The sequence below is a fragment of the Camelus bactrianus genome, chromosome 10 (assembly GCF_048773025.1).
Source record: "Camelus bactrianus isolate YW-2024 breed Bactrian camel chromosome 10, ASM4877302v1, whole genome shotgun sequence".
Classification (NCBI taxonomy): Eukaryota; Metazoa; Chordata; class Mammalia; order Artiodactyla; family Camelidae; genus Camelus; species Camelus bactrianus.
Genome location: NC_133548.1, coordinates 59,636,397 through 59,780,575, shown reverse-complemented (window position 1 = coordinate 59,780,575; position 144,179 = coordinate 59,636,397). Strand labels below are relative to the sequence as shown.

The following is a 144,179-nucleotide window of genomic DNA, read 5'->3' as shown; positions in this document are numbered from 1 at the left end:
TTACAAGTTAAAATTAAAAAGAAACCCACTTGGATGCTCCCTGATAAATTTCTTATCTTTGGAAAATCTGAGTTTTCTCATTTCTGAAATAAGATTGTTGGAAAGGGAAAGATAAGTTATTTTGTCCCTTAAAGAGTCTGTAATTTACTGTTAAGTACATGATTGGTAATGCTGGTTCTGCTGGTGGTGATGGAAAGTCAAGGGATTCAAGCCAGGATTTCAGCAGCCGTGAGTATAAGAAGATTTTATAACCAACATACGGCATGTATTTGCACTGACTTGAAGACTATCATTAGAAACGAACTTTTTCAATCCGGGAAGATAAAATCTAAGGATCTATAATGTGATTGTATTTTATTACAAGAGGCTACATTATGCTGCAGTAACAACCAGCCTCTGAATCTCAACAGCTTCACATCTGACTTATTTATCTTTTTAATGCATATTTCCAGTGCAGGTCAGCACTGCACATGCTCAGGGATCCACACTGATAAGGGTTTAATCTTAAACAATTACTTTGGCACGGAAAAAGAAGGGGCAAATTGAACACCGCTCTTAAAATTTCTGTTCAGAAGCAACCAAATGTCACTTGCATTCAGATTTCACTGGGAAAAGTAAATAACATGGCTATTGTCAATATTAAAGCAGATGAGGAGTCAGAGTTTAGATAATACTACAAAGTGACAGTAATTAAAATAGTGTGCTATTGGCACAAAACAGACATAGAGTTCAATGGAACAGAATAGAGAGCCCAGAAATGAACCCACACACCTATGGTCAATTCATCTTTGACAAAGGAGGCAAGAATATACAATGGATAAAAGACAGTCTCTTCAGTAAGTGGTGTTGGGAAAGCTGGACAGCCACATAAAAATCAATGAAGTTCGGACACTCCCTCATGCCATGTACAAAAATAAACTCAAAATGGCTTAAAAACTTACATGTATGACATGATGTAAAACCATAAAATAGAATATAGGCAAAACATTCTCAGACATAAATTGCAGTAATATTTTCTTGTCTCTCAAGGCAAAAAAAGTAAAAGCAAAAATAAACAAATTGAACCTAATCAAACTTACAAGATTTTGCATGGCAAAGAAAACTGTAAACAAAATTTTTTAAAAATCTACAGACTGGAAGAAAATATTTGCAATTGATGCAACCAACAAGGGCTTAATTTCCAAACTATACAGACAGCTCATGTAACTCAATATAAAAAAAAAAATCAAAAAATGGGTGGAAGACCTAAATAAGACATTTCTCCAAAGAAGACATCCATATGGCCAACAGGCACGTGAAAAGATGCTCCACATCACTATTTATTAGAGAAATGCAAATCAAAGCTACAATGAAGTATCACCTCACACCAGTCAGAATGGCCATCATCAAAAGCTCCAGAAATAATAAATGCAGGAGAGGGTGTGGAGGAAAGGGGATCTTCCTACACCATTGGTGGTAATGTAAATTGGTACAGCCACTATGGAAAACAGTATGAAGAGTCCTTTAAAAACTAAAAATAGAGTTACCATATGATCCAGCAATCACGCTCCTGGGCATATATCCAGAGGAAACTCTAACTCAAAAAGATACATGCACCCCAATGTTCATAACAACACTATTTACAATATCCAAGATACAGAAGCAACCTATATGTCCATCAACAGATGAATGGATAAAGATATGGTGTTGTATATATACATATGTATATACTCCACAGTGAAGTACTACACAGCCCTAAAAATGAAATAATGCCATCTGAAGCAACATGGATAGACCCAGAGATTATCATATTAAGTGAAGTAAGTCAGACAGAGAAACACAAATATCATATGATATCACTTATATGTGGAATCTGAAAAAAAAGATACAAATGAACTTATTTACAAACCAGAAATAGACTCACAGACATAGAAAACAAACTATGGTTACCAAAGGGAAAAGGGGTAGGGGAGAGAGATAAATTAGGAGTTTGGGATTAATATATACACACCACTATGTATAAAATAGATAAACACACAAGGGTATACTGTACAGCACAGGAAACTATATTCAATACCTTGTAATAACCTATAATGGAAAAGAATCTGAAAAAGAATATATATATATGTATATGTATAACTGACTCACTATGCTGTACACCTGAAACTATCACAACATTGTAAATCAACTATACTTCAATAAAAATAAATTAATTAATTTTACAAACCCTTCCCCCCCAAATTACTTAAATAACAAGGAAAGAAAATAAATGCATGAAATTATCTTGTCTTTTCAAATTACTGATCAAGTTTTTTCCATGAACTGTGAACTTGGCAGACATCTTTCAGTCCCCAGTCTCTAACCTAAGTCAGGAAGAGTATCCTTTCAATATGCCTTTGAAAAAAAATAAAGACTTCTAGCCAGAGGAGGGCCAAGAAACAAACAGGAAATATCTGAAAAGACTCTTTTGATGATATACATCTCTTGAAATTACAAATTTTACACTGTTTCATAAAAAGAGTGAATTAATGAGTCAGTTAATTAGCCTGGCAAAGGAAAGAGTCTCTTCTGATCATTGACCAATAATCTCTGAAAAATATTATTGGTTCCATTTTACAGATGAAGAAACTGAGGCTCAAAAAGGTCAAATAATCAGTTCAAAAATCCAAAATTTGGTCTTCTCTATTCACTTCCTTCACTTTCTGTACCCTTACCTCCCTTTTTACTTCTTCCTGTCTACCTCAAGTGACTTTCTTTTTCTGCTCGTTGATAGAATTTCAAAATCTGGGATCCGGGAAGACCCCAATGAGCTGCATTCTCAAGAAACAATGACACATGTCACTCTAGCTTTTTTCAAGGCCCTTTATTTGCTACCTAACATATTCAGACAGAACTTTAGTTTTTAATCCTTGTATCAGGATTTGCATTTTAAAACCAAGTTTGAGATATAGATTAATTTTGATGAAAGAAGGAATCCTTCATGGTGAGATTATAAACTTACGGGGAGGAAGAAATGTCAGTGAAGGCTTTTCTGGTGCCCTTGAAATCACACCACTGCAGCATCCAGCCTACATAGAGGGATGGCCTTGCTCTGATTCTTCCAAACCAGGTGCCAGAAATTTGCTATACAAAGATGGTCATCCTTGAGTAGGACCCATGAATCAAGAAATTTAATCCAAAAAAAAAAAAGAAAGATTTCAAAAAATGCAGGGCATGAGGGAGATGATTTTAGACACTCAATTCAGCCACAGTGTTTTTAAAAGGGAAAACCCATGAGCGTTCATGTTCTCATTTGCTCAGAGGTGAGTCATCCATTCTTTTACCTTTTTCTGTCACTCACTCGGCCTGCGATTCTCCTCTAAAACATCTGGTTACTCCTACAGATGTTTCCAGACTGACTCTTGCACCCTTTCCTCACAGCTTGCTGGATCCCCATCTTTTAAGAGTCGGCTCTCCTTCAATGGGTGCTCAGTAGCAATTCAACACAGGACTAGCATGAGGATAACCTGAACTGATCAGAGGTACATCTGAACTAAATACAATGGTCTGCGAAGGCAATAGGTCCATGCCAAAATTTGTGCTATACTCTAGTCAAAGAAAGACAAGGAAATGAATACAGGGGCTACTTGCCAGAAAGCTCTGATTCTGCCCTGATTTTCCCATGGCTATTTGGCAAGCCAGCAAGCACTTGAGTTTTATTTCTTCGTTGGTACTTGCCTCCTTTTTTTCCCCAGTGTTGCAACTTGCTTACCTAAGTCTCATCAACCCACTTGAGCAAGTGTGAGTGGGAATTTCCATGGAACATATTTCTCAAGAACCTCTGATGCTGGTCACTGAATGGCAAGCAGCTGTGTTGTCTAATGTACACAGAATTTAATTAACCCTTTTTGCTATTATCACTTTTCTACTCCAATGCTTTAATGTTCAACCAGAGAGACTAAATTTAGAATATGCCTCTTTTCTGAGAGCTCTAAGTACATCTAAAGAGCTAAATCTGATAGATAAAGTCAGAAACTGAGACGTGACCCAAAAATGGGATTTTTCTATGGCTCCTCATTAGATAGATGGCTTGGTTCTGGGTACTTTAGGTTGACCCACAACTCAACAAACTCTGATAGAAACCTACTATGAGCCATTGAAATAGTAACATGGACACAAGAAGAAAATGACCAATTATTTTTTTTAATTTATTTATTAAAAATTTTCCTTTATTTAAATTTTAAAAATTGTATCAAATATTTAAAGGGTACTTTCCATTTACAGCTATTACAAAGTATCAGCTATATTCCCCAGGTTGTACAACACATTCTTGAGCCTGTCTTACACCCAATAGTTTCTATCTCTCACTCCCTGACCCTTTTTTGCCCCCTTCTGCCCCACGCTAGTGTGTTCTCTGTATCTGTGCATCTGCTTTCTATTTTTTATTGAAGTGTAGTTGATTTACAATGTTAGTTTCAAGTATACAGCAGTGATTCAGTTATACGTATACACAAACACACACACACACACACACACACACAGAGACACACTCACACACATAGATACTCAGTGTCTTTTCCATTATGGCTCATTACAGGAAATTAAATATCATTCCCTGTGCTACACAGTAGGTCTTTGCTGCTTATCCACTTCACATACAGTAATGTGTATCCATCAGCCCCAAACTCCCCATCTAATCCTCCCCATCTTTCTCCCATGGTAACCATAGTTTTCACATTTCTGAATTAAAATAGTACATGTAGAATACAGAAATACATTAAAAAATTCATACAGAAAAATGCACATAGGTACACAAACTGAGCATGCCGACATCAAGAAACTAATTACATATATTTGGCTTTAAATCCCCAGCACTGTTTTAAATAATCATCCTAATAATATTTAACATTTAACCAACTTAAATATATTTTTCCAACAAGGGGGGATGAAAACAAATAAGCAACAACAACAGTGGCAACAAAAACGTCTCTCTGAGTGGGGTTCTACAGTGTGCCAGGCACTGGACCAGGCACCGGAGGTCAAAAGTCACAGTGCGGGGGAGGCGTCTCTTGGCCACCAGAGGTCTCAAACTGAGACTCAGGCTGCCAGTGCTGTTTTCAGGCATATAGTTCAAAGCGTGGTGGTGGACAGAGAGAAGAGAAAGAAGAATTTGAAGATCTAGGGGTGCAGTATGCTCTTTCTGATTAACTGCTAACCACCACTGCCTACTGTCATGTGCCCACCTGCTTCACACGCTTATGCCCACTTAAAGGGCCACAACCAATTCAAGGCTCTTCTATTCTCAGGGTTGTCATCTGCAGTTTGAATTTCCACGTCAGCATCAAGCTCTGTGAGGAATCCCTGAGCAAACCTCCAAGATCTCTAAGCAGCTACTGTGCACTTAACACAAATCCAGAGGCCAGGCTAGGTAGTGACAACACCAATAAACCTAAAAATCAACCATCCCCTTTGTAGGCGATGTGGAACATCCAGTGAACCCCTCATTAACCTTCTAAGCAGCCATAGTAGTCATACAGTCAGCACTAACCAACCTCCTAAAACAAAGAAATAAAAGTAAAAATCGTAGCCAATTTTTACTGATTTTTCTAAAGCGGTGGCTTTCTTTGTATCTCAGGAAATTATAAAATGTTTTCTCTTGCTCTCATCCTTTTCGCTTCGTCTCCATCCCTGCCGCCCTCTCGTAGCCATTGCTTCTGCTGCCTTGTTGCTGTTTTAAAGTTGTGGTCACCTAGCCTGTGAAGTGATAGGTGGCAGTGATTTCATCTTACCCATCTTGTATGCCCACTGCCTAAAACACTGTTCAGGCAGCTGCTCAATACATGTGGGTTAAATGATGAGGAAAATATAAAGAGCAATCCAAGTATATGAGACTAAATTCGAATATGAGACTTAAAATGTAAGAAGCAAGTTAATTTGCTAGAAAATTCTAGCCCACTATAAAATGTTAGAATTGGAAAGGATCTTTTATGCCATTTGGTCCAATATCCTTATTTTTAAAATGAGGGTCATATACACAGAAAAGTCACTTAGCCAGCAGCAAGGGTGAAGTTAGGCATAGACGTCTCTGAAAGTCATGCAAATCTCCTCACCACATAAATAGCCTTTTCTGCTTAACTTCCCATTTTCATCACTTGTAGCTTTGGTATTGCCTCAGCAAGACACCCAAAATGTTCTCATGATTTTTCTTCTGATTTGTTTTTCATCAGTTAATGTGTGTGGTTGGTTTGTTGTTTTTTTTTTAATGAGTCAGACTCTTCTTTAACTGTAGTGACCTTTCCTTAATCTTCAACTATTTCTCTTTTGTTTTAAATATTCTACGTCACCTAAATTTTCACCATCCCTTTCAAGTTTAAGGGGGAAAATTATGCATAGTAGAAGGAGGTTTGGAAACTATCCTCAGATGTGATGTGAATTGATGGGGCAGGGGGTAGTGGCCCAGACTCATGAGGAAATACCAGAGCCTAGATAGCGCCAAGCCACAGGATAGAACCCACCTGAGAGTTCTGGCGAGGGGGTCCCAAAGGACAGTTTTTGCAAAGGAATAAAAATTAATGGATGAGAAAGCTCACTTGGGATATCTTTCCCAAAAAGTAAGCAATGTAAAAATAAAACAAAGTCCACTGTTGGTAAATTCATTCAAATATTCATTTATTTAACTGACATTTAGAAATCATGCTCACTCGTACCCAACCTCCTACTAGCCAGCGAGGCTAGAGTGGAAAAGAACAAACCTTTCCTCAAGGAGTCCAGGTTCAAGAGACAAAGGAATATTAAAGGAAAGTTCTCAGATGCATTGATTTTGAGCAAAGGTCTAGGTTTATTTCAAAGGTGCCACAAGGACACTAACTTCAAAGAAAGTCCGTTCAAATCTTGTTTTTTCAAAGATAATCTTTATAGAAACAAAACAAAACAAAATAAAACACTGCTCTGATATGATTGTTAGTCTAGATACTAGAAAGGAATGTCTGTTAAGTTTGTTGATCTAGTCCCAAGCGTTTAAAGGGTTTAAATTTGTGTAACTATCATACTGTCAACTGAAATAAATGCGCAGCCTTAAAGTTAAGAGTTGTTTTATTTGGCGGGAGGACTCGAGCCAGGATGACAGCCTCTCAGATCGCTCTGAGGGACTGCTCCAAAGAGGTAGGGGAGGAGCTAGGATATTTAAGAGCTTTACAACAAAGACAGGTAGTTGGAACAATAAAAGATTGCTTGTTATCTAAAGAAAGCCAGGCATCTCAAGTTAAAGAATTTAGTGCTTTTCTATGTATGGGAGGAAGCAAACATTTGGGCTCACTGAATTCATTCCTTTGACAAGGACTTAGCTATCTAGGGCCAGTATCCTGTCCTTTCTTATTCTGAGTCTGCTCAGAGTGCACCATTGTGAGTGGCTGCAGAGGCCGGGCTGCAGGCCTGTCCTCGCTGAGGGGTGGCGGCAGCCACTGATGACTTGGTTTCAGCATTCTTCGTTTACTAATACGGTTGCAGTATTTTTCGTTCACAATACATATACCCATTTTGCAGACTAAACTCTAATTTCACTGATCCAAAAGTTAATCAGATACACTACCAATCGCTTTAAGTATGTTATCAAAAAGTAATAATGCTTTTTTCTCAGATTTGAGGTACTTCATTTCTTTTTCAAATTCCTAAAATTCATCCTCAGAAAAAGGTGAGACAACATAAACTGAAAATTATAATGTATACTCTCTATCATGAATAAAGCTAGTGACAAAAGTTTTCTGTGACCAATAAGGATTATTAGTAAAGACAAAAAAATAACAGTATAAAATACTCAGATTGCATAGAGTTAGAAGACACACAGTCGGTCCCTACCAGGAGAACGTCAGTGGTTTTCTATCCTCTACCACACCCCAGATGGAATATTCCGTCAACTAGCAAATTCTCTACATTCTGACTCTCATTCATTAACTATTCTTACCATTATTTGACTAGCAGTAAAAAGCACTTTATGGGCAGAGAGACCTGGTTTGAATGTCTGCCCCACCAATTAACCAGGTTTGAAGGTTAGACAAGTTATTTAAAATTTCTGAACATCAGCTTCCTCATGGCTAAAATGGAAATAATTTCTCATTCAATAGAGCTGTTATACGTAAGACAATGCATGTGAAAGTATTCGACACAAAGTAAGCATCCAATAAATTGTAATTATTTGAATTAAATTATCATCATTTTTTTCCCAGCCAGCACTCTGCCCATTGCATGGGTTAGAAATCAAAGCATCTTTGATTTGAATCTTAGCTCCAAAACTGATTAGCTATAACATCCAGATAGATCATTTAGTGTTTCTTATTTGAATTCCTTATCTATAAAATTAGAACTACGTTACAGAGCTGTGCTAACAACTAACCGCAATAATACAAGGAAGTGCCCACTGCCATGTGGACTAGTTCTTCACTAAGTGATAGTCCCCATATTCAGCATGCCCGGGTCTGGTGTTCTGGCCCGTGGAGCGGCAGTCCTGTCTTATCAGTGAACAAACTGTCATTTAACTTGTTGGTTCAGTGGTGAAGTATTTTCAGTGTGAGTGGTCCTCTAGGGCCTGCTCACCCGTGGAGGTGACCAAAATCACATTAAAACAATCTGCAAAATTGTGGACCAGATCAGGTGATGTTACCAATCCTTGTCCACATAAGAAGTCCTGCCCCATGCAAGTCATCTGTTCTCTGGTTTAAAATGAGCATAAGCATATTAAAAAGAAATGAAAATCAGAGTACTGAATTTCATATTCCATGACATCTAAGAGGAGAGAAAATGTTTGGAAAATCCCTGTGGGGAGAGTGCAGGAGACCGAGTCCAATTTGGGGTCCGGCTGGTTGCCAGGCAGGGGAGTAGTTTAACTTCAGGCGCTCGCACCTCTGTTGCCCTTCCCCAGTTCCTCCTTGTGCCCCGGGCGTCCATCTCTGCTGCAGGCTCCCGGCATCCTAAACCGCGTCTATCCCCTGATGAGTCTGCAGTTCCTCATTTCAGTGTCTTTGCACCCCCGCCAGAAGTGGCTCTGTGCCCCTTTCCCCCCCCCCCTTTCTTCCACATCTGCACAACTTTGAAGACTCAGCTCATGTCACTTCCTCTGGAAAGATTCCGTTCTCTCACACCACAACACCCTTCCCCTGTGTTTCTTTGGACTCTGTCTTGACCTTCATTATAGATGCCACAGGGAATATCTTTTCTCTTCTCCATCTTCTTTAAAGCATTAAATATAGACACCATGTCTCATTTCTACATTCCCTCCACTTTTTTTTTTTTTTTTTTTTTTTTTTTTTTTGCCTCAAGCCTAGCCTGTACTTAGTACTCATTAATACTTCTCTTGAGACTGACAGGTCAAACTTTAAGATAAAAATAAGATCAAAGTTCCAAGTAAAGATAAAAATAAGCAGCTTTACCTTTAATTGGAGAGTGGATGGCAAGTTTGGGGATCTTCCAGCATGTTGTTCTTAGCAAGTTTTTGTTGTTGGTATTTGTTTCATTTTGGTTTTAGGGTAGGGTACATTTTTTTTTTAATCTCTAAAAGGGGAATAATAATTACTATTCAAGGTGATTGTAAGATTTGAAGAAGACACCATGTAATGTGCATAATGTGGTATTTGGACCAAGGTGAGAAATCAATAGATGTTGCTAATCTAACCCAACTATCAGAAGTCTTTTCATAAAAAACAACTTACACGCAAAACTAGTGACTGACATAGACTTTACTAAAGATTTCAAGGGGAAAATAGAGAAAAGAGTTTACATCTTGTTCCCTACCACAAACCACAGAATATCCTCAATGGAAGACTCTTCTGGCCATAATGGTACCAGGGATTTCCTCTTTGACCCTTGGGTAACTACCTAGAGTGAGAATGGTTGACTTATATGATAGATGAATGCTGAACTTTAAAAAAAAAACTGCTAAGCAGTTTTACACAGTGGTTGTACCATTCTACATTCCCACCAAGAGTATATGAGAATTGCAGTCTTTCCATACCTTAGCCAACTTTTGGTATAGTCAGTCTTCAATTTTAGCCATTTTATATCTTATATCATAACAGTCTTATATCTCTAATACATAAAGAATTACTTAAATTAGTAAGAAAAGAACAATAAAAAAATGGACATGATTCTTGAATAAGTGCTTAACTAAACATGAGATGGCTCATTCGTCTGCTGAGAGTAGGAGCAGGAAGATCCTAAGGAGAAGGATGAATCTTTAAAACAGGCCATGAAAGGAATGAAAAGAATTCATGACCAGGAGCCACAGAAGGATTCCATGGGAACACTGGGAGCCTTGTTGAAGCATTATTCAGCAGGGCCGCATCATTTCTCCAACACTGTTCAGTCTTTGGGGAATAGCAATGGACAATCAGGGTCCAAGTCAGAGATAGTAACTGTTGCAACGAATTATTCAGCAAGGGGTATCAGGGTGAGATCACTGCATTAACAAATAATCCCCAAATTCCAATGAACTACTTTAAAAAAAAAGTTTGTTTCTTACTTGACATTGACGTGTAGGTCAGTGGATGGTCTCTGCTCTACGCAGTCTCTCAGGCACCCAAGATCTTTTGTCTTGTCTCTCCTGTAGGTCTTTGCAGTTCTCCTCATTCATCCAGTGGTTGAAGCGAAAACGCTAGGATTAGACTTCGGAGGCTTTGCTGAGCCAGGCCTGGTAGCGCTGCTCATCACTTCCATTCAAACTCCACTGGTCAGAACGTTGTCATTGGTTTTATCTAAGTGCCAGGGGAAACGGAAAAAGAAATCACATGTCCTGGAGATGAGGGTAGTAAAGACACTGGTGACCACTTTCAGTCTCTTACAAGCAGAAGTCAGGTACCAGAATATTTTTCAGTATAAGACAGAAACAGACACACAGGAATTTTTCAAACTCAGTTTACATAGGGACATGATGTATTATACACCCCCATCTCCCCTTCTCCTCCTGAAAGCTGGTTCATGCCCCCACTTCCTTAACTTCCTTAGCACTTAGTGCCCAGTCTTCCTTTTTACCTTATTCCAGGCATCACCTCTCGGTTGTATATTAGCATTCATGTTCCTCCATCGACTCTCAGCCCTGTGCCGAGAGCCCACCTTTGTGCGTGAGTTCACTCCCTCTACAGATATCCATTCCTGCTGCCTGTGGTCTGATTTACACCTGTGCTTGGGTAGTGGGTTTCCTCTGCTCTTTTCTTTGCCTGTTCAAAGTCTTTCTTATTCATCAAGGCTCAGCTTAGTTCAAAGGACACTTCTCTGTGAAGTTTTTCCGTAATAACTAAATAACTAGGCTGTAGACCATTTTTAGATTCTAGATCTTCCATTTATTTATTTTGATCTTAAGACTGTGAACTGAAGCGCTTTGAGGGTCTTTTTCACTCATTGGCAAAATGGAAATAACAGTTGTCTTACAGAATAGTGGTAAAGATTCAAATCTAGTACATAAAAGTGCAAAGTATCTAGTGGATAATAGCTGTTCAAGAATCCCAAATGATCATTTCTATCCTGCTCAGAACTTCTTTGGCATCTTTATTTTATCAGTTCTTTCACGTCTTATCCCATTTCCCTTGTGTTACTTGTCTTCTCCTTGTACTGGATTTTGGATCACGCACAATTTTTTTTTCTTAAGCGTGTGTGTATGTGAGTGTCTGTGTGTGTGTGTGTCAATTCTGAATAGGGCTGAGCACATTTATTCATGGCACAGAGCCAATAAATGTGTTTCTCATCAGAGAAGTTCTGTGGTTCTCATTAGAAAAGTAGGTGGTGAAAAGATTTAAGCTAATGTGTTCAGTACAAGAAACACAGAGACACTCTTTTTTAACAAGAAAGAATCCTGTATAAGCAAACACAAAACATATTTAGTAGACATGGAAGTACAACATGAACTGTACCAAGTTTCACAAATACAAAGGATTATTATTACAAAGCACAATAAAATTGAAGTTAAAATTTTGTGTCCTCCAGTTACCATTAAGAGAGTCCAGTTCACAACTGCTTTTTTTCTTATTGTTTTCCTTCCCAGAAAGTGAGGCAGAATGATTCCCTGTTGAGAGAAATTAAACTTGTTGGTCATTTCCCACCAAAAAATTGCTTGATAGAGCCAAATACCATTCTGTATCTGCTAAATACTGAAGAAAAGACCCATTGGCATTTGGTTTAAGCAACTAGAGAGAGGCTTCAGCATGTGACCAATTATTCATGTATACTGGAGAAAAACTTGACAAAAGATTCAAAAATTAAAGGCCCACACCAAAATAAGTGGTCTTTAACATATTTTGTGTATTTCAGATTCACAGAGTTTTTTCCCATCACACATGAAACTGACAAATATACCAAACCCTTTTACTGTATGTAGTGTTCATCTTTGTATAGATCTTTTCAGGAAGGCTTTACAGCTTTGAAGTTGCTGTTCCTTATGTGTTTCTAAGAAACTATAAAGTTACCAAGTTAGTACATGGAATTAAAAACTGGGGCTGAAATAAAGAATAAAGACAACTAAAAATATTTCATGCCCTCATTTTTTTGAAAGCTTGAAGCAATTTTTTTTTAAGAGTTTATGTTATGGCCCTAGTTGAAAATACTTCTATCGTTGCCATTTTATTCTGTAGAGCATTAAACTAACATGGAATCTAGGTTGCTTCTGATTAGATAAAGCCTTTTCAGGTTTAAAGATCTCCTGCCTACTCTAGGGACTTCTGTAATTAAACAAAATGTGAGAATGTCACACGTGTTTATATAATTTATTAAATTAGAATTGATTCTGATAACTAGCCATTACGTATAGGGCAAAATGCATCTGCAGAATGCTCAGTCTTTTGCACACACGCACTGGCTTCCTTCCATAACAACGATATATTAAACACCTACTATGTGAGGCTTGGTACAAGTTGCTTTACAGATTACACCTATTGGCCAGAGTGCAATCCCCCTACCCTCTTTGCCACTCACCAGCTACAGACACAACCAGAAAAGAAGTTCTGGAACCAGTCATCTTGGGAAAAGGTATGGCCAGCTAAATCTACCACCCTGTTTTTCTTGGCTATGTCCCAAGATAAAAAACTCTCTGCTCATCTGCACTTTTAGGTACTCTGTCACCCTAACCATCCATCCATCCACCCATTCATCTATCCACCCATTCATCTATCCATCCATGCATCCATTTATTCAAAACTATTCAAAAGTATGCACTGACTTACTGTGAGTTAGGTACTTCCCTAAGGGATGCAAAAAGATGTGGTTTCGAATCCCACAGAACTTTAGTAGAAGAGATGGTACTCAAGTAGTTACCTAAATACCGAAGCAGTTATGTACTAACATAAGAAATATGGTAGAAAGGTATCATATGCTATGAGACAGAATAACAGTGAGGTCTAATTTTACTTTGGGGATTGAAAAAAAAAGAACTTTAAGAAAATAGCATTTAAACTGGGTATCTAAGGATGACTAGGAGTTATTCAAGTAAGAAATGGAAGGAGCGGGTAGAGTATTCTGGGAAGAAGCTCTAGTGCTGACTGTGTCTAAGCGTTAGAGTAACTGAACGGGGACTAGTGAGGCAATAGCATGGTAAGTAGAGGAAGGAACAGAGGGAACTAGAGCCAGATTATGGAGGACTCAATATGCCTTTCAGAGGTTTTAGATCTTTTCTTAAAACTACTAGAAAGTATTTACACTACTGATTATTTTATGTAATATAATCTTTATAATACTTATAAATCACAAGTATTTATAATACTAATAATTTAAAGCAGAGGACTGACATGATCAGATTTACCTTTAGAAAAAAATCACTCTGGTTGATGGTGAGGAGAAGATATACAGAGAGGGTCCAGAGAAGATATGGGATATTAGACAAGAGCTAATGATGGTCCCTTGGACAATAAGGGTAGCAGAGTTGAGAGCTATTTGTCATTTAAAATAAAGAAGATAATGACTGTTGTAGCCACCTCCAAGATGTTTCTCAATGAACCTCACCTCCTGGTATTCATGCTCTTGTATAAGCTAGTTCCATAGTAAATCTCAGATTGACCGGTGTGACCAATAGAATGTTACAAAAGTGACAATGCATGACTACCAAGGTTAGATCATAAAAGGCATTGCAACTTCTGCTTTGGTGTCTTAAATCACTTATTCTGGGGAAAGCCAGCAGCCATGTCCTGAGTACACTCAACAGCCCTTTGAAGAGGTTCAGGTGGAGGAGAATTAGGGCTTCACATCAGCAATCAGGAGCCGACCTCAAAGTGGGTGTTTCTGTCAAGCCTTCAGATCAGTGCAGCCTTGGCTGAAATCTGACTATATTCTTAAGAGAGACTCTAAGCCAGAAGTGCCCAGCAAGTCATATCTGAATTCTTGAACCATAGAAACTGTGAGAGATAACAAATGGTTATTGTTTTAAATTACTAATTTGTTGCACAGCAATAGGCACTTAATATGGTGATACTGAATACCGTAACTGACAAAGAGGGAGATATCAAGGATAATTCCTAGATTTCTGGCTTTCAGAGCTGATTTGATATGCTTTTACAAATAATGTAGGCAGTGACCTAGTTTTTTGAGGGTAGAACAAATCAGTTTTATTTTTGATGGATTTGGGGTGCCTTTGGGACATCTAGTGATTACAAATATCAGGATTCTTAGTTGCAAGCAAAGTAAACAAGCTTTGTCTGACTTATACAGAAAATAATTCACTGGGAAAAAATCTTTGGAAGAAAAATATGAGAGAAAAATCTACACAGACTTGTAGTAGACAAATATTGCTTAAACAGGACACAAAAAGCACTGGACATATAGAATAACCTGGAAATTCTCCTCTTCAAAATGTTTCTTTATCAAAAGACATCATTAAGAGAATGGATAGATAGAAGCAACCGAAGAGTGAGAGAAGATTTTATATACATATATAGATATAGATATATCTCAAAGGAATCATACCCAGAAAACTGAAAAAAATCTACAAATATTTGCAGTGTGTATGTTAACAAAGCAGTATATCCAAAATATACAAGAACACCTACAAATTAATGAAAAAGGCGAAGATCTCAAGAGAGAAATGGTCATAGGCTTGAATAAGCAGTTCAGAGAAGGAGCTACCCAAATGAAAAATATATACACGATAATTTCTTGGCCTCTTGGCTAAGATCAAGTGTAGTATCTGTTCTTATCAGTTTAATATCTGATATGTCATCTATCCAAGGACAATATATTAAATGGATTTGGAGCAGGGAGTTGGAATAGGAGCTTTCTCCATCCACTCCACGCATTGACCTGGTATTGCAGTACCTCCAGGAAAAGTGTACCAAAATAACAATAATAATAATTATTATTACTATTATATATATGGAAAAATGCCCAATTTCATTGTTGCTAGGAATTGAATGTTTATGTTCCTCCTCCAATTCATTTGTTGAAACCCAAATCCTCAATGTGATAGTATTTGGAGATAAGGCCTTTGGGAAGTAACTGGGTCTTCAGGGTGGAGCCCTTAGGATGGGATTAGTGCCCTTATGAGAAGAGACAAGAGAGAGCTTGCTTCCTCTCTCTCAGCCATGTGTGAATACAGGGAGAAGGTGGCTGTCTATAAGCCAGGAAGTGGGCCCTCCTCAAACATTAGATCTGCAAAGCCTTGATCTTAGACTTAGCCTCCAGAACTATGAGAAATAAATGTTTGTCATTTAAACCACTTCGTTTATGGTTTTTATTGTTATAGGAGCCTGAACTAAGACAACTATTTATCAAGGGAATTCAAATTAAAACTAGTTCAACACTACCACCTAGTCACCAAAGTGACTACAATGAAAATGCCAGAAAACACCTGGTGTTGATGAGAATATACAGAAACTGGGCTTCTTATACACTCTAATAGAAGAGTAAACTGTTACAATCACTTCAGAGAATTGTTTGAAAATATCTAATAAAACTGGACATTCACAAACCCTAGGAGCCAGCAATTCCACTCTTCAGTATGTATCCAATTGAATTGCATACACAATTTTACCAAAAGAAATGTTCTGAACAACAAGGCCATATGACCTTGAGCAAGTTATTTAACCTCTCTGTGCATTAGTTTCTTCATAGGGGTTTGACATATTTCTGGCTGCATCCTCTGGGACAGTGAGGTCCTTCAGTGTCCTGTATCCTGATGCTCTCTGGCTGGAGGGAACTCTGTGGGCCATCTTAAGGACCAGCAACAGCTCCAGAAAGTTGCCCAGGGCTGCTTCGACAGGACTTGTAAGACAAAACCAAACTTCCTTCTCCATGCAGCAAAGACTGGGCTGGCTGTCCCTCCACTCCTTGGAACACTCACATTGTCTGCAGGGTAGGGGCCTTGTAAAGCAGTCTCTTTTTTTTTTTTTTTTTTTTTTTTGACAGGGTTGTATTTGGACTCCATCATTTGTATTATGTACATATATACATATTGATATACACATATACATATGACTACCTCACCCAGTGTTATCTACCGGCCCCACCCCTCAGCGCTATGCCCCGCCCCTATCCAGGCCAACGCCTTAGTTGTTTCCGACCTGCCATATATATATATATCTATGTTGTTCAGAAATGTTCTGAACAACATGACAAATAATAGTGGAGATAGCCCCTATTTGGCAATTACTCCCATGTATATAGGAAAATGGATTAATAAATTGTGTATTTTCACCTATAGGTAACTATAAACCAGTAAGAATGAATAGGCCTATAGCTATATGCAAAAATGTGGATGAATCCCAACAACATAATGTTAAGTAAAAGAAGCCAGACACAAAGAACTGCATGAAACTATTCATTCAAAGTTCAGAATCTACAGTTTTAGAAGTCAGGGTTATGGCTACCTTTGTAAGAGAGGCTGTAAGAGGAAGTAGGCATAAAGGAGGCTGCTGGAGGTGCCAATGACACATTTGTTGTTTGCAGTTTGCAATCATTCTTTAAGCCTATGCACTAAGGATTTGTTCACTTTTCTGTATCAATGTTGTATTTCAGTAAAGAGTTTAAAACAAGTAAAAAAAAAATGTTATCTAGTGGCTCACAGAACCACCACTCTGGTGCAGAGCCAGGTCCATGAATACAGACTCAGGAACAATGGCCAAAATTATGCCATAGAACTGGTCCGATGAGAACCCAGCTGTGGACACCGTAGCTTGCAACCCTGACCCTGTGAGTTCTGAGCACTGAGTCCTGTCACCAACTCCACCACAGCTGCTGGATCATTTCTCCCTTGACACCACAGCCAGAGGAAATGTCTCACAAATTTCAAATCATTATGTCACCAGTTCTCCATTCAATGTCTGTGGCAGGCACATCTGATAGATGGATCCTATGCCATGTCCCTGGGCTCCCACTACAAGGATAGATGGGAAAGCAAGGATTTGGAATTTTAAACTTCTATTGTGGGACAAGGGCGCTCTCTCTCTCTCTCTTAATTTCCTCAAACAAGAAAAGAGGGTTCACATGCTAGGAGGTTAAAAACAAGGTCAGATTTTTTACTACGATTTGTCACACAGTAGCAGGGATTTGTCAGGATGTGAGCCTGTAACTCACAGGAAAAATCTGGGCCTGAGATATAAATTTGGAATTACTAACATGTAAATGTCTCTTAACCCCGAGGGTATGGAGAACATCATCAAGACTACAGAAAGAAAAGAGAATGAGGCCTCATCAGGTCCAGCTCTGAGGAATTTCAACATATGACAGAACGTAAAGAAGGATGGGCTGCAAGGCTGATAAAGAAGTAAGGAGGAGAGCTAGAGGAGAGTGGGGTCGCAGAAGAGAAGGGGGTCTTTCAAGAAAGAGGGAGAATTTAATTGGGTCAAGTGATGTTGAAAAGACAGTGAAGACCAGGTGCCAAAAAATACACATTCTTTATGAAGACAAGGAGGTCACTGGTGACTGTAATAGGTGCTGTTTTCATGCAGTGACAAAGCAGAGATGTGGGAAGGCAGATTAGGATGGACTGAGAAGTGAGTGGGAGGATAAAGAATGAAGACAAGTGTAAATAACTATTTTGAAAAGTTTAATGATGAAAGAAAGCAGCAAAATTTTCTTTTGTCTCCATTAATAACACTTGTCTTCCTATACTGCCACCCACACCTTGTACTTCATAATAATTTGTAAAACCCAGGACATGGCTCTTTTTTTTTTTTTTTTTTTTTTTTTTTAAGGGTACTGGCTACTCTCACTAGAAACTCTTTAAAGGTCATGTCCCATATTCATTTTTTTCATACCTTTATATTCTAAGGGCTTAAAACAAATTTTCAAAATAAATGAATCAATGTTTTAAGGTACAATCTTCATAGGGACCTTGAAAAGGTAAGTGGTGAGAAAACTGAGACTGATAAAGCTTGCCTAATGTTTTCACGTTTATCTAGCTAAGCCTGTGAGTGGAAGAGAAGATTTAAATTGCAGTGTACTGTTAGGCTACACTGCCTCCTGAAACCTTCACATGTATGTATAAATTACATCATTCTCATGGTCATGCGTCTCCATTTCTAGACTTTGCACCTTCACGCCAGGGAGCAAGGAAGAAAACAAAGACGCAAAGAATGAGAGATGTATGCCAGGTGAGTCTGTTACATTTCATCAAGGAAACACTGCTTTTCTGAAAGATCCACCCAGTAGCCTTCTGGTAATGTCTTCTTGGCCAAGCTACCAGGAATAAAATGAAGCCTGTGACATCAAATTTCCCAAGTACATTGTTGTCCTGAATAAAACTGAGGCTATGTTAGTTGTGAAGAAGGAAAGAACCAATATTGGGTAGATAACTAGCAGCAACTAGCTCAGCACATAATCAGAAAACCATATATACAGAAAATTACCACTGGAATCGTATATACGGATAATTACGACTGGGAAGGCTCCTTATTAAAGTTATGAACACAACACAACTAAATTTTCTCCACCGGTAGAATATAATCATCTTTTTTCTTTCTAGTTGAATGCCCGTTGTTATAATACCTAGCATTTCATTTGCTGCCTTGGCATGGGTCATAGGGTCCCAAAGCCCTAACAGTTCGTCTTCTACCACCAGACATGCCTCCTGCCCAGAAGGAAAGTCCCCTCACGCAGCCAGTTCCCCTGCCAGCCGGACCAGCTGCACTCCACCTGGGCCTTGCTGCATGATTGCCTGCTGACCTGTGGAATTTTTCAAACAAACCAGTCACACTCTCCTGTAGGAACCGAGGGGCGCCTCATCCACTTGTTAATCTAGAGCCTGCCTCCCACCACTCCTGCTTATTCACTCCCCTCAAGTACAGTCTTCGTGGCCCTAAGTGGTGAGGAATGTCCTCCTCCCCCAGCCTGAGTGTATGTGACCAGTAAACAGCTGTCAATCTCATTTGTCCAGAGTTGGGTGTCCTGTGTTTGATCATCTTGTATTATTTGGTGGGGTGGGGGAAATCCCTCCCTCACCAACGGGGTGAATAGGAGGTGATCTAAATAGTTGAGCAACAGAAAATTGCTAAAATTTGACGGGTTTTCACCTGTAAAGATAACAAGTTTATATGCTTACTTTAGTGACCATGCTGTTCCCAAAACAGAAATTCTTAAATTATGAAATCACTCCCGTTCGACAAGATGGTTATCCCGTGCTAGGCATGTGGAAAGAGACTGGATGAGGGAAACAAAACTCCTTTTGCTCTCTCAATAAGTAGAACAGATGGCATTTTGAATTTCTCTTTCTCTGTCTTCCTAGTACTTCATTTCTATATACCTGTGTTTACATATGGATGTGTGTGTATGTGCTTATCTTGTTCTCTGGCTCTCTGATCTCTCTTCCTAGTACATTTAATTAATGTAAGGTAACTGAAATTCCTTGAGAAATCATGAAAATTGTACCAACTATTGTAAAACTGACTCATGCTTTATGGGAAGTTGGGGAGTCTTCCGAAGACATGTAAGATTGTTGTTGTTACTCTAGTATTACAAGTTTGAACATCTGCTTGGAGAAATTTAGGGAGATTTAGGGAATTATTTTCTCGTCCTGAAAAATTGTTGAGATCTGTGTGTCTCTCAGGAAATGGCAAAAGGAAGCAACTAAAGGTCTACAATAGAATGAACATGATGAACACCTTCCAATTTATGGGCTTGAAGACCAGTCCCATCCTCAACACCCCACATAAAATTATACTGAAAGATAGACACATAGATAGAGATAGAGACAGAGATATTTCCAAAATTCCAAGGGGAAATCTTCTTGAGCGAAAATTGTCTTTAGTTGCTTTTGAGTGATTCCTTTAAAGAATATGGAGAGACTTGCTGTTCACCATTCTGAATGGCCTAACAGAGTTTGAATGTCGACATTTCTGCCTTAGGAGAGGTGATTAAAAGGGATCTGATTATGGTCATCCCTTGGTATCCATGGGGAATTGGTTCCAGAACACCCTCCCACTCCCTGCGATACCAAAATCTGTGGATTCTCAAGTCTCTTATATAAAATGGGGATGGTACATGCACCCTCAGTACCCATGGATATATCTGCAGAGTCCACATCCACAGATTCCACCAGCCACATTGGTTGTTTCCACTGGTTGAACGCGTGGCTGTCGGATCCATGAATATAGAGGGCCAGAGCATCAATCTTTGAGCATCCTGCAGTTTTGCCTATGGGCTTTGACTTGTGGGCAAACTTAATTTCTACTTCCTTTTCCAAAGGAGATACACCAGCTCAAATGTCTAGATGGCTCAAGTGTGCAAAATAAGCCTACCTTCAGCAGAGAACTGAAAGCAATGTACATGACATTTAAACACTGAGAAGTGTTTTCTTGAGAAATTTAAAAAAGAAAAATTATTTGACTTGCTTTTGTATCCTGAAATTTCTGTCCCATTTTATTTCAAAGAATTATAAACAACTTAGCCATATTTCTTGAGAAAAACATTTCTAAAACAGCTCTGCCTCTTGCTATCATTCACTGTGTTTGTTTTCTTTTAAATTACTTCAAAAAAATATTTACTGAGCATCTCGCCAGTTACTGGGCTAAGAATGGTGCATGCAAAAAAGAAGAAGGCATTCAATGATAAGTTTTTAGAAAAGGCGATGTTGTCTTTTTCATGTTTGCAGCCCACCAGAGCACCTTGTACAGACACATCGCACATTTGTTTGATTGGTTTCATCGGGACTGAGTTACACTACCACTGGGATTTTACCAGTGTTCTTCCTATGAATTGAGCTTGGATGGGTGGTCCTAGAAAACCAGAGCTACTCAGGACATAGAGAAAGCAGGAAAGTGTTACGGGAGTTCCAGTCCACCTTCAATAGTAGGTATCATTTGAGAATTCCAAGTAGCAGGTTTGACCGGGGGTACCTTATCTGCTAGGAATCTTCAATCTTCTCGGCTATCCCAGCACAGTTCGCTTAGTTTTGAGAAGGAACATACAGTAGCCCTTGAATAGCACCCCACTGAGAAGTAAGAATAATGATTTACTACCATGAACACCGGTGGAATGGAGACACAAGCTTTGTTTATGGGTTTAAGTCATCTATCCAGATCTGGATGGTATCCACCCAGCAGGTCCTCCGTGAAGGAGATGATCTGAGAGAAGAGAGCTGTGTTGATGCCCTGGCCAACACCAAAACGCACCTCTGCTCTGACCTCACTTGATATGATGGCCTCTAGCTCAACAATACCCGTTTGCCAAGACAAATCGTTTACAGATAAGGCACAGTGATGATTCATTCTTTAGACAGAAAAAAATTACTATGGAACAGAAAGTCGGCATTAAACGGACCAAAATTAATGGAAAGAATATTTATGTCATGACATATCTAAGTACAGTGAAAATTTTCAAGAAGAAATAAAATCCATGAGAACTTGGCAAAGCGTTAGCAATCTCATATTTTACAAAATGGGGAAAGAAAACAGTACGCACTAAAAGGAAATCTGTCATGATCAATTAACATTCATTGTATCCTTTGAAGCGGATACCTCTTTGAAATGGATGCCTCAGGAATTAGAACTTCAGCCAGGTACTTGTATCATAAAAAAGAAAAGAACCAACTGTCAGGTTCTTTATACCACACTTAAAGGTTCCTAATTAATTCAATGGGTTTTCATTCATTACTATCATGTTTTATTCTGATGCTCATGGCCGCCCAGATTTGGCCTGTAGGAGCTCATTTTAGCTGGCTTCTGTATCATTTTGACATGTCTCCATCATTCCTTGGGCTCTTCTGTCAGAACAGGATATTTATTCCAGGATCTTTTTGTGTTTCCCCTTCCCCAGACCTGCAACCAGCTATTTCTCCATGAAGTCTGTGGTTTTTGTTTTTTTGTGGGTTTTTTTTTTCCCCTTCTGAGAATGGTATTTACAAACCAAGATCTGGATGCTCATGTCTCGCTAGGTGTGTTCACTTACATTGAATTGCTGCTGGCCCTTGGTCCACTCAGTGACCAGAACCAGAGAACAGAGATAAAGATTTAGAAATAGATACACACACACACATACTCCCAGTCACATTTATATTTATATCCACCTATACCCTGGAAATCATAAGGTCACATTATATCTCAAATCCAATCCTACACCACAGGTTCATCCTAGTTTTCTCTCTTTCCATGCTTGTAACTTCCTTTTCTAAAAACAGCAACCTGGCTCACATCAGCTTTATTCTGCCCACTTACTTGTTCGAGGCCTCGGAATGTCAAGGATCTTCCATTACTACTGCCCACTTCGCCCTGCTGCAGACACCCTCTTCTCCCTGCTTGGCTCTGACTCACCTGCCTGAGCTGCCTGCATGGCCCATGTGGCTGCCCTCCTCACTCCACTAAGACCACATACCTTGTGCTATGTCGCACAGGGTTAGGGATCGGGCAACCGACCTGGCAAGGAAGGGTGCGCAGGGGACGAGGGCTCCCAGGTTTGACCCAAAAACTACTAATTCCAGCCCTCAATGTAGGGATGCTCTCTCACCCTGCTCTTGCCCCAGCACCCTGTACGGGGCCATGTCCCCCCGCTACTGGGTTCTGATACAGTCATTGTAACACCCACCTGTAAAGGTGCCCTCCTTACCCTGCCTGGGCTGCGACTCCCTACTCTGTGCCACAATGGCCTTCCTCCAACCACAGACACCTACTGTTGGCCCCACCTATGGGATTTTTGGACTGAATTACTCAGGAAGGGAAAGGAAGGGGGAAAAAAAAATAAAGGGGAGAAAGAAGTAAAGTGGAGGGAAGAATAAGAAAGATGCTAAAGAGGAAGGAAAAAGAAAAATGTACGATTTGGGGGGGAAATAATTCAATCATAAATTTCAAGGAGACTTTGAAGCATATCTGCTGATCCCTAAGTCTGGCTAAATATTGGAGTCACCTGAAGAACTTTTAAAAATTAATATCATGAATGTCCTGGTGAAAAGGCTGTTATGTAACCAGGTCCCTTGATGCCCTGTTAATAGCTCATTCTAGTGCAAAGGTGTTTCCAGTTTATTCTTTGCAGAGCACTGCAGTTTCCTCCATCTTAAGGGGAGTGTGTGTGTGTATGTGTAAATGGAAAGGAGGTGGAAGGGGATCCACTTAATAAAACCCACCCCACTTCCACTTCAACCTGGGCAGAACGGAGCTTCCAAATCCATTTTCTGTATTTGGCTTCTACGCAGCATTCCATTAAAAGGGTTTTCTGTCTTTACAATGATGGGAAGGCACTATACTACAATATTTTACTTCTCTTAATCATTGCATTTGGCCTTTACTGTAATCAAGGCAAATTCTGGAAATTCTCAAGGATTCTTTTAGAAATATAAGCATTCTTCAGCGCAACAAAAATTACTCAAACTTGCCAATCTCACTTAATATTGTATCTGGTAATACAGACCATTTCATAATATTTTGTAAACGTACATTTTAACAGGTTTGTCTTTCATACAAAGGGTAAAGTTTTAAAAAAAAACAAAACTCATTCTTTCTAAGCCAAATCTAATATTTTGGAGACACTGATGATGGGAAATGATGTGCTAGCTAAATCATGGCAAACAGTAGAGCTATAGCTGTTTTTCAGCCACTAAGCAGGTGAACTACAGTGATGGATATATATGTTTTTATGTCACAAGGTCATTAATTTAACAAATTTTCATCCCATGCCTTCTATATGTTCAGCATGTGGAAAATAAGAAGTAATCTATCCTATAAGGAAAGCATTCATACGCTCCCTGGAAAGACACAAAAAAGCAAAAATAATGCAACACTAGCAGTACAAGTATAAAGTTAAAAAGACAGTGCACTATGGAGCCCAGAGAAAGGGCATAAAGGCCAGTCTAGGGGTTTTAGAAAACGCTTTCTGTAAGAGTGAGGTTTGAGCTGCAAAGTTATTCCTACTGGTTATTTATGCCCTTAGGTGTGGCCAGGATGAACTTCGGCATATGAAGTTCTATGTGAAGCCTGTATACTGCACCAACTCTGCTGTAAGATCATCTAACAATCCTGTCTTCTTTATTTTTTTTTAAATTGAAGTATAGTTGATTTACAATGTTGTATTAGTTTCTGGTGTACAGCATAGTGATTCAGTTATATATATATATTCTAGTTTACATTCTTTTTCATTACCGGTTATTACAAGCCACTGATTATACTTCCCTGTGCTATACAGTAGAGCCTTGTTGTTTATCTATTCTGTACATAGTAGTTTATATCTGTCAATCCCAAACTCCCAATTTATCCCTCCCTTCCTCTCCTAGGGCAGTCAACCCAGGCATTAGAAATAAGAGCAAAAATAAACAAATGGGACCTAATTAAACTTACAAGATTTTGCACAGCAAAGGAAACCATAAGCAAAACAAAACAACAACCTACAGAATGGGAGAAAATATTTGCAAATGATGTGACTGATAAAGGCTCAGTTTCTAGAATATACAAACAGCTCATACAACTTAATAACAACAACAACAACAAAAAAACCCAAACAATCCAATCCAAAAATGGGCAGAGCACCTAAACAAGCAATTCTCCAGTGAAGACATATGAATGACCAATAGGCACATGAAAAAATGCTCAATATCACTAATTATCAGGGAAATGCAAGTCAAAACTACAATGAGGTATCACTTCACACCAGTCAGAATGGCCATCATTCAAAACTCCATTAATGATAAATGCTGGAGAGGGTGTAGAGAAAAGGGAATCCTCCTACACTACTGGTGGGAATGTATTTTGATGCAGTCATTATGGAAAACAGTATGGAGATTCCTCAAACTAAAAATAGACCTACCATATGATCCAGAAATCCTAGTTCTGGGTATATATCCAAAGGGAACTCTAATTCAAAAAGATACATGCACCCCAATGTTTATAGAAGCACTATATACAATAGCCAAGACATGGAAACAACCTAAATGTCCATCAACAGATGAATGGATAAAGAAGTTTTGGTATATTTATATAATGGAGTACTACTCAGCCATTAAAAAGAATAAAATAATGCCATTTGCAGCAACATGGATGGACCTAGAGATCATCATTCTAAGTGAAGTAAGCCAGAAAGAGAAAGAAAAATACCATATGATATCACTCATACGTGGAATTTTTTTAAAAAAAGGACACTATGAACTCATCTACAAAACAGAGACAGACTCACAGACGTAGTAAACAATCTTAAGGTTACCAGGGAAAGGGTGTGGGAAGGGATAAATTTGGGAGTTTGAGATTTACAAATGTTAGCCATTATATATAAAAATAGATTTTTTAAAAAAGTTTCTTCTGTATAGCACAGGGAACTATGTTCAACATCTTGTAATAACCTTTAATGAAAAAATATGAAAATGAATATATATATATGTGCAACTGGGACATTGTGCTGTACATCAGGAACTGACACATTATAATTGACTGTACTTCAATCAAAAAAAATTGGCTTTCTGTGCTTTCAATTATCTATGGTCAACTGTGATTCAAAAATATTAAATAGAAATTCCAGAAATAAACAACTCTTGTTTAAAAAAAAAATCACAACTTGTCAACCATCATAGTAATTGATTCAGGCAAAACATATCAACAGATGCTAAAGCTAGCAGGTACAGTTTGAGGAAAAATACAGTATTTACACAGACACAAAGTACTTCTGTCTTATATACAAAGGGAAAAGGGGTAATTTTTAGTAGGGAAATGTGGCAGGCAACCAAGGAATTAGGCACTGATAATAATAGTAGATCATGCCTTTTTACAATTAGCTATTTTAAAATTTTTTATTACTTTAACCCTAGCATCATCTAAAACCTCATTACTTTGCAATGTAATGTATGCTAGAAAAAACAGCAGTGGTGTGTAGGATACTTTGGACTGACTCTCTCAACACCAATTTCAAAAACCTCCATATTGTAGAGGCTGGAAAACTGAAAATCACTTTTTTCAGATTCCCCTGAAGCTAAGATTCTGCCTATGTTTAAGTTTCACCAATCCGATGCACAAGCTTAAAACCTGAATTTAAATTAAGTGGGGGAGAAAGGCCACGTATGTGAAGCATTTGTTCTGCTGGTGTGAATCACAGCAGAGCAGAGAGGTTATGGAATTGGCTGTCCTGGCAGCTTTTTGATTTAACAGGAAGACCATGCTGGAAGCAGCAGCACCCACAGAGACAGAGTTCTTCGCTGTAGCCTTGGGAGTCACTGCTGGAAGTTTAGCCTAAAGCCTGTTACAGAATTCTGGGGATAAATTAAGTAAGGCAGTTAACACACGTAAGTAAACTTCTTTCTCCTTGAATTAGCTACAGTGGATTCAGTACTATGCAACCAAACGGACCCAGTATTGATTCACGAAAGGAAAACATGCTAAGAAGAGTTGTGAAAATAGTCGAAGTCAAAATATCCCAAACTGATCTGAAAATGTTAGTGATCTGAGAGATGTCTAGATAGATGTTTAAGTAGAATGGATTTCTTTTCAGTAGGACTTCTCAAAAACTTTAAAAGTTTAATCTGTGTTGTAAATCACACTGTACATCATTTTCCCAGCGCATCTGACCAGGAAATTATTCATTTTGGGGGAAACCTATTATCAGCTTGAGAAACACAGACAGAGTTTGTGAAACATTGGTCTAAATAAAATACCCAGCAGTCGGAGCCAACAACCTCTGCTTCTGTTCCAAGTCTCTTTGTTCCAAGCAATCTGTTTAGACTTTTTGTTTCCATATATCTTGTTGTCATGTTATAGTAGGCAGTGTTCTGGACAGGGATATCAATATCCAGCCAGCATAAAAAGTATATATTCTTATTTTGTTAAGTTGGCAGCATTACTTATTTAGACAAAGTAATTTCATTTCAGTTTGTCCAAAGTAGTGAAAATCAGACACAAAAGGAAGCCCAGTTTATTTTATGATCCCAAAGAAATCAAAGTGAAAACTCTAAGAAGACAACATACATTTTGTCTTTATTACTCAGTTTATGTGTGGTTCCAAATGAGTTCAACAGGGATAAGAATTCTACAAGAGTCAGAAGGAACTCTGAGTGTTTTTGTGGCGAGGCATTGTTTGAATCCGAGAGCTTGTCAATGTACAGGCTTGGGACCAGCCTTAGTTCTGCAAAATTAATGACATCATAGGGCAATGTGATAAACACTGTCATTTTCTGGAATAAAGGGGGAAATTAATTCAGCCGAGAGTGATAAGGAAAGACCTCACAGAAGATGTGATGTCTGATAACTAGAAGGATTGTTAGAGATGAAGTTGTCTAGGACAGAGTGGAATGTAAATAAGATGACTGAGGGTGGGTCAGTGTGATTATAGACTCTGGATATGATTTCTCTACATCTAATGGATTCTGAAAATCATAATCAAGGCTTGCAACTTGGCCATACATCACCATGTGAATTAAGTAATTAGAAAAGGGTCAGAACAGAGAGAGTCATTACTATGATTAATTGTTATGAATAAATTTCATGCCTCAGTTTTAGGCAGGCCCTATATGCCTGGCCTTGGAACCACGATTCTTCAGCATTCCTGCTCCCCTTCCCACAGTGGCTTAAGACTTTTGTTTTACATGAAACTTGTTTCCAGGGAAGTGAGTGGTCATTTGCAACTTTGCCCCAGTGGCAATCAGTCGTTATCCGAACACTTGCATGCCGGCTTCACTCAGGGGCTTCTGCTGCCTTCGGCCCTGCACCGGCGGCCTCACCCGGGGGCACCTCTGGAGGCTTGGGACACAGCTCGTGAGGCAGGTGAAGCCCACTTGTGTCTAGGTTCTTGCAGTCATTCTAACCTGACAGGCTATCCTACACATTGATTTTAAGTATTTTGGTACTATTGTAACTGATTTCCTCTTTACCTGCTTCGATGACAGAAATACTTCAATGTTCTGTCAAAGATGAAGTAGTTCTTTAGTCTCATCTCTTCTCCGAGGGGTGTGCCGTTCATCGGAATTCGGTTGGTTTACCTTGCAGACTCAGCTTTCCTATGGTTTCAAGAAAACCTATGATTTTGTAGATTACCTAACTTTTTCTCATTGTTAAGACTATATGGACATGTGCTTGCCACCTTCTACATCCTAAGCAGAAATGGAAATCCTCATCAACTAGTTCTGGCATCAACTGATGACTCTTGCCTGAAATTGTTGCTACTGTTGGATTCACAAATTTTTCTAATTTCATCACCCCTCTCACATTTATTAATTGACATTTGAGAGCTTGTGCTTTGGGGTAAAAAAAAAAAAAAAAACAAGTGGAAAAGGGTTGTGGGAGTGTCAACGAGTAGCAAGGAGGGCACTCCACATTGTGTTTCCTGAGATGTATGAGCAATGAAGAAAAAATAATGATTCTGCTGTCAGTAGGATCTAGGAGTCATGGAAACACTACTGACTACTGGTCAGGTTCTGTTAACCTCTCTAGTTTTTCATCTGAAAAATGGAGGAAGTAGTACTTGTATAATGAAGCTATTAAAATAAAATACAGAATATTTTAAAAATCTAGATTATGTCTGACACAATAATAATTCAATTAACCCTTAGTTTCCATTCCATCAAGGATCTTGATTTAGTGCAACTGAAATACATATGTAAGTGTAGCAGTGCCATGACAAGAGATTTACAAAGGGCAGTCCCAACACAGAGGAATTAGTTCTTCCCACCTGGGGAGCAGGAGAGAGAAAGCTACAGAGGACCAATGAGCCTGTAGCACCAGAAAACGCATGGCCTGACCGGTCTGCTCGAAATGAATGATAATTACCACACTCTAACACTGACTTCCTCTCAAACTTCTCAAAATGCGTCACTCACATTAGCAGATGTAGCTGATATATAAGCCTCGATGATAGTTTTACAAAGCCTTAGAGCCTTGAAACAAATCTTCTTCCATGAACAAACTCCTGTGGGTCCTGACTCTAGACTCTGCTGTCTGTGGTTAACGGAGAGAAGAACTTCTGAAGTCCACTCCAGCGGTCTGCTCTTCAGAAACTAAAACATTCTCCTTTAGGTCTTTCATGTCCTGCAAAACATCTCAGTCTATCAACTATTCTTCTTATTCTGAATGGCTTATTTATTCTAATCACGTTCATTGCTGTACCAGGCACTACGAAAGGCACTGCGAACCCAGGAGCAAGTGCGAGTTTATATCCTGCTCTGGAGGGGTGTGCAGATTGGGGAGGCGCCAGACAAATGAAGAGACACTCTTTCAGCCTGCTCTGGATTCCAGGCCCTTCCTCCCCCAAGTTTCCAACTCCAAACAAACGCCGGTAAAACATGAGCAAACCTCACTTTTCAGTCACATTTGATAATGTGTCTAAAATTCTCAGAAATTAAAAAAAGAAAATTACGGCCACATCACAGCAAAATTATCTCTCTCTTTTCTGGCACTAAGATATTCCTGGTTCTGGCTCAGGAAAAAGAACCGGAAGAGCAAACGTGATTAATCCCGCAGAGAAACTTGCAAGTGGGAGAGAACAAAGCTGACTGGTTCAGAGTCAGTTTAGATGACAATGTAAATCATGAGATATACTCTGAACCCAAGGCCAGCGTATTTCCTGTCCTCCTGATTATGGGAAGTATCTTCCCTAGTGGAGATGAGGTTATTGTTATTTATTTAGTTTTTAGGCACACCTATGACTCCACTGACTGAATCCCGAAGGAATCAACATTAATCAGTTAGACTCCTTAACCGGTGGCTATCAGTGTAAGTTCAGTGAGTTCAGTGGAATTATTTCAATCATCCCTGACCCAGCCACACACTCTTCATTCCAAATTTGATGACTGCACCGAACTCAAAGGGAGATGGAAATATCTTGGCACACAATTTCCTACCAGGTTGAGAGACAGAGTTGGGGACGAAGGCTCTTCCTTACTCTGAATATTCTATATACCTCCCTCATTAACCTGAGACTACTGACCTACTATCAATGGTTTTACTGTTTTGTGCTCTTATGACCAAAGACTCACATTTATAAGGTGGCCAGCCAAGGTCAGCATTTCATTCTGTGACACAGATTAGTTTTCCTCTCTACGCATAGCAAGGGAACTTCTGCAGACCTCCAACCCTGAAAACAACATGTCTTTACTTGATAAGATCATAATTAACTAACCCAGAACCCTGGATTACACAGTTACTTTATCTTCACAAATTTGAGATCAGGAATAATACAAAAGTCCTTCAATTTTTCCAAAGAAAAATTGTGTCAGAGGGAGGCTTGAAGGGGAAGACCATGATTGAATCAGCTCTTTCAACATTTCTTTTCAAGTAGACTCAGAAGAAATAGGTGGGTTTCATAAGCCAGAGTGGGATTATACATGGCTCCTGGGGCTCAGAGCCGAAGGGAGAGGACCACACGCATTCCTCAGAATTACGGGACGCTCGTCCACGGAGACAGCAGAACTACCGCTTCAACAAAGTGGACTCCTGAAGACACCAAGTGGGGAAGAACTTAGAAGTTAATTTTAGGATTTTAGTTTAAAAGCTAATAAAAAATAAATGTCTTTGTCATGATGTATGTATGTACAAGTGGTAGGGAAACACTGAAGTGCTAGGCTGTAAGGTTCACTCTCTTCATTTCCAAGAGTGGTTATAGGGAACGCATTCACCTCCTCACAACGCCTTGTTTGGAGAGACTGCAAGCAAACAGGACAAATGTGATAAATGTACACCCAGGCCCTGGCTGAACTAAAGTTTTACTTAATAGTTTTGCTTTGAAGATCTGTGGACCTTTGATGCCCCATCCTCATTATTTCATCAATGCCATGTTCACTAAAAATCATTTTATCCAAAAAATATATGAAATATATACCTTGTATAAGGCATTATGCTAGATCTCATTCGGGAGGGAGATATAGTGATAAATTAAATATATATATTTGAGACTGGTACAGATAAAGGGTCATAGAAATGATGGCGAGGAAAAAGTCATTGCTGCCAGTGTTGTTGGATAAGGAAGCACCTCAGGATTTGAAATGGCTCTTGAAGAATGGGTAGGATTTGAACATGGAGAGAATGGGATATTCTGAACAGAGGGAATGTGGACAATGGCATGGCCCATGGGGTTGAGTCGTATATTTGAAAGAATATGGTGAGAGACATATTTAGAAAGGAAGATTGGGGTCCAAGAATACTGAGCAAAGACCAGGAATTTCACCACCAGTGAGAATGGAAGTTACATGCATTTTAGAACAACTTAGCTCTATAAAACATGCTGTCTTCTTTTCACTCAGGCTCTACTTTTTTTTTCTTTTTTCTGAGTTCACTCCCTTTGTCTGAAATTCTCCCTCATCTTTTTGATGAAATAAAAATACATATTTTAAGGCGAGACAAGAAAAACTTAAACATGAAATTTTTCTCTGCCTATCTGGACCTCTCCCTCCCCTCTAGTGTACACCATGCACCTGCCTGCATTATATGTTAGCCAGAAATAGCCACTCAACCATAAAGATCAATTTTTCTTCTTCTGGAGCCAACCATGTAACTCTTTAGAAGATAACATTTCTTTCTCAGACCTGCAAGGGGTCATGATGACCCACCACTTACCCTGTATGCAGACATCTTTGGTGAAATTTATATACAATGCCATTATATCATTTCCCTTAAAAACAGCAATTGGTGTGGAACAGACTGGCCAGACAACCTGGGGAGATACTGGGTTGCACCTAATGGAAGTCCTTAGCTTTAATACTTGTTTATGACCTTATTAATGTTCCTAATTACTTTACTTGTATTCTGCCTATTTTACAAGTTATTAGCCTTTTGCATTCCCATATGTGTGACTGAGCCTCAGATAAAATTAATGATGATTAGGTGACTTTAAATGATTAATAAAATACATAGATCAATGATTGTAATAGTGTAACTCTAGATATGGGAAGAAGAAACAAGAGGGAACCATTTCCTGGACCACCACAGACCAGTAAGACAGGCGGTCCAGAGGCTTGTGGTTACTGTTAATAGCTCTTGTCCGATAACAGCACATTGAATGCCCATCAGTGAAAGCTCCTCCTGACCTAGGGATGGACATTCCCAGTGCTGGAGGAAAAACTGGTCATGAACTGCCTCCCAAACCTTGGTTAAAATTGAGACTGAAAAGGAGGGGATTGTAAAATAGAAAACACTGCCCACCATCCAGTTCTGCAAGTATTGAGTCATTAGCTGCAGCAGTTGCCGCCCTACGGTACGCCCTGAAAGGATGTCAGAGAGAAGGTCAGGATGAGACACTCTGTGCTCTGGAAAACTGACAGAGCTGGCCTTCAGACAATTAGAAGTTTTCAGGAGGAAATTTTATGAACATAGTTTCCTCGATGTTCCCATATTTAGAAAAAGCACTAAAACCATTAACTAAGATATCTGTTTCTCGTGAATAGCAATAACCTTCTACCCAGATGAATGCTTGACTGTATCTTTTTGCCAAAATCTCACATATTCTGGCCTCCCCCTTGATCTCTTCAGAACAGTCCTCAGAGCTTTCTGAAAGATTGTCTCTCAGGTGATAATCCTCAGGTTGGCTCAAATAAAATTTTCCATTTCTTTCGTAGATTCTATTGATTACATTTTTCATCAACATTCTCATCCTCTCACCTCTTACCACATTTTTCTACCTAATTCATATCCATGCTTTGGATGTCAGTCTAAATATCACTTCCTCAAGGAAAGTGAGTGATTCCTTAACTCATTTGATGAAGTTAGAGTCCCTTTTTATAAGCATTCATAACACCTTGTTTCCTGCATAGCAGATATCAAATTTTAATTATATAATCTTTTGTTTAATATTTATGTTCTGCTATATTCTAAGGTTTCATGAGGGCAGGAATAATTTTTGTTTTACTTCTGTATCCCCAGTGGCCAGTAAACTGTATTGTTCATAACAGGTGGTCAATAAATATTTGTGTAACAAATGAATAAATTAAATGAAAATATAAAGACAATAAGCAATATGATAAGCTAAAAGCAGAGAAGATAAAAACGTTTAGGATTCACAAAAACCTAGATAAGCAATGTGATAGTACAGTTTTCAGGCAGCATTTAGCTGATAGGTAAGTCTTTAAAGTATATGATATGAGGAATTCACTAATTTGAGCAAAATCAATTAAACACCAAAAGACAAATGCTGGAGAGGCTGTGGAGAAAAGGGAACCCTCCTACACTGCTGGTGGGAATGCAGTTTGGTGCAGTCACTGTGGAAAACAGTACGGAGATTCCTCAAAAGACTAGGAATAAACTTACCATATGACCCAGGAATCCCGCTTCTGGGCATATATCCAGAAGGAACCCTACTTCAAAATGACACCTGCACCCCAGTGTTCACAGCAGCACTATTCACAATAGCCAAGACATGGAAACAGCCTAAATGTCCATCAACAGATGACTGGATAAAGAAGATGTGGTATATTTATACAATGGAATACTATTCAGCCATAAAAACTGACAACATAACGCCATTTGCAGCAACATGGGTACTCCTGGAGAATGTCATTCTAAGTGAAGTAAACCAGAAAGAGAAAGAAAAATACCATATGAGATCGCTCATATGTGGAATCTAAAAACAAACAAACAAAGCATAAATACAAAACAGAAATAGACTCATAGACATAGAATACAAACTTGTGGTTGCCAAGGGGGCAGGGGGTGGGAAGGGATAGACTGGGATTTCAAAATTGTAGAATACATAAACAAGATTATACTGTATAGCACAGGGAAATACATACAAGATCTTATGGTAGCTCACAGAGAAAAAAATTGTGACAATGAATATATATATGTTCATGTATAACTGAAAAATTGTGTTCTACACTGGAATTTGACACAACATTGTAAAATGATTATAAATCAACAAAAAATGCTAACGATAAAAATAAAAAAATAAAAGCCAAAAAAAAAAAAATCACCAAATCCATAATATACATTTGAGGAGGTACTGAGAATACAAACAATAAAATTATAGTTTCATATATCAAGAGCTTACTGCTTGCCAGGTTATCCATGCATTACCTCATGCAGAGGTAAATTAGACATCTCAGCCTGAGGAACTCAACACTGAGAGGGGAAATGGTAATGAATAACACAAATAATTATGTCCAACTTAACATGTAAACATTATCTCTAATTTAAGATAGAAATAATTACAGAGGGTTTCAAAAAACAGAGCACATGGGAGAGATGACTTCTGCTGATGGTCATCAAAGAAAGATTCAAAGAGGTGATCTTAAGCTAGACCTTGAGTTCAGCAGGTAGATAAAAACAGAAGAGTCTAATTAAGGGTATTTTTGAAAAAAAAAATTGGCTGAAACAAGGTATGAATGTTTGAGAGTGGTTGACATATTTCAAGAATGAATGAGCAAAAGGGAAGAGAATGGGGAAGTATTACAAGATAAAGGAGGAAAAATAAAATTGAAGACAGATTGTAAATCTTGGCATATGCTAAGGAATTTGGACTTAACAATATTCCATAAACTGTGTGGGATGTAAAAAGTTTAAGTGAGATCAAATTTATATTTTAGAAAGAGTTTCCCCTTTGATCCAAGACCTTGTGATAACCAAAAATTTACAAGAGGAGATTCCGGTCAGAAAAAGGGCTGGGATTGGTTATCAACCCCCATGGGCTTAGATGCAGGATAAATACCATATGATCTTGGCATTCAAAGACAGCTGATTCCGCATTGATCTTTCACTCACATTTCTGCGCAAAGATCACAACTACCCTGGACAACACTATCTGCACAAATCAACAATAAATATATAGTCATATAGCCTCTGCCTTTCTTGTCTTAGTGAAGTCAACATACCAAGTTTCACAACTGCTACCAAATGGATTGTTTTTCACGTCTACATTCCCTACAGAATTGTAAAATCTTAAAAGATAGAATACAAATGCTGTATAATTTGAGCACATAAAATGAAATTAATATTTTTTTCTCCTGTGGATTTTTTTTATTTCAAAAAAGAAACATGATTTTAAAATTTTCAAGCAACACATTGGTTGCTTAACCTATCCTCCAATAAAAAGTATCAATGACACTTGCTTTAATGTATTATCATATATTTTTCTATGCATAAACATACACACATATATTTTTTTCTTTGAGAAATGAGTTTTCTATATCATGCAGATTTTTTTACTATATAGCTATTTTAATTTAACAGACTATCATGGATAGTCACGTCAATATTTGCAAATCTGACATACACTTTTATAAATAACTGTATAAAATTATATAACATGAACATATCACAATATAAATATATATAAATAAAAATATAAACAAACTATTTTTAATTAATGGATATTTAACTGGGTTTCTAATTATTTATTATTGTATTGTTTTTATTTTGACGGGGGGGAAGTAATTGGGTTTTTTTATTTTTAGAGGAGGGACTGGGGATTGAATCCAGGACCTTGTGCATGCTAAGCATGCGCTCTACCACTTGAGCTATACCCTCTCCCATGGGTTTCTAATTACTAACTCAAAAATTACACTGCAATAAATATTTGACTTTACTTGCACACTTTCAAGTGTTCATTCAAGTGCTCATAATCCCTACTGTCAGCATTGCTAACTCAAAATGTCTTTTAAATTTTAATTTTTCCAAATTACTCTCCAGAACAGGTATATAAATCTATACCACCACAAAAGTTTTGACGGACTGTCCAGTTCCTACCTGTATTGTCTCACGTGGGAGCCACTAGCCACATGTGGTTGCTTAAATTTAAATAGAATTAAACATTCAATTCTCAGTCACACTAGCCATATTTTAAGTGATCAATAACCACCTGTGGTTAGTGGCTACCCTATCAGATATCATGATATATATAGGCCATTTCAGTTATCACAGAAAGTTCTGTTGGGCAGTGTCACCTCAAAACAGCCAATACTAGATAATATAAACCTTTTGTACTCTGGGAAAAATGATAAATTTAATAAAGTCTAATTTTTAATTTTATATTTTTATTCAAATTGTAAGCATTTAAAAAGTGTTACTGATTATATTTCTTTTAATAAATGGTTGTTCCCAGTCTTTCATTTTTCTATAGAAGTCTTTGACTTTTATTATTAATATGCAAGATAGTTATTGAATGACAACATGTCAGAGCAAAGCAATTTAAATAACATGCAAGTGACATTATTTGACCCACAAAAGCATTTTGCTTTATAAGTTATAACTTGCACATCTCTGCATCAAAATAATTTTATAAAGATCCTAAATCGTCAAGACTTGATAAACTTGGGATTATGAATAGAAATTAATTAAACTGCTTTTCTTAAAGAATTAAATACATCTGACTTACCTTAAATAAGCTTAATTTTATTCCCAGTTTTCCATATCTAAGAAGGCTTTAATGAACTAAAAGACAAAGAGGCCATATAAATCCTCAAATATCTCAAAAAGGACCCTATAATAAAGACGATGTTGTAAAAACCTCTTCCTCAAAATAGAAGCAAAAGTGTACCTGTGCGGTGTAGATGTAGGAGTGCAGAAGAGATCAAACTATGAACGAGGCTTTTAATGCTTCGGTTTAACGATCAGAATTTTGTGTGAAGAATTACTAACAGCTGGGTAGAAGGCAGAAACAATAACAGTTTCAACATTCCTATAGCACTTGATAATTTTCAAAGAATTTCATATAAATCACTCTTAAGCGAGAATAAACTAAGGACAACAATTAAAGTTTTGGGGAAGCTTGATAGTGCAGAGTTAAAAGGTTAAATGTTTAGTTACAGAAAATAGAAAAGCCTTTCTTGGAATCTTATCCTGGCCAACGTGCAGGAAACAGAGGCTTGTTCTGATTGGTCCTGATGGCCCTTAACAGAGGCATTATCATCCAGGATGCCAAGGGGCAACTGAGCCTTCCAGCTCTGAAGGCTAGAAAAACACCAGGAAAGCCGGCAGCACTCCCAAGGAAATCAGGGCAGATGAGAAGTGAACTGAAGTTTGAGAGAAAGGTCCAAACTTGGGGATCAGAGAGAATGGAGAGTAAAACCCATCATGGAAACTATACAGGTTTTTCAGACCCCAAAATATGAATGACAGTAGTGATGGTGACAACAGCCACCTATACCAGGTAACCACACTTAGTATTCACAACAATTTTATGAAAAATATAATATTAGCTTTGTCATTTTATAAAAACTAGCTCAGAGGTATAATCAATTGCCAAAATCTAATCTGGAACAGACTGGTGATGCTCATCAAACTGTTGTAACTTGAAGTTCTAAGCCCATCACCACTACTCTCCTGCCTCTGGAAGAGTAAAGTAGGTTGCCATAACTTTATATTAACTTAATATCCTTAGGCACAAATGAATGAGTGACAAGACTGTCCTTTAATGAGTGAATACTCACAGTTAGAACCCCAAGATTCCAGCTGCTGTGGGGAAGCAGTTTTGAACCCTTTTTGTTGGACTCAAAAAACCCATGGGTTCTGCAGTAGAGAAGGAGAAAGACCACGCATTCTAGGCTTATGGCCTCTGTGGGAGGAACCTGTCCTTCATTTAGGAGTTTTTTTAGAAGCAGAATGTGTGGTGCTCTGTGTTAAGGAACGGAAGCTTCAATTTAGGGGCGATCTTAACAGCATGCAATGTTTAAAGCTAAGTTTATTCTCAGCCTCTCCATTAAACTCATGCCTTTGTCCCTAGATATATGAAGGAGGAATAACTTGAGCCTACCTGAGGAGAACTGAGGCTGTCCAGTGCTGTGGTAACAACAGTCAAGGCAAATTTGCGACAGAGAACTCCCTCTGCCCGGCCCGGTCCCTGGACTAGGATGGGAATGGAGTCCACCCTCACAGTGAGGTGACATGACTCACCCGTGTTGCTTGACACCCTTGCTAACAGCCTGTCAAGTCAGTCCCAGAACCTAAGACTTTATTCTTCCTGAATTTCCTCAAATGTAAATTTGAGATACATATCTAGCTGGAGTTTTTGGAGGATTAAACATAATGATTATGTAATCATTAATCAAGTTCCTGACTTAGGCAATTTAAAGGTTTTTTTTTTATATAAGCGGTAATGAATCATATCCTCCTTACAAAATCTCTTTGAACTTACTTTTCTCATCAGTAAAATAAGGCTACTAATACTGTAGTGCTACTGTGAGAATTAAAGTAGGTATATATGTAAAGTGCTTGACTAGGAGATACACAGGAAGTGAAAGGTATCAATGTAGCTGTTTCCCTTCCAGGTTCTGCCTGTGTTAGACCATTAACTGAGAGAGGGTACGTACATCCTAAATGCTCAACTATAAGGCAATAAGTATGCACATTTTGGGACTTTCTCTTTGATGGAATATTCAAAATAATAATTATTAAATTAGGTAAGAAATTACGGTAAGAAAAATAATAGCAGGTATGAGTTCTATGCAACAGTTAGGAAAACAGCATGTATGCACACAGTCTATTAGCTCAGGAGAGCAGCAGTATGAGTGTGTGTGTGAGTGTGTGCGAGTGTGTGTTTGCATATTCACTGCAATTCTCTGGCACAGTGTATGGCATAGGTAAAGTATCAAATAATATATACAGGGGGAATAAAGGAACATAGGAGAAAACAGTTATCTTAAATGAATTAAGGCTGAAATTTTGCTTTAAACGCTTTCTTTGAGTTTACAACATAAAAATTCGAGTGATTAAAAACCATTGTCCCCTAGAATATTACAGACAGTCCTCATTTAGAACATTGCAGTGCATGCATCTCCGCCTCCCCTGCCCCTCCACCTCAAAGTAACCATTCTTAAATGTTTACTGGTTATCTCAGTTTATTCCTTTGTATCTACAAACATGAAATTACACACTTTTTAACCAAGTAACTTGTTTTCATATCATGCATTATGTCCACCTTTCCATGCCTATGTTTAAAGCTCTGTCTTACTCTTTTTTGAACAGCTCCAAGAACAGTCCATAGTATGGATTTTCCTTACTCAGCCACTCTTCTATCGCTCATCATTTCACTGTTATAAGCAATGCTATACTGAACCCATCACCCATGGAATTGCAGAGTCAAAGCACTATATGTATTTAAAATTTTTATCAATATCATCAATTGCTCTTAAGAAAGGCTATTTCCATGGTTGTGCCCATCAGTAATTCAGCAATGTACCTATTTCCCCATGTCTTCACCCAAACTGGATATGATCAGTCCATTTATTATTTTTTATCACTGTTATAGGCAAAAATTGATATCTCATTTTAACATACATTTTGAATTAATTGGTGAGATATTTTTTTATTTCACTTAAACTGCAAATTCATACCCCTGGTTCATTTTTCTATTGGATTTTCTTTCATTATTAATGAAGAATATATAACTGTTCAAAAGGAAGATTGAAATGAAATCATTGGACAGCCCCGTTAAATGTAGTCTTTGCCTTGAGAGAAATAAATCATTTACAGCTGTGGGGTAAAGAAAAGTCCCAAGGGAAGCAGAAAGGTTTCAACGTGACAGTTATATCAAGAGCCAGCTTTGCCCTTCTTCCTTCCCTATAAGCAGAGACAACCCTTTCTTTGTGCATCGGAAAAGAATCTTGGCCCAAAAAACAGAAAGTTGAAGATGAGACCGGGCTCTCAGTTCTCCACTGGGGAAGGTAATGTCTACCAGCATTTCAGATACCTCAGGTTGAAGAGATGTCAGTTCATCCATTCAGCAAGTAATTGCCGTTTAACAGGGATGCCGCAGGATAAAACAGTTGTGATCACTGCCCTCAAAAGCTTGGGAGAAAGACAATTCAAATTCTTCTTTCCCTTTTGCCTTTTTTTCAGTAGAGGCTGGGGGGTAAGGGCAGGTGGATGAAAGAAGAGCAAAGGGAGACAGAGATAAATAAACAGACCAATACATTTTGGAAAACTTGTCAGAATGGGGAGAGACAAGATGCAGAGCTGGTGAACATGTTTAGGTTATTAGCAAACTTAACAATAATAAAACAGTTCCTAAACTATAATTCTTTTATCTAGTTATTTTAAATTATTATTTAGTAAAGTTAGTCGAAAACAATTTCTGCATTGTTTTCCTCTTAGCTGGTTAAGTTTTCTTTGTGTTAAACCTCCCTTGTTATCCTCACTCCATTCCAGAGATGTTGATGTTTGCATTCAAAAAGTAGACAATTATTAAAGCAGTATTAATCTATGAAGCTGTATTAATTTGTCAGAAAAGCCCAATAGACGCTTGGTGCTTTCCATGTTTGGAAGAAATAAGCCTATTTCTGACAATCCCTAAAAATGTAAACTGTTTCAAAATGTTTTATAATTTGCCAACTAAAATAAATTTCTAAATTTAAAACTGATTTCAGCATACCAAAACTGAAAGAATAAACTTGGTCCAATTATCCACTTTTAAAGAGAAGAAAAGCAAGATGCGAAAGATTTAAAACCCTCTCCCATATAAAAACATCCTACTGCTTTCTTTCAAACCCTTCATCTGTACAAGAAAAGATGAAGTAAAAGAGAAAAATAAGCTAAAGGGAAATTAGTACTGAGTTTGGGTGGCATGTGTATTCTCACTGGGCATGTGAGAGTTTTATCAGCAGCAACAGAAGCCATTTCCTCTTTTTTAAAAGCCACCCCAGTGTCAGTTTACTCTTCCCTTGAATGATCACCGCACTTTCCAGAGCCGCTCAGCCCCTCACAGCCACAGTACACCCCTGTGATCTGTATGGGGGCTGGTAGTTGCTCTCATTTCAAAACAAAGGAAGTTCAGAATGACTCTACGCACCAAGAGGTGAGAGATCTTGTCTTGTGGTTTGGGGAGGTCTGCCAGACTGTTAAAGCTTCCTGATTTTGAAGTTTTCTCTAATGAAAGAGATACTTGTTAAATAATAGAAATGTTTCTTGACCTGTTACAGTTTCTCAAGGGATAATTTGCAGAAGGCAGGAGAAGCTCACAATCATGTTCGATTTTTCAGGTCTTAGAGGGTAGGACACTTTCCTTTTATTTTTATACAATAAAAAAATGGGGTGCATAAGGCATGTGGTATAATGATAGGGCCTGGGGGTTGGACACTGACTTGGTTTGAATGCTTACCACTACTTACAGGCTGCGGACTATCTGCAAGGTGGTAAATGTACATTGTTATAACTATTTCAGGTTTTTAGGAGGCTTGCCTCTTTTAAAAATTAATGCAAAATATCTGAATTAGCAGGTACTATCCTATTTGTGCTGAAATTCAAAGAACCAATTTTCAAATGGCTGGAATTTTGGTAAGTCTTTACACAGGGAATTATAATTCCTAAATCTAATTCAGAAACTTTGATGATTACAGAATTCTCTTTCTTTCCTGATCATTCTAAGCCACCGTCGACTAACACAGAACCATTAAGTCAAGGTAGGCCCAGTGAAATAGAGCAATTTGCCCCCAGAATGCCAGCTAGATAGTAGTTAATTTGGTCTGAAATCTGCTTTTCCTGACTCCGGGGCAGAGAATACCAAAAGCTGCTTCTCAAAGATGGTATGTAGTAGGTCTTTCCATCTCTTCAAACATAATATAACCACTTTCAATACATTTTTAAATGTCCTTGACCATCTCCATTTCACTCCATCTTACTAGCCCTACCTTTAGAGTTAGTTGCTAAAGAACACGTGTTTTGACTAAATATTTCTGTAAATTGCCTCACATAAATTTATATCTTCTTAATCACAACAGGACCTATTAATATATATGTATGAAAAAAGCCATGCATATGCATAGGAGACATATTACCTATTTATATATATAAATGCATTTTGTTCCCTACACCCCAAAATAACTTCGTATGATCTGTATTTGGAAATTCTGGAAATACAGTTCTTCATTTTTCTGGGTTTTGTTTGTTTTTTGTTTTTTTAAAGAACATGAGTTTGTTGAAGGCGGAGAGATCAAATTCTTGGAAGAAATATGAGGAAGGCAGATGTTGTTTATTTTGCTCCATTTCCCCTTTCCTCCCGCCCAGCTCTCAGGAACCTGAGGGCTTTCCTGCTGTTACGTGCTCCCTGAGCTCTGCTCAGATCTGAACCCCGTTCCCACCTCTTCTAGCATCATGAAGGGTGCTGTAGGAAAAATTACCTTAGACAACGGTGAAATTGTAAGTGATTTTTACATTTTATTAGTGGAGAGGTCATGCTTTAGGCATATTTTGCTGTGGTTCTCAGAAGTGTTTGCATATTAACCAGGGGCAACTCAATTTAATGGCCCTTTACTGAAGCCGGGTCCAAGCCCTGCAGTACCAGTTGCAGCCCCCGCTCCACCTCAGGCCCGCCCCCAGGTGCCTGCTCAGAGATACAGACAAATAGATAAATTAAATAAACTCTGTAGTGGAGCAGGTACATTATAAAGCAGTTGCGAGAAGAAGGAACAATTAAGTATAGTTGATAACAACGGGGAGGGGGGGAGGTTGGAATTAATCATGCAAGTGAAATTTCAGACATCAGTGATAAAACTGCTACCAAGAAGCTAAACCCTGTTGTCATATAGAAACGTTTTACAAACAAAACAGGAACTTCAAAACCACTTTGCCTGTTTTCACCCTTTGCCCAAGGTACACCAAAGTCAGCCTCTCTCTCTCTTCACACATCCCTTATCAGAGAGTGTATTTGCGCCATTACCACCCAATTTAATAGTAGTAAGCCTTTATATTTCTATGTTACCGTTTACAAAGCTCTTTCATCTACATCATCACATGTGATCCTGATAGCAGCTCTTTGTGGTAAAAACTTTTTAAATATCTAAACCTCAGAGAAATTCCCCAAGATAATGCCCCTAGTAAGCAGATGACAGAGTTACTTAGTCTATGCGAGTGTTCTTTCCATAAGAGAACAATGAAACCATATCCTTTATATAACATCTTACAAACAGAAAATCATACTTGGGTCTGAATGGAGAAAAGAATAAGCTGCACATTTTCCAGCTTTCTTGTTTCCTTGCCTGTTCTTGTATGTTTCAGTTTACAGTCATGTTTATTTATCACATCTTGTTAACTTAATCTCTCTCTCTAAAATCACAGCTCTGTTTACATTACAGAAATAGTCTGTGGAATTAATATATGCACAGAAAAAAAGCACTTGAATTTTATTTTAAAATCTGTTTCTAGAGGTCTTTCTGCGCACAGATAATGTACTAGATCACTTGACTTGACTAACTTAATGACATACTATTGAGATTATAACTGGACAAATTCCTTCAAATAAAATGATTTGAATTTGTTTTTATTCACTAAGGTACGGATGTTGCCCCTCCCCACATACATACGGAATAATAACATGATAGAATTTAAAGTATACTAGAGATTAGACAGCCAACTAGTCTTGAACTGTCAGTTAACAGAAACTGGAGCTCAGAGAAGTTGTTAACAGCTACTTTAGTGGCAGAAACTTCCCTAGATTGGCTAACACTGATGGGGAGGAAAACGTGGGTCACCATGTAGCCAACTTTCTATTTTTCACCCAGCTATGAATATTATGTGCTTGTTATAATAATCCTCGCTCAAACAACATTAAGAATTATTATCAGTTAAAATGGTAAAAATAATAAAAATAAGGGCTTTGGGGAGATAATTCTCCATGGCATTTCTACACATCTTGTGATCAAATTTCCAAGATTGTTCCCATAGCAAAAAGCTTTGGAAGCTAGCAACAGTGTCTGCCTACAGGTCAAAGAACAGATTTGTTTGCTGACCAGGAGAGTAGAGATGAGATGATTCCCTCTTCTTCCGGGAGACATTCCAGATAATAAAGATAATACCTTTCTTTGGAGGAGAGAGGAGGCTGACTTGCCAGTAACCCCTATGTAAGGTCAGGATATCCTCATCTGAGAGTTCCTCAGTTGTGACCCAGATGCATGGTGTGTGAGCAATATTTACCTGGGCCCACCCCTGCTTCTTTTCTTCAGTATTATAAAATAAATAATAATATTTTTTCATATTATTATAAACTCTTTATAAACATACTTTCAATAGCTGTATATATTTCCTAATTTGCACACACTTTATTATTGCTCATCTCTGTAATTTCTTCCTGATTTTCTTGTTACAGGTACACTTTAATATCTTTGTTCTTAAATTTTTTCTGTATTTTGTATGATTTTAGTAGGATAGATATCTAGACATGAGATCATTGAGTCAAAGGCTTTTACTGTTTTTTGAGATTCTTATTTCATGTTACCAAAATACTTTCCAAAAAGTTTGAACCAATGTATGTTCCCACTCACCATGTCACAATGTGTTTTCATAACCATTTATCTTTCACTTCTTCCCCATCACTCATCAAGATAGCTATTCTGAACTTCTCACACTTCCTTAAATTCTTCCAGCCTTTCTATACATTTTTCCTTCTACACAGAATGCTGTTGACATATACAACTATCTCAGCTTACATGTTATTTTCTCAGAGAATTCTTCCCTGACTCCCAAACTGCCATGCATTACCATTACCATTGATACTTTGCTTTGTGATACTTATCCACATGTAACTGGGTAATACTTTTATTCCTGGCTTGAATTTAAACTCCAGGAAAGCAGTAATCTCATTTGACATGTTCTTCACTGAATCCTGGTGCCAGAACAGAGCTTGACACAGTAAACAATTAATAAATGCTTCCTGAATCAATTAATCTTTTTCAAAATTCATGATAATCTAGTGAGGTTTCAAGGGAAGAATCACAGGGACAATTTGAATTGATCTCAGGATCACTAAGTAAGTTAGTGGCACAGATATAATTACAACCCAGCTTTCCTGGCTTCTAGCAGGTACTTTTTCGAATATAATCAATGCTTTGGGAAATTTTTGAATATTTTTATCATTAAAAATAGCATATCTTCATGCAAACTGAGATCTCAGTTAGAGGTAATCATAGAGATTTCTCTGTATTATTTTCTCTGTAGCGATATATCATAATACCTCTGAATTAATTATTTCACCATCAACGGATTCAAATCAGGAATTACAACCATAGAAAAAACAATTGTTTTCCTGATTTTCTAGGGAGCTGGAACTTAACATTGAACTTAACACTATACAGGAAATGAGATTATACTTTCTTTTTGACTTTGAGACATGTCATTTGAATCATGTGCAGATGAGCTTTTTTCATTAGCTCTTGCAATTGTGCAGCAGGTCTGTTGCCTACAACCTAAGTTTTTCAAAGAAAAATCAATAAAGAAATCCAAACATGGGACAATAACTCCCATTTATTCCTATTTATTCAGGTTCAAAGCAACTAGAAAGTTCAAATTGTGGTAATAGGTCTGTATCCTTTTATAAGGATATGCAAATGGTGAGTTGATATGAGAAATTTATTTTTTAAAGCAGCTCTCAGCATGTGCCACATTGTGGTATAATGGTATAACGGAACCAGCAAGTTCAAGATGCCACTCAACCTGTGTCATAGAACCACAAAAGAGGAAGCGATCCTTGTAGTAATGACCATCAGGAGCAGCCAGGCTGCAGGTTCAGGTAGCCCTCTGTTCTCTAGAGGACTTCAGGACTTTCAACTCCAGGTTTCTGATCAGTTTCCCAAAGAGCTGGGATCTTTGCCCTGAATCCAAGAAATAGGACACCCATTTGGTTGGCATGTGGTCCTGGAAGTAGAAGCCAAAGTTCCGAGGCTGATCATAAAATGTCAAAAACTGGATGGGAGCCCAATTTCTAGGAATCCCAGCCCTTCCTTCAAAGCAGCTAGAATAATCCTCCTTCTCATTAGCATATGAAATAACCGAGCCCATAAAAACTAACAACTTCCACCCCTCATGACCTCTCTCCCTTCTGAGTGAGACGGACCACACTCAGTCCATGGGGTGTGTAACCGCTTTTACTTGAAACTAAACACCAACCTCCATGCCTCCTGGTGTCTCACTCGCTCGCCTTCCGAGATGGCCCAAACTTTTTCTATGGAGCGCGCATCTCCTCTTTCTCGTGCCTTCTGAGACTGCCTGCACTCTGTCTATGGAGTATGTGGCTCTCTGAGTCAATCTACTTTTACTTAACTGTGGCTCGCTCTTGAATTCTTTCCTGCATGAAGCCAAGGACTCACGCTTGGCAGAGTGTGTCCCAGGGACTCCACCAAGACATGGGACACAGCCCTCCTCTCACCCTACACTTTTCTGTATAAAAAGCATACAATTTTGAAAGTGATTTAAAAAATGTAAAACAAACAAAACGATAAAATTCATATGGAGTGGGAGAAATGTCTGAGAGGAGCTGAGAAAAACGTGAAAAAGAATAGGAAGCGAACTTGCTTTTTAAAGTCAATCAGTAAAAAAAGGAAAATACTCCAGGATTTTTAAGAACTGAATATATTCAAATTTGGTGTTTAGAGAGAAAATAAGGTTTATTGGTACTATTGCCTAAATAAGAAGACCTATACGACGATACCATGTGCAAAAATAGACCTTAGATGCTTCACAGATACAAAGTTTAGATTATTTAGATCTTTCAACCAATTTTAAATGACTTAAAGTATTTAAGTTTACAACAATTTAAAAGATTTAAAACCAGTCAGGGCAAAAAGGAAGTCTGCAGGGAGCTTACAGGACTGGGGGGCCGGGGTGGGAACAGGGCGGTCTTTGACTTGGCTGGCAGAAGTGCTATTTGCTAGGGCCATTCTGGACACTTAATCTTGCAGTATCTCTTTGACCCAGCAATGAGTTTCTGTCACTTTTCTATAGAAATAAAAGCAGCTGTAGGAAGGATAGATATTCAAAAATTCTTACTGCAATATTGTTTGCAATGGTAAAAAATAATGCTAACATACCTGGAAACAACCCAAACGCCCATTTAGGAACAGTTAAATAGATTTGTTACATGCCCTGAGTACCATTTAAAAAAAACAAAATTCAGTCAAGTAAATTTGACGATCTAACTGGCTTTATTCAAGGATGCATGAATCTGGCAGCTTCCCATCTAGTAAACAGAAGAGGGCTCTTGGGAGTGGTACAAAATGGAAGGCTATAAATTTATAGCAAGGAGGTTGGGAGAAGGAAGTCATTTGCAAAAGAAAGGGAAGGGTTTTTTGGGGCCAAGACCTCTACTTTTTGCAGGGAGAGAAGGCACTGGCAAGGATTTTGCAGATTGCCTCTTCTCCCTCTGGAAAGGAGGATGGAGAGGGCCCATATGATAGATTACCTCATTACTGCTAACCAGAAAATTCCAAACGGGTTGATTAAGATTACATTTTTGGGGAAGTTCAAAACTGCAATTAGGTTAGGTATTAAATCTAGGCTTGGTATCATGGGCTTTTAACACTAGTGATGCTATTTTGGACCTGTGTTTTTCTTTTTAGCAGTACCATGCAGCTCTTTTCCTTAAATGAATTCAATTTCTTGATGTAAAGGAAGCATTGCAATGTATTTTTAAGAATGAAAGAATTATATTAGGAATGAAATCAGGCTGAGGGGACTGAAAGAAAGAATGAAAATCAGGTTGAGGAGAAATGTACAGAGTATGTTCCCACTTCGTGACAATAAACCCCAAAGTCCACACACACGGAGCACGTCTGTAGTCCTTACACTGTGGCAGCATCACTCTAAGCATTTCACATATTAACTGGGTCAAAACTTCACTAACAACCTTCTGAGGTAGGTACTGTTATTAACCCAGTTTTACTAATGAGGAAACAGAGTCAGAGAAGACAAATAGCATTTCTAAGGTCACACAGGTGCCAGGATTCAGACCGTGGCATTCCAGATCTAGAACCTGTGTCCTTGTTATGTGCCCTGCTTCTTAAACATGTTTGCAAATGGCTGGGTGAGTTTAGTAAAACATTTGGAAAGATACACACCAGGGAGTGAACACAGGTTGCCTTGCTTGGCAGGGTGTGGATAGGAAAGAAAAGGGAAGGTAGGGTAAAAAAAATCTGTAGCACAATGGCAAAAGATACTTAGTGTCTTATTGAATTTTATGGTATCATCATATAATAAAAACATAAATATAGTTAAGTGGAAGTGAGAAAATAAAGGAGTTGGAACAAGTGAAAATGATATTTGAGGACTTTTTCCTCAGAGTTCTGTTTCCTTAATTGTATCTGAACTAAAGTTATCTATTTATGTATTTAACTATCTATCTGTTTCTTTTTTTCCTTTTTTTATTGAAGTATAGGAAGTTTACAATGTTGTGTCAATTTCTGGTGTACGGCATAATGTTTCAGTCATACATACACATACATATACTCCTTTTCAGATTCTTTTTCATTACAGGTTACTACAAGATATTGAATATAGTTCCTGTGCTGTACAGAAGAAACCAGTGTTTACTTATTTTTAAATCATAAGGATACTAAATGTTGTTTTAAAAACAAGAGAAACCCATTAATCAGCTTGATCCTGTCAACTTAAATAATAAGTAATAATATATAATGTCCTTATTTTCAACTAATTAAAATGAAATATTTTATATGTTCCCATGCCATTACCTGGGTAAGTAATCTGATTCTTGGAAAAGGAATGGATTTTCTCAACTTGGAGAAACTGATAGTCTTGACCTTTAAATTAGTCACCATGTTTTGCTCTCTTCATGCCAAGAATCTATAGTTTGCTATTTTAGAATTTACCTCGTTTGATTTCGTGTTTCCCTTTCAGCAATGACCTATGGAAAGAAGGGAAGTCAAACTCAACTGCAATACTCTGAAAATAAAATGCAAAGGCACGGTCTAGCCTTCCTGTTGTCCAACATGAGTTTCTAACTTGACTTCCTGATAGCAAGTCAAACATTTACGAAGTAGTTCTGGGTCAACTTCTACAACTTCCAAACTCAACCACACAGGCACATTAACTTAAAATTCCAGATGTTGCTGGGGCTTGCAAGCTGGTCCTTTATACTAATTGAATATCTCTGTAAGTGAGCTGTATGCCATGAGAAGTACAGAATTCATCACCTGGTGACACAACGGGTTTGCCCCCTAAAAATCTGCTTCCAATAAACTTGATTCTTAACGTTGGAGAGTAAGTTCAATCAACATTTAATATTTATTGAGCACCTACGGCGTCCTGGTGATACAGTGGTGAACAAGACAGACAAGGCCCAAAAGTCATGGAGGTTAGGTTCCAGTGGAGCAGATACATAATAAACAAGAAGGGGCAATAATTATAGGCATTTAAAATTGTTATATAGAAATAAACAGAGTAATAAAATGAATAGATGGAGAGGAGAGGGCCACTTCAGACAGCATGGCCAGAGGAGGCCTTCCCGAGGAGGCAAAATACTTATCAGTGAGAATTTCACACAGTGAGAATGAGCAATCATGTGAAGAACTAGGCAAATTATTTCAGGCAGAGAGGCTAGCTAAGTGCAAAGGAATGGAAACGGAAGGAAATAGTGTTTGAGGATAAAGAGACGGCAAGGGAGCAACGGGAGGGAGGAAGGGATAGGTCGGGCAGATCATGCAGGGTCTTGTAGAATTTTACTCAAAGATGACACAAACGTAACCTACTGAGAAGTATTCCGCTTGTCAATATTGGGAGTACCTTGAGGTGGTTAACATTTAAGTAAAAAATTATGGTGGTGACCGTAGACTCAGTGTGATAATTGGGCAGATGGGGGGTCGCGGGGGAAGGAAGAGTCAAGGATGACATTTAGGATCCTGGTATTGACACTAAATTCAAGAAAAAGTAGATGAAATGAGAAGGTAATTTTCACTGGCCAGTGAGAAAAGATCGCTTATTGGACCAGAGTGGTGTGGGTGGAAAGGAACAAAGTGGAGACAGTCATCGTTTCTTGGCTCTTGCTGTGTGGTGAGTCAGGAAAAGAAGACGCTTCTGCAAATTTTTCATTTCAAAAATGTGGTTTATTTAACAGAAGGAAACAGAGAAGTGAGAGCGGGATCAAATAGAGACTGTCTCAGTAATTCCCAGTTCCACAGCTGCCTCAGCATGCATCTTCTGTGGAAACTGTCTTCCTCTTAATTTTATATCTGACTCTATCAAGAAGCAGATGATTCCATTCTAACACTCTAACTTAAAACCAGAAGTCTTTCATTGGTTATCAGATCTATACTCACTAGCAGTTTGACCACAGAAAAGCCACTTATCTTTTCTGAGCCTCAGTTTTCCTATCTGTAAAATGGGAGTGATACTATCTGGGTGATGAGCATCACATTGAAATATATGAATGTACTGTGCAAATGATGATAAGCTATTCAAACAGAAAGTGTAACTGTTATTTTTCTAACTTCATCAGCTCACAGTCCATCAAATTCAAGGATGTCCTCTCTCTATTTCTGTATCCTAACTAAAGTAACCTAGAATATTCCCACCCCTTATATACAAAAATGATATTCGTGACTCACAATCAGAAGGGAATGTGCTTGAGTGGTTTTTCAATTCTTGGAATTCTGTTTGTGGCCATATAACAACAATCTCTGCTTGTCCCTATTCACCTTGTGACCAAAGGCACACAGTTTTCAAATGGTTGACAGTGAGAGAATCTCAGATTGCAAAATTATTCTAGTGAAGAGGTTCTCAGAATGTGGTCTAAGGAGCCAAGGGACCCATGAGACTCCTTCTGGGATTCACAGGTTCTTTCTTTTTCAATTACATATCTTTATAATGCTGGATTTTCATCATATTCCCCAACCAAAACAACATATAAGACTGATGGAGTACAGAAGCAGATAAGTCAGCACTCATCCAGTAAGCCAGGCATAGACAGTTTGCAAAACTGTAAAACAATGTTACTCTTCTCACTAATTTTTCCTTGTTTTGAAAATATAGCTATATATTTTTTAGAAGTGTTGCTTTCATTTTATTTTCATTATTAAATGGATAAGTCAATACTTAATATTTTTTTACTTTTAATTTCTAATAGAGTAAATATTTCCAGGTATAAGCCATATGAACTAAAGCTCTTTGGAGTCCCCATAATCTTTAAGAATGCAAAGTGGTCCTAAGGATAAAAAATTTGAGAAATATTGGCAGAGTGCAACCAGCCAACCCAGGCAGCGTTACTAAGTAACCCTCTGATCTTTCCGAGAAGGGTAAGCTCTCATCAGCTGAATTTTCATGTACAGAAAACTAAGTACTTACTCCTTCTGCCTGTCTTCCTGTTTATCTTCCTGCCTTCCTGTCTTTCTGTCATAAATTTTATTGAGAGGATGAGTGAGTAAATATTGGCCAGCTCTGATGAAAGCTTTGAGGTACAAAAATAATATAGACATGCTGTCAAGGAGCACCGGACTCCAGTGGAAAAGGCCATCAATTAAACTATGACAATGAACACAGGAACATGAGGTCACAGAAGAGAGAGCTTTGGCATCTGCCTAGGAGATGAGAAGGACAGGAACAGAGTATGCTACTTGGGACATCAGAGGACCTGAACAAACGGTCCAGCCTTCTTTTTACACCTGTGGATCAAGGTCTTATTTCAGACCGAAGCATCCCACTTAGCCACTGTGGAGGTGCACTGCTCCCATTTCTGTTCAAGAGAGAGCCTGTCCTAGGAGTGCAGTTTGCTGACAGACTCCCGCTGTCGTGACTTCAGGAACCACCTCAGCCAAGGCCAACGATGAAGTGCCAGTCCCAGACTGCGGGGCCCGAAAAGCTCCTGTATGGGTGTCATTGCACCAGAGTCCCCTCCTGGGCTGGCTGACACTCTCAGAGATGTATTCCTGAGTCTCTTTCTCTCTGATACTCCTCCTTTCTTTTCAGAGATCAGAACTGCGCTGCAGTCAGGTTTTCCCGTCCTATTCCTCTTCTCTCTCCACTTTCTCTTCCACGGGCATTACTCCCTAATCAATTCTCTGAACCTCAGCTTTGTCTCCAATAAAACAGAAATTAGGTAGTATGTTTCTCATGCAATTGTGTAATAATTAAATGAGACAATATATGTGAATTACCTTGGTAAAATATAAAGTCCTAAAGAAGTGAAATTATTATGGTTGTTACCAATGACAAAATATATATAAAACCAAAGAGCATTCTACAGTGATATGCCAAGTTTTTTCTCTATTTCTATGATCCTTTTTGTTTTGATATGCATTCCAGAACAGCGGCTTTCAAACTTATTCACAAGGTAGGAAATATGGAAACCCTGATGCCCTTTGCCAAATCCATGAATCGTAGATATATTTATGTCTATCATACTATTCCTTCATTCAACAAATACATGAGAACTTATTGTGTGCCAGAAATTATTCAGGGTGCTAGGATTACAATGGAGAACAGGATTTGGAACCTGCTGTCTAATTACTAAGGATGGTTTTCTAATAGAAATATACACAATAATAAATGTAGTCAGTTCTCTACAGACTCTGTATTAACCCATTTAGTCTTCTCAAAACCAGACCAAGTAGTCACGGGGGTACAATTATACACATGTCACAGATCAGAAAACCAAGGCACAAAAAGAAGTAAAATAACTTCCTCAAGATCATGGCAGAGCCATGCCTCAAATTCAGGCAGTGTGACTCAAGCCTTTGTTGTTCATCTCTAAGCCAGTGATTCTCAAACTGTAGCTGTGTTAAGATCCCCCTGAAGGGAATTGTTAAAACACGGATTGCTGGGACTTACCCAGACATTTTCTGATTCAATAGGTATGGGGTAGAGGCCAGGAATTCCATGCCAGTCCTGTTGGTCCTAGGACCACAGGTTGAGAACTACTGCTAAGCAATGCTGCTTCTCTATAAACCTACTTTAACGATCTGAGCCTCGCACCAAACTCTGGCTTGCATATGAACTTTCATTTCATATCATTTTAAGATATACCAAACTTCAGGAGTGCTACTTCCAGATAAATCAACAGGAATGTACTTTGTGCTGCTTGGAACTTAACCAAAAGCTGTCTAGCATTAACAACGGAGGTATGATATTTAAATGACCATCTGATAAGGCAACTGTGATATTCATCAAGCTATTATTATCTCTGGATCTCCATTTCCCAATAGTAAAATGAATCCATTAGATTAAGAGGTATTTGAGTCATAACTCACTGAAATAATTTCTGTTCTCCAAAAAAAGGGTACCTGGCAATTTTATTGTGATTCTACAATTTTACACAGAGACAGAAAGTGCAAGTATCTGAATGTCTCATTCTATTTTTCAGTACATTCATACCTGAGCATTTTAGATAACGAAATATTTGTGTTTGTATTAGAGCTTTATTTAAAATTTCTTTTTTCTCAATATTTATACCTTCTTTTTCTTATTTCTTCACGGTTTGATCCACGAGGGGATTTTTTTCCCCCCATTTTTATTTTATTTTTTGAAATATCTTTTTATTTGCCCTTTGTATTATTTGGTATTTTCTTTTTCTTTGTAAGTGTGTAAGTAGCTCATATATGAATTTCATTTCAAAATAGTAAAATGTCTATATTTGTTATAAAAATAAAATTTGGGGTCTGATCAATTTCAGAATCACTAATTAATTTTTCTCCCTGCTAATGGAAAGAGGGCTAACATTTTATATTAAGGGAGAGTAGTTTGGGAATTATTAGATGAGTGGAAATAAACCAAATTAAAATTCAAGGTACCTGAGATTTAGTCCCTAATCTCAGTAACTGGCAATGTGGCATTCATCAAGTTATTATCTCTGGGTCTTCACTTCCCAATAGTAAAATGAATCCATTAGATTAAGAGGTCTCCAAGATTCTTTTCTATTTGGTCATTGAATAAAGATATGTTTTCAAATTTCTTCACAATCAAGTGTGCTACTTTGATTACACCATTAAAGAAATATCCAACTTGACTGTTCAATACTTCAACATTGATGATCTAGTAAAAATTTTAATGTTTTACAACCAATGACACACTCTCCCAGAGATTAGGAACACAATGTTACTCTGTCAGTGTATCTTTAAATGTAAGTGTTAGCCTAATTATATGCCGTCAGCTTTTCATCCTAAGGGCAACAAAACCCAGAAGTAGGGTGTTGGCCCTACCCTTGCCTTTGCGGTCTGTGACTACATTAGAGAGCATTTTCACTTCTGAGCTCTCAAGGGCAACTCCTTCTGCCAAATGGAAACTGGCTTTCAGGCCTTGAAACCAAGCTAAGGTTATTAAGTGCATTTATTTTTAACAACCCAGGACACTTACTGAGTGTTTTCAAGCCAGAATCTAGGGAGACAAAGGTGAATAATGTGGACTTGCTCCCTTTGAATGCTTATAATCTGGCGGAAAAAGTGAACATACAAGTATTTATTTGTAACCAGTGTGATGAGGGTAAAAATGCCCTAGAGGCCAGGGACATAGCAAAGTCTGTCCTGTTCATGACTTGTCCTTCATGCTGCACAGAGCCTGATGTCTAAAAGGCTCTGTGCACGAAAGGAGCCCCAACTTCCAACAGCCAGGAAGACCAGGGGAGCTATCACAGAAAAGGGTGATATTTAAACTGAGCAAGGAGGTACCTGGATATAGTGCTACCTAATAATTCCTGGCGATCAGACTGGCACCCTGGAACCTGCTCATAAGATCAGCTTTCTCCCACCAGCTCCCTTCCTCACCCTGGCAAGTTACTTCCTCTCTCTGGGCCTCCCGCTTTTCAGCTGTAAAACAAGAGCTTTAGCTTGGATGTATCCGCGCGCGTGCGCAAATAAATCCCATAAGGTTAGCAAGGGGGGGGGGATCCCTAATTCACAAAAACTTAAAGTTTGCACTACAGCAGAATCTTCCTGTGGATAACAGGCAAACAACAACAGGAAACCGACAAAACCCAACAACAAAAAAAAAGGGAGTGAAAGTTTTGGAAAACGAAAGAGCAGTTCTCAAACACTTGGGGTGGCTGAGGGTCACACGGAAAACCGTTCTAAGAAAAAAAAGGTTAACGAAGTCGGTGAGGACTAAGTGCGGAAGACAAGCAAGTAAAAGAAAATACTCGTTAGCTCGCTCCCTCTCTGAACCTTCTCCTCATCTTCTGTCCTCCTCACCCCCACCCCCACCCTCCCCTCCCCCACCTCCCTTCTCTTGGTCTCAGTCCCTCTCTGACCTTTGGTTCTGTCTCTCTCTCTCCGTTACTTCTATAGGAGAGCAGTTTGGGCGCGCGCGGACCAGCTGTGGCTCTTCAGTCCTTTCGGGAGACATTGGTAATTAATTGAACCCGGCGCTGGGCTCTCGGGGCAGCGGTCCGGCTGCCGCCAGGTGAGGGGCGCGCGCTCCCGGGCCCCCACCTGAGGGGCGGAGCCACTCCCGGGAGCTCAGCCCCGCGCCGCCCCGGGACCCCGCCCTCTCCGGGTCTCGGGTTTCCGGCCCCTCTGACTATTTTAAGGCGCGCGCGCGCGGCTGCGGTGGCTTGTGTCCCTCCCGGCTGAGCTCCGGCTCTTGACCCTCCCCCGCCTCTCGTCCGGGCCCCGCCGGCATGGGTTCCCGGCCCCACTCGCTGCTCGCCGCCCTCCTCGTGCTCCTCTGCGGTGCGGGCACCGTGCACTGCGATACTCCTGCCAACTGCACCTACCCTGACCTGCTGGGCACCTGGGTCTTCCAGGTGGGCTCTAGCGGTTCCCAGCGCGACGTCAACTGCACGGTTATGGGTAAGCCGCCTGCCCTCTGGGACCCGCTCCCTTCCCTTGCCTGTCTGGGGTGCCTTCCCTTTGGTCCCTCAGCCCTTCTTCCTGCAACGACCCCCCTAGGCGCTGGCTGGGACGTCCTGGCTGGACTTGGATCCCTCGGTGCCCTCTCCCGCTCCAGGGCAGCGAGGTCAAAGTGGAGCTGCTGAGAACTTCTAACTTCACATGGCCTGGGTTATTCCCGGGGCCTCAAGACTCTTTGCAAGAACTTTATTACTCCTTGACTTTTGTGGGTTTTTTTTTTTTTGGTTGTTGTTGTTGTTGTTTGCTTTGTTTGGTTTGGAAGAGAGTTGAGACCGAGTAATCTTATTATCTCCCCGTCCAATCTTCAGTTTTTTATTGTGCCAGTGAAAAATGAGCTCCAAGACTGTCGAGAATATAGCAGTTAAAGTTTTCCTCTCTTGTTAGGTTGTGGGAAAGAGTCCGTATGCCCAGCGATTTTGATTTGGACATGTGCTGATGCTGCTAGTCTAAGAAACTTCTGGTACCACCCCACAGTTTCATGTATTGCAGGGAGATAGTATATAAAAGTGGGGTTTTTTTTTTTTTGTAGTAACTTTTTAGTCAGTAGTTATATTTTGAAAAGGTCAGCGCCAAAAGCTGTGCCTAGCTCATGGAAAGCTCTCAATAAATATCTAGTGTCTGAACACCCTGGGACATTCCATATGCCCTCAGGTAACATGGTTATCCCAAAGACAAAGAATTTTGTGAAGGGAGAAGAAAAAACACACAATCTCAGGTCAGGAGAGTCATTCTTGTTCTGCCCAAACCCTATCACCCTGTGGCTTGTGCAGAATGAGTGAAGCACTCAACTGCTATTTGCTTATTAACAGAACAGAGATTGCCAGGTCGTTTGTTACTAAAATAGACTTCTTCAGCTGTCCAACTCCAGATAACTATGTGGCATTCCAGAGTCCTGGGCATTATAATCACATGGAATCTCCTATTTCAGAGCATTAATCTAAAACAGGGAAACATTGTCCAAAATGTGGAAACCTCCAGATGGACACAACAGAACCTTTTTCAGGCAGCCTTTGCCTATAAGGTCCACACTTTGGACCTTAATCTAAACATTGAAGATACCCACAGATCTGAGTCCCCATTTTCTGAAGGTTAAAAGTTTAGTTCCTATCAGCACAAGTTAGCTATCTCTAGGATAGAAACCTCAAGTTTTGCGGAATACTTTCGAAGGATTCGGATTCTGAGGTTCTGAACTGTAGAGCCATTTAGGAGAAAGATACTCCTTTTCTTCTCTGAAGAGATCATTTCCTTTGTTTTTTGGGGGGAGGTGGTCATTAAACTATTTATTTATTTATTTTGATGGAGGTACTAGAGATTGAACCCAGGACCTCATGCAAGCTAAGTACTCTGTACCACTTAGCTATACCCCTCCCCCGCTTTGTTCTTATGAATTGATAGTAGGTCTTTTTGTTTTTCTAGTCCACTTTTTGACTACCATTTTGCGCTCTGTCCATTTTTGCCTGTCATTTTCAACATCCTCCATTTCTCCTTTTCAGTAGAAAAACTTCTCCAGTGTTTGCTGTGGGAAGGTATAGTGGCTGTACTTTTTGGAGTCTCTCTGCCTGCTGAGCTACTTGACATATCTTTTGAGACTTCGCTTCACATCTTGCCTGAGACCCCTGTGAGATTACACGGAGGGAGGCAACAAAACGAGGACTCCAATATCTTCACAAGCCAGGTCTGCCCAAGTTGGGTAGCACGAAAGGAAACCAGCTTAAGAATAGTGGAACTTACAGAGGAGACTTTTGCTCCCATTGAAGTCCAAATAATTTTCCTTTGTTATGCATTTTTTTTTCCTAGGACCACCGGAAAAAAAAGTAGTGGTGCACCTTAAGAAGTTGGATACAGCATATGATGACTTTGGGAATTCTGGCCATTTCACCATCATTTACAATCAAGGCTTTGAGATTGTATTGAATGACTACAAGTGGTTTGCCTTTTTTAAGGTTAGTTTTGTTGGAATATGCATTCAGATTTTCACTGATGTGATATCTGAAGCCTTTTCTAATAAAGAAAAGTATTTTAATTTTAGATTAAGAAGATGACCAGAATGGATACCATTTTTCCCAAGAGAAAATAGGTGGTGTAATTTTGCCACTTTATTTAAAATTATGACTTTGGTAGGTTTAAAAAAAAACCACATACCTGATCTACATTTGAGTGTGTACAATCAGTCTGTGTTTAAATTTGTTAAGTATGACTCAATTTTTAATTTATTTTCTTTATTACTACAACTTTATTTCTAAAATGTTGCCTTAGTCATTTGACTTTATACTGAATCTGTAGGAAAGATTGGGATTTTATAAATTTTTTTTCTTGAGGTTAAAAAATATATATATATGTTATAGTATTAGCATTGCTTCTTAGCTGTGTGAAATTGAATGACTTCACTGAAGTACTGTAATGTGCTAAATCCATTCATGTAAATAACTTGTTTGACTAAACTAAGATAGAGAGATAGCATAGAGTTACTCCTTGGGCTAAAGTAAAAGTAGCCCAGCCAGCCCAACGTGTTTCCTCCTCTCACCAGGGAAGAGCTGTTATCCACTCTTGTAGTCTAACACATTGCTTCCAATTGCAGGCACAGTCTAGGATAAAGTAGTTGGGCACACACGGCAATCTATCCGAGGTGTCCTTCCCAGAAGTCCTTCTGAAGTTGGAACTTTTCCTGTTAGCAGAATATTACATGGTTTAACTAAGCTGAATCCACAAGCTGGAGACTAGTTGTTCCTAATTATAAATAGAGTATAAATAAACAAACATAGACTTTTTAATGGGATAGGATCTGTAGCCTTTAAAACATCTGGTAAGAGTTGGCGAATTATAGAGATTTTGTGGGAAGGCAGAGGACTGGGTGTGTTAAAGATGATGAAAGATGAAGCACCAAGAAAAGACTAACTTCTAAATTTATTGTGATTTCTCAATGGATGTGATTTCTCGTGGGTTGTGACTTAATCACTAACTAGGATATGGTGTTAGCATTTGAGCCAACGAAATTTCTTAGAATATTATCTCCCAATACTTTTTTTTTTCACTATGAGAACCCGTTTTAATATGAAAAAAGAGACAGGACAAAGTTGTCTCCCCTCGTCTGGATTGGCTGGTCTGATATTCAACCAGTGGGAATCAGTCTATCTCTTCTGGCTGTTGAGGGACCAGCAGTTCATTTTATTAGTTGAAGCCCATGCTTGACCAGTTATTAAACATTTTTTATTATCACCCCTGGATACCATGTATTTTTAAAAATCATGACAGTATCTATATGATTTTTTAAATTGTAGGTAAATGTGGTTCCATCTGAATGTCATTCTTGGTCTGCACATTGATGAGCGTAGGGCTTTGCGGACCCCTTGTAGGTGCTCTGTTATTGACTGCTTATGGAATTTATGCTCAGGGGAAGAGATATTCAAGAATAGTTGTTATTATGTACCCTCTTGTCCTCCCTCAGCCTTCCTTTCTCCCTTCCTTTTTTCTCTCCTCTCCCTTCTTCTTTTGCTTGATACAAAATAGGTACTTAATCGATATTTGTTTAGAAAGTGAAAATGAAGTAGAATTCAGTTGAGAAATAGGTTGGATAAATTACTTAAGTATAAGTTAGGGCACAGTATATAAATGGCTGAGTAAATAGTTTTACCCATTTGGCTAGAAGATGTTTCATTCTTCACTTCTGTAGAATTGGAGAAATGGGTGGTGAAACTTCTAACATCACTGTTAATTACCTGAGACATAATCAGAAATAGGCAAGGGCAGTTCCTCTCTGTTAATATTTTTCCATCAGTTTGTCTGCTCCTAGCTTAAATAGAAGTCCAGAGATGGTGGGGACAGAGGGAACAATTGGTGACTGACGGAGGAATTGGGACGCTTCTTTGTGTAAGTTGACCCTTGAACAACTCAAGATTTGAACTGCACAGACCCACTCATAGATTTTCTTTTCAGTTGTAAATAGTTCAGTACTACACAATCCAAAGTTGGTTGAATCCATAGATGTGGATCCACAGTTGGTTGGTTCCTCAGATGTGGAACCCTGCATATGGAGAGTTGACTATAAATTATAGATGGGTTTTCAATTACTTAGAGGGTCAGTGCCCCAAACCCTGAGTTGTTCATTTGTTCAAGGGTCAGCTCTATTTCTCTTTAAAAGCCACAGTGTAAGCAGATTCGGTTTTTATCCATAGCCTCAGAACATTAGTTGCAGGTCAATAGAAAACCACTCTCTAAAGCCAAATAAAGTTATAAATGTTCTCAGCCATAAGTAGGACAGGTCCATCTGTACCCTGTTCAAGGGTAGAATCCTACCTAATCATATGCTTCTGGACATTATTCTCTCCTTAGGAATAAAAGTAGGAAGAGTGTTCTTCTGCTACTGTTTTCAATATATTTTTAAAAGTGTCCATCTGAGGTTTTAAAATTTTCTTAAAGTAATCAAGTAGTTTCAGCTATACATGTTTTGCAGAGTGGTAAAATGCCATGTTCTTTTAGCAAGTCCAACTGAAAAAGTAGTGGGGAGCAGCCGAGTTTAACAAATTTAAGAAAAATGATACAGTGGAGTTGACTTTGTGTAATAGGACAGTCAAGCACTTTTGGTGTGACACTTGTAAAATCTGGCAAGATTTTTATGTTAAGTGTCAAGATATTTCCTACAGCGGTGCTGGGGAAAACATCTTGGGCGTGTAACTCAAGAAAGTGCAAGTATTTAATGAACAAAACATGTGAGATTTTTTTTCCCTACAGATTTAGAAAGTATCTTTTAAATGAAAATTGACTTATTTTTAAAAAAGAAAAACTATCAAACCGTAAGCAGTATTTACTATTCACGTGTAAGTGTCTCATGTAAACTTCAACATAATTTACTGGACCTACTGCTATTGCAGAAATATGCGACAAGCTTTTGCCATTTAGACCCTCCGTTGTTATTCTGCTTATCAATTGGAGTTCCATATCTCTCCCATGACTCATACCCTACCCTACCACTTGTTTCCTTTTGCCCTCTTCAGATATGCTTTCTTGAGATTGTTTCTTAGGGTTGTTCCTTGCTAGAGTTTGCTGAGCAGGTGAAACATGCAAGGTTTTCTAATAGGCTCCTGCTCCACCTTCTGTTCCCCCAGATCAGCCTGCAGCTCAACAGATCAGACAGCCTCCACAGCATTCCCCCTGCCTTCCAACTTGAAGCCATTGTAATAACCACTCTCAGTGCCAGGAACTTGCTTGATTCTCCTTATTCAGGCCTCACCTGGAAAACAACAGAATTTTCCATGATTTCAGGTTCCTAAATCTGTTTTTCCCTTGGTTTTAATTGCATAAGAAATTGACAGTGGAGTGGGGATGATCTGTCTTTTTTTTTTTTTTTTTTTGTACATATGACTTCAACCTAGACAAAAGTTTGGAAGGAAATCTTGACACTGAAAGTTTTTGCATAGGTTGAGTTAGGTTTATATTTTTAAGAGGCACTTTTTTTCTACTCAACTTCCTGCAGACATTCAGTTATCAGAATACTTCATGAGGGTTACAAACTCAAATGAGTTTACAGCTCACCCAGGCAGATACCTAATAAGCATTTGAATCAACTTCATGTGAAACAGTAAGGAGTAATTCGACCTATCTCAGGATGGACTTTCTTAGAGACATTCAAATTCAATTTTCCTTTGAAACAATGTGCAGTCCAAGGTAAAAGACAGTACTATCTGCAGGCCATTTTCTAAGACTATCGAGTTTTAATAGCAATACTGTTTGGTTATAATTGGCACACTCCAGCAAATTTGCACCCTTTAAAATTACCTGCAGATGAAAAACAGCGAACCTCTTATATAAAAACACACAAAGTAACAAAGCAATATAAAAGATGTCTAATTATGGCTGACTTTAAGTGATGGATGGGTAGATGGTTATTTTTTTCTTTATGTTTCTTATGTATTGTTCTTTTTTTTTTTTTATCATGAGCATGTACAAAACTCCTCTACCCCATCCGCCACCAGATTGCCAAGGAAGGAAGTGGGATGAAACAAACCCAGCTCCGGAACAATACCCTCAAGTTGAATAGGCTTTCTAACTTTTCATTGTTTCTCATTTCACTTTCTCTGAGGCTGTAAAAGGCAGCAGTAGAGAATGAACTCGGGTTTTATTTTGAAGACTAAGCTACTCGAGGGTTGAAGAAGATGCATAGAAGGGAAACCAGACTCATTATGGCTGAAAATTTATTTGGTGATTGTCAAGCAGACTTCACTGATTTCTAACTGAGTTCTTGTTTGGAACCTACCAGTCTTAACAGAGCACTACCATGAGTGAGTGTTAGAGCAAGTTGGTACTCAGAACAAGAACAGTATGTTGGGAAGTCCATAACAGAAGATTTATTTGCCCATTTTGTGTGCTAGCGACTTGTAAACTTCAAATTTGTCCCAACAGCCAGAAATGTCAATCATGTGTTTCTACAAAAAGGATCTGGGAATCTTGTACCGTTTTTCCACTGTGCCTTCTGGGCTCATTTTAAAGATGTAACAATTTAACATATAGAATATCTGTTATGGGGATAGATTTACTTGTTTTAATATAGATTCAGTACACCAAGATGAGGATTTTTGTCTTTCTGTTTGTTTTTTTTTTAATAACTTGATGTTTCCTTTTAAAGTGTTTAAAGTGAGGAAAAGAATCTGAAGTTGAGCACTTACCGCATGCCTTGCTATTTGTTTTCTTTCTTGATGATGCTTCATCGCAGCGTAATGACTCAGTTTTCCATTGTAAACTCTTCATAGGATGTCACTGATTTTATCAGTCAGTTTTTCATGCAGCTGGGAACTGTGGGGATATATGATTTGCCACATCTGAGGAACAAACTGGGTGAGCTCCATTGAAATCTCTTTAACTTTCTCATTAAAAGCAAGCATCCCTCCTCCCTGGTGGTTTATGCAAATTATGTTTATTTATTCCTGAGGGAGAGGAGGATGGAAAGATTATGGTTTTCTTGTAGATTTCTTGCTTAAGCCTGCGTATTTGCTGTTCCTCCCTGCCTGGACTCCTTTCCCTTGAGCATGTTCTGCTTGCACATGTCCAGTTAGCTCTCCCATGCATGAACCTGAAAAGATAGAGGCCCAGCTCAGGGAAGTTTGGCCTCAAGTTCAGTTCACATCCTTGAAGTAGCTATGCTGCCAGAGGTAGCTCATTCTTTTCCCAAAAAGACTCGAGAGGGAGCCATGTGAGGCCATGGCATTTTAGTTCTGTCTTCCAGTAGAGAACGTGGCTCTTCCAGAGAAATTAACATACCTGTCACTCATCCCAATAAGCCATCATCTATCTTTGTTTAAACTGGTTCCTTCTCAGAACAGACTGTTGACCAGGGAGAAGGGATCTTTCCCCACTCTCTCAGGATAGATGTTTAAATCATTGCTCTCACTGGAGCCATAAATTTAGATGTCTAAAATTTTGATGGAAAAGTGGGTGATTAGAGAGTAAAGTCGATAGGGATGTACGTAACCTCCCTTGCATTTCACATAACAATTTTTCCCCTTTCCCTTCCTCTTTTACTTAGCTCTTAAGTAAGGAAGTGAGATATGAAAAAAGGAACTTGGGACAAGTGCTGAAAGCACCATAGCCTGATCCTACATCAGCATTTTTCAAATTGTTCAATGGACCACCAGTGGTCCGCACATCTGCCAGGAAGGAACTTCTCATAAGTTATATCATTTCATCTTGTTAAGTTTTAAAGGTGTTAGGCAACTGCTAACCACAGATCAAAGTGAAAATTAGAGCTGCAACTTAATAGGCTGTTTTTTTCTGATTTTATTTCTGGCAGTTGAATAAGTGTAGATTGCATTAGTTTCTTTTCAGGATATTTCAGACTCTTTAATCTACTGCATGGTTGTAGCTGAGGATGGAGATATAATAGGAAATTTTTTCAAAATAAATTCACCAATTATTTTCCCTCAAAAATTATTCTCAATATGCAGTTAACAAAATTCTGTCTTAAAACTCTCACTTTTCTTCCTAATTAAGGAGACACCTCTACCAGTAGAAAAGACAGACCCTGGTATTTGCTCTATAAATGAGAATAAATAGCCTTGTACCTGGAAGTATCGACCAAAGTAGCATTAAGCCTACATTTAGAATTTGTAAGGTATGCATGTTAACGTGTCTAGGTTGCTAGATTAGCCTGTTCCTTAAGTACATTTCAAAACTATATTAGTTTTGTACAGTAGCATTTAGTTTAAAATGCATCTGCATGTGCTTCTTGATCATGTTGGCTGCATGCGCAATACGTGTTGCTTAAGCATTCAGCTTTTGAGAATGGCAGCTTTTTGTGAATGTCTTAAATAGTATTGAAAAAAAAATGCCAGCATCTCAAATACTAAGTACTGGGGTTTTTTTTTTTAATATATACTTAAAGAAATTAATATGATTAACTATTTTTAAGAGACAGTATGATCCTTGTTGGCTTGTAACTCTAGTTTTTATTGTCTTTTAGTTATTAAATAGAGCATCTGTTGAGGGGCTCTTTTAAAACCACAGCCAAAAGCAGACTTTGGGGCTAAGAGGCAGAGAGCAGCATGCCGCAGTGGACCTACCTACCTCTAACAGCTAGCAGAGGCCTCTAGCAGCTGCGGCCCCTTCTGGAGTCTTTGTGTGCATGTAAAATGCAGAGGAGACCTGGTAACCTACCTCCAAGGCAGCTGCCCTCCTGAACATGTCCCTGGAAAGCAGCAACCACCATGTTGGAATGTGAACAACTAAAGACTACGCAGGAAAAAAAAAGGAAAATAATCTGGAAGTCTTAGGGGGCTTCACCACTCAGCCCTTGAATAAAAGGAACAGTACACAGCATGAGTTTCTTCCCCCTGCCTTTTGAATACTCTTCTGCTGAAATGACTTTTGCAAGGATTTGAGTTATTTGTTTTATTGTGTTCACCGTGCAAGTTTTACTCACAGTTAAATCATCTTCCCTAGTGCCTTCTCTTTCTCTAATTACCTTGAGGATCCCCAGCACCTAATATGGAAAGAAAAGAAGGCTTCAGGGTATCTTGAGATGCACAGATAGGTCATGCGTGAGAAGGCGGTCCCCGGGGGGCATGTTTAGAGGAGGAGGCTATCTGAGATAAGCCAGACTGCTGAAGGCTCTCTTTTTGCAGGTCACAGGCCTGCAGTACCGCTGTTCAGAAAGATGGTATGATTAATACATTTTTTGTGTGTGTGGTTTTTTTTTTTGACGACATGCCAGCCTTGTGCTAAAAATGTGACATACTTTACCTTTCAAAAATCCTATAAGGTGGATATTACTAGCTTCATTCTACTGAGAGGGAAAATTAGTCTCATACAGTCTGAAACTTAAGCTCACACAGTTTCTAATTGTAAAATGATGTAGACTCTTTGTCAAGCCTGTTTCACAAAGACGTATTGGTATCTGAAGGCACATTTGGGTAGATTTTTCTGGTGAATCCCAGTCTATAAGCATCACAAGTGTTAGTTCAATGTACTGCATTGGCTCCTGTTGAAATTTTCAGAGAAGAATTGGCTTGAAACTTAGGTTTCCTTCCAAATGAGGCTACTCACCTTCTTAGCCAGGATCCCTTTATTCAAGACAGAAATTTAGTTTCTCCTTCCCTTTCTAGTGCCCCAAGTTGGAAGGAGAGCTTTGTCAACTTCAAATGAAGTACCCTTGCCAAGTTGACTTTTCGTCATTACTCTGTTGTTCCAACTGATTGCTATCGTTTAGCTCTTTCCTGCTAAACAGCGGACACGTTTCCTCCTCAGTTGTTTAAAGCTGATTAGTATCAGCCTTTGTAAAGGAAAATGTGCAGCTTCACCTAAACCCTGTCTTCTGGGAGGACTTTTCTCCTGGATCCCTTGAATTCCTCCTTGCCTGGAGGATTCTTCATCTAGATAGTAGGTTGTCATCATTACTTTATTGGTTCATATAATTTTTTGTATCATTTGAGAGATGCTGGTCTGCTGTTCTAGGAAGCTTATTTCTTATAGAAATGAAGTGCATCCAACTACTACCTGGATACTTTCTTCCATCCTGATAATTCTTTATCACTCAGGACTTTGATGCCACCTCTGTGAAATTCCCAGCTTCCTCTGTTAGTGGGAAGGATGCCAGTATTTTGGTTCCGGTTGTGCTTTGCAGGTCTCTCTGCCCTGGTAGTACTAACTCTGCTGTAAATGGAACCATTTGACAGTATGTCATCTTCTTCCAGATGAAAATGTGTATACCTCCTTGTATATCTTTACTTAAAGCACATACAACTTTATCTTGGAACTTTAGTTTGGAAAATTATCCATATTTCTCTTGTCTTCTCAAAGACTTTTCAGAAGTAATACCAGCTTACACAGGATTAATTCTATTAGGACTCTAGAAACACAAATCAGGAATAGTGATATGTTTGTATTTTTTAGTTCTCTGTTCTAAAAAAAATCTGGTAACCTGCCTCCAGAGTTCTAGAAGAGTTGTGTATTTTCAAACCATCAGAATGTTAATATTGACAAAGCAACCAATGTGTAAAAGAATATATATATTTTTTTACTGAAGTACAGTCAGTTACAATGTGTCAATTTCTGGTGTATAGCACAATGTCTCAGTCATGCATATACATACATATATTTGTTTTATAAGAATATATTTAATACGAAATTTATAATCACCCCTACTAAAGTGCTTTGTTTTCCTGTTTCCTTGAGTAACTTTGCGTCTAAATGTTTGTTTTGATTGTGGAAGAGCAGACTTGGGTACAAAATTGCAGATATGTGTGTCAGAAGGCCCCATAGTAGATTACTGTTAGCATTCTCTGTTGTAATTGCCTGTTTGTCCTTCCCTCTGGTCTCTAAACCCCGTGAAGGCAGGGGTCAACTCTGTATTACTGACCATTTTATTCCCTATGTATAGCACAATATGTGATAAATAATAGGCCTTCAATAAATGTTTGTAAAAGAAAGAAAGCTGGATAATTTATCATTGTGTTGCTCTGTTGTTTCATTGATGTGCTTCTGACAGTTTTGTTACCTTTGTGTCTGGAGAGGCTATGGTGGACCTCAGGCCAGGTTTGTTAAATGACTTTGTAGAACAAACAGATGAGATGAGAATTTTTAATTTTATTCTGCTTATTTATTTACATTTCATTTTTGTGTGAGGCTGTACAGGCTAAGATAGGGCTCAAAGTTAAAAATAGGAAACTTCTAACTTTCAGAATTACTCAAAACTAACTTAGCTGTCAGGGGAAGTAGCGAGCTATATCTGTGACTGCTGTGGTTCCCCAGTGCCTGGGCAACCAAGGACTCGAACTGGCCTGGGATGTTGAGGGTTATGCCCTATGAAGTGCAGTGAGAAGCACCAGCCACAGGCTGGAGCAGATGAGCCCTAACGTTTCTTCCATCCTCACAGTTGAAGAGTTTATGAGTAAGTGAGGAATGAGCCAAGGGGCTTTGGCTACCTTGTTGACTGTTAAATTGCTCTTTTCTTAACTAGTTCTGAAACATATTTTGGTTTAAACTGAGTATCTTTTCAGCACCGGAAATACATTTATGACCCTCCATTTTCACATGTAAGGCTAATTGCCGATTCCTTCACTAACATGCTGGAAGCTATTTTGTTGCAGCCACTGCAGCAATTTCCTCAGTTCCATGATTCATTAAAATTCAATTTTTAAAATAAATAGTTAAATCTAGTTAGGCAGAAAACTGGAACTAATCTTTGAAACTGACATAGGGAAGTTTGTTTCCAGGGAAAGATGTGACACTCTTGGATGAGTTGGCAAAATATCAGTTTAGTACAAGGTGCCTTGTTCTTCTTGGTCACCACCTAATGGCTTCATTAGGCAGACCCAACAGCAGAGGGAAGCGGTCAGTCTGCACTTATGCAGACATATACAGTAAACAAAGGGCAAAAAATTGAATAAACATTCTTTGTTCCACAGTACTCCTGGAATAGAACCTGCCTACATATAAAGTATATAATTAAATCATTTAAGTTCATGCAAGGTGCTCTTTTCTGAAATAGTGAAGGAGTTTGATGGATTAGACCTAGATAGATGTCCAAATTTATTATGTATTCCACAGTCTTTATGGGTACATTTAAAAAACTATATACCTGCACTGCAATATTAATATGTTTGCTATCAAACATATGAAATAATATTAAATGATTAAATAATATTTATTTATTGTCACAAAATGTGTCCTGCCAAATTGTATTTTGTGATGACATTCTTTCAAAACAATATAAAAGTATGCTTCATTTTCATGATTTTTGTTTACAAAAGCAGCATAAGGATTTCGTTACTGAAAATTTTCATTACTGTCAATTTTCAAAATATGGAAATAATTTTCTAATTAACATCTTTTAAATAAAGAATTTTAGTAGTTTTGACATAGTTTTGTTAAAAGTATGAAAGTGTCACAGGTTTAGTGTTTGGTGTTAGGGATGATGACAACTTAATGGGCAAATTTTAATTGAAACCTGTTGCCTTACTGATAAAAAGATTAAAGAGTGAATACCACAGTGATAGAACTGTTTCAAAACACCTGTTTTCAAAACTTATTTTTTAACCTGGCTGATGGCTCACTTACCAGGAATAGGGCAAATGCAAGCTTTGTCATTTTCTTATGTTTTCTTGTATTTTCATCATTAGTTTTTGCAAATGTGGTTTCTTTGCAAGTGTTATTTTAAGCCACTTGTTCAACTTGTGTGAGTTAGCTTAATTAAATCAGATAAGTGCACAAGTGAATTTAAGCAGGCTTGTGTAGAAGGGAGTATGCTGTGTCCTAACCATTGCATCGGCAGCACACTGCATGGAGCAGGTGAACATCTAACTTTGGAGCTGAGTGGGGTGTCAATGCTGCTTTGCCTACTAAATGATAGTGGAAGTTGGTTTTTACTTTATTTCTATATTACAAATACAAGTAGAAATTATAAGATTTTATTTCTATTATCTTAATAGGTCATTTTCTCGTTTTGGAAACCACTGGTTGACAGGATAGACTCCATTATCAATTGCTCATTTGACAGTTTGGGCTAGAATATAAGTTCTTTGATGGCATGAATGAAGTCTTAAACAACTTTGTATCCCCCATGGTAACAGATGGTAGTGTTTATATTGTTACTTGTTTAGTGTTTAATAACTGTTTAAACTCTTCAAACTTCAATGTCCTCTTTCTCCTTGGTAGGACTCCATGAAGCAGACATCATTCTCATTATCAGATGAAGAAATGGAGGCTCCCTAGTTGTGACTTGCTCAAGGTTACATAAATAAGTGACAGTACAGGGATTTAAAGGGCAAAGTCTCTCTCACTAAACTGTATTTTTCTCATAGCCAGTGCACTACATAAAAGAAATGTTCAAATATTTGCTAAGTATAATCAGGAAGACAATGGAACAAAAGGTGTACATGATTTCCCCCACCCCCAATGTCAAAGACAGTTGAGAAAGAGATCCAAGATAAATAACTGAAGTTTTAAAATATCCCAATCTTTTCTCTTTTTTTAATTGGTTAATATTACCAGGTAATTGAATGGAATTGCATAATTGATAACATGAGTGGGAAATTGAAGAAGGGCAGTTTGGAGAATGTTTGGCAACCCAGTGGTAATTTTTAAGAAGCAAATGGATGGTTATTGAATCCTAGTGGTTTTCTAAACTTAAGTGCTAGCATTTGGAGTTTCTTCAAATTTTATGAAATTATCTACTCGGTGCAATAGAAATTGGCATAAATGAATAGAGACTTAAATTATCCCATCTGTGCAAGCCAGTATTGAGAGACTGATGTTTATATAAATAAGACAAATGAAAACTCTTAGAAAAAAATTTTGGCTACACTTCAAGCTGGATAGTGTGGGCAAAACTTCAACCTTTCATTCAGTGATAATGTCAGAAATCACATAAGATATATTTTACAATAGCAGGTAAAATGACAGATACCTTGAGAACATTTCAATCAAGAAAATAATAGGGGCACAGTGTGTGGTCCTTTCAAGTTAAGGTACTGAGTACTTGGCTTCTGGAGGGGTAAATACTCTGTTCTACTAAGTTGTAGCTGTCCCGCACAGTATTGTGGCCCTCTCCTATGTTTCATAGGGTGATTCCAGGTTCTACAAAAAGACCAAATTATTTTAGGTTAGGAAAACTACAGAATAATATAAAATAAACATTTTCAATGGAAAATAATTCCTTCCATTTAATGTACAAGAAATGGTACACAAGTGGATGGCCATCTCTGAGTACATTTGCTTGAGTTGCAACAACAAAGACAGCTGTAGTTTTCTGGGATTATTTAGTATTACTTAGAATATATAAATACTCTATATAAGTAAGGAGTATGTCAAAATTAATTATCTACCTGCCTTTATGAATAGTAAATAAGAAATCTACAGATGTAAAGACTCTGCAGGTAGGAAGCTTGAAGGGATATTTTGGAACTTTCAGGTCAACTTAAATCTACCGATAGAGAGGAAACTTAACATTTCTGAAATAATACCAGGAGTCAGAACTTGGGTCTCTGTGATATCTTGGAAGAATCACACTTCCATTAATTATAAACTTCAACTTTTTTTCTGAGTATCTTGTGTTATTGTTGAAATAGGACTTGGTGTTTGTTGTTCTTTCTATTATGTATTCATTTATTCACTCATTCAGTAAGTACTTGCTGCCTAGTGCCAGTGTCCTAGTGGCTGAACAAACAAACAATCCTGTTCTTATGGTGCTTATATGGAAAGAGCAACCCTCAAGGTCCGCTGTGAAAGTTAAATGGGTTAGTATATATAAAACACAACCTGTGAGGCTGAGTCTGTTATCTCCATCCTGATTTTACAGATGAGGACATAAAATACAGAGTGGATAGGTAACTTACTCAGGGTCACACAGCCAGGAAGCAGCGAGCTGGATCCAGTCTACTTGGTCAAGCCTACAGACCATGTCCTTTACCTCTGCCCTGTAACAAAAACCAAAAATAGTTAAAAAAAAAACAAAAAAAAAAAAACAAAAAACTGAACCAGCCAAGATAACATAGGTACCTGAACAGTGGGAAATGAACATTAGGGCTGCTGGAGAATTTAGGTGGCCCTTAAAAAAGGATCTTAGGCAACAATCTGGATCTGACTCATGAGTCAGTTAATTTCCAACCACCCTGCCTTTTTTTTTTTAAGGGAAACAGCGAATAAAGCAATGATTGTTGTAACCTTTGAACTCATATTTTAAGTCTCTCTTCTCCATGTAACTTCGCAAAGTCACTTTTCTTTTCCATGAGATAAAATAATGCCTGTCATCCCAAGGAATCATTGTGAGGCTCACATGAAATAGAAGCAAATGCTTTGCAAATGGGGTTTTAAGCACTTCTCGCATGGTTTCTAAGTGTCTCCTCTTGGTGCTTTTGGCAATTGACCTGCGTGTTTTACTTCTCTAGCATCTTGTGGAGAAGACAGAGTGTATGAAGAAGAGGTGCCTGGTGTTGGGAAGAATGCTTGGTTCTAGAAGTCCTTGGTTATAAATTCTAGTTTGACCACCTCCTTTAGGTCTTTTTGTTGTTGTTCCCTGAGATTGTATTTTCTTTATGTTCTCTTGAACTTCTAAGATTTATGAGTCATCTCTGTAAAATGTTTATAAAGTGTGATCTGATAGATAAATGTTAAGATCCCGTAGTTCTGTAATATCGATGATAAAGGGTCTAGAGGTGCTGAACAAACACAAGTGGTCGGGGACTGCAGCCAAGTCAGTCATGCTCCAGTGATTCCCCCTCCAAGCAAAATCACAAGTCAGCCTTTCCCTCACAGGGGAAGTTCATTTGGTGTTAACCGTCATGGTTTTAACTATGACTCAGTTGTGCCATCTTGGTGAACAAAACCACACTGACAAGAAACTTGGGGCCCATTTCTTCTAACTTGAATGCCCCTAACACTTTTGGTACGTTGGGAAAGTCATTTCGTCTGTGGTCTAAATTTCTGCTTAGATGGGGAAGTTTCCCAGGCTTCTCCAAGCACGGTTAACTTGCTGAACCCATGATTTTGGTTCAGGTAAATAACCACATTATTACATGTTTATTTATTTTGTTGAATTCTGAACGTCTTAAGGTCTGGGGCTGCATCAATACATATATGCATGCATGTCTAGCACCTAGCGTGATTGATGCCTGGGAAATATGTGACCAATACGTACTTGATAATTAAATGAAAGAGCTTAGGAAATACAAAATAGGTTATATAAATGATTGTTTTTTTTCAGGGAATGGAATCAAAATCCCAGTCCGACCAGCGTTAGCAGCCTCTGGCAACATCTGGACCATCCCTCGTAGGTGTCCCCTTCTAGGCTATGAGTCCCATTCTTAGGAAATAAGAATATTTTTTAAAGTGATGCATTTCACAAGATTTACATATCTATCTCCATTTTGTAAATAACCAAGAAAATTCCACCCAAAGACCCATTTCACCTTTCTTTCCATTTTTTAAGTCATTATTTCGTAAAAATTTTACTTATTTGCATTCCATTTAAGTACTGTCTTGTAATTTGTGGTTTTTTCCCTCTTAATATACCATAGGTTTTATTATTATTATTATTATTATTATTATTATTTTGTATATAGAGGGGTCAGCAGACTTTTTCTTATAGGGCTAGATAGGAAATGTTTTAGCCTTTGTGAGCCTCCTGGTCTCTGGCTGCTCCTCAGTTCTGCTGAGCTGGCATCAAAGTGGCCAGAGACAAGATACTATAAACAAGCAGGCCTGGCTGTGTTCCAGTAAAGCTGTTTATAAAAGCAAGCAGCCTTCCCCAGCCTAGGTTGCTCACCTCTTTCCTATATAACTTGTATTTATCATTTAAAATGTTATACAGAATTCCTTTGTGTTATTAAATGTTCAAGTATAAAAATAACTAATAACATTTAGGATATTTTTGTTTTTAACTTTTCTGTTCTATACAGAACATGTCCTAGCATTTTTTTTTTTTTCATTTGTGTGTATTTGACGATTTCTATGAGGTAGCTCTGAAGAACTCTCAAAGTCTGCCCGACCGCTTTCTAGTACAGCAGCGGTGCGGGGAGCAGTGGCTTAGCCCCGTGTGGCCTGCCTGCACCATATGAGGTCACTATTATTTCTGACCTATAAAAATCGCAGTTCCATGTAGTTCAGCGTCGTAATTATAAACTTGATTAATATTTTCACATAACGCATGCTCTAACGTTGCAGCTTGATCAGATCCTGGGTCTGTATCTCAGTGTTCCTTATCCCGAGTTGAGGCTTTCGCAGGCATTTGAGGAGTGGTGAGTCAGACGCTGGCTAGAACAGGGATTCTTGGCTAGAGGCAGGGAGACGGGCTTCACAGCAGCATGAACCCCCAAGATGGAAGCAAAATGCATGTATGTGTAGCCCCCAGTAACTTATCCTGTGTTGCTCAGTAGGCAGTGAGTCCCAGGATTCACCTGGTTCCTTTGGATTCTGAGGCTGTGTATTTTTACCTCTGTGCCTAACTATGATTTGAATTCAGATTCAGATGCAGTAAGGTAATTTTACCTTTAAGTGTAGTTTAGCCCACACTTCCATCTAAACTCAGGGATTAATCTGTCATGGGTTTTATTAAGTCAAGTTTTATTAGAACACACTGTAGTTTATTCATTTATGTATTCCCTTTATGTATGTATACATAAATCCCATTTATGTATTCCTGTCCACATAGCAATGGCTTGAATGGTTATCACAGAGGCCTTATAACCTGCAAGCCTTAAAATATTTACTGTCTGGCCCTTAAAAAAGAAACTTGCCAACCCCTGCACACAGGTGAAGTAGTACCCCTCACATTGGATCAGGAGTCCACAAAGGACAGGCCGGGGGCCAGAACCAGCCTGCTGTGTGCTGCTGTGAAGAGAAGCACTCAGACACAGCTGCCTGCGGGGCCAGTTTGTGTTGTCTCTGACTGCTTCTGTGCTTCCATTCCATTAAATTAGGGCAATGCCTGAAATTGCACTCAAGTCCCTTCTTAAAGAAACCTAGCGTGCATTGTTTCCTTTCTTCCTTCCACACTCTTCCCTCTCATTCTGGATAATGTATCCCTCTTCCATGAGGAGATATTGTAACATAAGGGGTTTTAGGCTCTGGAGCCAAAGCATCTGAGTTCACATCCTGGATCTATCACTTGTTACAGCTGACCCTTGAACAAGATGGGTTTGAACTGAGCAGGTCCACTTCTATGCAGATTTTTTTTTCTCCTCAATAAATATGTACTATAGGATCCATGGTTGGTTGATTCCTCAGATGCAAAACCAGATAAGAAGGGCTGACTGTAAAGTTATACATAGACTTTCAACTGTGGGGTGTCGGCGCCTCAACCCCTGCATTGTTCCAGGGTCACCTGTAGCTATTTTTCAGTGTTAACATTGAAATAAGACAAAGGGCTGTATTAGTGACAGAAAGTGGAGAGGGTATTTCATAGTCAGGTTACTTTAGCTCCCTTATGATTTAGAATATAAATTGGGAGGTGGACAGAAGAAAAGTTTGATTCTATGGAAAATTTTCACCACTCATTCTTGTATTTTGCTGGAGTGCATCTTCTCTGAGTGAAAAACTCAGAAATAGTCTGACAAACTGAGCAGAATTTAGTTTCAGCCACTTAACAGCTCTGTTACATTAGATACAAACTATTTATCCTCGCTGAACTGAGCCTCCACTTACTGGCTGGTAAAATGGGGCCTTTGGCGCTGCCTCTTTGTGGGCTTACTGTGTGGATAAAATGAGGTAACTCAGGCAGATGCTCTAAAAATGTTAGGTTTGTTTTTTTCCCCTTGCCTTTCATTCCCCAGAAGTGTTTTGCTGTATAAATTTTGCTTGGTGGTCAATGATGCTAATCACAGAAAAGCTTGTTTCTCTTCCTTTTCTAGAATAATTCTCAAAATGTAACCTCTCAGGGCAAGGTTTTTGTTTTGGTTGGCAGAGGCTGGTCCCGAAGGTGAAACGAAAAAGGGGTATTTTTACTGTGAACAGGTGACCAGGTAGCAGACTCGAGAAACACCGATTGACTTGGCTCTTCCTGACCTTACTTGATTGCAGTATGAAGAAGAGGGCGGCAAGGTAACCAGTTACTGCCACGAGACCATGACTGGGTGGGTGCATGACGTGCTGGGCCGGAACTGGGCGTGTTTCACTGGAAGGAAGGAGGGAAACACCTTTGAGAATGTGAACGTGAACACAGCACCCCTTGAGAGGAGTCTCCAGGAAAAGTGAGTTGTCATAAATGAAAGATAATTTAGTCTTGTTTTATAGTGTGTGTAAGTATGTGTCTATATTAATTCTTGGAAAATTTAATTTGATTGTATAAAATTTATTTGACTTAGACACATAAGCCATGTTATGCACAACTTTACCGGAAAAATACATGGATGTAACTGAGAGAAGGTATTTTTTCAAAGCACTCCAAAAGTAACGGACCAGTGATGGCTTTAAAGAATATTTATGTAAAGGACCACCGAATTGCAGTGACTTATACAGAAAAAGTATTTTATTATTGCCATGTAATAGTATGTTGCGTAATACTTGTGGATACATCTGTTTATGTTGCAACAAATGTAGGCGATGCTAATTGTACATAAATTTTAAACAAGGCAATAAATAACTGAAATTAAAGTCCTTAGTATTTATGTAGTGTATTAGTTTGCAGGAGCTGCCATAGCAAAGTTCCACAGACTAAGTGGCTTAAGCAACAGAAATTAATTTTTTCCCAGCTCTGGAGTCTTGAAGTCAGAGAACAAGGTTTCTCCTGAGGCCTCTGTCCCTGGCTTGCAGATGGCTGCCTTCTCACTGTGTCCTCACACGGTCACCCTTCTAACTGTGTCCTAATCTCTGTTTCTTATGAACACACCGGACATCTACGATTAGGGCCCACCCATATGATCTCACTTTACCTTAATGTCCTCTGTAAAGGCCCGTCTCCGGATACAGCCACATTCTGAGGTGCGGGAGGTTAGGACTTGCACACGTGAATTTGGGGAGGATGCAGTTCAGCTTAGAACATGCAGTGAGTGTTTTTGTTGGGTTTGGTCCTGTTTAAGTAACCGTGAACCACACTAGAGATTTCAGACTTTATTAGTTTAGGAGGAAAAGATAAATATTATGGGTAGCAACTCTTCTGTTTTATTTGGTTGTGGAATCCACTGAGAGTGTACATGGACAAGGCCGCCAAAGCCAGGCCACACTGGCAGCGAATGACCGCACTGGAAAGAGTAGGGGGACATGAGTTCAAAGAGGACAAATTGCATTTGTCTGGAAAGTACCCGCCAAGATTTAGAATAACTCATCCCCTCTATTTTTGAATTGCTTGGCTTGACTTGATCCTGGAGCAACCCGTTTCCTATGAAGCGGTTCGTTTTTCACCCTACCATTTAGGATAGACTGTGTACCACGTACTTTCCTGGTACTTCAAACATTGCCGCATTTCTGAAGACGCTGCTACCCGGAGTCCTCAGGGTCTGTGTTGCTTTACTTGTAAAACCAGCATTTGGGACTAAATTACCTTTAAGGTCTCTTTCCACTCTTAATGATCTGTCTTCCCATAGTAAGATACATTGTTGTTCATCTCCTTGGATCTTAAACGCTAAAAGTAATGGTGTTTAAGGCCTACTTTGTCGTCACTGTACTGCACATAGCACGTGATGTTTTGCTGGATGTTATGATAAAGCAAGGAAAGTACGGCTAGTTAGTGCTTCTTAAATATTTAGAGTTGATGAAATAGTGATTCTCATTGGTGGAGAATGTTTCAACATATATGTTCACAATTTAAAATTTATTTTGTATCTAAAGAAACAACTGTAACTTGTTTTTGTTGTTGTGTTAGTGTTGTCAGAAGTATGATACACAGTTTTATAATCTGTGTTATACAGGTGCTTTTCTGTCTCCACACTTTACAAGTGGGAAAGAACTTGGATTAAAATATTAAAGCACTGTCAGTGTGGTTGCACATTTTTGTTACTGTTTTCAGTGCTCCCAGGTTCATCAAAATATTCTCTCTGTGAACATCTAAATTAAAAGAGAAAGAAAAGTCCACAATATGCCTAAGATGTTACTTGCGTTAGGTGTATCTTGCTTTGCATAACTGAATATTAATGAAAGTCTTGGGTAGTGAGTCACACTTAAGCCACAGAGTCCTTTTTTAGTAGAAATAGCATGGTGAATTCTGTCATTCCTATCACCTGGCACATAGGTGGGACACACGTTTAAGTTAAATGAATAATCACCTCCCTCAGTTTATTTGCTTTGTAAACATGCTCTTTGTGCGTTAGATTTGTTCACATCTGTATCTAAGCATTTGGCATCAGGGAACCAGTGCAGGATTTAAGTTACTGTGAAGCATCTGGGGATCTTGTTAAAAATGTAGATTCTGATTCAGGTGGCTTGGGTTGGGTACATAGCCTGCATTTCTAGTAAGCTTCCAGGTGCTGCTGCTACTACTGGCTCAAAGCCAAACTTAAGTAACAAGGATATAAACCATGTGGAACAATTTTTTTTTCTTTTTGCCTCGTGGTTATAATGCTTGCCGCTGCGTACGGTTCTGCTGTCCTCCCCCCTTTTGTATTATTGCAGAGTTTAAAAGGTGCATTGTAGAAATTGTAGGGAGTGGGTGACAGGTGAAGATCCTATGTCACCACTCAGAGATAACCATCCATGGCTGTGTGTACTTAAGGTTTAAATATATATGTATGCTGTCACTACGATTGATTAATTAAACGCCTCTGATAGTCTGCTTTTTTTGTTTAATATCGTTTGAACATTCTTCTATGCCACTAAATAAGCTTCCAGACATTTTTACTGAATAAACTATATAGTAAACAAAGTACCATCATTTATTTAATCAATCCCTTATCTTAGAATGTTTCTGGATGTTCATAATCTCTCACTAGTACAAAAGTGTTTCCCTGAACATCCTTATACATCCATCTTAGTTCACTTGTACTGTTATTGTCACAGGACACATTCCAATTCTAGGCTATGAATACAGATATAGAGATTGATATATCGAGTTGCCTTCCTGAAAGATTACACCGCTTCCCAGCTAGGCCAGGAGCGTTAGAGTGCCTGTTATAATGGAGTCTTATTTACATCCGCGAAGGGTGAATCTGCAGCTGTCTTACTTTTGTTGGCAGGTATTCTAATAGGCTCTACAAATACAACCACAACTTTGTGAAAGCTATCAACGCCATTCAGAAGTCTTGGACTGCGACTGCATACAGAGAGTATGAGGTTCTTACCCTGAAAGAGATGATTAGGAGAAGTGGTGGCCACGGCCGGAGAATCCCAAGGTAATAAAGCACATCTCTTTATCACTAACAAAGGTGTTTGTGTTGCTCGATCTCCTCCCTTCCAACCAGCCCTCCCTGGGTTGCTCACTATTTTACTGGTCATCCCAACTTAAACTCTTTATGTTATCTTTCCTCTGACCGTCTCCCTCTCCTAGTCATACATACTCTGATGTGGAGAACATCAGTCTTGTTTATGGGTTTTGCTTTCACGGCATCTGCCACTTCCGTTATTCTCTTTCCATTTTCTACACTTTGGCTTAGAGCTTTGTCGCCTCTGTCCTGTGTTATGGGTCAGCCTCCTGCCTTCTGTCTCTTTGGTTTCTTCCCCACCCTGTCCCCATTCTTAGCCATTCTATGAAATACTGCCAATTTCATCTTCCTCTACCCAGCTGTGATTCGGTGACTGCCTGTTGTCTAATGAATAAATTTATCCTGGTGGTAATCAAAGCCACCTAAATTTCACCATGACTATATTTACTACCTTGACCTGCTTTCAAACAATATGACAGTTACCAAAAACTTTCACATACCTCCTTTCACAACACTTCCGTTGCCTCAAGTACCCCGACCTTGCCTATAAAAACTGTCAAATTTGGACCTGTAAAAAATATCTCAAAATCCTTTCTCTGTTTTAAGTTCAGCAGAAGATGTTCCATATTTATCAATGTACCTCTAGTACCCTCAGCCAGCAGTGGTATTTCCCATCTTTAACTTACATACCCCATGGTGTATTTCCCAGGGAAAATACCATTCTTTGAATTTATGTAGTCAGGAACTCGGTAGATTTCTTTTATTCCCTCAAAACTATAGCCGGGTTTAGCAGAGCATATAGCCTCTTAGTATTTGTGACACGGCCAAGGATATGCTTGTGATGCCATACTTTGCTTCAGGAGAAACTGATGTTAAGTGAAGGATAAGAAAGCCAATCAGAAGCTAGTGGGAGTCAATACATTAAACAGATAGATTTTTTCTCTTAATACATGGAAGCATTTTCTAATATTCAGAGAACACAGTGAGTATTTCCCTGATAGCTTTGGAGTTCTTGGTTCAAATTTTATTGTTGAAGCAGATGACTGATCAATTAATGATTAACTAAAATGTATTGCTAACTTTTTCATCTGCAGACTAGCAGGCCTGATGATATGGTATTTTTCAGCTGTGAAACTGTATGGAGCTTTTTCCTGCCCAATGGATAGTATCCTCTCATAATTCTCGCTTTGCCTCACAGGACTGCCTGAGACAGTGTTCCTCAAAGCGTATTCTAAGGAACGACTAGTCTGTGAGAGGGTCTGGTTCATCACAGGTGGGAAAGGGAACTTACTGTGTCCCTTTTCAGATTCACCAAAGTGGAAGAGCCACCCTGTGTCTGTATGAGTCAGGAAGCTGAGACCAGCTCAGTGTAATTGCAGAGGAGCACCCGGAGGAGGTGGCGTCAGTGCTCGAGCCTAAGAGACCCTGGCTCCTGTCTGGGGGATCTGACCTCAGGCACAATTGTTCTGCCACGTGTCACGTTCCAGGTTTCTGAAGGCGCTTTTGTGCTTGAATCTCTTCTCCCTCTACCCAACCAACCTTGATTTTAGAGAAGGGCCGGCTTGACAAAGCCCTGCTTTTAAGGCTACTGAGTCCCCATAGAAAGTTTAAGATAAGGAGATAGAATTAAGTGAAGTAAGAAATGTTGAAGCAGATATTGTGGTCCAGCTGCCTGGTTTTCAGTATCATTTCTGCACATAAATTAGTTTTGTTGAAAGAATCCAGTGACGTAATAGAAACTCTCAGAGATTCTTAACCTGAGGTTTAGAAACTGTGAAACTGCTGAAATTACAGAAAAACTTACAGTTTATGGACATCTCTCTGAGTTCAGAGCTTTTTCCAGATTCTTAAAGGAATCTAGACCCAAGTGATTAAGAGCCAATAATGTATAGTGTCTACGATGTCTGTAATTCTCACTTCTCCACCACGGGCTCCTCTTTTGCTGTCTCCATTTTCACACCATTGAGCTTCAGTTGTCACGTTGCTTTTGTTTTGTGTGTGTGTGCATTGGTGGGCAAACCCTCTGCCTCAGAGGATGTTAGGAAGGAGGAACTTAACATTTAAACTGCCTGTTTTTTGCCAGACGGTCACTTAAATGTATCAGCATCATATTCAGTCTTAAATGATGGTGGTGGTTCTGGTAGCTATCATCATAATAGCTTAATAATTTATTAAGGACGTACCAGACACAGGCACTGTTTGAAGCACTCGTTATCATTATTACATTTAATTTTCGTTAACAGTCCTTTGAGGTAGGTATGATTATTACCCATCTTAATAGAAGTTGATCATAGTTTTGTGATGTTAAGTTCTTTGACGAATGTCACACAGCTAGTAAGTGGAAGCCATTTGTAGTCATCTTTGTGTGTCTTACTTTCCAACCATGTCGTATAAGGTGTAGTTGTATCATGATGAAGCAGATTCGTCTGTTGTTTATGGAGATAGTCTGCCTACTTTTGTTTAGGTTTTTTATTTCTGCGCCTGCTTCACTCCTCTATAACCACTCTACTATCATCCCCATCTCCTGGGTCACATATAAGTAATTCCTCTTTTTTTCTTTAAATCCTTTGTAGGCCATCTTCAATTTCCCAGCATCTGTTTTCTTGGTCAAAATCTGTTAAAGGTTAGAGAAGGCAGCTAGTTAGGCATTCTAAAAATAGCAGCAGCACCATACAAAACCAGTATCATTTCACAGGGGAAAAAAAATCACTAGATTCTGAAAAAGAAAGGAATAATTTATATAACTTAGTTGTATAATTCACACATTGTATAATAGATACATTATTGTGTAAGAGACACATTGAAAAACTGATGGACAAGTGCTCTTGGGGTCCAAATCTACATCCTAGTTAGCCAAGTGGTTGAAATCATGGAATTAGAAGTTAGGAAATCATCCTCCAAGGAAAGACTGTATAATGATGTAATATGTCTCTTTCCATCGTAGGCCGAAACCTGCACCAATAACTGCTGAAATACAGGAAAAGACTTTACATTTGCCAGCATCCTGGGACTGGAGAAATGTTCATGGTACCAATTTTGTTTCCCCTGTTCGAAACCAAGGTAAAAAAAAAAAAATCTGATTTTTTAAAAATTAATTCATTTTGAAATATTTATTGAACATTTACTGTGTGCCAGCCTCTCAGGTAGATTCTGGGGATACAGAGATGAAATAGGCATGATCCACTTTAGTAAAGAAATAGGAATACTCACTTCTTCCTTTTGTATCCATGACAGACTATGGCAATAGAGAATCTCTCCAGCTGAACTCAGCATTTCTTCAGTATCTTTCTCAGTATATGTTCCAGGGAGCTAGTGAAATTAGAGTGCTATGTAAGCCAAGCTCACTTGCCCTTGGAGTCAGAGAGACTCCTGTAAAAACAAAGATTTGCATGCAAATAAAATTAGTCTCCCGCCTGCAAGTGGTTGGCTGGAATCCTTCTTTACTACCTGCCCTCCCATGCTACCCCCTGCCACTCCCCCATCATTTAGTCTTTAAATTACTAGAGGAGTCCAGAAATGGAACCTTTAATTTTTTTCCAGTAAAGAAGATTTTTTGAGCTGTGTAAGGACCTTTTAATTAACTTTACGTGAGGATAGGACATGTGAGAGTAAGTATTAACCCAGCTTCCTGAATGGCGGCCTGGAGTCAGAGCCCAGAGCCCAGGTTTACCAAAATTATCACCGTAATTGCATTTTACCAGTTGTTTTCAGAAATCGGATACAGTATGAGTAGATTTAATAACTCTTCCTCTAATACACTTGATAGCAAATTATCTTATTGTTCTAAATTTTAGCCAATAATGATTGGAAAATCATTTATACAATACTCATGTTCATTACTTCTAAGCTCACTTTGAAGACAATTATAGTACACATGACTGATCTGTTACTGTAAAGTGGACGTAGTATTTGCTGTCTGGAAACATTCTGATTAGTGTCTCCTGAGGGGATTATAAATTAATAACACCCAAAGATAAATTGTGCTTCCTCTTTCCTAAAAATCCAGTGATAATCAGCCTCTCCCACTTCTCCGCATTCATCACCAACCCTTCAGTTCATCCTCGCTGAATTCTTGCAAAGTGTTCTGAATGTATGGAGCTCTGAGTAGGTCTTACAGCAGCAGTCAGCAGGGTTCCTGTCCTTCCTCTGACACCAGAGGTCTCATCTGACTCTGACTCTGGAGAAAGTGTGGGTTGTGAAATCCTCCCCTACCTTTTCTTTTCTGGAGAGGGTTTCTTTGGAAATGAGAGAAATTTGAAGGTAATTGAGATGTGAATGGAAAGTCAATTTAAAGGGTAGAGGTTAAGAGAGGATTAAAATTTATTCTATCATGAAACAGGTTTCGTATCCTTATTGGAGAGGATTAAGTGAATGCTGCATGTCAAGTGTTGATTATTGAGGGCCTGGCCCATGGTTGCTCCTGCTGTGTTACACATCTAACATGTCAGGAATTTTTGTTTAACGGCTGAGGATGTAAAGACTAACACCGCATGGTCCTCGTCCTAGAGACTACAGTTTAGCAGGAACTACAAGCAAAACATTAAAATACAATGTGATAACTGCTTTAATACGATGTTTTTAAAAGTTCATTAGGAGAAGGTTGAAAGAAAAGTTTAATTCCACTCACTTCCCAATCGATAAGATTGATTAGTGATGAGATAATAATTCAGTGGAAGGAAACCAGACTTTCTAAAGCCAGATTCTTTGTCATGATTTTCTTGCTGCTTGGTAAAAGGTATTATTGTCTCCAATATTCCATATTGTTTGAATGTTATAAAGATGATTTGTACAGACATGGGCAATTTAAAAACAGAGGGCTTTGATAGATTAATTGCTTTTAAACTGATCCCTCATCTTGTCAGTGACTTGAGAAAATGATGTACTGACAGGTTCCTCTTTTGACTTTATTTTTGGTTTTCTGTACTTTTGATTGTGAAAAAAATTTTTTTCTCTTCCTATTAACTGGGCTACTTGGAAATTTCCACTAACTTAAGAACGCCAGTGTCCTATATAGCCCTGAATTCAAAATTACCCGCAGTTAAGGGAATTCACAACTTTTCTCTGTTCAGAGAACAAATCAAGAGTAATGAAAAAAATACACTGGGAGGACAAATGAATTTTTACCTTTATGCTTGTTAACAGCTCTAAGCACTAGCCTTATACCTAAGATTTACTTTGACATGTGAGAGGGAAGAAAGCTAAGAAATTGGGGGGGACAAAAGAGCATTCTTTGTTCTTCTCACAGCTATGCCATCTTTATTCATTATTGTATCTTCAGGAGAGAAAGGGATTGTCTTTCAGTCACATTAATTAGGAAATGCAGGGTGTTTTCCTAACATTTACAATCTAGTTCACTTGAGGCATGTTCTAATAACTGTTTATACTATTAGAACTGGAAGCCAGGGGCCTTAAATCGTCTGCTTCAGCCTGTTTTGCATACAAGATAAAAAGAAATGCTGACAAGGTCAAGTGATGTGCCCATAGTCACACAGAGAAATGACAAGGGGGTGGGGGTGGTGGAGAATCCTGGCTCCTCACTCCTAGTCGGCCAGGTGTGTTCTCCACTGTTGGAAGATGAAGCTGAGTGGAGTTAAAGCATGTGAGAATCACATTATCTACTTGAGAGTGGAAATTTGATTACTGCAGAGCTCTGTCTGGACCAGATCCTCTTTGTATTCTTTATTGCCTCATAGACTTCTTAAGAAATAATGATCCTTTTAGAATCTAGAGTCTGGCCTTGACTTTTGCAAAGAGGCATTAATTACCTTGGCAGCTGACATTCTGGGAACATCGGGGCCTTGAGGAAGGTTATCTCCTTTCCTCATTCCTGTGATTTCTCTGTTTTTAATAGCACATTTTGAGCCCTTGAATGTACGTACATGTGGCCTGTCCCTTCCATGATGCCGGATGGTCAGATGTTGAGGGTTTAATGGTCAATACCAAAAGTGATTACTTCTATGGCTGCCATGGGCCAGAAATGCTCAATGGCCAAACTGGGGTCATTTCTAGACTCTCCTGAGATGTTATTTATTAAAAGACCCTGATGTCTCATTAAAAAAAAAAAAACCCTGGCTTTGGCCATGTACTATCACTTATCTTCTTCTTTGACATTCTGTCATTTGAAAGAGGGGCCCTAAGGATAGAATTATTTGGATAATTTCAAAAATGAAATGTACAGTTAATGTACAGTGCAGTTAATTTTGGTCTGTCTAGTAACTAGATGACAGGGAAAGGAAATTTGAAGAGTCTTTGAAGCAGAAACCGATCTATAAATGGAAAAAGGCACTACTTCTGTATTCGGAGACATTTAAACACTAGTACCTTCTATCCTTTAGTTTTGTGACTCTGCACAGCTCATTGCTTCTTTCTGAGTCTTAGTGTGTGCATTATCGAGTGAACAGGTTATACGCTAGATGAATTCCAAGGCCCCCTTCCAAGTATTTCTCTTCTAATCTGCATAATTTAAGTGGTCCCTCAGTAGCAATAGCCATATGGATAAATCTGAAACACTTATGGGAAGAATTCTGGGGACCATCAGAAATGGCAGCAGTTAAAGGGTAAGAGGGCTCTAGTAGACTTCAGTCTGAGACCTGTGGTGTTGTTGAACTACTCAGAGAAGGCTCACAGGAGGGTCTGGGGGCTGCCTCCCTTATAGCTTAGAAACCAACATGGACAATTCCCATTGGAATAACTTTCTTTCCTGGATATAAGTATATATCCAGTTGTTCATAACTTGACTCTTCTTTCTACAAAGATGCATTGAGTTCCTTCACTGCATCAAGCACCAAGGTGAAGAAAACAGATTTCCTGTAAATTTCACTGTTAGGTTAAGGAAAATGGTATTAAGTCATTTAAGTAGAGTTTAGACTGTTGGAGGCTGAGCACAGAGTATCCTGGCTTTCCTTTGCGCTTGGTCGGGGGACATGAGTCAGTAGCTGTCTGGAGAAGGGAGAAACAGCGCCTTTCATATTTTGAATGCAAAGTGTTCTTCTGACTACTTTTCTAACTAAGGAAGATAGTCACTAAATTGCTAATGAGAACAAAGGCAGCCTTCTCTTTATATACATGAGTTTTTTGACTTGCAGCATTGTCTGTTCATTAATCTTACTTTATGTGCATAAGGGAGTGCTCACCATTCAAATAATTTGTTAACTAATATATTAGTAAATTGAATAACATATCAATTTCATTTAATACCAATGTCTTGGAGCTGGTACAAGCATCTCTCCACGTAGAATTTGTATCGGTAGCAAAGATGAAAGAGGCTATGTAACAATAGAGATATTAAAATTATGTTCAGTTCTTTCTAGAATTGTAACAAGTGCAAGTCCCAGTTTTGCTACATACATGCCATATTTTATTCTATGTATTTATTTCTTTTATTCACACATATTGAAGAAACATAGAAAAAATAGTATTTTTCACATAAACTACCTCATAAATCATTTTTTCTCCTTGAGACAGCAACTATATTCCTAGCATATGCTTCTAAAATTTATTTTGTCTTTGCCAGAGCATCCAGGAATTAAATAAAGCTGTTTTCTTTTCCCTTTTCCCCCTACCTGCATCCAGCTACTTTTCAATTTATTTTCAATTTCCCTATGTCCGTCTGCCTTATATCTTTACTTCCTTATTAGCCACCTTAAATACCACATTATATTTACTCTCTTACTTCCTTGGGGTTTGTTGTATTTTGCCTCCTTGACCCTGGTTGAATCCAGCTCTCCACAATACCCATACCTGAGCCACTCTTAGGGTTAATTCCACTCAGCGAGTTACTTTAGAAAATGCTGCTCTCGAGATATTTAAAAGTTTAGCTCATATTGTATCCCTCATAGCTTTCTCTCAACTTGGTGGCTCAGAGCGTTGCAGACGTAAACCATTTCTTCATTGTTAAGAATACTGTCAAATGCTTTGCGGAAGTTAGGAGGGTTTTTTCTTTTATTCTCCCAAAATATCCTCAAGGAAAGCCCCATATAGTAATGTTTACCTTTTAGTGAAAAAGCTGAAATCTTAATGTTTGCTGGTAAGGTCAATAGTGCTTGTCGATTAAGTCTTCTTTACTGTGCTGATCTCAAAAACAGCAACGCTAAATATAAATGTATCAATCTGTCTTACCCACTCAGGGTTTTCTGTGGTTCTTTTTGAGTGCTTCAAAGGTCTCTTGGGTTATATATCTTTCTTTTCCATCACCAGCCTCTTGTGGAAGCTGCTACTCATTTGCTTCTGTGGGGATGCTGGAAGCAAGGATCCGTATACTAACCAACAATACTCAGGCCCCAATCTTGAGTCCTCAGGAGGTTGTGTCTTGCAGTCAGTATGCTCAAGGTAAGTGTTGTTCTTCAGGCACTGTTTACCTGTGTGTAGTTGGCCACTGTTGGCAAAGGCAAAAGGATGAGGAGGTAGAGAGAGCATGCTGTCTGGGATGCAAGCTCTGGCCCTATCACTTGTTAATAAGTGGCTTCTCATGGAATTCAGTGCACCATCCAGCAAAATGTCAATAATTGCTGTATTTTGAGTGAGCACTGGCTCTTAGGAGCCTCTTACATGTATCACCTGACAATGCTCAAAACCTGGAAAGAGTAGCTATTATCCTGTTTATAGGCAAGAAACAGACATGAAGATGTTCTATAATATTTTGAAGGCCACTCAGCTTCTAAGCATGAGTTTCAGTTCCAAATAAGGTCTCAATCCAAAACCTAATTCTTATTAAAATCATACTAACACTGGTTTCTCCCCGGAAGGATTTGACATTTTTGTGTGTAGGCTTTGAGAGCAGACCGTATGTAAGGTATGCGGAAAGCCCAGCTGCCACCGAGTCAGGAAGCAGTGTTCTCATTTCAGTCTGGGTTCCTGTCAAGCCCAGATTTGCACACTGGGAAGTTTCTTAATTCATCAGTGAAACAGTGAGTGAGCCTTTCATTGTGACTTCTAGGCCCTGTGGATTGTGAAATATCAAGACAGTCCTGAACCCTCATGAAGCTTACAGTTAAGTGAGGAAAATAGAAATTAAATAATTATAAGAACAATGAAGGAAAAGTAAAGGGTCATGGGTGCGTATAAAGGCATACCTCATTTTATTGCACTTTACAGATACTGCATTTTTTATTTATAAACTGAAGGTTTGGGGGACGGGTATATAGCTCAATGGCTGAGCACATGCCTAGCAAACACAAGGTCCTGGATTCAGTCCCAGTACCTCCATTAAAAATAGGTAAATAAATAAAAACCCAATTACCTCCCTCCCAAAAAATAAAATAATAATAAACAAATGAATTATTAATTGATTGATTGATTGATTAATTAATTAAAGGTTTGTGGCAATCCTGTGTCAGGCAAGTCTATCAGTGCCAATTTCCCAACAGCACTGGCTCACTTTGTGTCTGCCACATTTTGGTAATTCTTGCAATATTTCAAACCCTTCCCCAGTCAAAAGGATTATGACTCACTGAACACTCAGGTGATGGTTAGCATTTTTTTTTTAGCAATAAAGCATTTTTAAATTAAGTTACATGTATTGTTTTTTAGACATAATGCATACTTAATAGACTACCGTAGACTGTAAACATGACTTTCATGTACACTGGGAAACCAAAAAATTTCTTTGACTTGCTTTACTGTGATACTTGCTTTACTGTGGTGGTCTGGAACCAAACCTGCAAAGTCTCTGAGATATGCCTGCGATAGGGCCAGGACTGGAGGAGGGGTATGGGGACTTGATCTAGATTTTTCTGCAGGAAGTGGTCAGAGAAGACTTCCTTGAGGAAGTGTCTGGCTATGTAATAATGACAATAGTAGCAGACTTTTATTGATTTTACGTGAAGTAACTAATTTAATCCTATAAAGAAGGTACTGTTGCTATCTGTATTTTGCAGATAAGTAAACAGAGGTACAGAGAAATTAAAGTCTTCACACAGTTTTGGATTTGAACTTAACATAGTCAGGCCTCAGAGCCTCCCACTTAACCACAAAGCTACCTTTCACATCAGATGCCAAGTAAGTGTCTGTTAAATAGACAGAGATGAGGGGGTGATCAGCTAGATGGCTAATGGATGGATGAACAAAGTGGTGTTTAAGCTGAGAACATTGTCTAGGAGTGACATAAAGAATAAATCATGGAGCAGAAAAGAAAAAGTATGAAATGGGACAGTTTCTCCTGCACCACTTTCTAAGAGAGGGTAATAACTCTGTGTGTTATCCATCCTTAGGCTGTGAAGGTGGCTTCCCATACCTCATTGCAGGAAAGTACGCCCAAGACTTCGGGCTGGTGGAAGAGGCCTGCTTCCCCTACACAGGCACTGATTCTCCATGCAAACTGCAAAAGGACTGCTTTCGTTACTACACCTCCGAGTACGGCTACGTGGGAGGTTTCTATGGGGGCTGCAACGAAGCCCTGATGAAGCTTGAACTGGTCCATCAAGGGCCCATGGCAGTTGCCTTTGAAGTCTATGATGACTTCCTCCACTACCGCAAGGGGATCTACCACCACACTGGTCTGAGAGACCCTTTCAACCCCTTCGAGCTGACCAATCACGCCGTCCTGCTAGTGGGCTATGGCACTGACTCAGCCTCTGGGCTGGATTACTGGATTGTTAAAAACAGCTGGGGCCGGGAGTGGGGTGAGGATGGGTACTTCCGGATCCGCAGAGGAACCGATGAGTGTGCAATTGAGAGCATAGCAGTGGCGGCCACACCAATTCCTAAACTGTAGCAGGTACCTCCCAGCATTTCCTGCTGACCACCGTCAGCCAGGAAAGGAAACTGACTTATTCACAGACTGCAGGCCTTTACAGTGTTGCTACTGCAAGATCGAAAGATTACAAATAGATTCCTATGAAGATTTGTGCCTTTAAAATTAAAACTGCCTTTGATTTTTAATATACCTTCCCATTAAACACCAGCAGACTTTCTCCTAAGTACTTGATTAATTGAATTTTTTAATGGATGATGGTGAACTGTGAAGTAATGGATTTTGCTAATCATTTGTAATTCAAGCAGATGCTATATATTTTAAAAAGTCTATGTGAAAGCACAGGCTTATTTTTAAATTGTACAAATCATGAGAAAATATGGCAATGATTATTAAATTTTTTTTAAATTTTGTAAATATTCAAGTGCTGTTATGTATTGTAGAATTTATGTATGTGCTTAAGAGAATTTTTACTCTTGACTCCTTCAGTCATATTCACTTGTCTCACGTAAATACTTTAAAAAGGAAAATCATTGCAGAATATTTCAATTAAAAACAAAATTTATGAACCTTTACAATAGGAGGGGGTATATGCAAATAATGTCTGGTGAACCCTAAAATCATCTCCTGGATATCTGATGAGCCAGAGATCATAGAGAAAAGAAACAGAAGTTTTAATAAGAGTCTGGATATTAGTTAAACTTTCTTATGGTGTATCTGGCATTTGGAAGTACTGGTTAACCTTTGTTGTCTGAGCAGTGATAGCTTAATTAGCAGAACATTAGAAGTTTAGATTTGGTCAGATGGTTGGGCTTTCCAAGGGATATTTCACAGTGATATGAAACCTCCAGGCTGAGTAAACAGCACCTATTAGAAATGATAGCTTAGGCAAAATCAGGTGAACTAGGCAGTCAGAGCTCTAAAACATAAACAAGAGCCACAAGCCTTTCAGAGCTGAGAGGGACCTTAGAGATCATGCAATCTAACTTCCTCTTAACTAGAAAAAGAAATGAAGGCTTATCGAGAGGGCAGGTGACGCATCCAAGGTCACACAGCTGGCAAATGAGGAGTCTTGATTAGAACCTAGGCTTTCTAAGTCTAGTTGTCCTTTTGTGCCTTAGACACTGGGTCTCTGCACTTGCCACCAGAGTGTCCAAAAATCACCAGGGAGACTAGGTGCACACTTGGAAATTTCACGTTGACATGTCAAGTCTCCGAGTTTTGTCTTAAAGCTCATGTGCTTTCTGTATGGCAGGTCACTACAATGACAGATTGACTCTTCTTAGGTGAAGTGTTATTCCAGGAGTTTGCCTCATGTTCAAAGTGTGGCTTCTTGGGCCTCGGCACACTGCCACATACCCTTACCCTTTTCACCACGTGGTGACAAAGCAGACACTTGCATGGCAGGCATAGCCAAGAGTCCTTATTATCTGGAAGGACTCCGAAGAGGTATATTTTCTTTGTTACTCTTATTGATTGAATGTAGTTACAATCCTCCTTTATGCCTTGTTGCTACATCAAAGTGTAAACAGACTTTGAAATCAAGCAGGACTTTTATTTTCCACTAAAATTTATAAAGATACTACCTATCAGCTTCATAGATTTTATTTACCAGGTGAGCATGAGCCTATCCTGTGGTCTTTGCTTGGACAGCGGTCAGCTGACACATGTGACAGCAAGTCAGGGAGGTGGAGGGTTCCGCTGCTCTTGCACAAGCTCGTGAGGGCCCTGGCTGAGCTCTGAAAGAAGATCATTGCTCAGATCATTCATTAAATACTCTAGGAAATATAGGTGTGGACTTGACTGGCCATGGGAGGCAGGTCTCACAAGCATGATTAGTGGAGGACAAGTTTGAAGAGGACCTAAGTTTTCAGAGGCTGCAAACAGGATTGCCCAGGGAGCTCAAGTGACCCTGCCCTTCAACCAGCATTTTTCTGCTGGGGGAGCCCTCCTCTTCCTATTGCTCTACTGCATCAATTTGACCCAGGAAAAATGAATGTGAGGCGAGAGGAGGGCTGTGTCCCAGGTCTCGGTTGAGCCCCTGCGATGTGCCCCACCAAGTGTGGGTCCTTGGCTTCGCACAGGAAAGAATTCAGGAGTGAGCCACACTTGAGTAAAGGTAGATTTATTTAGAGAGATACATACTGCATAGAATGTAGGCTATTTCAGAAGGCGAGAGAAAGGCCATGAGGCGCGGGGGTTGGGTGCTCAGGTTAAAGTAAAAGTAGACACACACTCCACAGACAGTGCAGGCCGTCTCTGAAGACAAGGGACTGAGACAAGCAGCCACGAGGCAGTGTTGCCAGTTTTTATGGGCTCGGTAGCTTCATAACCCAACAAGTGGGAGGACCATACCAACCACCCTGGGGAAGGGGCTGGGATTCCCAGCAACTGGGCCACTGCCCACTCTTTGACCCTTTATGGTCAACCTTGAAGCTGTCATGGCGCATGTGGGAGTGTCACTTACCATGTTAATATATTACAATGAGCATACAATGGGGCTCAAGGTCTACTGGGAGTTGAATCTTCCATCTTGGTGTCAATTGCTGTGTCATTCCTTGCATGGCTGTGCCCTGCCCCAGTCCTTCCTGTCTCTATTTCATCCACAGTGGTGGAATTCGTTCAAGATGTTGACTGAATGGAACATCATGGTTCCTCAAACCTTGTGATTAGACTGTTAACCTGAACAAAAAGTAGCAAGTTTCATTCTTTAAAACTTGTTTGTACTGGTGCTAACAGAACATATAATTAAAGTCTGTTGAGAAATTGAGCTCTGGGGGAAAAATGGGTTGGGAACTCTGGCTAACCTCCCCAAAGACATTCCTAGAAAAGCTAGTGGTAATGTTCATGGATGATACCACTGGCCACAAAGAAACATGAGCTTTAGCTGGGCAGTCTAGCACAAGCATGGTCCTGACCCTGGTGCCTTTGGGCCTGGGTGAGATTTCTGGCTCTGCCACAATATCCTTGGGCAATTCACTTAACCTACCTGTGTTTCAGGTCCGTCATCTGCAAAACAGATAATGGAATCGATATCTCTCCTAAACCCTTGCTGTTGCAGTAAAGGAGCCAAATGGCTTTGCACTTTTGAATAACATTATTGTTTTATTTAAGGTAGGGCCTTATCCCATCCCAAGTGGGTCAACTAATGCAAATTCAGATAATGACATTTCCCTGGCCATTCAAACTTGCTCCCTGAACTCTGACTTCTAGCCACTGAACTCAGGAACTGAATAGATTTGGGTAGTAAGGGATAAGTGTACCTACTTCACGGAGCTCTGAGGTTTAAATGCTTTCATATATGGAAAGGATGTACAACAGGGCTTGGAACATAGTAAGAAGTATGTAAATGAGTTATTATATTCAAGTCACCTTTTCTGAATTCAAATTGTAAAATAATCTTTTGCTTTGGGGAAGCAGCGAAGATGTAGTCTATTAATAAGCTCTTCTCTGAGAGGGTAGAGGAGGGGCTTGGGAGATTTATGTTTTTTAAGGGAGAAAAGAACCAGCCAAGGATCGCAGCACAAAGAAACCCACAGAGAAAAATCTTCAAAAACTTTATGAATTAGGGAGAAGATTTTGATTTTCCGGTGCAGAGGTTTTTTACACCCCCCCAGCACTCCATGGCTCCTGCTGCTGCCTGTGTGGAGACAGTGAGTGAGAGAGAAGGTCAAGTTTAGCTGGCTAGGGCAGAGATGAACTTCAGGCCCCAGCCGAGAGCAAGTAACTTGGAAAGGAAGAAGATTAAAGGTTAAGCGAAGGTTGTGACAATTTGATTTTCCTAATCAGGATCTTTCTATTAGGATAAGCATAACAGAGTCACATAACAATAGTGCTGGAAGGCCATCCAGGCCACCTCTGTCATTAAAATAAAAATGGGCTTAGCGAGGTGAAATAACATGCCCGGGGTTCCAGCTGATAAAGATAAATCTAGACCCCAGCACGTCAGGAACTTTCTCCTGTACCTGCTGCCTCCCAAGTAAGAAAACAGGGAAAAGAAATACAAATGTTAGGAGACAATCTGACCTTGTTCTGTAAAACCATTTCCAAGATTCTTTCTAACTCTCAGAAATCCTCATCCCTTGGGGGCAAGCACTCTAAACGCTAATCCTCGTGTGGTGGTTTGGAAGGTTTAATCTAAGTTTTCCTCTAAATATGTTGACGTTAGTATTTCCATTTTTTAACTTGCAATGAAGATTTGTTTTTGGCCTAAAGTCAAGTAGAAACTTCCTGACCAAGATGAGAGAGCTTTAGACATAACAAAGCCTCCAGCCCCAATGGGAAGTGCTTGAATTGAAATGGTACGGTGGTCGTGGGTTAGTTAGCTGCTGGGCCTTAGTTTCCTGGGCTGTAAAATATTGACTGCAACACCCGCCTTTGCGGGTGTCTTCCCTTTTGCTTCTAGAAGTCCATTTTCAAGACCCCGCTTTCTCATATGCTTTTTAAAGTCTAGCAGAATTAAGAAATCCAAATCCTCCTTTTCCGATTTTGAGGATGTGATGCTGATACACTTGGATTTTGAACTTTCTGTCCTGAGGCATTTTGATGGGTTTTTTTAATTCTATAGGTAGTTAAATAAGGAAAGACTGTGATAAACTCCTAATTCCCCGAGTTCAGGGAAAAAAAAAAAAGACTTGTTTTTTCCTCTAATGCAAAAGGTCTAAAGAGATTGAAATCCTAGCAATCAATTGAAAAGAAAGAAGCTAGAGGAATGGCCTTCCCCTGAGGAAATGAGGGAAATGCCTGGAAGCCAAGGTTGTGCATTAAAGTAATCATGGAGATGATTTGTTTTTTCCCTGTAATGTATTTTCTGCAGCTTCAAAAGTATTGAATAGTTTTAGTGAAGTGTAAGATAAATGATACAAAATGAATGCTTTTAGTATCAGATTTTTATACCCCCCCACCCCTACCCCCCATCCACCCAGCCCCAGATGTCCACAGTGCCAAGGCTGACAAAGTCTGCACCACCCCGTTCTCTCTTTCGTGGGGTTTCTGGCGAGCTAAAAGACAGCCTGTTTTTCCTTTGGATAACTATTCCTATGCCAGCATAAGAAATGAACGCTAGTCCCAGGAGGTGGTAGACTCAACCCCAGTTCTGCAAGCTAAAATTCAGCAGAGTAGCAAGGATGGGTCTGTGGAGAGAAAGTAAACAAAACAGCATTGTGCCCTGAAAATACGGAGTCTGGAATCAGACAATGTTTCCCTCCAATGTTTGGTTTTTGGAACTTAGTCCAGTTATCGAAGACAGATCTCTAATCTTCAGTATTCATCTGCTAAAAGGTGATGCCAATATTGACATTCAAGGGTTGTGGCAAGGTTTAAAAGAAGCCATGAGTGTTTATATATTACCTGCCTTGTTAAAAAAAAAAAAAAAGGATTAAAGTGCTTTACAAAGGTAAAGATGCAATACAAAATAAGTTTAAAATGAGTGAACTGAAGCAAAAGGAATAAAAAGGTAGAAAAGTGGCCCTGAATAAAGACTGTATAGAGTCTAGCACATTACCTGATACATGGGGATCTTGCTTCAACAGTGGTGCTCAACCAGAAGTGATTTTTGTCCCTCGGGGGACCTATGGCAACGTTTGCTGACTTTTGGCCTGCCCTGCTGGGGGAGGAGATGTGCCCCACAGTGAAGAATCATCCAGCCAGCCCCCAATGTCCACAGTGCCAAGGCTGACAAAGTCTGCACCACAACACTGTAACTCCTTCACGCTTTCTTGTCCACCACCAAATGAATATTACGTACTTCGGAGGAGGAAGAGAATTCTGAGGGCTAAAGTTATCCTAGAAGCTTCCAGAACCTGAGATGAACTTTGAAGAATCCAGGGGAGTAGTCAGAGACATGCAAGCCCCAGGGAGTGGGGCAAATTGAAGTCAGGAGAGAAGACAAGAGCGCTACCCCTCAGTTTCAAGATGACAGATTGAGCCCATTCTGCAGTCGCCCCCATCCAACAGGAACCCACTGATAGGATTTTTTAAAGTATAAAACTTATTAAATACATAGTGCTAAGAATGAGACTCATTACTCACATGAATCCTTATTTTAAAAAAGGAAGAAGGGAGCAAATGGGAAGAGAGAAGGCTCACTGGAGGCCCATGTGTGTGAGAAATTTCTGCCGGGGAGGATGAACACACCATCTCAACTCCCCAAGCATTTGCTCAAGACAAGGATGGGAAGAAGGAGGTTGTATTGTTGTCTCCAAAGAGCATTTACTTGGGGTTTCAACCCGGGTCTCTCTGCTGCAGAACCACAGCTCTTAACTACTCGTAGACCTCCTCCCTCAACAAGGCCTTCTTGTGTCTTTCCTTGTGATGGTTTTTGAGGTCCTGGTCCCTGTTAATCTTCCTTGCCTTTTTGTAAGTAACTCTTCACTTACTCAAGCCCTCAGAGATAGGAAGATGCTTTTAGCATCTTAAACCAGGATGAATAAAAAGGAGGGGGGTCTCAGAGAGAGAGGCCAGGTCAGGGGAGGAACGGTGAGGAAAGGCTGACATACTCTTACATATTTCCAATTTCAGCTGACCACTGCAAAAGCAGGAAAAGCTCTTCCTTTCAACAAGTGTCTCACCAGAAAGGTGATAGCTATTCTTAGGGAGGATTTGGCAAACCTAAGGTTTAGCAGGTTTGCAACAATAGTTCTAAGCTCAAATGGAAGCTATTTTCTGGCAGTGTGTCCAGCCCTCCAAGGGAGAGCGGATTATTTTACTTGGCGTGCAGTGGCAAGGAAGGAATTAAGGACAGTAACTTCTTTCCAATACTAAATACATAAGTACATACATAAATACATAAATAGATGAAGAAGGATGATTGAGGCCTTCTCTCCTGTATTTCAGGTACCTCTAGATGTTAGTAGAAAAGATATCAATGCACAGAACACACCTGGGTTCACAGAAAGCTTAACGTCCATCAAGAATCTCTTTCTTTGTATTTGAGCTGCCCACCTGTTGGGCTTTTGAAGTTTGGGATAATTTTTAAAAATTGAAAAAGAAAGAGCTCCTGCAGTTTTTGCATGAATTTTTATCGAATTCAGCTCAGAGCCCTTTAGCATGAAGAGTGCTGGCTTTGGCAAACATCCAGAAAACATCTCTTAGTGGGAGCCTCTTTGTTTTTGTTTTGGAACAATTTTGCACAATTAATCACAGTGTTATTTACAGTTGTAAAAAGTTGGAAACAACCTAAAGGTCCAAGAAATAGGAAACAGATCATTTCTAGTACACAAACTTGACAATATAGTATACAGTATTAAAAATAACTATGCCACAAATACAACAACATTAAGAAATGTTTATGTTATAATACATAGAAAAATGACACGTGTTCTGTTATATAAAATGCAAATGGACATGTAAGCACCCTCAAAAGGGCAGGAGGATTATGAATGGCTAAACAAGTTATTCCCTTTATTGGTTTTATTTTATAACAGCTCTGTTATAAATAACAGAAAGTATAATCAAAATTTGCCTGGCCAAGAAGCCCTCATCACATAAATATGCTCAAGTCTCTCTCCTCATAAAAAAGTCACTAACTCTTCATCCTACAGCAAATATCACATTATTCTTTCCTTCCTTCAACAACTCAGCTTCTTCAAGGAAGCTTTTTTCACATTTTTGCTTTGTGTTATCTCCTTAATCTAATGAAATCTGCCTTCCGCCAGGTCACTTCTTTGAAACCGTCCACATCAAGGTAAGCAAAAAACACCTTTTTCCCAAAAGCAGTTTTCAGTCTTTATCTCAGCATCTGATATTTGGTCATGCCTTCCTCAGCCATCCTGCAACTCGCAGCTTTCAGAACTCTTATTTCTTTGCATTTCCCTTTCCAGGCTCCTGGTCCTCCACCCTCCACCCTCCACTCCTTAATTTTACTATTCCTCCACTTCTGTACGACCCTGCTTTCCCCCATCACTACACATTGTCTCAAGCTGAGCTTTCTCACAATCAATATATATTATCCATATGCTGCTGAATCCCAAATCTAGCCTCCACCTCCAGAGGTCAGGAATTAGTTAGCTACTGTGGCATAAGACATTACCCAAAGACTTAGTGGTTTAAACCAACACACGTTTATTATCTTACAATTGCTGCGGGTCTGGGATCAGGGTGCAGTTTCGCTGGATTCTCTCTCACAAGGCTGTGATCAAGGTGTCAGCCTATGGTCTGAGTCTCTTCTGAAGGCCCACCTGGGGAAGGCTCACTCAGGGACTGCAGGCAGTAGTCAGTTCTTCGCAGGTTCGTGGATTAAAGGCTTCAGTTCCTTGCTGGCTTTTAGCCAGAGGCCACCCTCAGTGCCTTGCCATATGGGCCTCTCCAATATGATGGCTTGCTTCATCTAAGTGTGCAAGCTGTCTGAACAATAGAGAGCATGTACTAGCAAGATGGGATTCACAATCTTTGTAACCTAATCATGGAGGAGATATCTCCTCAATGTTTGCATGTTCTGTTGGTCAGAAGCAAACTACTCAAGGGGAGAATACTACAGAAAACCTGAATATCAGGAGATGGAGATCATTGGGGCCATCATAATTAAAACACCTACCATAACTTTAAACCAGGTTTAAAGTTAAAGGTTCCCACTTGGACCTAGATGTACAAGTCGCATTAGCTAGTGAAAAATGCACAAATCTGAATACATCATCTTTTTCTCATCCCCAAGGCGAGCTCGTTTTCATCCTTTGAGTTATTGGCACCCTCATTCACCATTTCCAAAATTAGAAACCTGGGTATTATCATCGATTTCTTCTTCTTCCTCACCCACAGTGTTCACTCAGTCGTGACCTCCTACCAATTCTAATTTGTAAATACCTACTAACTGTGTCACTCCACACGTCTGCCTTAAGCTATCGTGATCTGTAACTTGTGTCACTGCTACATCCTCCCAATGTACCTTTCTACTTCCTGCCTTGCTCTCTTCCAATCCTCACCACTGCAATGTCAAATGTGTCACATCTCTGCTTAAAATCTTTAATGGCTTCCCATCGCTCAGGAATATTTCAAGGTGGACAGGCTAGTAGCATAAAAATGCACATTTGATAAACCTGTGGTTTTCATAACACAGAGTACAGAGATGTAAGCTCAGCAAAAATCTTTCTGGCTGGTAGGGATACACAGAAGCTGAGTGACAAGTACTATGAAGGAAATAGTTTTCTATTTGAAGGATGCCCAAACTCCTTGGTAGGATGCAAGAGGTTTAGTGTGGTGTCTCAAATATGGGAGATGTAAAGTCAAAACGGTTGTATCTATTTGTACTAACTGCTATCAATTTTTCTTTAAAACTTGATCTTTTTGGAAGCCTGAATCCCTTGACGATAGTTCAGTCCTATTATATAACTTTGCAGGCATTTTCACTTATTAAAAGTTTCGTAACAGTTCTCAGAAACTCAACCCTATTTATCCCAACATTTCAATCTCTCGGAGTCTCTGCTATCCCCTAGGATGGAAGGACAGGAAAATGTTCCCGTACAGTCTTGGCAGGGACAGGAAGCTGAACATATCAGATCAGAACTCTTATTCCTCCCCAGACCATATTTGATTTTAGCTGCTTAGAATTCAGAGAGTGGTCTGCTTTTAACAAACCGCCCTCTTTTTCTACTCTGGCCATCAGGTGGAGATGACCAAGAATGAAAACGGCATTTCCTAATCAGTTATAACACGACTGGTTGTTAAATACTCTCCCAACCGTTGTCCCCAGAAGGTGCTGATGCCAGTTGAGGAACGTTTGTCTAAGAGCTGTTTACGCAGAAGCAGACCTGGTGTGCCATCTATAAACTGGAGGCCAAACACCATGCTGTCTGTATCTTCAAGACATAGATCACTGGATTCCCTAAAACACTCTTCATGCTTAAATTCAGTTTAACTGGATTAATCTCCCAGGCCTGGAAAACAGTTGATACCTGTCATCCTGACAGCCCAATTCAAAAATGAGATATGAAAAATAACATTTTCATAGGGACATATGGGAAAGAACTATAAAAACCCCAAAGACTTGGTTTGGCAGAAATAGTTTCCCATTCAAAAATGAACAGTGTTTCTGGCAGTTGGCTGCGGTACTTTGTAGCTGGCAGCTGAATTATCTTGGTCTCTGCCCAAAGCTGTGGCCTGAAAAGCTGATCTTCAAATCTCCTTTGTTAAAAAAGGATTTAAAACACTTAATGACCATTTACATGTCAAAAATAAAACATTATGTTAACCTGATTATGGGTCACTGTGCCTGTCCAAATGGCCATAATAGACAAAATAACTACCTTTTGAATAGAAGTGTCTTGTTTGTACTGTTCTTTAAAATAATCTCCGAGATAGATAGAACAGGATTTAACAATCCATTTTACAGACAGAAAAACTGAGGTTCAGTGAGACCAAAAGACTGGCTCACAGTATTTGTAAGAACCAGTACTTAAACCGAGCATGTATATTTATATATGTACACGTGTGTATGTGTGTGTGTGTGTGTGTACATGCACGTGTCTGTGTGTGAGAGAGAAGAGACATTGCCAAGAGAAATTTGAAGCTTTTATTAGCAGCTTATAAATGGAAATTGGGGCTGTGCCTGATTCGAAGATGAAACATTTTGAGTTCATGAGGCTTTCCTCCAGTTACAGTTGTTAGGGTGTAGAATTTGCCGCATTGGATACCTCCTTTGCATGCCTGTGCTTTGGAGATAATTTAAACTCAGGCCTCAAAGGTCCCGCCGGAGCTCCCCTGCAATCTGATCCTGGAAATGCTGGATAGCTGACTGATCTCTTCATGAATCTGAAGCTGTTTTATCCCAAGATTTGACATGCCGTCAGTAACTCAAAAGTTCTTAGTCCTGCCATTAAGCTAGATTTTTGCCTCACAAGAGAAAAAAGAGGGAGAACTATGCTTTTTGAAAAATTGGTATGTAGGTTAACCTTGATCTGAACTCTTTAGAATGATCAAATGGTTTCAGGGCTGTTTTATGTTCATCTTGGTTATGTTGAGCCACATATATTTCCAATTTTTTTTTGCACAGGAAAGTTTATTCTTAACTTCATTAGCAATGCTAAGAGCTAACCTTTGTATCATGAAGTCTTTCTCTATTTTATCATCTGAGTGATCTTTAGAAAAATCAAATCTGTTTCAAATTGTTTCTAAAACTGCATTGGTTAACATCTTCACAAGATTACCACCCCTTTTGGGTTACAATTCAACCTGAGAGTCAGTGTAACAGAGATTAAGAGCACAAACCCTTAAATCAGACTTACTAACTTAAATTCCAGGTTCTACATACTTACTCACCTGTCTGCATTTCAGTTTCCTCATCTGGAAAGAGCACAATAAGAACACCCACCTCATCACTTGTCAAGAGTATTAAAGAAGCTGATTTACCCAAATCCAGTCAAAAAGGGATTAATGAATGGTAACTAACTGTAACACTGACACAGAATGCAAGGCCCTTGGTGGCTGGACACTTACTTGACTTTTAATTTAGTTTAGTTTAGCAGGAATATTGCTGGATTTCTCCATACATAATGATGTTCAATATTTATAACATTCCTATCGGAGAAGTATTACCCTGATTTTCAGATGCAGAAAGTAGGTACTTCATCATCATTAACACCATCGTTATCAACCTAACCATATCCTTCTTCATAATGCATTATTCCAATGTTGCAGAGGAAGTAATACCTTCATATGAACTTGATAACGTAAACACAGGGCATCAAGAGGAAGAGAGGGAAGGAGAGAGAGTGTGAGAATGAGAATATCTGTTAAGAGGCCATTTGGTTTTCTAATCCTGGCTCCAATTTCTTTTAAAGACACAGAAGCACTAAACTTTCTTTTCATTTATCCTGTATCCTTATAATGTATTCCTTCTTCACCTAAAGTGAATTTTTCTGTGTAAATTACAAAGTCCTGACTGCTACTGTATGGGAGAATTCAGAGGATTCAAGTCTCAGAGTTGGTATGATGGATGATGGTCTTTGAACAAGAAGCTAGTTTTGTTGTGGGGAGGACCAGAGACAGATGCCAGCTCTGTATACCAAAGGGGACTTAAGGGACAGCCTATTCTGAACTCCAAGGGATCCTATTCATCTTTCACTTAATTCAATAGATGATCGATGTCTGATCACTTTATATTTACACATCTAGCAGTTGCTCCTTGAAGAAATACTCTACCTATAATATTAAAAACGTACATCAAGTGGACTAGCCACCCTCACTTAAAGACATGAGTTTTTATTTTGATCCCCTGGACATTTCACTACATGACTAATTCACATGCCTAGCAGGTGGGCAGCATGCTGTTGATGAGATAAATGCTGAGATGAATACACAGAATTGAGAAGGTCTCAGAGGCAATTATGAAGAGCGCCCAGGGTACCCAGGGCACTGAAGCTGTTCTCAGTGTTGGCAGGGATAATGAGCATCGTAGCTGTAAGTGAGTTCTGTCAGTATTACCAAACTCACATTCCTCATCCATGAATTCTTATTACAATCCCTTGGTTCTGCTTGGTCCCACACAAAGTGTTCTCAAATTTTATGTCAGGAAAAGAGTTAAGATCTAGACTTCTGTATGGAAAATCATATTCTAAGCTGGATACTAGTTTCTTAGATATTTGTTGGTGGCTCAAAATTAAGCCACGCTCGTTTGATCTTTCTCTTTCCCCTCATATCACCTATTTTATTTGATCTTTTCCATTATGCCAGCTTTCTGTTCTTATATGTGTGTGTGTGTGTGTGTGTGTGTGTATATATATATATATATATATAACTCCAAATATACAAAATTGATTCAATGTAATTTCTGAATTTTGAATGTAAAAAGTCTTACTCTTAAACTCTGTGATACTGAAAAAGGTGGGGTATTTAGGTACACACACAAACACACATAAACACACACACACACACACCCCAAACAGGCTGGGTCAGTTAAGAAAACATGTGGGTTTAGCTCAGTGGTAGAGTGCATGCTTAGCATGCATGAAGTTCTGGATTCCTAGGACCTCCATTAAAAAAAAAGAGAACATTTTATGTAAACTTATTTTTTTAATGCAACACACACATATATGGTTTGCATGAAGAGTACACAGATTAAAAAGTGTGACACAACTTCATCCCCAGCTTTATTTCCTTCATGCATAAAACTATGCATAGATGTTTTCAAGCATCCCAGATCTCAGGGAACAAAATCTATGAGTTATTTTAAACAAAAAAAATCTAACTGATAATGAGATTATAGAGTATCAACAGAAGTATTTTAAATAAAAGCCTCAGAAATGAAAAAAATGGGGTAAAAAATGCTAGCATTGAGTTATGTAAATATAGTTAAAAATTTGTAAGGGTTGGGGAGGGAATAGGTCAGAGGTAGCGTGTGTGCTCAGCAAGCACAAGGTCCTGGGTTCAATCCCCAGTACCGCCATTAAAATAAATAAGTAAACCTAATTACCTCCTCCCCACTCCAAAAAGAATCTGTAGGAACTATCATTACATAAAAGAATTTATACATTATCAACATAAAACATTTTATATATAATAAGTATCAAAAAAGGGACAGAAGAAAGGAAGCAGGAATAATACGTCATTGTACTAATTTCTCACCTATCACAGATGGCAGTTAATAGAAATTCTGAAGTTGAAAAAATACTTTAAAAAATATGACTCTAACAGCTCAACTCTAAGTGTCCACGTAATAAGTAGAAATATATTTTAGGATATATCTCTTGCAATATAAAAAGTCTTTCAAAATATAATAATTCCCTTGGTGTACTTCATTTTATAAAATAACCTTTTTCAGTTAGAACTGTTTTAGGTTTACAGAAAAATAGTGAAGCTAGTACAGAGAGTTCTTGCCTATCCCCACAGCCAGTTTCCCCCATTATTACCATCTTATCTGAGTATGCTACATTTGTCAATATAGATCATTCTTATTCACTAAAGTTCATACTGTAATTCCTTTAAATTCCTAATTTTCACCCAATGTCTTTCTCCACTCCAGGATGCCATCCAGGACCTGACGTTACATGTCTCCTTAGGCCCCCACTTGGCTCTGACAGTTTCTCAGACTTTCCTTGTTTTTGATGAGCTTGACAGTTTTGATGAGTACAGGTCAGGTGTTTCACTGAATGTCCCTCAGCTGGGATTTATTTGATGTACTTTCATGGTTAGGCTGGGGTTATGGATTTTGGGAGGAAGATCACGGGGGGCCAAGTGCCATTTTCATCACGATACATCCAGGCTCCATACTGTCAACATGATTTATCACTGGTAGCCTTAATTATCTGGCTGAGGTCATGGCTGTCAGGTTTCTCCACTGCAAAGTTACTCTTTTTTTTTTTTTTTTTTTTTACCACTTTTCATATTTACTCTTCAGAGGTAAGTTACTCTACACAACCCACATTTAAAAGTTGGGGGTTATGTTTCACCTTTTTGAGGTTGAAGTAGCTACACAAATCAGTTTAAAATTTTTCCGCAGAGGAGATTTCTTTGCTCCCCTTATCTCTCTATCTGCCATCTATTTATTTATGTGTAATTAGCATGGTGGATGGATTTTTCAGTAATTTGGGCTACAACCCAACACTACCTTACTTAAGTTGTTGCTTTAATCATTTCAGCTTTGGCCATTAGAACTCTTTCAGTTGGCTCTCGATAACCCTTTGAGATACCCCCATCACTGTGGGGGGTTTTGAATAATTTATCACTTTCTGACACTTGTGTATTTCCTGCCCCAGACCTAGCATCAGCCATTCCTCTAAGGAGCCTGGTTCCTCTTATCAGAGGACGGTATTAGAAACCAAGATCTGGGTGGGAGGTGTGCTTGTTGCAACTGTCACGTCCTTGCTTCTAGGCCTTCTCAGCTGACAGGGCTAGGAAATGTTGTGCATATGCTAAGCAATGTGCCTTATTTCATTTTTATCTGTTAAAGTAAAAATAAATTTAATACATTAAGTTAAGGAAAATATGCATAACTCAGCCCACATAACTTAGGATTTTAAATCTGTCGTTATTGATCCTTTTATCTATACATATGCTAATAGAAAATTCTGGAATGATATATTCCTAATATTCCTGATCATTTTTGAGTGATGAGATACTGTGTTTTATTTTACTTTCTTCTTTGTAAGTGTATATAAGCATGAATTTTTAATAATGTGAAGATATTAAAATAAAGTCACTGATTTAAAAAAGGAAGCAGGAAGGAAGGAGAGAGGGAGGCAAGGAAGGAGGAAAAGAAAAGAAAGGAAGGAAGGGAAGGACAGAGAAAAGAAAGTTTAGAAAGACGGATTTCTGGGACTGAAGTCACAGTCCTTCACATACGTGACCTGGTCAGATCAATCTCTCCTAGCTGTCACCATATCATTACCTGCGCTGAGAGAGTTGAAAAATCTACTACTTTTTCTTTATGGACCTATGTATGATAGGATAAGTGTCAACGTTCAAAATAACTTTTTTTTTCAATATTGCTTTTTAGTGTAATACTTTTGAAGGCATATTTAGTAACAATTAGGGTTCCAAATTTAAAAGTTGAAATTTAACCCATGGAATAGGGCAAGTAACTGAACTTAAAGGAGTATCAGATAAAAAGTTATCTTCTGTCTCTCTCACACACACAGAAACACACGCAGAGCTAAATTTGTGCACCTACAAACAACGACAGCTATGTTACAACTTAGGCTGATCCATTTTGACTTTGATTTTGAGAAGCATCTTGATTTTAGAAACATCAAAATGCGAAGAAGGAATAAGGTGCATCTTAGCATCAAGACACTTTGGTATTTATTTATTTATCTATTTATTTTAAAAAGATTTCTTTATTTAGCTTTCTAAAAACATATTTTGCTCTAAATCGTATCCTAAAATGTTGTGTAATGTAAATGTGTAGCATTGATGTACTTTTTAGACTAATAATAAATTGAACATCTGTGTAATTACCAACTGGCTGCAGAAACAGATCAGTACCTTCTAAGACCTTTGCATGTCCCTTCCTAAAACCCCTCCCATCCCTCTACTCAAAGATTTCTATCCTGAAAGCTGTTACCATTTCTTGCTTTTCTTATATCTTTCCTTTATATCTACATGTTTCTATAAATGATTTTTAAGCATGCAGGATTTGAACTTTATATAAATAAATATTTACTCTGTTTATTTTGCTCAACATTATGCTTCATGGTAACGTGGGGAGTTGTAATTCACATACTTAAGACAGTCTTGCATTTATTGATTTTAGCCAAACTTACAGCTAAATCATGAACTAGGGACAGCCATAGAGATTGGAGACATCTACCTATACAGTAAAAAAAAACCTTTTTTTTCTCCATAGTATATGGTTCTAATAGATAATACTCTATTTATTCATTCCTTGTATCTATAATTCATTGATAAGCTAAATTCTTCATAGTGAATTAAAAGCAATCTTTCAAGATATACAATCAAAGAATAAAAAGCCTACAGGATATATCATGAAAGAACAATTTACCAATTTATTGTTAATGTAAGGTTTTGTATTTTAATTACTTAAAAATTGGCAATTCATATGAACCACATTTGGAAAAATCCCCTCAAAGAAAGTGTGTTCAAAGAAACTGAAGCAAGAAAGTCTTGAAATCAAACAAGTTGAAGTCCTCCCTACATATACATACTTCCATTTCTCAAGAAAAGCAACTAAGACTTCAAGAATAATTTTCTAGATTCATGGCAAAGTCAGGACTGACATCCACATTTCCTGTCTCTCCTGCTTTCCTAACCTCACACTTCCTGTGTCATCTTAACACAGCGCACCTTATTCCTTGACCTAAAACAGGTGATTAAAGATCTACAGTAAATAACTCAGCTTGTTATTGAGAGCAGAAACCTACACCGTGGGTCAAGGCAAGCTCATCATCTAGCCATAGGACAATAAACAAGAAGTCGAGTCTGTCAGTAGGCCCAGGACCCCGCCCCAATCCTTCCCGGCTTGTCTCTGAACGGATTCCTCCCTTAGCGCGTATTGACCAGACCTACTTCTTCTTCTTTTTTTTTTTTTTCGTAGGCATACATGTGGATTGGGAGGTAGAATAAATAATCTGGCTTAATTAAAACAACAACATTGTACTGTATAATCAAGAAAAAATATTACTTTGACCTAAAATTTTCCTTCTGGGAACCCAGGAGAGACTGTTATGGAATGTTCTGCATTCCAAAGGCTATGTTTGTTTTCAGTACATTTTAAGTGGACTGTTTTTCACCCTTCTGAATAGGGCAGACAAAGGCTTTAATTAAACAAATGTCACATGGGAACTCTTGCCCCCAAAGCCTTTGCTGGCCCTAATTAGCAGATGCAGCTGTAGACTCTATCAATATTAGATGGTCTGTTTATTATGTCCATTTATATCACACTCATCAGGGAGCATGTGGAAGGCACCCCAGAATTATCATCTTTAATTAAAACTAGCTCAATTGGTGGAGAAAATATCCCATGCAAAAATGGGCCAGGTAAAACAGGAAGATTTACAAAAAAAAAAAAAAAAGAAAAGGAAGAAACAGCAACAGCATACTGGGACTGTCAAGGCTTCTTTAGGAAAACTAAAGGAGGCTACTTAATGAACTGATGGTCAGCAACTGCCGGAGAGAAGCAGAGGCATTTCAGGGCCAGGCTGAATTACACAGACTGGGGGCCGGGAGGAGGGCCCTGAGTCAGAATGTTTTCATCCCCTGCCCAGGGTCCCTGAGTGACCGCCAAGGCTCCACTAGGTTTCTTTCTAAGAGGACTGGGAAGGAGGAATGGCATATTCATTTAGACAGATTCACTGAATTCATCACCAAGGAGTAATATAATGCTAGATTTGGAATCTCCTAGAAGATTATTGCATGTATCTCAAACACAATATTAAACAAAATTACTATCACTGATTTGATTTCTGCTGTGCATTTATATATTGCTCTTATCCTAACAGCTCAGCACTGATGTTTTTCATTTTCCAGGTAAAATATCTGAGGTTCAAAATTATTCAGTCATTCCCAAATGTCATAGAGTTAATACATAAAAGAACGAAGATCTAAATCTCTGTCTGATCCCAAAGCCCAGACACCTTTCTGTACTATAGGACTTTTTCTGTATTAGTCAAAAGAACTTAATATTTTGGCCAAGAGCTTGTTTACAATGGATAAGTGAGCTGTAGCTCTGAAGACCAGCAAACTTGAGTTTAAACCCTTTCCCATTTTCTTAACTTCTCCAAGCTTCAGTTTCTCCATTCATCAAATCAGGATAATAAATACTTCTTGAAAATAGTATTATAGGAGATAAACTTTATGAAAAGATGTTTGGTTTGTGGAAAATGCTTGATAAACATTATTGCACATCCTACGCTCACTTACATTCCTCCATGACCCTATTTTGGGAGACACTTTAAGACAGAGGGCTCTTCCTGTCTCCTTAGAGCATCACTGGGCTGGCTTACAGTATACTGTCATTCACCCTTAGTGCTCTACAGAAATACAAGCCTCCCTTGTCTGTTCTATTACCCAAGGAAACAACTGCTAGAGGTGTGTCGCTTCAGTATAAAAGTTGCAAAATTTGAAAGAAACAATGATCAACCAACAATGGGAAGGCTGTAGGCTTCTCAGACTTTTCCAGTGAAGCCCCCTTAAAGGCACAGCAGAACGAACTTGTGTCTCTCATAGTTTGAATGCTCTACTACAGATTTCAATGCTCCTTTACATCTTATTTAAAGAATATTGTTATGGGACCTAATTAAACTTACAAGCTTCTGTACAGCAAAGGAAACCATAAATAAAACAAAACGATCACCTATGGAATGGGAGAAAATTTTTGCAAACGATGAAACCGACAAAGGCTTGATCTCCAGAATACATAAGCAGCTCATACGACTTAATAAGAAAGAAACAAACAACCCAATCCAAAAACAGAAGACCTAACAAGCAATTCTCCAAGAAAGAAATATAAATGATCAACAGGCACATGAAAAAATGCTCAATATCACTTATTATCAGAGAAATGCAAATCAAAACTACAATGAGGTATCATCTCACACCAGTCAGAATGGCCATCATTCAAAAGTCCACAAATGACAAATGCTGGAGAGGCTGTGGAGAAAAGCAAGCCCTCCTACACTGCTGGTGGGAATGCAGTTTGGTGCAGCCACTGTGGAAAGCAGTATGGAGATTCCTCAAAAGACTAGGAATAGACTTACCATATGACCCAGGAATCCCACTCCTGGGCATATATCCAGAAGGAACCCTACTTCAAAATGACACCTGCACCCCAATGTTCATAGCAGCATTATTTACAATAGCCAAGACATGGAAAGAGCCTAAATGTCCATCAACAGATGACTGGATAAAGAAGATGTGGTATATTTATACAATGGAATGCTATTCAGCCATAAGAACAGACAACATAATGCCCTTTGCAGCAATATGGACGTCCCTGGAGAATGTAATTCTAAGTGAAGTTAGCCAGAAAGAGAAAGAAAAATACCATATGAGATCGTTCATATGTGGAATCTAAAAATAAATAAATAAATAAACATAAATACAAAACAGAAACAGACTCATAGACATAGAATACAAACTTGTGGTTGCCAAGGGGGCGGGGGGTGGGAAGGGACAGACTGGGAATTCAGAATTTGTAGATACTGACAGGCATATGTAGAATAGATAAACAAGATTATACTGTATAGCACAGGGAAATATATACAAGATCTTGTGGTAGATCACAGTGAAAAAAAATGTGACAATGAATATATGTATGCTCATGTATAACTGAAAAGTTGTGCTCAACACTGGACTTTGACACAACATTGTAAAATGACTATAACTCAATAAAAAATGTTAAATAAAGAAAGAAAGAATATTGTTTTATCTTTAAAATAGTACAGTTTTGTAATCCTTAATATATATGCTTTTTAACTGGAAACTTATTAAATTATTAAGTGTACTCCCTTCCCCATCACATTTTAAGTGATTGAGTCAAGTCTATGCTCCAAAGATGTGTCGTTTTTATCTTGTGTCTCTTCATGTTTCATGGGAACGTTCCTAAGAAGTTCTGGGGAAATCTGACATTCAGTCTAAGAGGTACAAGTTTAAGAAAGTATTTGAAACCAAGAAATAAGCCAAATAAGGATCTTGCCTTCTAGGAATGATTTCTGAGGCGATTGTCATGAAAGTAAGTTCTTTTTTGGCATTACACCCACCATTCTGGTAGCAGGAGGCCAATTATTCCCAAATGAGGACAACAGAGAGGCAAGAGAAAAATAATTTAGGTTCTATGCCAATGACGTATGTTTCTATAAAGCTCACCGTTTATATATTAGAATATTGAGCAATAAATACCTCACTTACTACTCTAGTGGAAGCAAGAGTTAATGAGAAAGAATAACAAGTCACAGTCTGGGGGCTTCCAGTCTTACAGCTTATTCCACTTCCAGGTCTGCTTTTAAAGGTGGAGCCTGTTGGTGCATTACTCAGATCCTTTGATTCAGGCCTGAAGCCCTCAGTCCCCCAGTTTCCGCAGCGTTGCCCGGTGAGGGCTCTCAGTTAAGTCCCTCTCTAGAAGTTGCCCTCCAACAGCACCACCTGGCACAAAGTCAGGCCTGCCTCCCCTGCCACAATCCAGGGCATCCCTGAGGGGCCATCTCAACTCCCAGGTCCCAGGCAGACGTTCTGTTATGACTGCATCACAAGTCAACTTTTCTTCTTATCCAGTCCAGCTTCCCTCACCCTTTTGTGGGTAGTACCTCTCTTGCAAACAACTCTTGACCTCTGTTTACTGAGGAACCCAGCCTATGAAAGCATCTCACACTGGCAAGTTAACTGCCTCCAAGTCTCCCTCTGTAATGATTTCCCAAGTATCATTAGATTACCATCTCTGAATTTAAGTGTGAAAATAAAACAACAGCTCTGTGAATCTGAAACATCATCGGTACATGGATATGCAACTGGAATCAGCAAGGTGATTATTTCTAATTTAACCAGTTTTAGGGAGAGTGTCTATTACGCTTCAGGCACTAAACTGTTTGAATGTACGTATTTAGTCTTACTTGATTTTCAGAACAACCATACGGTAAAGTATTATTGTACCTGTTTAGGAAATGAAGAACTGAAATGTATTGACTTGGTTAAAGTCATGGTGTTAGTATATTGCGAAGTCACACTTTGAACTCAGAGCTTCTTTCTCCAAGTCTGATACTTTCCAGTGACCCTTTGTGTTGTTTACAAGTGTTGCCAGTTCTCTGCCTTCTGAACACAAGGCAGAGCAGACTTCCCTACCCTCCTACCGTTAGGCATGGCCAGGCCACTATAGCTAGTAAGATGGGAGCAGGAGACCTGGTGCCTTTTTGCTTTACTTTCCTCTCCTGCCACAGGGAGCAGCGACATTCCAGATGGTAGTGTCTCTGCCACTTTGTGTCCCTGAGTGACAACGACATGGAACAGAACCCTCAGCACGACTCAAGATGAGCATGGAACATGAGTGAAAAGGAATCCGAGTGAAGTCTCTCCTCTCCAGAGGTTGTTTGTTTTCACGACATAACCTAACACGATTAATTCATAAATTATGACTGAAGAACAGATAAATTTTTAACTTAAGAAGTATTAGTAGGGAATTGCCACTTTTGGTAGAATTGGAATATCATTAACACTAGAATTTTATAATGTAATATAATTGAAAGAGTTTGGTCTTTGCAACCATGTAGATACAATTTAATTTGAATCTCTGATCTAAAATATGCTTATTTAATGACTTTGAGTTTTAATTTCTCTTTTTCAGCCTCCATCATCTATAAAATGAGGCTAATAACACTTCTGTTACAGCACTGATGTGATGGTTTGATAAAATAAGCCCTATAAAGCTTTCAGCAAATTGTGTGACACATAGATGATATCAAATAAGTGTTTCACACAAAGTGTATCTTTCTGAACTTCCTGCATCTGAAAGTCATTATTACAAATACAGATTCCTGGGGTCCATACCAGACCTACTGCATTAGAATATCGGGTGTGATCTATAATTTTAACAAACTCTTTTGGCAATTCTTCCCTGAGATTTAAAAAGTATTATACTAAACAAATGTTAAATATTTCTCTCCTATAATATAAATATACATATTTATTTATTTATTTCAGAAAGCCAAAAAGCCTCCAGTGAGAATCCTGAAATGGTCTTAGAAACATCAACAGAATTATCAGCCACTACTCTGTAGACGAATCAGAGTCAGCTCAACAGAGGATTTGGGGGAACGCAATACACACTCCAAAGCAACAAAATCTAAAAGAAAAACCTTTGTGAAATCTTTGTGTCTCTAAGTGTCACATCAGATGCCTATGAAACGGGAGTGACAACCAATGAAATCAAGGCAAGGACACTTGTATCAGAAACTCATGAGGAAACAGTTATAACTCCTGAAGTCTTCTGGTCGAATTCTAACCTGGAAAATTTATTTTTGTTGCTATTAACAACACGGATGCCTTTGATCTGCTGGTATTTTCAGAGGTGGTAAGTAGCTTCAGAGCTGTGTGTTACCCTTCCAACCCTCTTGTCACCGAGTCACTTTTCCCTACTTCTCTTCTCTTCCTGACTTTGGTTTATATATGCCAATTTATAAGAGAAAAAAAGGGAAGTTGAAAATAACCAAGGAAGAAGAGGTTGACTCTAGTTCCAGTGAGGCAGTTAGGCTTACTTGTCCCAAAACAGGAGAGTAAAGAGTATTTTTGACTTTTAGTCTGTGGCTTGGGGGTAGAGGTGGGAAACCCAGAGCTAACAGAATCTTAGCGAAAAGGGCAGGGGCTAGGCATTGTGACCTAAGACCACTGTATGAAGAAGCATGGGGGCTCAGTTTAGCTTGGAGGTCCTGGAGTCCCCAGTGAGTTGCCCTTCTGGGCAGAGAGCTGGACAAGGGTACTCTGCTATAGCTTGGCTCGTAGGAGGTGGGGGTCCACTACTTCTTCAAGGCATCACACAGATGCAAGGAGCAAGGCCAGCAGACACAGGCACACAGTGATCTTGCTTCTTCCCTGCTCAAGACTGTGACGCCTGGCAGACACCATTTCAGATCTGCGTGAGCCCTCCCTCCCTCCTGCCCTGCCGGTGCTCTTGTGTCATACAAGGGGACAGAGAAAGGGACCCACACCAACAGTCCTCCAAATAACTGATATTGGATTCCCCTGAATTTGGGTGGGCGGGAAGGGCTTTAGTGAATCTTAAATAAAACTGAAAAATTTAAGCAAATGTGATATTACTTTCACTTTGAATATAAGAAGTTTGGACTTGTGTTCTAAACCCGTCATGTTGGCCCAAGTTAAACTGGGGTCAGCTGGCAGACTCCCATGCTTTGATTTCTGCCAGACATTGAAATGGAACATTACTATATGGCAGGGTTGTAGCACTGAGTTCAGCATGGCCTGGGGAAGTAAACTGCTACAGCCATTATTTCACTCATCAACTCAGGTGCGATGTGCTTAAGGCCAGAGCTCTTCCTCAGTATTTAATTTTTCCAGTCTCTTTTGTTTGTTCGTTTGTGTACAGATGGGTGTTGCCTTTATACCTGCTAGTGTAAATTCTGCCGTCTTTCACTTTTAGCCTTTTACAGTGGCCAATCATGTTTGACTTTCAATTAGGCATTGGTAATGGAGTATCTCGTAATAGCTGGGAAATGATTCCATAATTGAGTTTTGTACACACTGCATATGGCTCATTCCTCATCTGTAATGTGCCTCAAATGCAGCTTCATTTTCCAGATACCTTGATGCAGAGTACAGTTTTTCATCATTAGGTGCAAAAAAAAAAAGTCACAGAGAATGAAAAGAAGTGGAAATCAGTGGCAGATTTGCTTTTACTTCCTTCCTTCTGGTGCCTTTTTGGGAATCAAATCCGAAAGCACAAAGAGTCTTGCACAGCCTTTACCATAAACTGGATTATCACTGAAGATGATGTCCAGCCATTTTAAGCCTTTAAGAGTATCGGTTGTGCTTTATTCTTTCATGACCTCCCTCCCCATTCACGCCTCTCACCCCTCTGGGGCACACCCTTTTTGAAAAGTACACAGCTCTACTGAAAGCCCCGGAGAGTCTCACCTGAATCGTTCTCCAGGTTCCAGACCCTAAGAGGCCAGAAGTGCCATGAGCTGATGCGCCAGGGACCCGCCTTCATCCATAAAGAGACGGGAATGAGAGGATAAACGTACCTCTTCCTTGCCCATGGGACGGAGAGGTGAATAACTCTGCACCATGCTCTCCACTGTCTCCCCGGGTTTCCACTGGGACTGAGCCCTAGCTGCCCTCGGCATTAACTTGCTTGATATTGTAACCTTTACTGGTTTTCATCCATTTCCGGTCTCCTGCCTCCGCTTTTCTATTGGTGCTTCCTGTGACCACCTCCCAAATAAAATATTTGGGCACAAATACCTGTCTCAGACTACTTCAGGGGGTATTCAAGCAAAGACAGCTCCCTGGGATAGAAAAGGGAGGTACAGACTACTTCATGGGTGACTAATACAGAAACTGAAACTAAAAAGTACTTAACGTAGCCATAAAGTGATGCTGGGTTGTCCCATCAAAGGAGACTGTTGGCCAGCCTCTAAGAGCCACCCTCACTAGGGTACATTTATTGCCTTTTCCCCAGTCTGAGGCCACGTTACTCTTGTCATCACAAAGAGCCGATTTATCTCTCGGACAGGGTCAGATTGAATAAGCTTATAGGACAGAGGGATAAATCTTGAATACCAACTTATGAATTTACCATAAGGAAAAACGGCCACAGGGACTGGAATGCTCAACCTCCAAGTGACCACTGCAGAGTGCTGCCAGAGGCTGACCTACATGAGATTCCAAATAAGCATCAGAGCTTGCATGAATGGCACGGATTCAGGACAAAGGGAGCCAGAGGCACCCAAGGTCTAAAGGCATTAGCCTCAGACACCCGGATACCCACATCTGCAAGCAAGGGTGACAGTGCCTGTGAAAACAGGAATCTCAGACTCCTTGGCAGAAAACCCCCTCCAACCTTTCCACACTGGGGATCCCCTCCTGAATAGGACTTGGAGGTTATTGGTTAAATGTGAAAATCCTCCGGAAAATGCTTATGTGTGGAATGCCTCTGAGATTCTCAACTCCTCCTCTGAGCCTCACATTCTGTCTTTAAATGTTAATAAATTCAATCAGACACAAACCAGTTCTGCTGCACTGTAAATTATTCAGACTTGTTCAGTGATTTTGCATAGGTCAGCCCCAATTTCAATTTCCAAGGGGCAAACTCATTTCCATAGTGTTTAGTTTTGAGAGGACTCACGAACTCCAGCCCCCCACTTACAAACATCGCTTGCCATGTCCAGGCTGCATTTCACCTGTTCCCACAGCCGATCTTTGAGGTCAGTGTTAGTGATGCTTATTTTATTCACAATATAGCAGTTCAGGTAGGCCAACTCACCTGGCCCAAAGATGGAATTGGAGCTCAAGCGCAGGTTTGTTTACATTTATGCCTCCTGCCCTTTCTGATTCCGCCCAAAGGTTATGGTATCAAGCTTCTATTTACGAGTTGATTTAAAGAAAGGCTTTCGATGCTAGAACAAAGTTGGACAGCTCCTAGGGTTCCACCCAGCTCTAAGAGTGTGTGATTCTGCACTGTGCCTGGCTTTGTTAAACCTCAGAATTGAGACTTTTTTCTAAAGAATTCTGATAAAAGTTACTGCTCTTGATTATTCAGGGACAATAAATTGTGTCTGAGTTATCTAATTGCCTCAGTTTTTCACTCCACTGACCTTGGGACCCGGTTATTCAGCGACATTACTCGTCACGGCTTCTTTCTAACGCACACTGCATCTGATATCGATGTTTCACAGGGAATGAGAGTAACTTCCCAAAGATTGTAAAAGATCTAATTACCCGTATTGACCCTGCCCAGAAGCCACTGCAAACAATGCTGTAATTAACTGAGTTTGGCTATAAATGGGAGACATATGGGTGATTTTTTTTATTACATAAGAAAAAAGGTGAGCCCAGTAAGCTGACAGGTAACTTACTTAGCATCCTGAAATTCGTTCAGGGCTTCTATATCTGCCTTTTTATTCTTATTCCTTCCTTGTTTCCCCTCTTTCTCCCACCTTTTCTTATTTAAAAAATGTTTATTTTTTCCCATTATAAAGTTAAATAATCATCAAGGAACATTTCTGAAATTACAAGAATATGGAAAAATTAAAATTTCCCATTTTTACTATTTAGAAATGACAACGGTTAACCTTGTAACGTGTTTTCCTTTTTGGGGTGTGTGTGTGTGTACATATGTAACATAAATTATTGTTTTGTTTGTTCATTGTAAAGAATATCAGTGTAGATGCTGTTACCCATGTCAGCCTCTAGGAGCTAATCCTTGCCTTGATTTAGCTCTGTGTTTGTTTCAAAAGCACCTGGTATTTGATAGAGATGTTTTGCAGCCATGCCTCAAGAGATATGCAGTGGTCAACTGCCCTGAACCAGCTCTGACTTGACCACAGGAAACGCAGGAATGTGCCTGCACACATGAGGTCTGTGCAGGTGTCTGCAAGTTACCTTTGCCTGATTTCCATGCTAAGATCTCTACCCAAGGTGAGTTTTTGCACTCTGCTGGGCACAATTCATGCCCTGTGCAAGGAAGGCTGGAAGACTGTGCATGCCCCGGCTATACTAGGCTACTCCTGGAAGTATCCACCCCTTTCATAGAGCCTTGATGACAAGTCTGCCTCCTACCCCTTTAAAATTCCCTTACTCCCTTCTCTTTGGGAACACCGTGTTTTTAAAGCAAAGCTCTCCCTTCTCCACTCCTTGATCAATGAGTAAAGTTTCTGCTCTGTCAGTTTCATTTGACTGGCATTTGCGACTCCAGGCAAAGGACGACCCATGAGGGGTCACTTATCCATTAGGGATCAGTAAACATGACCTCCAGAGATTCCATCAATTCCACAGTCTTCTTGTCCCAGAAGAGGTGAGTTCAGAACAGGCCCAGAGGAGATAGCCAGGAGAAGAAAGATAAGCACTCAATCAAAGACTGTGATGAGTGTGAACACAGAGTACCTGGGGGAAAAGCAAGCAGTGCAGGAGAGCTGGAGTACAAGACTGGAAAAGGGCTGGTCAGGAGGTGAGCAGAGCCCAGATAAACAAGAGCCTTGAGTGCCAAACTAAGGGACGTAAACTCCAGCAGGGGGGCCACGTGGTGAGGTTAAAGAGGGGTATGTACTAACATGATCAGAGCTCTAGAACAGTGCCTGGCACATGGCAGGAGCTCAGTGTGTATTCACTGAATGAATACATGGAAGACTAAACGGCAATCATGTAGAAGTTGGGAGCCAGTAAATTGAGCCAGAGGCAGGGAAGCCAGTTAGGAAATGGATTTCCTTAATTACTAAGGGTCTGAACTGAGGGTCTAGAAATGGAGGTAACTAAGATAGAATGGATTATAGGGAAATTAAATAAGGTTCATCCCTCTCACCAAGTGTCCCCCTTTGTCAGGCAGGTGGGATACCTTTGCTTGCTGCCCCATCTACTCTGCACAAGCCTCTATTACCCCACTTCTGACACTGAATTGAAACTTTTGGTTTAATTAACTAGTAGGTGAATTAGAAATTAAATGAACACACAGAGAGTGTTGGTGTCTTTAAATGCACATACACATGAGATAAATTCTTACCCTCCAGGCATCTACTCTATTAAATTCCTATAGATCTGAGTTATCTGCCAGGCCCTTGCTTGAGCTTGAAACACCCCTATACAGTTGAATTTTGAAATTCTAAGCAAGCAAAAACGTATTCTTTGGTTAATACAGATTTTAAAACTGATTTTATACACTTCAAGCCATAATGTTCCTCCCTGTGGTTCTTTTAAAGTTAGTGAGAGAATTGTGAGCAAGGCCTAGGGCCTAAGGGTACAAGCATTTGCAGAAGAAGCTTACAATGCAGAAATTCTCTAAACCACTTAGGTGGTACACACCTTTTTTGGGGGGAGGGGGAGCTGTTATATATTATTATGTTTTCAACAAAATACTTATACTCACATGATTAGAATAAATTTAACCAGCATAACAAACTTGTGATTTCATGGATGATACAGCTAAATAACAACCAACTTAATCGATTAAAAAAACACTAGTATAGACAACAGTCATATATGGCAAAGATTATAATATGATTCATAAATGTTAGGAAACAATCAGTTCTCAAATGCAAGGAGTAGGACTGACCCTTTCTGTATTTCTTAGTAAATTCCAGTTGATTTTCTGCAGCAAGTCAAAGTTAACTTATTATTATTAATTTCAGGAAACTGGAGTCTTCACCACTAGGATCTGGGTGTATGCAACCGTTAAAGCCTCCTCCCCGTTCAGGGCTCCACTCTACAAAGTAGCTACTATGCGTGTACAAGTAGCTGATATGCTATAGCATTAGATCATCATACTTAATTTTCATACTGAATCGACAAGAAAGGTATTGGTATTTCCATTTTGGAAATGAGAAAACTGAGAAGCAAAAATGTTGGGTAAACTTCCTAAGATCATATAGTTTGTAAATAATGAAGCTGAGATTTCTACCCAAATGTTCTGAATCAAATGTCCATGTTCTTTCCACAACACACTCTGCCTCCTTGTCAACTCATCCTGTAAAATTCTCAGGATTCTGAGATGGACATGTTATAGCTGAAGTGGAAAAAAAAAAAAAACTGACTTGAGGAAAAACAGGGCTGGATACATAAGAAGACAAACAACATTTAATAACTGTCCTTTAAATCTGTATCATACTGCATTGTTTGCAAGCCCTATCAACTATAACACCTTTTTTTTTAGTTTTAATTATTCTTTTATTCAGTCAACAAACATTTACTGAACAGCTATTTATGTTCCCAGCACAAATAAATAAATAGAAAATGTCACACTTGGTAGATAGATGCTGTGAAGGAAATTAAAGTGGGGCAAGGGTAACAGTCATGGGGGGAGGGCAGGGAGGACATCCTGAAAAGCTGGTGTTTGAGCAGAGACCTCATGAAGTTAAGGTGAGAACCATAATGAAAATCTAGGGGAAGAGGGTTCTAAGCAAATAACAGCAAATGCAAAGGTCCGGAGGTAGAAAGTACGCTCAGCATGTTTAAGGAACAGCAAGGAGACCAGGCCAGTATAGCTAAAGTAAGAGAACCAGTGGTAGAAAGTGATTCTGGAGAGGAGGTCAGATCATGCAGGCTTTGTAGGATATGACACAGACTTTGGAGTTTAATCTGAGTGGGACTAAAAGCCAGTCAGAATTCTAAGCAGAGAAATTCCATGATAAGATTTAACACTGAAAAATCACACTAGTGTGATGCACGGTTAAATACACCTACCAAGACCAGGGGTCTGCAAACTTCTCCAGTAAAGGATCAAACAGTAAATCTTTTACACTTTGCAGATCACACAGTCTCTTTCACAACAGCTCAGTTCTGCCTCAGAAGGGCAAAAGCAGCCACAGACAATCTGTAAACAAATGGGCATGGCTGTGTTCCAGTAAAACTTTATTTATTAAAAAAACAGGAGATCAGGTCACAATTTACCAAACCTACTCCAGACATAACTTCCAGTTTACAGGAAATATAGGTATATGGGAACAAAGTAAAAAGCCCCTAATGGCACTAATGTGACATGTCCAGAGTGTGGGACATTCTATAAGACAGCCTGGCTCATCAAATAAATAAATAAATAAATAAATGTCCTGGAGGGAAAAAAAAGAAAAGGACAAAACGGCTGAATTAGGTTAAAAGAGGCTAAAGAGACAACATGTGTCTTGAATGAATCCTGGTTTGAAAAACATTTTAAAGACAATTGGGGAAATTCAAGTATGGCATGGATACGGAGCGGATATTAGGGAATCTGTATTGTAAATAGTCGTCTCAGCTGTGATAAAGACACTATGATTCTATAGGAGAAAATCCTTATTCTTGGAAAATGCCTGCCGAAGCGTTAAGGAGGGAAAGGTGAAAAGTATGAACAGAAAGAAGTTCAAGATTCGGCATACAGTGCAGCCTGAGGAGGCAAACATGGCAGGTGCTGAATGGCCGTACAGGGGACCTGAGCTTTCCTGTTTTATACTAGTCTTTTGACTTTTCTGTATGTCTGAAACAAGTTGGCAGCGGGTGTGGTGAGGGAAGCTCTCGAGCTGCCCTGGGGACCGCCGACTCAGGAAGGCAGGAGAGGCTACTGGGAGCCCAGGGGGCAGGCCGCTGCAGCACATAGGCAAAGACCAGTCACCCCTGGGGCCCCTGTCTGCCCTCCCGGCCCCCACCCCCCCTTCACTTTCCAGGCTCAGGAGCAGCCCACTGCCTGGCGCCTGTGAGGGGCAGGGCAGAGAGGACAGCCAGGAGAGCAGGGTAGCCTCCCTCTTGCTGGGTTTCTGGCTCACACCTCCCCCGGGGTTAAGGTCAGAAATCTTAAGTTTTGTCTCAGCTCAGTCCCAGCAGATTTCTCTCCAATGGCAGCAGGAGTTGCTAAGAAAAATAGGAATGTGGGGGCTCTTCAGCCGTCCCCACCACCCCCCACCTGTCTTTCCCCTCCCCCACCCTCCCCCTTCCTCTCCCCTCAACTCCTCCCCACTGTGTCTCTTGCCTACTGACAAGCTTTTCTGGCTCCCCACTGCTCCCTTTCTAGGTCTGCAAACTGTGTGCCCAGTACAGCTGAATCAAGAATTTCCTGTTCAGCATCTTCCTGAGTCTTTTAGCAACCCTGTGACAATCCCCGGTTTATCACAGCTTGCCAAGCTCTGCGGAGATCTCCATCTGGACTCCAGCTTCAAGGCCTCCACCTCCCCTCTTCCAAGACCCCTGGCCCCTTGATTCTTCGCTGACACAGAACCCTCTGTGGTCCCTGTAAGAAGAGCTGTCTCACTTCCAGGCTTTTGCATATGTTGGTACTTTTACTTGGAGTCAACTTCTCCTGCCTGTCTCCCTAGCCAATTTCTACTTATTCTTCAAAACTCAGCCCAACACCTATATCTTATGTATTTACTGGTTTCAATATACTTTAACTGGCAGTCCATGTTTTGATCCTAGTTTTCAGCTGAGTCACACCTTAGCTGGCCTAAGATGGTAATTCTGGTCCCCTTGGTCTGGGTGAATATATTTTTAACCTTAGGAAGGTATCCAATAATAATTACAGAATAGATTCCAGTAACACATTCTGTGGTACTGTTTTGTATATGCTCTAGAAATGTACTGTCCAAGAGGGCAACCACTAGCCATTTGTGGCTATTTAAATTTAAATTAATTAAACAAAATTTTAAAATTCCCTTTCTCAGTCATACTAGCTACGTTTCAAATACTCCACAGGCACATATGACCTGTGGTTACCTTCTTAGACACCACATGTATTGAACGTTTCTGTCATGGCTGAAAGTTCTCTGGGGTGACACTGTTTATGGTTCTCCAGAGGGTCAGCTGAATTCTCACCACATAGACAAGCTAAAGGAGTGCTTCTCAGAGTCAGGTCCAAAGAGACAAAGTGGTGAAAAAATATTTGCCACTCATTACAAACAGCTAAGTTCCCTAATATGTAAAGAGCTTGCAGAAATAAATAAGAAAAAGACCAACTACCTAATAGAAAAATAGACAAAGGACATGAGCAAACAGTTCAGAAACAAACTGATATGGCTTTTGAGCATATGAAAGGATACTCAAACTCAACCGTAGAAAGAAAAAGCCAGTTAGAACTACCCTGAGGTTCCATTTCCCACTGATCAGATTGGTAAAAAAAAAATCCAACATTTGATATCAAGGCTGTGGGGACGCTCTGAGATGCGGCCTGATAGAAACATTTCTCAAAATTACAAAAGCATGTTCCCAGTGACCAGGAATCCTATGTCTAAGGACTCTTTTACAGACTTACATGCACATAGATCAAACCAGATAAGCACAAGGTACTCCACCATGGCAATGCTTGGAAACAACCCCGGACACCATTAATAAAGTACTGCTAAACAAACCTGGGGACACACATGAGCAGCTGTTTAAAAAAAAAAAAAATGCAGCAGCAGCAGTTCTCTCTGTATTGAACTGGAGATTCCCCCAGATCACTTAAGTGAAAAAAGCAAGTTTAGAACAGTTTGCATACAATGCCACCTTTTGTGTAAAAAGAAAAACAAGGGAAGTAGAACCCAAAAACCTCCATCTGAATGAGCTTGTCCACGTGTGAGGAAGCTCTTCCAAGACAAGTAAGAACAGCAGTGCACGTTGGAGTGAGGGTGTCTGTGAGGCAGAAGTGAGAGGGAAGCTCTCACCAGACACCTCCATATACTGTTTGATTTTTGAACTAGGTGATTCTACTATCATCTCTTCTGTATATTAAATTCATCTTGTAAAATGGAATCTGTGGACTACCTGTCTGAAAATCAATGACGGTGCTCAGTGAAAACGCAGCTCCCTGACCCTCTGCATATCTTGGGACAAGCAGAGGCCCCCCCTCCCCTCCGCCCTGCCCTGCCCCGCCCCAGCTCCATCCTGTTCACACGCTCCGCCCAGGAATCCCATCACCCTACAGCCTGAGGACCCAGAGCCGCACCTGGGGACTGAGAAGCCCTGCTCTTCTCAGCTCTCAGAAGGGCTGAGACGGGGCGCCTCTATGCAGGGGTCCAGGGGACTCTGTCCTTCTGCGCCCCTTCTCACCCTGGCCTTGACGGCTCTCAGAGGGCAGCCTCGCGGAGGCCCAGACTCACCTCCCTCTGGAGAGTCCCCGTGGAGGGTCCTCTCGATGCCTGTGGTCCCCCGCAGGCAGCCTACGACGCAGGTATTGGGCCCAGTCTCGGGGCCCTGATCAGGGGGCGTCCTGCGCTGGAGAGGTGGCTGAGAGGGGGCAGCGTCCGGCCGGGGCCTCGCGCGCGCTCCTTCCGTTCGGGGAGGAGCCGGCACTGCTCGGCGGGAAGCCCGGGGCCTCCAGGTCTTGACGGACCGGCCGCGCTCCTGGAGCCAGCCTTCTTTCACCGCAGGCACCTCGTTCGTGGTGGCACGGAGCGTGCTGTCATCTAGCTGGGGAGGCCCAGGGCTGCAGGACATGCAGGGGGCGCGGTCGAGAGAGCACAGTGTGTCACCCTAGGCTCCCCACGCTCTCGCGCTGGGCTCTCTCCCGCCATCACCGCCCGGCGCTCACTTCCTCCCGCTCCTGTTTCCGGGAAGCGCGGGGCCGGCGGCACCGCCCACCCCCAGCCAGGCCCTGGGCTCCAGCATCTTTTTCACACAACCACCTAAGTGGAAATAAATAGACTCGAGTTGCTATTCTCATTGTAGACGAAGAAACAGAATTTTCTCAGGAAAGTTTCAGACTCGCCCAAGATCACAGGCTAATTTAAAGCAGAAAGAGTTTAAGGCAGGATTCTTCTGAGAAGCGGAATCCCAGATTGCTGGTTTCTGACACTGTCGCTTTTCTGTGCACTGAGCAACCTCCAGGCTTCCTGTACTTCAGTAAGGCGGGTCTGCAAGACCCCGCTGAAGCAGCCACCCCAGACGGATCCACAGCCAAGGAGAACAGGACAGAGGGTTCGCACACAAGACATGCCAGGCCCTGCAGGAGATCTCTGGTTAGCGGCACTTCCGACATCTTACCTATTGTTAGTGTGCACTCTCATTTATCCATTCATTCATTGTCATCATCGCTGCTACTATGGCACATCTATTTTGTGGAGAGATACTGTGCCAGGATACCAAGTTATGAAGTCGAATACAGGTCTCTGCTTTCAAGGATCTCACAGTCCAAGGGAAGAGACAGATAGATAATCAAATAATTGTATTATAAAATGGGAATCTACTGGGATTCTGAGAGTCCTTAAGGATGGAACAAGCAACTAGTGTTACCGGACTGAACAGTTTGTTTTGCTCACATGAAACAGAAAGACCAGTTATGGAGACATCGGTCTTCGGCGAGGAGAAAAAAGGCTTTATCGCAGGGCGTCCAAGCAAGGAGACAGGAAGCAAAACCCTCAGATCAGTCTCCTTGATGACAAGGTGAGGTGGACATTTAAGGGCTGGGTTCTGGGGCAGTGAAGAAAAAGGGAGCAAGTGGTTGGTTACAAAGTTTGAGGAAGTGCTAAGTTCTTGTGAGCAGGCACAAGCAGGCTTCTTGTCTCTTCATGGTGGAGCGTGCAAATTCGGGGGGAGTTGGTATGGAACATGAATGAGAAATTTGGGCTGTGACATCAATAGGTCACCCAAGGGACAAGCAAGTTGATTCTGCCCAAGTTTTGACCAGCCATATTGGTTCCAGCTGATTTCAGCCTGTTTTGTTGTGTTACAAGCAGAGGGGATGTTAACAAGTGGTTTCTTTATCTGCTGTTCTGTAAGACAAGCTCAAGGATTTGTGTCAGTTACCAGTTTTATCTTTTAACCCCACGGGGCAGGCTCTCTCTAGTGAGGAGGGAGAATGTGATGTAGGGGAGGCGTTAGGGAGAAGTCACCTGAAGAGTAAGTAATTTGGGTGAGGAAGGAGAAAGGGTTTTGCAGAGGTGAGGCTCGTACTAAGGCACGGAGTTACTGAACATGCTGGTATGTTTGGAAAAATGTATGTGCTTCCAGATTACTGGAGTATAAAGTGTGAGGAAAAAAGTGTAGAAGTTGGGGAGCGGTGGGGAGGTGGCATGGGAAATCTAAGTTATGGCCAGAACAGATCTCATGGCAGGAGGGAATGCAGAAGGAGGAGAGCCAATTTTAGAGGTGCTAAGTTCAGTCTGCATGTGTGTTATTAAATACAAAGTAGGAAATGTGGCAATGTTTGTGTGTGTGTGAGTGCGTGCGTGCATGTGTGTGTGATGTCAGAGCTCTAGATTTTGAGAGTGAAGACAGAAGGGGAAAAAAGGGTCTCAGGCTTATCAGGAGGAGAAAGATAAATGCTGGCTTTTTCAAGATTCTTAGATCTATTCACATTAACTGCTCTCCAGTCTCCTTAATGCTCTTCCTTTAAAGAAAGTTTAAAAGCAATGTCACCCCATGTGGAAAACAAAACAAGGGAAAGAAGTATATACATGTACCCATCTCACCTATGATCTTGTTCTATAATTACTTTTCCGGTAGCAAGTTTGTGTATTTTTTGTATGTCTTGTTTTTATATATGTTGCTAAAAAATTCAAGGTGAAAGAAAAGAGCCCTCCCTCAATAATCTGTTACTATGAGAGCAATTTATCACTTGGTTCTTAAAAAAAAAAAGGAAGCAGGTAAAGAGCTAGGGCACGGAGGACCTAGAAGCTGCTCATCCCTGTATTTGTCCTGTCTCTGTCTCAGTGCAGGTCTTCTCATGGTCCCGGGATTACCCTATGGAGTAGATAGAACTCATGATGGGTATAATATTACTGTTAATATTTAGTCAATGATTTTGCCATATACAATTCCCTTCTTGATGCTCTCAAAGGAGAAGCTAAGGAGGGGGTCAGATTTCAGTGCATTCTTGAAATAAGCAGGGGGTGCAGTACTGCAGCACTGCATCTCCTGGGCTCACCTTCCACCTTATCATCGGTAGGGAGTGTCCGCTCTTCTGCTTAGGTGCCCACATAGGGACGTCAAAAGCCCAGGCTTGGTTCCTACCGGCTTCATTACTTCTAAAACCTATTTATCAAAACCAGGGACATAATTATTATTGTCGCAAATGCTTGGTCTTGCTTGGTCAGACAATGCTTAGCAACACTTGGACCTAAAACATTTTCATATTCAGAACTTGCTGATCAGAATGAGTTTAGTAGGTTTACTTTCTTAATCTAGTATATGCCATGTATAAAAACTTAACATTCATTCTCTTTTCTTTATCTCTCAAAGCGAAATGTATACAAGAACATTTCAAAAAGAATTAGTATAGATTTATATCGTATTTTAAAAAAGAGTTATTATACCATAAGCATTTTTCATTTTTCATGTTTTACCTGAGAATAAAGGAGATATATATATATATATATATATATATATATATATATGTATATCCTTTCATAATTTACTCTATTTATTATTCTCCACTATATGAACTTTTTGGCTTTTAACTTTTCACTATATAAATAAACTTTACATGCAAGTAGCTTTTTCCGTAGTTAATTGTCTTAGCTTTGAGTCCAGGGAAACAAATGATGAACTGAAGTATGCAGTAGTTAGGAGCACAGGTTTTGGAGCCAAATAGACCAAATACCAAATTCCAACTCTGACATTTACCTGTGTCACAACTTATTTTTGTTGTTGTCTTGACATTTTCTTCCGAAATGTTGGGGTAATGTTACCTAACACACAAATTCAGTTGTAATAAATAAGCAAAATATTCCTTATATGTAGCAATTGAAACAGTGCCTGGTATAAGTTTAGTGCTTTGTTATTGTTTCCATTTTAATTTTACCGGATTACAGAATGCTTCTCCGACGTTTTGGCAATATGGAATTACACTAACCAAGTGTGAGAGCACCAGCCTGCTTTGCATACTGTCCTTTCTGTAAATGTTATAGGAAGTTTCTTTTTTTTAAAACTGATTTACTTTTAACTTCCAATTTATAAATATAAAAAATGAAGACACCAGAAGCCTAATTAATGCTTATGTATGGAGCATCAATAATTAGAGGAGCTATTATACACTATGTATAAATATTTAACTGACACAAAAGCTCTCTGTCAGAAAACCAGATCTCTGCCGTTATAGAGATAAAGAGATCTTCTCACTTCAGTTTTTTTAAAATGTAAACATATCCGAGAGGAATGAAGCAACATAGAAATAGCAACCATTTTTTTAACACTGCTATTTATATGCCAGAAATCTTCCTAGACATTTTACACATACTTTTTCCTAATATCACAACCATCCCTATCTGTTATACTATTTCTATTTCCCAGATCACTGTATATAATTCTGGTTTACTTGCCATATCACCTTCTAGGACAGAGGCATGGTGGAATGAGGACATCTGTGGGGAAAGGGACCTGATAGGACTGAAGGGGCAGAGAAGCTACCAGCGATACCTGTCACCATCAGTTTTGTCCTGTAATCATCTTATCCCAAACCCTGTAACTTTTTGCTCTGATTGTGCCCATTACACAAAGGAGCCTGCCCCATTTTGCCCCCTGGAAATAGTGGGCAGGAAAATTGCCTCTGAGACCACGTGTTTTGTCAGTGGGAAAGCTACAGACAGTCCTTTCCACTCACTCTGCCCAAACCCCTTCCTATAGTTGAAGCAGAATGGTGATATGATGTCCCTTTGATTATCTAGTAGAAAACAACTTAGATATCATCATTCTAATGCACACTGTTGCAGGCATTGACCATCAAGCCCACTTCCTTTGGCTAAAAGTATGTGACTCCAGAACACAAGCTAATTAATGTTACCCCAATATTGCTTCGCCTCGCCATTGAGGACATTGATTAGGCTCGTATCCTGTTCTTATTTAATAAGCTGTATATCCTTTCCATTCATAACCATAGGGGGAAAACAATTACTCTGGCAAATGCGAAGACCCAAGGGAATGCAGGCTCTGGATGCTGATTCTGGGTTTACTACTAATGTCACTGGCCAGAGCCAGAACTGAGCTCAGGTTTGGCTGCTCCTCACTCAACAGTCAATGTTTGAGAAGTTTTCAGCCATAGTTTCTTCAAATATGTTTCAATATCCTTTCTCTTCCCCTTCTGGGACCCTTACTATGTATAGATTAGCATGCCTTATATTATCCCCTATGTCCCCTTATATTGCATTCATTTTTTTTCCTGTCTGCTGTTCTGACTGAGGGTTCGGGATTTGAAGATACACACTACTATATATAAAATAGATAAACAACAAGGTCCTACTGTATAACACAGGGAACTATACCTTATAATGGCCTATAATGAAAAAGAATATGAAAAGGAATATACATATATGTATATATATGTATAAATGAATCACTATGCTATACACTAGAAATTAACACAACATTGTAAATCGACTATACTTCAATTTTTAAAAAAAGTGTTTGAGAGACAAGAGTTGGTGGAAAAAAGAAAGATACATTATTCAGGAAGCCTGCAATCTGGGGAAACGGCAGACTATCATCCCCAAAACCATCTCCCCCTTGCCAGTTAGAGGAAAAAGGGTTTTATAGGGAAAAACCGGGAGGTTTCCGCCGTGTGCACGTGGGGGCTGTGTGCAGAACAGCACAGTCAGCTGACAGTCATCTTGAAACTGGTCATGTGGTGATCTGGTCAGCATCATCTTGATCATTTTAAGCATAGTTAATCTTCAGCTCCAGGGTCTGTTTGTTCCCGTTCCCTTAAGGCCAGTTCCTGGAACTGTGCTGGTCATAGACTCAGTCCTGCTCAGGATGGAGCAGCTCATGTCATGGCTGCAGTCTGGTCGTCATGCAGTTAGCTTTGTCCCTCCGGTGGTGGTTATATCTGCAAAACAAGTCAGGAATGTGCCCTGGACACTGTTATCTATGTCCTTCAGGGAGGAACTAAAGATTCTGTGACTGTCTTGTCCTAATCATTAACTTCCTGAGCCTGCTCATTGGTGACTCAGGCAAGGCCTGGGAGACCACAGCTTTTCTGCCAACAAGAGACAAGGGCACACAGAAAGGCCCTGCAGGGTCCTGCTCAGTTTCATTAATTCAGTGTGTGACCTAGTTTAGTTTTTTCCCTTGGTTTGCCCCCCCCCCCCCCGATTTGCCCTCCGTGAAAATGAAGGGGCTGGTTTGTTGCTTTCTTTGGTCCTTTCCAGCCTGAGTATCCTGTGGACTAAAGTGATTAACACTGGGCAGGAGATGACCATAGATTTTATGAGGCTCCACCTAGTGGCTTTGCCCCATATTGCAGCTCTAAGTCTGAGCGGGTTTTCTGAGACCGTCAGTGAAGTGCCTCAGGTGGTTTTGATTTGCCCATCACACAGTATGTTTGCAATTAGTAGAACAGGGGAGAATGGAGAGAAGTGATAGGAATAAGGAGAGCAGGAAAAATACTTATTTTGAAACTCACATTTAGTAAAACCTCAAATTTACGTCAAATTTAGACTTTGGAATCATCTCTAATTGAGATAATATAGACAGTGATTGAGTCTGTGAATGTGTCTGTTTAAGCATTAATTAATTAAATGCAAACGCTTAACAGGTGCTTCCATTTTTGTAGCCATGTATCCGTATTGTCATTTAAAATAATTAGAGCTGGAATCTTAAATAATGGAAGTAGTTAAGCTGTTCCTTCTTTTGAAAAATTCCACATTGAGAACATGGTTAGTGCATGCCAAGCAAAGTTCTGCAGTGGTAGATTCCTTGAGGGGACTGTTCTTAGGGGAGGTAAGAGAAGCATGTGGAAATAATCAGTCCTATAAAGTAACAATGATGTTTTCACTAGGCACCGCCTTTGTGATTCCACAGTTGCTGTCATTCTCAAGAGACTGATAATTTAGGAGAGGCAGATGTTTGCAGACATAGTCACATATTATATCCAAATATGTGAGCTACAATAGAGTTTTTTTTCAACAGCGACAGTGGTAATACAACAGAGACGTCTATTTTGTTGGGAGAGTCATGGAATTGCAGGCACAGCATACTGTGGAAGAATTGAATAGAAGGAATCCTTCACAGAATAGAAGCTGGTACTTAAAGGCTAATTCAGCGTTTTCTAATAGGGTAGGGAGGAAGCTCTTGAACTGAAGAGCCTATAAGCGCACATGTTACGTGGGAAATGATGTCAAATGTGTAAGGGTTTAGAGACTGAGGAAAGTACATTTATTTTTTTTCTGTTTCACTGTCTGGGACAAAAGCCCTGCCCCTGTATGAAATTTATTTTTTTTCTGAAAGGGCTAAAATCAGCATAGCCATGACTACAAAGTGCGGTTGGAGTGAGTATGATGTGTTTGTAATGAATATGGGCTTTGGAGGCTGCAGTCCTTGCTGGTCTACCAGTCCTGGCTCTGTGCGTTCCAGCTAACTAAACTTGGGCAGCTTTTTAGCTCTTTGAGATTCCTTTACTCCTTTGTGAAAGTGAGAAAAATAATAATACTCACTACATAGGATTGTTATGAAGATAAAATGTGAGCACAAATAATATCAGGAACAGAAGCATTATCATTAGATATATATGAGAAATTAAAATGAGAGAAATAATGAAAAACATTTGCCAACAAATAGTGAAATTTTGCTAAAACGAGTAAGTTACTTTAAAATGCAATTTATTGAAACATACACAAGATATATTATGAAATACGAATGCTCCTATATCCAGTAAAGAAATATGTCTGAAAATAAAAACCTTCCCACAAAGGAAACTCCAGGAGCAGGTGTTTAGTAGTGAATTATTTCAAACCTTTAAGAAAAGAGTAAGACGAAGCTCTGCTAAACTTTATTAGAGAATAGACAAAGAGGGAACACTTCCAAATTTACTAGGACAGTATAATCTTGATCACAAAACCTGATATGGACATTATAAGAAAGAAATATTGTAGGTTAATATCTCATAAATATAGATGCAAAAATCCCAAATTATATTAGCTGATAAATGAGTCAGCTGAGACTAAGGTGGGTTTATTTCAGACAATTTCAATACTCAAAAATCGATATAATTCATTATATTTAGAAAATAAAGGAGAAAAATCATATGATTATCTCAATAGTTGCAGGGAAAAGCAATGATACCGCTCAACATCAATTCACATGACAAACTCTTAGCATACTAGAAATAGAAAGGAACTTCCTTAGTATGTCAAAAAAAAAAATCTATCAAACCCTCACTCTATGCTTCATGATTAATGTTAAAGTCTCTGAGGTTTGCACCATGAGATCAGGAACAAGATTAAGATGCCCTCCGACACCTCGTCCGTTTAACAGTATACTGGAGGTCCTAGTTAGAACAAATGGCATGAGTATTGGAAAGGAAGAAATAACTGTCATCACTTGTGGATAAAGTGATTATAGATGTAGAGAATCCAAAAAAAAAAAAAAAAACCTCCAGATAATTTATAAGAATTAGCAAGTGAACTTAGTAAATTCATCACACAAATAGCAATTTCCATTTTATATACCAGCAAGAAGTGATTAGAGAAAAATTTTTTAAACTACATAGCTAATGAATGATGTACAAGGTCTTCCTCTGCACAGAACACTATGAAACATTATTGAGAGGTTTTAAACATACTCAGATAGAGCTAGATCAAAAGCGAAAACATTAAAAAAATCCATAAAATGTTAGCACTAATTGCACTCAAGCCCCGATGAGAAGACAACCTATTAATTGCTCATCATAGGATGGTTTTCAAAAAACTTCTATGAAAACTGGCTCTGATTTCAAAGCTTTGATCATGTCTGGCAGGAAAGGTTGTGGTATGTCTTATGAGTGTCTGAAACCTCAGAGGATCTAAGAAGAAAATGTTACTAGTGATCTTCAAACTACAGTTGAGGGAGGGTGAGGAAAATGGAGAGGGCTGGTGGTATAAATTAATTTCCACATGGAAAGCCACCGTGAGGATCCGAAGAAAGGCAGTACGTCACCTGACTTAGCTTTTCAGCTGTAGCCAATGTGTTAACAATAATTTCTGTCTTTTGGTGCATCGTTAATGCGTTCCCAAATCTAGGTTTTTGTGTACTAAAAGTCATTTATAGCCTGTCCTCTGTCTAACTGGTGAAACTAAGGCCATGTGGTGAGAAACATCCGGACAATGTTATTCACAGCACGGATAAATTCTGTGTGCCTGCTGTTAGGCTTGTACATTCATTGAGTGCGCACTGTGTGTCGGTGCTATAGAAGAGGTTTTATGCATGCAATATCTGTTAGATATTTTTGTACCCTTCTTCAAGATAAGGGAATGAGACTCGAAAAGGATATACAACTTATTCAAGGTACCCAGATGGTTAAGAGTCAAAAGTCAGTTTTGAGCTCAAACCTACCTGACCCTAAAACATGAGCTCTTTTCATTATACCGTGATGCCTGTAAACTTGAGATGTGTGATAGGCTGATTAGTTCAGATTTGATACATCATTAGTATTCAATAAATTGCATTATTATTATTATTATTATTATTATTATTATTATTATTATTATTATTATTAAAATATGACTAAGTCTCATAAGGAGTCCCTCTTTTTTTTAAATGAGTTAGAGCCTGAATCTCTTATCCAATAAATGATTGCTTCTTCTTGGCAGCACACATCATGAAAAACTATCAGAATGATCATGCAAAACACGGTGGAGATAGATTTCCCTAAGATTTCCCCTCAGGAAGTGACTGTTATGATAATAAGGTGATACTCTGTGAAAGAAGCGAAGATTTAACAAAATCTGCACAATGGGCTATTTTCCCTCTACTGTGTTCCCTTAGTAACAAACCCTTAAAAGTCTGCAACACTTTTCAAAGAGAAGAGAGGTTTGTTGCAAAACTGTGAGAACTGGTTTATCCTTCCGGTGTTAATCATTTGATAAAACCTTAATTTATTTCATAGGTAGCAATCCTGAAAGCACCATAAATAAACTGCTAGTAACCAAGTTAGTTCTTCCATCTTAAATGGGTTAGATTCTTGTCATCAATGGATTTGCAATCAAGGCATATTTTCCTGCCTTCTGAATAAATAACAGATTGGGCAGATGCAAGATAAAATGTCCTTTACCTACTGGTGTGAACTTTAGAATTACACCTGAGTAGGTATATTTCAAATAGTAGGATGATTATGGAAAGTTACAGCTACTTGTCTTAAAATTTTTACATGAGCTAGACTGCTTAATATGGCTAAATAAAAAATCAAAAGGAAGAGGAAAGATGTAGTTTCTTTGATATTTAGTTAATGCGAGACATCAAAATTATACATTAGCTTTGTACAGACAAAAACAATAAAATCCTGAAATTTAATTCTTTATAATTACTCTATAACTATATTACTTTATAATTGCATTTCCTTCTGTCCATCCTGTATATCTTCACTGTTTCGTGGTGCATCCTTAGCCCCTTTGAAGTTTTTTTTTTTTGCCACATCATGACTATTAAGGCTTGTTTCATGGTGATTTGTACACATAGTTTCTGTATAAATATTTTTCTTCCTCACTGAGATACACAGGCCTTAAAGACAGTGATTGTTTTTACATTTATTTTTTGTAATCCCCAGGGAGCTGACCACACTGCCTTCCTTCCAGTAGGTGCTTGACAAATGTTTGGTGCTTGACAAATGTTTGGTTCTTGAATAAATAAAGATTACTTTGAAAAATGCAATAGAAATTAGAAATTGAAAAGAGAAAATAGTCTTAAACTCTCCATGGGAAAGGACTATTTTTCCTTTTGTTATTCTGAAAAAAAAAGAATCCAATGGAAATTCGAGAAGCCATTTAAGATGTTAACATGATAACATGCAGGAATGAATAACTACATTTCTAATTTACCGGTTATTTTCAAGGAAAGAGAAAGGCACATTTTATTTTAAAATGCAGTTTAAAATAGTATCTACATGTGAATCCACATTGTGGATTGTCTGTGACAAGTATTTCATCTCCAGGAATCTTTCTATCCATGACACTAGACGTTCCAGGTGAGAGACAATTCCTATTAGTGCCTATTTCTCTTTAGGAAGTGCAAATTCTTTTATTTAAGCTTAACAAGACACAGTTACTATTTTTCTGACCATTCCTTTCTGACCCATTTCGTCTCCCACAACCTAACAGCCACTAGAGCCCTGTTCCCATTACACCTCTTTCCCACAAATCTCATGCACAGTTAAGAACTCAATTAGCACATTATAGGTGGCTGTGGTTCCAACACTCGCCTTTGTCCCAGGCTCCAGCCATGTATCTGTAAATGTCATCAGGCAGTGCCACTTGAATGCCCCACTCTCATCCCCAAATCAGATTCAGATTAAACTGACTTTAAATACCAACTATCTGCCAGGCACTTTCTAGACACACCCACCTCTGTCATCTAGTTGCAAAGTAAAAAATCTTAAATTTAAATACACAGGCTTCTCCCCACCCCATGTACAATTTTGCACTATTACAAGAGCTGCTGTCTGTGAGTTACCTACTGTGCACATTAGCCTTTATCCCAGAGATCTCTTTAATCTCTTTAATTAAAAATAAACAAAGGTAGGTGGTATTATCTTCATTAAAAAAGAATGATTTAGGCTCAGAAAGTTTCATGCGCCCAAGACTTCATATGACCGGGAAAGGACTCAAGCCAAAACTATTATGATTTCAGAGTTAAAGCTCTTTCCATTACTTCTCACTGCCTCCAACCTTCATCTCTGATTCCTAAAATACAGGATAGTGTTTAAGCGTTTACTAGAGTCAGACAGCCTGAGTCTGAATTCTGGGTGTTATACTTACTATATCTGAGGTCAAGTTACCTTATTTTCCTCAGCCTCAGTTTTCTCATCTATAAAATTGGGCTAATAAAAATACATACCTCACCGGATTATAAGAATTGAATGAGTATGTGTACTGTAACTGGTAGATGGTAAGCTCTCAATATTATTTTCCCTGGGAAACATCTAATAGTTATGCTACCTTATCAATTCTTTATTCAAAAATCTACTCTATCCCTTTTCATCTTTTTAGTCTTTAAAAAAAATTTTTTTTTCAAACTATATGCCTTTTTTTTCTTTTAAATGGAGGTCCTGGGGATTGAACCCAGGACCTCCGTGCATGCTACACATGCACTCTACCACTGAGCTATACCTACCTCTCATCTTTTTAGTCTTAATGTCCATGGTCCAAGTATAGAAACCTATCATGTTGAATGACTGGTACGTTTTCTCTCCTGGCAACACACTCACCCTGTATCTGCAGCCGTTTGGGGGCTGCACTGCCCTCCAGGAATACCTTCTCTTTTCTTCTCTGTCTAATCAGATCCTACCCACCTCTCCAGGCCAAGCTCAAATTTGCACTTAACCAAATTCTTCTCAGATTAATCGAACCAGAAGTCATAACTTCTTCTTCCCACTGAGAAACCAGGAGTTAACCATGTTTTAGGATTGGATAGGATGGTCTTACCCATTCCTGTGGACCTGAGTTTTTTTCTCCAGCTCATACCTCCAGCTCAGGTAAGAAGAAGTCAGTTATGGGGCAGGAAACCCGGTCAGCTTCTTATCAGTAGCTGTGATTCTCCAGGCTGGGATTGGCGTAAGGAGAGAACAAACAGGTCATATTCAGGACACATCAGGCTTTAATTGTACGGCTGTAATCTGGAGCTAGTGCTCTCAGGCACGGAGACATTCAAATTCAGTGATTCCCTCCCCTCTCCCTTATGAAGCACAGTTGTGAGATCCTTGGGGATTTCCTAGTCAGGGACATTTGATTGTCATACCCTTCCTTGATATCAGCAATGTCTTCAAGACATTCTTTATTAGATTCACAAAGAAAAGTGATCTAATAAACACATTTGTAATGTGGCCTTTTCTTTTCTGCTTGAAAAGATGCTTAGCATTTCTTGTAAGGCCAGTTTAGTGGTAATGAACTCCTTTAGTTTTTGCTTATCTGGGAAACTCTTTATCTCTTCTTTAATTCTGAAAGATAGCCTTGCCAAATAGAGCATTCTTGGTTATAATTTTTTCCTTTCAGCACTTTCAATATATCTTGCCACTCCTTTCTATCCTGTAAAATTTCTATTGAAAATTCAGCTGATAGTCTAAGGGGGTTTCCCTTTTGTGTGATCAGTTATTTTTCTCTTTCTGCTTTTGAGAGTCTCTCTTTATCTTTAACTTTTGCCATTTTAATTATAATATGTCTTGGTGTGGATCTCCGTGGGTTCATCTTGTTTGGGACTCTCTGTACCTGGTTATTTGTTTCCTTCCCCAGGTTAGGGAAGTTTTCAGCCATTATTTCTTCATAAAAGTTTTCTGTCCCTTTCTCTCATCTCCTTCTGGGACCCCTATAATGCAGATGTTAGTATGCTTGATGTTGTCCCAGAAGTCTCTTAAACTCTCTTTTTAAAAAAATTCTTTCCTTTTTCTGCTGTTCTGGTTCTGTGATTTCCACTACTCCGTCTTACAAATTGCTCATCTATTCTTCTATATCATCTAGTATGCTGTTAATTTCCTCTAGTGTATTTTTTATTTCAGTTATTGTATTCTTCAGTTCAGATGGGTTGTTTCTGATATTTTCTGTATCTTTATAGAAGTTTTCACTGAGTTCTTCCGTTCTTCTCCTGAGTTTGGTGAGCATCCTTATGACCATTTCTTTAAACTCTTTATTGGGTAAATTATTTGTCTCTGTTTCATTAGAATTTTTTCCCTGGATTTTATTTTGTTCTTTTGCTTGGTACCTGGGCCTCTGTCTCCTCATTTTGTTTGATTTTTGATTTCCTTAAGGCACTTAAAGTCTAGGGTAGAACAAAAGGCATGTAATGATGCCTTTGAAATGTCTCCATTCCAGGGGACTTTTTATTAATAGTCTGAGAGGTGAGGAATTTCTGGGTGGTTATTTCCGTTTCATAACTCTCTTCTACCTCCTTCTGGTACTTCCCCACCAATCTTGAGAATTTCAGACATGTAGACCAAGCTCTCTAGCTGCACGTTTATTTAAGAAAAAGTTCTATATAAGCTTGTTTCTCAAACTTGAGTAAAATATAAACCTCTCTGAAAAGGAAGATATTTCCATGGATTTCTAGTGTTGGCTTAACTTATTTTTACTATAATGTTAATAAAACATGTTTGAGAATAAAAGCAGGTATAAACTCACTAGCTCTTTTAGAACTAAAACACCAGAACACATTCATAGATTAGTTAGATACATAAATGTAAGGCTTATTTAATCAGGATTAAAGTATTAATTAAATGTGATGGATGATGTCATTTTTGAAATTTAAATGCCAATATTGAATTTAAGAGTACACAGATGCATTTGCTCTTTTTATGTTTTATTTTTGTGCACTTGATTTTGTTCTTTTGAACTGCCCAGACTATTCTTTGGATATTTTTCACTATCACTATCATTTTAATTTCATTTTTGATAGAAACATTTTTGTAACTACCAAAATATTATTTTAATGGGCCAATTAAATGAATGTTGCATTGTAAAATACAATACTGAAAAACTTAAAGGACAATTTAAAAAAAATTCTTCATTTTATATTTACTATACGTACTGCCAGTGAACTTGTATAAGTTGATACGTAGAAATAGACGACCTGCCCAACATACTTGCTTGCAATTTGAACTGACTCTTCTGGTACAGATCGGTGTGAGTTCAACATGACCTATTAACATGATGCTATGACAACTTTCAGCTGTTGCAGCACCAAACTGATTATAAATCCAAAAGCAAACCAGGGCACAGAATTAATTTTTAATTTAGTTCTCCAGATAATCCATTTTCTCCTGTGTTTGGTCTCCCAGATTTAATAAGACTTCACTCCTGAGTCTTGGAAGTGTCTAGGAAATCTGCTTGGGTACTGTATCCATCAAGACGTTTTCTCACTCTTGGTCACTGTTGGATATAATACCCCATATGCTGAAGAAATCACTTTATTCCTTGTCTTGAGAAAAGGAAAGATGGCATAGTAGCACTTGCCACTAAGTACTTTTTCATCTTTTGTTTTCTGGAGGCCCTGACTCCTCCCTCAGGGTGGTACTTCCCTATTAATGACCCTCCATGACCTTTTGTGGTGACAGCTGAAGTTAACTTCAGAGCAGTCCTTTGTCAGGGGTGGCCCGGACTTCATGCTTCTTTTCCGTTATGAAATTTTAGAGCCTGTATGTGTTTGAGGCACGTGTGGTCAGGACATCTGTAGTATTGGTTCATGACTTCCTCCACGTGAAGCCCATGCATGATTCCGCGTGCTTTCTCTCCCCATGAGTTACTATATTTTTCTCACTTCTTGGCTAGAACTCAGTCACACGACCAAACCTAATGGTAAGGAAGGCTAGGAAATCCTACACTTCAGTTGTATTTTTCAGGAGAAAGAGCTAAAGTCTTTGGTGAGTAGCTAACCCGTTTCTGCACAGAAACCAATGCTGTGGAAGGTAAAGTAGGAAGACTGAAAAAAATGGAATCCTTCTTCATATCCTTGAGCTACTCAATCGAGTTTCACTATATCCCTACATTTTTTGAAGTCAGTGAATACTCCTTTTATTACTGAAGTTTCAGTTGGATTTTCTACTGCTTGCTGTGCCAAATATTGTAACTAATACAGTTGCCAGATGAATTTTCCATTAGCATCAACCAACAAACCAAACACCCGTGGATGCCTTCCTGTTATCTATTTGTGTGAAGCACAGACTGAATGTTTAACGCTTGGATTCCCAATAAGGCACCTGATGTATCAGGCCTGCATCCTAGGAAATTAAGCTCAGTCCAAGGGATGAGGCTTCAAAAAAACATAAGACAAGAGACTGGGGGCAGGCTAATTCCAGGTATGAAGGAGCCCTTGAAACTCATGTTTATTTGGGAGTTAATCTTGTAGCAGGACTGTGGTCTGTGATGTTTCACTAAGGCCTCAGGATCTATGACCACAACTTTGAACCTGGAGTAGAAGAAAATCCACCGATTAGTCTCCGGTTAAAACTTGAGTCCTATTTCTCATCTGTTTGATTTTTCCAGCTGAGAGATCAGCTGAGTCCAAACCACACTTGGTGATACCCAGTCTGAACTCATGTCTTCAAATAAATTCAAACCACCTTACTTTCCAAGGCCAAAACAGAGCTGAGCATAGTTCTCACTTTATGGCGTCTGCCTCCCTTTGTTTCCTTTATAAGAAGAGAAGCTCATTTTCCCTTTTTTTTTTTCCTGCTGTTGGGAATCATCCATTCATTTACTGATTCAGTCAACAAATGTTGACTGAATGTCTTCTGTGTATTAGACTCTGCAACGTGCTAGAAAAAAGCCAGACTGAGCTACTTACATAAATCAGGCAGAAGAAAAGCTCATAGAGCATTCAGGCAATTTCTGGAACAGTACGTTGATATCATGGGAAAAAATACAGGCTTTGAAGTCAGATAACATTGAGTTTAATCTCCAACTTAATTACTTACAAGTTGTGTTAATTATGAAATTCAGCTATCCTTCTCTGAGCTTCAATTTCTTGTTAAAATGTGGATAATACCATTCTTTCAAGCTTTTATGCTTTATTATCTTTTGAAAAGGAAATGATACAATGTTAGTGTAAATGCATGGCACGGAGTAGGAGTACAACGAATGCTCCCTCTTTTCCCCTTTCTTTTCTTCTCGCTCACCTTCCCTCTACTCTCATTCACCTTCTCTTTTTCCCTTCCTCATTTTCTGTTTTCCTTCCTTTTTTCTCTGTTTCCTAATTTCCTAACTACCTTCTGCAGATAAACATGCTAATGGATAAATTTCCATCCTCCAAGATTAAATTGAAATCCCAACAGATACTCCTCAGCACAGACAATCCAGATTATATGCCTTTTGAATATCTAACAAGACTGTGAGTAAAAATACTCCTTATGAAATATGTACTTTCTCTCCTTCCTAGATGGCTGCATGGACAGTTTTTCCTTCTGATTCTAAAAGTAACACATCACTGTCCGGTTGGGATGATGATGTCTGTTGCCACTTCCCAGACATATCATAATGGTGTTCCTGGTAGACAGCAACTAGACATCCAAAATAATCATTGCAGAGGGCTGAAAACTGGGGAAAAAGCTGGCAGAGGAAAATACTCTAAGGAAAGACAGAAAAGCATGAGGATTTAGTAAAGTTCTTAAAGCTATTTATCTAATTTGACCATACTTGATTTAAAAATTACTATTTGGATCTATTTCACTTTAATAAATAAGTACAATAGGTAAATAATGAAAATAAATAGGTTTGTTTGATTACATTTGCTGTATCATCTTGAAATAAACTATTCATCTTAGTGCTCTAGAAATTGAGTATTTCACATACCGTATATTACATGTAGCATCTTATAAAGGATATTTTTGTAGAATTTATTTGTTGAGTATCACCCCAAATTAAATCTTTAATTAAAAAAGAAACTTTGAATCTTTCTTAAAATGTGTGAAATGCTTTGATGCACTCAAGATAAAGAGTGTTAAGTACTAAGTATAATTAGATGTATAAAATTTGCATGTGTGAAAATTATGTTCAAAGACTACATCTTTTTTTGTAAAATTCACATTTTGGAATAACTTCCAAAATACATGAAAGATAATTTATATGGCTCAAGAAGACTATTTTTATTACCCTCTATTTAATTTTGAAAAAAAAGTTTTATTATCTTTTGAAAAGGAAATGATATTTTCTTAACATGCCATTTCCTGTGATATATCACTTCCTACATAATGTGTTAAAAATAAGGAAAAACTCATTAAGACTCTAGTGATGTTATACTTAAGGAGCTGTATTTGAGTTCAAAGGTGATAATTTGCTGAGCTTCATCTGAGATACACTTTTAGGGGAATATGATGTATGATAATTTGGAAAAAATGTATTTCATAATGTTTGAAATAAAGGATATCCCCATTACGTAAATAAGTAGAATTAAGAAATCCAGGTACATATACAGTATTGTTATAACTGTATTTATACATCTATATAGGTACATGTACATTCCAAAGAAATAGAAATAAATAATAAAATAATATGTAATATAATGTTGGCAGTGATTGTGTTAGATGATGAAATTATAGCCGAGTTATTTTTTCTACTTTCTATATTTGCCAGACTTCCTGAAAATGCACCTATATGAATGTATAATAAAAAAAGAAAAATAGCTATTTGTCATGAATGAAAATTCAAGATTTAATATATGTATTAGCAGAAAGAAGCATTTATGACTTACTAGTAACTCTCCAAAAATAAATTTTCTTTCTAGTAATTATATTTTATTCCCTCATAAAGTAAAGTATTTAACAGATTGGTGAAGAGAAGTTCAGAAAAATTATTGCTATTAAGCAATAGTAGTTCATATTTTTTAAGCACCTAATCTATGTACTTTACATGCATTAACTTGGTAATCAGAACAACCCTACAAGATACTGCTGTTTTTAGCTCCATTTTACAGGAGAAGAAAGTGACACAGAGAGGTTAAGTATCTTGCCCATGATCACACAGCTAATAAATGGCAGAAGCAGAATGAACCCAGGCAGTTTGGCTCCAGGGCCCACACTCTGAACCAGGATACTTTTCTATCAAAGGTCTACTCTGTGCTGTGAACTTTTGATTATTTGTCATTGTTTAATGGAAAGGATGAATACTTCAGATCTGGATGATTGAGTTTAAATCCCAATTCAAGTATTGCCATGTACTGTATCTTTGGAAAGGAAATCTAGCCCCTTGGCCTGAGTTTCTTCATAAATAAATGGGAATAATGATACTAGACAGCCATGAAAAAGAATGGACTTGGATCACATACTGGATATGGACATGAAAAAGTCTCCAAGACGCATTGTTAACTGACTTCCCCATAATTATACAGGCAGTGAGTCGTGGAGCCACAGTTCACACTCAGATCTGCTTGATGCGAAAGCAGCATGTGTTACAGACTTACAGAGGGGCGAGGGGATCACTTCTATTTGGCAATGTTCAGTGATGCTTTCTTAGAGGAGGTTGGATTCTTTCTGTCTTTTAGATTTATAGTATGAGCTATAGAGTTCTTTTAGCCCTACAGTATACGCCATATGCTTAGCCTTACAGTAGGGTATTGGCATTCAGTCTTGTAGCAGAGTTCTTTCACTCTTACGGGACAGGCAACAGGAGGACTAAGAAATCGTAACTTACTTTTGTATCGCGATCTCTTCAGTTTCCTAAACGACTGCTTAGTCAATTGTCTGATTTGATTTTTACAGCTAGAGAAGGTGCTAATACTCATCATATTTTACTGCTAAAGAATCTGAGGCTTAGAGAGGTCCAATGACAGCTCAAGGTCAAACTCCAAGTGAATTATAGAGCTGAGACCCAGTAATTTGTCTTTTTCAGTGGAATTTGAAGAATCATGAATGCAAAGTTAAGAGTTACCACTGGCCTCCCAACTTAATATGTCCCAGGATCTGCTCTGCGTGTTTCCTTCTGTCAGCCAAAATGATCATTATTTCCCTTGCTGGGACCCATAATTACAGCCTTTCAATAATGCTTGTCAGTCCAGTGTTCCAAATCTTGTTTTTCCTAGTCCTGCTAACTTCTCTGTATAATAAATGCCAGGCAGCACTAGCTAATTAGCAGACAGCAGACAATGCACATTGATACATAACTCTTACTCTTCCAAGGCCCCTGTTTACTGCCAGTGACTTGCGACCTCACTGTGAACCCAGATACAATAAAGCTACCACTGTGATTAGGGTTAGAATACATGTAATCTCCTTAGCCTTAGTTGAAACTGTGAAAATCCCTTTCATCTTCAATTATTATTTATTTGGCCCATTTCTCTGGAGGGCAAGGGGCTGTCTAATCCCCCAGGCTGAGCCTCAGGAGTCTGTTTTAGCAGGAAAGAATGCCAACCTTGCATACCAGGCACTGGAAGACTGGGCCGTGGGTCAGAGAGGCCACGACCCCAATGGCGGTGGAGATGGGGAAGCTTTAGGAGCTTGCTTGTCTGATGGGTATTTTCCAAGGGAGCTGCTTCAAAAATGACTCAAGACAAGTTCCCAGCAATGCAAAATTTTTCTAAATGGAGGTGAATTAGCAAACTGTAAAACTTTTTATTAAAAAAACAACAATACATAAGCTGAGGTACTGCAGAGTGACTCAGGAGTCACCAGTTCAGAGGATTCAGCTAGTTGAACTACTGCACTCCCAAAGGATCTCATGTCAGCAGAGCCAAGATGTGCTCATCGGAGATGCACAAACCTTATGCCAGAATAGCTGAGAATGTTGGAGGGTGTGTTTATCAAGACCATATGCCCAGATTGAATTACCTTGGAGGAAGTCAACTTTAGTGAGTCAGTGGTAAAGGCTTGGCTAAAGACTTGTTCATCAATCAAATGGAGGAGACAGAACCAAAAACCCTTGTCGGTGGCTGTCACCAGGAGCACGAAACAAGGCTGTTTCCATGGAAAAGGAGATGTTCTGACCCACTGCTGTTGTAAACACTTGGAGTTTTAGATGCCTGGTCTTCCTGAGACTTCTGGAGGTCCTGATGTCATTTTTTGGAATTTATCATGGGATTATCAGGTTCAAGAAATCTAACAGACAAGTCTGGGGGGGGGGGTAGCCCTCTGGTCCTCGTGTCTCTATTCCTCATATCGTAGGCCAATTTGTATAACAATATGGCTTATCCCGGGAGGATGATCCCAGCTGTCTAGATAAGCATCTCCTTCCCAAGGTCAAGTGGTGGAGGAGGCTGGCACCAGTCAGTACACCTTCTGACTCAGGAATCCTGCTGCTGACAGAGATCTGGGATCCAAACTCTCATCAACAGAAAGGTATTTCCAGACACCTTTAATGGGTAGATTTGAATCTAAATAGGCCAGAGCTAAGAGTTTTTAGGTCAGAGCAACAACAGCATCAACAAACTCCCATCCTTCCTCATCGCCACACTTTTCTGTCTTTTCTTTGAGTTCTTCCTAACCCAAATTTCTGAAATAAAGATGGTCATTCGATGTCAGAGGGGAGGTTAGTGGATACAAGTCACTTTTCCCTGCCTCCCAGCTTGCCCCAGGTTGAGTTTAGCTCAATGAAAGGGCCTTCCAACAGTAACACAATTTAAGAATTCCTGTCCCCCACAGACCATCTGTTACCTCTTTCACAAAACATCTAGGTTATTGTTGAGACTGGGGCATGTTAGGGCTTGCCAATCTATAGGCAACCTACAATTCCAGTGCTATTTAAACTCTTCCAGTGTGGTGCGTTGCGGGGCAGGAAGTGCTGAGTAGTAAATTTTCCAATGACTTTTTTAGGAGGCTGCTATGAGATTGTTATCAAAAATTGACAAAGAGAACTTAATTGATGAGGCTGTATATTTATGTCTTAGGAAGTGGTCACTTTTTTTTTTTTTAAAGTAGATAAATAGATCTGAACATCTCTTGGAAATTGAGTAGCTAATGAAATACTCTTGATTGAAGACTTGGAAAAGCAAGGTGAGGAAATCTTCCAGAAGGTAGCATAACGAGACAAAAAGAACAAAACAGTAATTTAAGAAGTTTTAATAATGATGGTCTAGAGTTAGATTAGTTAGAAAAAGGCAGAGAAAATTGTTCAAGAAATGATGTGCAAGAATGCTTCTGGAAAATGAAGTGAGTATCTAGATGTCAGAGACTACTTAGTGACTTAAACAACAGTATACTACTGTGAGATTTCAAATTGCCAAAAGTAAATGAATATAAGTAGCAAATCCAAAATAATTATACATTAATTTTCATCAATTTTAAAGTCTATATATATATAGTAGAGAATTTAGGAAAGCATAAAGAAGAAAAATTACCATTAAGTCTATCATTCATATTTTGTTTAGTTTCCTTCCAGCTATATGTATAAACATGCATATGTTTGCAAAGTCTGGATGATTTTATATGTGTGTGTGTGTGTGTGTGTGTGTGTATGTATTTACATTTGTTTCATATGTAATTTTATACTTTGCTTTTTTCAGAATAATATTATGTCCTAAACACTTTGTGACACTAAATATTCTTCATAAACATGCTGTTTAATGGCTATAAATATTAAATTTGATGGATATGACATTACCTTTTTCTAATTAAAATATAGTTTCAGGTGTATAGCAAAGATTCAGTTATACATATATAATGTGTGTGTGTATATATATATATAACTTATAATGGAAAATACATATATATATTCTTTTTCAGATTCTTTTCCATTATAAGTTATTACAAGATATTGTATATAGCTCCCTGTGCTATACAGTAGGTCCTGACATTGTCTTTTTAACCAATTTTCTATTGATTGGCACTCAGATTGCTACTAAAAATAGTGCTGCATTAAATATCTTGTGCATAAATCATTGAAAGACTGATTATTTCTTTAGGATAGATTCTTTAAAGAAGAATAGCTGATCAAACGGCACTTACTATTTCTTGGGTAATTATGCCTGTATTTGAGACTCTTCATGCATATGGCCAGGTTGTCTTTGAGGAGGTCTTAACAATTTAGGGAAGCTGTTAAAGGGAGCTATAGGGGTGGGAGGTGAAGTGACCAGGTCGACCTGGGAGTTAGTAGCAGTCACAAATGGAATACAGTCCTTAACACTTACAGCCCAGCAGTCTTTGGACCCCCTGCCCCCTTCCCATTGCTTTCTGCAGAAGCTGGCAGCAATGCTCAAGTTCCTTGTAGAAATTAGGCAGCTTGTAGCACCCAGGACTCAAAGTGATTGGCAGTAACATAAGACATGGCCACAACATCATTCATATTTTTCATTGTCATTAAAGCATTTACTGAGTGTCTGTGGGAGTCAGGGCACTTCATGTAGCCTGGCCTGAATGAGGACAAAACATGTCTTGAGCCCACAGGTGGGACACGGCAGGGACTGTGCCAGGTACTGGTAGGATAGAGATTGGGAAGAAATCTACAAAAAGAGGGAGGCTAAGGGTAGGGTATAGCTCAAGATATTAGCATTATAGATTGCATGCTTAGCATGCATGAGGTCCTGGGTTCAATCCCCAGTACTTCCTCTAAAAAAATTAATAAATAAACCTAATCCCCCTTCCCCAAAA

The 144,179-nt window shown here is 39.1% G+C and overlaps 1 protein-coding gene, 1 long non-coding RNA gene and 2 other non-coding genes across 5 annotated transcripts; 3 read left to right on the top strand and 1 right to left on the bottom strand.

The window, feature by feature from the left end:
* Window positions 1-15,070: 15,070 nt before the first annotated feature.
* LOC123613832 (U2 spliceosomal RNA) lies at window positions 15,071-15,259 on the top strand. Its single transcript, XR_006721274.2, has one exon. It is a non-coding gene; the product is annotated as a U2 spliceosomal RNA (small nuclear RNA).
* Window positions 15,260-55,405: 40,146 nt separating this feature from the next.
* CTSC (cathepsin C) lies at window positions 55,406-89,163 on the top strand. Of its 2 annotated transcripts, XM_010973378.3 has the most exons (7): window positions 55,406-55,723; window positions 57,581-57,726; window positions 74,783-74,952; window positions 77,869-78,024; window positions 80,999-81,114; window positions 86,251-86,382; window positions 88,263-89,163. In XM_010973378.3, the coding sequence occupies exons 1-7, from the start codon at window positions 55,552-55,554 to the stop codon at window positions 88,763-88,765; spliced, it is 1,395 nt and encodes a 464-aa protein (XP_010971680.1). In that variant the 5' UTR covers window positions 55,406-55,551; the 3' UTR covers window positions 88,766-89,163. The 2 variants fall into 2 exon arrangements, with proteins under 2 accessions (XP_010971680.1, XP_010971681.1); XM_010973379.3 differs by lacking the exons at window positions 74,783-74,952; window positions 77,869-78,024; window positions 80,999-81,114; window positions 86,251-86,382; window positions 88,263-89,163 and adding exons at window positions 62,527-62,611; window positions 64,233-66,713.
* On the bottom strand, window positions 78,616-121,809 carry LOC123613792 (uncharacterized). Its single transcript, XR_006721211.2, has 3 exons — window positions 121,381-121,809; window positions 81,265-81,363; window positions 78,616-80,668 (listed from the first exon to the last, which is right to left on the bottom strand). It is a non-coding gene; the product is annotated as an uncharacterized LOC123613792 (transcript).
* LOC141578903 (uncharacterized) lies at window positions 96,282-120,942 on the top strand. Its single transcript, XR_012509767.1, has 4 exons — window positions 96,282-96,428; window positions 110,059-110,203; window positions 110,819-111,188; window positions 112,782-120,942. It is a non-coding gene; the product is annotated as an uncharacterized LOC141578903 (long non-coding RNA).
* Window positions 121,810-144,179: the final 22,370 nt, after the last annotated feature.

What these genes read in the sequence shown, in the direction of transcription:
- CTSC (XM_010973378.3), top strand. Translation starts at nt 55,552, where the DNA reads ATGGGTTCCCGGCCCCACTCGCTGCTCGCCGCCCTCCTCGTGCTCCTC. An exon ending in CGTCAACTGCACGGTTATGG is followed by an intron (nt 55,724 to 57,580) that starts GTAAGCCGCCTG and finishes TTTTTTTCCTAG; the next exon opens with GACCACCGGAAAAAAAAGTA. An exon ending in TTGCAGTCAGTATGCTCAAG is followed by an intron (nt 86,383 to 88,262) that starts GTAAGTGTTGTT and finishes ATCCATCCTTAG; the next exon opens with GCTGTGAAGGTGGCTTCCCA.